At 40.4% G+C, this 109015-nt stretch overlaps 7 protein-coding genes across 8 annotated transcripts in view; 2 read left to right on the top strand and 5 right to left on the bottom strand.

Moving 5' to 3' along the window:
* Positions 1 to 1255: 1255 nt before the first annotated feature.
* zgc:92313 (serine protease 27) lies at positions 1256 to 3711 on the bottom strand. The gene is made up of 6 exons (XM_006805725.3): positions 3392 to 3711; positions 3082 to 3194; positions 2909 to 2988; positions 2297 to 2568; positions 1901 to 2061; positions 1256 to 1708 (listed from the first exon to the last, which is right to left on the bottom strand). Exons 1-6 carry the CDS (start codon positions 3435 to 3437, stop codon positions 1451 to 1453), a joined length of 930 nt encoding a protein of 309 aa, XP_006805788.1. The 5' UTR covers positions 3438 to 3711; the 3' UTR covers positions 1256 to 1450.
* Positions 3712 to 11690: 7979 nt separating this feature from the next.
* Positions 11691 to 18986, top strand: pax10 (paired box 10). The gene is made up of 8 exons (XM_035914313.2): positions 11691 to 11902; positions 12727 to 12954; positions 13131 to 13328; positions 14911 to 14993; positions 15129 to 15285; positions 15581 to 15654; positions 16789 to 16921; positions 17020 to 18986. The coding sequence occupies exons 2-8, from the start codon at positions 12849 to 12851 to the stop codon at positions 17118 to 17120; spliced, it is 852 nt and encodes a 283-aa protein (XP_035770206.1). The 5' UTR covers positions 11691 to 11902; positions 12727 to 12848; the 3' UTR covers positions 17121 to 18986.
* A 3650-nt stretch (positions 18987 to 22636) lies between these two features.
* Positions 22637 to 34355, top strand: mmp25b (matrix metallopeptidase 25b). Its single transcript, XM_087845442.1, has 11 exons — positions 22637 to 22694; positions 22825 to 22916; positions 24071 to 24203; positions 26511 to 26655; positions 28335 to 28639; positions 28788 to 28967; positions 30269 to 30353; positions 30904 to 30986; positions 31119 to 31271; positions 32020 to 32313; positions 33190 to 34355. Exons 2-11 carry the CDS (start codon positions 22833 to 22835, stop codon positions 33453 to 33455), a joined length of 1728 nt encoding a protein of 575 aa, XP_087701568.1. The 5' UTR covers positions 22637 to 22694; positions 22825 to 22832; the 3' UTR covers positions 33456 to 34355.
* A 1311-nt stretch (positions 34356 to 35666) lies between these two features.
* On the bottom strand, positions 35667 to 37834 carry LOC102780466 (carbonic anhydrase 4-like). Its single transcript, XM_006805724.2, has 9 exons — positions 37810 to 37834; positions 37510 to 37585; positions 37368 to 37394; positions 37109 to 37279; positions 36681 to 36829; positions 36439 to 36534; positions 36218 to 36296; positions 35959 to 36122; positions 35667 to 35855 (listed from the first exon to the last, which is right to left on the bottom strand). The coding sequence occupies exons 2-9, from the start codon at positions 37583 to 37585 to the stop codon at positions 35670 to 35672; spliced, it is 948 nt and encodes a 315-aa protein (XP_006805787.1). The 5' UTR covers positions 37810 to 37834; the 3' UTR covers positions 35667 to 35669.
* Positions 37835 to 54535: 16701 nt separating this feature from the next.
* LOC102794189 (uncharacterized) lies at positions 54536 to 60480 on the bottom strand. 2 transcript variants are annotated; one of them, XM_006805770.3, is made up of 6 exons: positions 59573 to 60480; positions 56944 to 57062; positions 56679 to 56750; positions 56510 to 56564; positions 56381 to 56417; positions 54536 to 56285 (listed from the first exon to the last, which is right to left on the bottom strand). In XM_006805770.3, exons 1-6 carry the CDS (start codon positions 60243 to 60245, stop codon positions 56264 to 56266), a joined length of 978 nt encoding a protein of 325 aa, XP_006805833.1. In that variant the 5' UTR covers positions 60246 to 60480; the 3' UTR covers positions 54536 to 56263. The 2 variants fall into 2 exon arrangements, with proteins under 2 accessions (XP_006805833.1, XP_035770204.1); XM_035914311.2 differs by lacking the exon at positions 56679 to 56750.
* A 12131-nt stretch (positions 60481 to 72611) lies between these two features.
* LOC102781019 (carbonic anhydrase 4-like) lies at positions 72612 to 74866 on the bottom strand. Its single transcript, XM_006805726.3, has 8 exons — positions 74797 to 74866; positions 74671 to 74697; positions 74411 to 74581; positions 74069 to 74217; positions 73836 to 73931; positions 73573 to 73651; positions 73316 to 73479; positions 72612 to 73202 (listed from the first exon to the last, which is right to left on the bottom strand). Exons 1-8 carry the CDS (start codon positions 74864 to 74866, stop codon positions 73017 to 73019), a joined length of 942 nt encoding a protein of 313 aa, XP_006805789.3. The 3' UTR covers positions 72612 to 73016.
* A 31717-nt stretch (positions 74867 to 106583) lies between these two features.
* The window catches only part of LOC102794476 (carbonic anhydrase 4-like), a 2802-nt gene continuing 370 nt past the window's right edge, over positions 106584 to 109015 (bottom strand). The window contains exons 3-8 of the mRNA XM_087845091.1: positions 108895 to 109015; positions 108523 to 108671; positions 108301 to 108396; positions 108004 to 108082; positions 107661 to 107824; positions 106584 to 107547 (exon numbers count right to left, since the gene is read on the bottom strand). The exon at positions 108895 to 109015 is cut by the window's right edge and continues 50 nt beyond it. Of these exons, the coding sequence (XP_087701217.1) occupies positions 107362 to 107547; positions 107661 to 107824; positions 108004 to 108082; positions 108301 to 108396; positions 108523 to 108671; positions 108895 to 109015 (795 nt within the window). The 3' untranslated portion in view covers positions 106584 to 107361. The remainder of the gene's footprint in view (positions 107548 to 107660; positions 107825 to 108003; positions 108083 to 108300; positions 108397 to 108522; positions 108672 to 108894) is intronic.

Below are 109015 nucleotides of genomic sequence, written 5' to 3'. Positions count from 1 at the left end.
GAAATATGGTATCTAACCAGATTCTTACTCTGGATGGCATTACCTTGGCCTCCAGTAACACTGTGAGGAACCTTGGAGTCATTTTTGACCAGGATATGTCCTTCAACGCACTTATTAAACAAATATGTAAGACTGCGTTCTTCCATTTGCGCAACATCTCTAAAATTAGAAATATCCTGTCTCAGAGTGACGCTGAAAAACTAGTTCATGCATTTATTACTTCCAGGCTGGACTACTGCAATTCATTATTATCAGGATGTCCAAAAAACTCACTGAAAAGCCTTCAGTTAATCCAAAATGCTGCAGCAAGAGTACTGACAGGGACTAGAAAGAGAGAGCATATTTCTCCTGTTTTGGCTTCCCTTCATTGGCTTCCTGTTAAATCCAGAATTGAATTCAAAATCCTGCTCCTCACTTACAAGGTCTTAAATAATCAGGCCCCATCTTATCTTAATGACCTTGTAGTACCATATTACCCTATTAGAGCACTTCGCTCCCACTCTGCAGGCCTACTTGTTGTTCCTAGAGTATTTAAAAGTAGAATGGGAGGGAGAGCCTTCAGTTTTCAGGCCCCTCTTCTGTGGAACCAGCTTCCAGTTTGGATTCGGGAGACAGACACTATCTCTACTTTTAAGATTAGGCTTAAAACTTTCCTTTTTGCTAAAGCATATAGTTAGGGCTGGACCAGGTGACCCTGAATCCTCCCTTAGTTATGCTGCAATAGATGTAGGCTGCCGGGGAATTCCCATGATGCATTGAGTTTTTCCTTTCCAGTCACCTTTCTCACTCACTATGTGTTAATAGACCTCTCTGTATTGAATCATATCTGTTATTAATCTCTGTCTCTCTTCCACAGCATGTCTTTTATCCTGTCTTCCTTCTCTCACCCCAACCGGTCGCAGCAAATGGCCGCCCCTCCCTGAGCCTGGTTCTGCCGGAGGTTTCTTCCTGTTAAAAGGGAGTTTTTCCTTCCCACTGTCGCCAAAGTGCTTGCTCATAGGGGGTCATATGATTGTTGGGCTTTTCTCTGTATCTATGAAGCGCCTTGAGGCGACATTTGTTGTGATTTGGCGCTATATAAATAAAATTGAATTGAATTGAATTGAATTGTCAGTTGGAAAATTTTTACATGTCGCCCAACCTTAGCCAGTGACTGTATAAACTGATGCAAACACAAAGATGAAGAGAGCACCAAGTTGGCTTCAGGTATCAAATCCACAATTTATTTCAAATACAAAAGATAATGTTTACTCACTTGATTTAAAATACAACCTTTTCAAAACTACTTTGAATACTCTGAATCAATGCTGACAGCTCAGCATATAGAAGAAATCAGTTTGTCATTTGCATGTCAGATACAAAGTAAAATATTGTGATTGTGAATAATCTGAACCACCTATACTCGTTACAATCAGTTTTGCGAATTCCGATTGCTTTACATCTTTCAGTCTTATTTCTGAAGTACCATCACTAGAGCGATCACACAGCTGAGCAACACAACAAGAGCCCCTGCACACTTGTTTTGATTAGCATGGCCATAGAGTTGAATCTCTGGTATTGTGCTTCTAATGAAATCTGAGTAGCTGGTTAGCCTGGTATACACACCTGGCTTGTTTGCGTTAGCACAGCCAGTTCCAAAACTCACCACCCCAGCCTGAACCCAGGACCCGTTTACCATCTGACAAACAAGAGGTCCTCCTGAATCACCCTGAGAAGAGAGAGAGAGGGGGGGAGGGGGATCCAAAAGATTAATTCAGTAGTGCTTAAACAGAAGATTGCTCAAATCAGAGATTAGGTGACTACAGGAAAAAAAAGAAAAAGGAGGTAATCCAAAATATTTTTAATGCCACTTCTTGTTTTGTTAATGTAAACACAGCACAAACAGCTGATCCAACAGTACCTGGCAGGAGTCCTTGCCGCCCTCCTGGTATCCAGCACAGATCATGTCATACAAGATGTCCAACTGCTCCGTCGGCTTTGTTTGGTACATCTCCTGACATGAACTCTGGGAGATGATTGGCACCTGCACTTTCTGCAGAGTCCCGACTCCTGGCAGAGGGACTGAGGGGAATACGAGGACAGAGGATGAAGAACAAAAAGTATGGCGAGTGTTTGTGTCCAGTATAAATATAAAGCCTCGATCACAAAGATGAGCAAGTGTATGCACGATGCACTAAGGCCATAGGGATGAAATGTTATACATTTCTAAAATAATAGGTATCTGGTGATAAACATGCTGTCCAAAAGTCATATGTATGCATGCAATGAATAAAGTCATGAATTTAGAAAGCCTTACCATTATCCCTGATGTTCCCCCAGCCAGTGACAGTGCACATCATGCCACTTGGGAACAGGGTGTCAGAGGTGGGTAAGCATACAGGACTGACATAATCTGACCAGGTAACAGGGCTGGCCAGTTCCACCAGCGCCACATCCTTTCCACTGTAAGGGTCAGTATAACCAGATGGCACCACGATCTGTTTCACTTTATGTGAGGACTCGTATGGATTGACGTTATTCTGCTGGTAGCGACCAACATAGAGGGTGTAAGAACTAACATCAGATGGACTGGGGGGGAAAAAAAGACAGAGAGACGATGAATTAAAGGCTAAACATTTACTTTACAAGCAGGTGTTCCCTGAAATGAGGACTGGTGAAAACAGAAACTTTAAAAAGTAGCAGTTCTGGATTTAGGCTTCACAATTTTTGTTTATAAGATGATTTTTGTATGCAAGAATGCTACATGTGGGTGAAAAACAACAACAACAACAAATCAAGCATAATCTGTTTTTAATGTCATTCTTTTTCAACAAATGAGAGGACACAAGAAAGACTTCCAAAAAAAGAAGAAGAAGAAGAAGAAGAAGAAGAAGAAACAGGCCCATTTCTAAGAGGAAAGTGTTCTTACTTGGGGAAACAATGTGCTGCAGATAGAACCCAGTTTTCCGTGATCAGAGACCCTCCACAGATATGACCATCAGGGTGTTTCTGTAACCAATGAGGATTTAGTGAGCAGAGTAATTCAAATCTACACTTTACAATTTAATACATGAAAATCTACTAAAGTTCCCAAGGCCTCACCTGTACATCCACCTGCCACGGCCACTCGCCTTCTAACGAATTCAGCCCGCCCACAATCCTGTCCTGCATTAATGGTGGTCGTCCACATTCTTGGGCGTTAGAAGCCAAAATACCTAGAGGAGGGAAAGAAGGTACACCACGGTAGCTGGACTTTATTTACTTATTATTATTTTTTTTTAAATTAATGCTACTTAAAAAAAGAAGAAGAAGAAAGAAAATGACAGACTTCCTCAGCCAAGAACAAACAGCAGATATTTTTCAGGTGGGGAAGAAAAAAAATGGCGAGGGAAGCAAACGGGAACCCACTCACCTGTTATGAACCAGAACACAGCAGGAAATCTCGGTATCACTAACATGATTCGATGTTTTCTATCACAAATGTAGTTCAACTACTACCGAGGCGGTTATCTCTCAATTATAAAACACTGTAAATATGTCCCAGCGTCCTCTATCATTAATCAGAGTCTCCAGCTGTGCAGTTAAGTCTTTAAAAAAATTACATCTCTAATCATCTAAGTCGCCCTCCCTGCGGCGTCGAAAAAAACAACCATAGGTTTCAGGTTTTACCAGTATCGGCGAGATTCCGAGCATTTGCTTTGCGCCTAATCGTCTGTTTACCTGTGTGCTCACCTACAGCCAACCGAAAGTCTTGCTCCCTCCCCTGAATTCGCCGGAACCAATAACGTTTACCGAATGGAAAACCCAACCAATCAGATTGTCCTCCCCTCATTTAGTTACAGGTATCAGGGTTTTTTTCTTCCGCTTATTAAAGGTGTACGGTGGCCCCTAGAGACAAAGCACGTACAAACTCCAAAACACTTGCAAACTCCAAAACACTTGCAAACTCCAAAACACTTGCAAACTCCAAAACACTTGCAAACTCCAAAACACAACGGAAGTGCTCCAGGACGCTAGGGGCAGTGTTGAGCTTTTGTTACCTAGTAACTACACAAGCCAGGATGTACCAATGACCGGATTTGGGGTCTGCAGCCTTAAAGGCCGCATTTTAAGGCCGATTACGTCACAGCGACACGACGAAGGCTGTCCCAATTCAAAGGCTGCTCGAAATGCGGCCCTCAAATGCGTCCTTAATTTCCCTGAATTTTAAAGATGGGTCGCTGTAGCCTTCATGGCCCAACATATCCCAGATTTCATAGCGCGGCTGTGGTGTGGATAATTTTGCCGAAAAAAACGGCTGAAGCGGAGCCGCCGAAGAGTAAACTTTCAGAAGTAAGTACTGAATATTATGTCACTTATTTATGCGCAAATGTTTTTTATAATGAAGAACATTAAAACATTACTGTTGGCCACATGTCGGGAAAGTTATGTGACATTAGCGATGTTTGTACTAACTTGGTTTTAAAGCCTTTACTCCAAATTATACGCCGTTCAATAGTTGACTTTAATCTTACAGAGAATGTGATGATTTTATGGATAATTAAAGTCAGTCATATATCCACAAACACAACAGGCTGAAAGTCAGTGATGCTGCTCGGTTTGCAGTCCTGAATATCACGGCACAAGCAAGATTCACTGCACTGTTAATGTTAGCTATGTTATATTGCTGCCTCTGTTCGGTGGTGTCGAGCCAAATGGAGTTTAACGTGTGTTTGAACGAGCTGACGGTTCACTCGTTAAGCTGAAAGAAAGATGCTTTAATCACAGGAGTCACACATGTGTCCACTGTACCATCTGGGAACTCTTCTTGTTTCGTAATAACACAGTCCTCCTTCTTTTGTGCTGTTTTGTAGCAGTGTATACACCTGAGACTGTCACCTGTCTGTCTGTCCTGCACTCTCTCTCTTTTTTTTTCTCTCTGATTGTGTAATAAAAGTATGAACGTGTATTTATAAGTTACACTTGTGTTTGAATCCTGCAGCTTATCACGCATTTGATTTCCATGTGTGACAACTGCAAGTGTCCAGAGTGAGGACAGACTGAGGGACTCACTGCTGCATATCATCTGTGAGGCTTTGCACCCCTGATGATCCACCAGGACTCAGCAGTGTGTGAGGAAGAGGAGGAGGAAGAGCCAGCAGCAGCTGACAGATGGAGAGAATAGACAGACTGTTCCCTGTTTGTGAAGGACTGCTAGGAAAGTTTAGAATAACTAATTGTCTGTCCTGAATCAGTCTTATTAGGTAATGTTCAAATAATTTGATCATCCCAGTGTTTGCAGTGTGGGAGAAAGTACTCAGGGCCTTCAAGTTACACACTATGAAAGGAAGAAACAAGTTTAATATTCAGAAACCTAAAGTATGTATCAGCAGCTGAATGGACCTAAAAGTAAATGTTTGTTTCAGTTCTATGAAGCTTTGAGTATTTTGGATTAGTAGTACTGCTGTGTTTGTTGCATCATATTGCTGTAATTGTTTATATGCTTTATATATTCTGAGGTAAGTTGATCTATAGTGTTACATCATATTCTATAATGATGTTATGTGTTTGGATACTTTCTGCCCAGTTTGACCCATTGAGCAGAAGTCAGCCTGTTTAAGGCTCTGATATCTATTCTGTATGACTTAAAGCAGTTATGACATGGTCTGATATCTCACCCAATAAAGGAATATTCAATATATCAGTCTACTCTTCATTTTATCAGAAACAGTTATCACAGCTCATATAATTTCTTTTTACACACGTATGTAAGCAATGAGCCAAATTTAGTAATGCCAACATACTGAAGGAACAACATTTCTCTCTTATATATGATACACCTATATATGCACTGTCAAAGATACTTGTCTTTGAGGGAAGATTTAAGGTGATAAGACCTATAAATAACTGCAACTTGAATCTGTACTGAGGCTCAGTATTTGACACAGAGTTCATGTTTACTGCTGTAATAGCTAATAATGATTAATATAATAACTATAATATTGGCCATATTATATTTACATTACCAAAGTGATATGACTTTAGTCTCATGAACAACATTAGCTAATTGTTATTTACTAACTAATCTTAAATGACTGTTCAGTACAGAAATGAAGCCCAAAAATCATGTTTTACTGTCCTGTGGTCTCAACCTCAGATACTTATCAAATCACACAAAGCTCTTGTAGAAACAAACAAACAAATGAACAAAATATGTTTTCCTTCATTTCTGTCAAACAAAGTTGTATGACACGTTTCCAGCGGTTAGTATCATGGTTGCTAGGCAACCTGGGAAGCGCGACAGAGACTAGACCGTCCCATACAGACAAACTTGCCGTTTATTTTGCAAATCGAGCTCAACACTGCCCCTAGCGTCCTGGAGCACTTCCGTTGTGTTTTGGAATTTGCACGTGCTTTGGGGTTTGCATGTGTTTTGGAGTTTGCATGTGTTTTGGAGTTTGCAAGTGTTTTGGAGTTTGCAAGTGTTTTGGAGTTTGCATGCGTTTTGGAGTTTGCAAGTGTTTTGGAGTTTGCAAGTGTTTTGGAGTTTGCATGCGTTTTGGAATTTGCAAGTGTTTTGGAGTTTGCAAGTGTTTTGGAGTTTGTACGTGCTTTGTCTCTAGGGGCCACCGTAAAGGTGTTCTTTGCATACCAATAAATTTTAGTTTGTGTTTACATTTTGCCTGTTGATGAAAGCCTGTTTTTGATTTGAATGCACTTTTGTTTCACTTCTGTATTTACTGGTAAAGAGGAGCAAGACTACTCCACTACTTGGTAACTGTTTTATTTGAGTTAATGTCATGTGAGCTGTGCTTTAATGTTCTTGCTATATATCCAGCTGCATTAGTATGAGTTGATTGTGCACTGTTTAGAGAAAATAACCGGTTTAATCTCATTTTAACGTTATAATATAATATTCTTTTTATTCATATAAATTTACAGTTTCATATTAACACCTCAAAACTTTTCAAGAACTCCGAACATCACCATTGAGGCACATGCTAAAACGTTATTAGACCACTTTTCAATAAAACATAAAAACACAAATATTGAAGAAATCTGTCAAAATCTAGTTTAAAACTATAAATTATATTGTTATTTATTAGGCATCTGTCTATACTCATTCAAATTTGTAAATTTGAAAATTCATGGCTAACAACAATAATCATAGTTTAGCACTAAAAATATAATTTTATTTAAAGAGCCTGTAGACACTGGTGCTCTTTTTCCATTAGAAAAAAGTAGAAAAAATATTTTGTTAATGACCGGTACTATTAATTTAGGGCAGCAGTGGTATAAAAGTTGCGTTGGGCAGTGGTCTAATCTGCCTCTGCATTAACATTGCGCGTAGGAATGAATAAGCCTTTCATTTGAACCCAGTATTGTTATGCCTATAAACACTCCATGCGACTGTTAGCAAAGTTAACCATAAAAAATTTTATTGACTCGTTTTATAAAACTGACAATATTGCACACATTCTAAAGAGCCCCTGTGTGATTCAGCTACACCTATATTGCCCTCATGCTTTTATTATGTGTTTGTAGATCAAAAGAATCATAGTCCATATCTGCTTAACAGGTGTGCAAGGGACACACAACCAGGGTCAAGCATGCACTAAATTCGACAAATAGTCTTTCTGTTGTTTACCCCATAACATTATTAGAGGATTACATCTTATTGTCAAACTTGTAAACATCACCTCAGCTGATTTTGTTTTTACATGTTGGCCACACATGTGGTCTGTGGTAATCCTATTTTTCTTTACATGACACCAAATGTTTATTCCTTCCGTCTGTCTATAAAGCTGTCTGTCTTTCTCTCTTTTTTGCCTTTCTCTTTTTCCTCTCTTCCCTGCCTGTGTCTCTCCCTCCCTCCCTCCCTGCCCCAGGCAGTGTGTCTAGTTTCACAGAGCAATTGAAGGTGACAGGGACAGAGAGAGAGGGAGAGGGAGGGAGGGACAGAGGGAGGACACATCACAGTATCGCCCGAGGCTACACAACAGTAGAGGAAGAGCGAGAGATGGAGGGACAAAGAGAAAAGAGAGGGGAGACTCACGAAAGTACTCATAGGGAATTCCATACGCAGGTAATGGGGAAATGAAGTTACACACACAAAAAGAAAATAGTTGAAATGAGTGCGTGTGAGTGTGTGCCTCACTTGTGTTTGCCTCCAGGACACCCGATATCCCCTTTTTACCACTAACAGGCTCTTTTTTCTGTCTTTCCTTTTTTTTTTTTTGGAGCACGAGCGATTCCTCTCTGCTCCTCTCACTCATAATATATGAACGCATTATTGGATCCAGTCAGTAAGAGCAATTATAATGCACTCCCGTTTGTTTTTATTTTAACAACTTGATGAATATTTGTCGTGGCATTGTAACCATGGTGACTGCCTCCACCTCCACTGCCCCCACCCCTTCCCTCCCCTCCCGGCCCAGTCCACCTCCCCTTCCCCATCCCCCCTTCAGCGCTGAAAAAGCAAGGGATGGCGAGAGAGAGAGGGAGAGAGAGAGCAGGAGAGAGAGGTGACAGGAATGAACTAACAAGATGCACTAAAAAAATGCATGTCCTGGAGCTACATGAATCTTTGCAGTGAAGCACACGCCGTCACACACACGCACAGAGACTCACACACACACACACACACACATTACTCCAGTCGACACATAGGGATCACATAGGTTAAGCCACATTCCAACAACTGGAACACAATAAGATGCAACAATGATTTCAGAATACAGGAAAAAAACAAAAGGTTAACAGGCTAAAAAAAAAAAAGACAAGAGGGTGGGGCAAAATGTGTGTGTGTGTAATGTGTTAATGCTATATTTTTGGGTCCAGTTTTAAATCAGCTGAGCAGTTTTTGTTACTCAACACTCTTTCACTTATCCCCTGATTTCTGTATTCACTATTAGTATTTTTTGTTACTACATTTTTAGGAACTTCTTTTTCGATTTTGTTTTTTTTGCATAAGCTCTACAGTTTGGTTCCCCTTGTTCTCTTATTACAGTAAAATGACTTCCTCTGAAAATTATTATTTTACATGAAACGTGATAAACATACTTGTTCTGTAAAGCTTAACCATGCACTGATTTAACTTCTTAACAGCACATAAAGTAGCTTAAACCAACTAAAGGTTCAAAGTGCTTATTGTCATGTGTGCAAAGGAAAACATTTCTCTGTACAATGAAATTCTTTCTCTGCTGTCCACACACAGATGCCGGTTAATATGTACAAATAGATAAAATACAAATAGTATGAATAAATAAATGGAGTCAAAAAATGAAGTGTTAAATAGATTTATGAAATAGCATGAAATAGATAAAGTCTCATTTGAATCAACTGTAAAAAGCTTTTTTTAAAACAATCTAATCACATAATATGCATTATGTATGAGTAGTTGTGAAATTTATCTATTCTGTATTATAAAAACTAATATCCGTGCTTAAAGTACGTCATGCTGTTTTTCCTGTCAGGGTGAGGGTTTCTTTTAAGAAGTATTCAATATTTTTTTTCTTAATTAAAGTGTCTAAATGTTTCTTCCACCACTGTTCTTCCTTGTTTTTTTTACCTTTGAACTTGTCAAGTCTTTTTCTTTTCTCCGAGGCACGTCTTGGAGGAAAGTAACAGAGAAAGAGGGAGGTGCAGGGAGGGGGGCTTGGATGAAGCAATGGGGGCAGCGGCGAAAGAATAGCAGAGTATGAAAGAGAGAGGGAGCGACAGAGAGAAAGGGAGCGCAAAGTCTTGTCAACCGGAAATAAAACAAGCTGGCACCCTCCCCATCCCCAAGCCCCTACACCCACCCCAAAGTCACATACTTCTTCTTCACTCTCTCCATCTCTCTCCTCTGCCTCTCTGCTCCCATCTTTCATCGCTCTCTTCTCCTTTCTTCCGTTGCAAAGAGATATATTTAAACCCTGGTTCTTCTCTGTTCTCGGGCTTCGACTCTACCGTGTACCGTCATACCTGCGTCATTACTTACACCTAAACTCAGACCTTGTGTGTCTATCGCCAAGGGTTTCAGTATGGTGCTCCTTTAACCCGCTGTGGGGCCACACGCTGCCTTTGTTCATTGTCCCATAGCTGTAAGCTCTGCGTGTTGTAGCAGAGGAACAATACCTCTGTGGTCAGGGAACAATACCTGGGTGTTCTCACAAAAGCTGGAATTCAAACCACCTGGCCATCTGCAGCATCTAAACAGGCCCGAAACACCAGTGTAAAGATTTAAAAACTCTGGTTGTGTGATATCAAATAGCTGCTTTTGAAAGCTTTTGACTGTAGAGCTGGACTCAGTTAGTCATTTAGATCACAGGCAGGTAAAACAAACCAGAAATTATTTGATACCTGAGTCATCATTTGAGATGAGAAATGAGAATATTTAAACCTAATACACGAAGGGATCCTGAATTGTAAAATCTATGTCTTATGAAATTATAACTAAAAATGAAAACTAAAGAAAGTTATGTAAACATGTTTCCTAAATATTTTCTTTCTTTGAAAATCCTACAAATGATAATACAGGCGAGTCGCCGCTGTAGGCCAAAGTAAAAGATAATTAACTGAATAAATGAGTGAATGGTTTTGTTAACTTGCTTTATAGCGTGACATGTTTATGTTCTAAAAATACATTATCATAAAACTATGACATTTTTGTCTTAAAAAGAAAATTTCATAGTTTTACAAAATGATAAAATGACAAATGAATATACAGATCATTTAAAACAGACCATCCGTTGTTTTAATTCAGATTTTCAGAAAAACAAATGTACATTTATCGCAAAGGTTTAAATATCAGTGAATAAATAAATAATAATGAGCTTAATAATAATAGCTAAAATAGCGTATTTATAGGTTGCAAATGAACTTTTTTCCTTAATAATATCTGGTCATAAAGAATATTTTTGTATCTAATGAGATTTGTAGTAAAATGATTGCTCATCCTTCCTCAATCCAGCTTCTTAGACAAGCTGGAAGAAAATAAAATGTAATGTTAACCTTCATATTACACAATATAGACAGAAACATTTTTCTTGATTACTTGTTGTATTTATGTTTTTTTAAATTAAGTAACATGCTTGACATATTTTCAGTAGTTCAAATTGATGACTCTGTATTAAAGTATGTATTATTAAGCCTAATGGCCCCAACACCTGTCCCTAAGTAATTTCATTGCAAACATTAATTCACATCATTTTCACGATGATGTAAAGTCATATTTCCTAACAATCATCATGATTCCCAATTATCTTGTAGTCACTGAATCTTCTCATGCCTACAAGACTCTGCAGTAGCAGCAGGACAGCAGGTACATATAGATATGTCAAAGCTTTATCAAAGTTTTGTCAATCAAATCATTTAAACATCTATAAACAAGAATCAGTACAAATTAGGCCCCGCTAGTTAGGACAGCAAGTTTAATTATGTCTGATTGCTAGACACTTGACAGCTGGTTGTACTTAATATTTATGTGTAATTTATGGCTAAAATTGAATTCCATCATCTATTCATCAGCCACTATCGTTCCATTATCTGTGCTTTATGCTCTAGTCTCTCGGCCTCCCCTCCTCCTCTTGCTGGCATTAAGTTCAAACTTGACACTGATGTTGACTCACTTTGTCACCCCTCGGTGGCTCTCTCTCTCTCTCTCTCTCTCTTTCTCTCTCTCTTTCTCTCTCTCTCCCCATCGCTCGGAGGACAAGAGTGCCCGCAGACGCATTTCTCTCCAGAGCCCCCCCTTTCACTCTTTCACTTGCTCTCACCCTGTCTAACTCTCTCCATCTCTCTCCTACTCTCCTCTTTCCACACACACACGCACATCTACACACACACGGTATTGTCAACAAAGCTGGAGAACAAGGGACGTTGGGGGACCAGGGGAATAGAGGTCCACGGAGGAGGCAAGTAACACACACAGGACCCCCTCATCATTTCATCTGGACGCTTGGTAAGTTTGAAGAAATTGTGCTGTGTGTTTCGTTTGGTTGCTTCTTTAATTGCCGGTTTATCGCGGGCTATGGGGTCAGCATCGTCACCACTGATATTTATTTAAAAGATTTCTGGACTTTATATTTAAATTGTCATCCCTGTGCACCGTGATCTAACGGAATCACATTTGACCTTTGACATTTTATTACGGCTGTAGTTTGTAAGATGTGGCTCCATACTGACATACCTTTACCCTTCTTGTATAACTCTCCAATGGGGAAATCTTCCCACCCCAAACATAAACCAACAGGAAAAGAGAGCAGGGTTTTTTTTGTCTTTCTTTTGTTTTAACTCTGAGCTGGGTAAATATTTATTTAAGCTGATAATGCTGATAAATGAAATACTTTTGCACTTTATCTTTCACAGTGACCATTAACCATGAGTTTGCTTTGGATGCTTTATGGCTGATCTTGCTCGCAAAGCCGCTGTACAGTATGTGATTGCAGTTTTTTGGCTGCACAGACTTGCGAACATGTTTTGGTTTACTGGGGGGGAAAAGGGAGCTGAAAGCAAGTAACACCACAAATGTACTGCCTTTCAGAGTGGTTTCTAATGTACTTCATCTCCCTCTGGTATACTAGCCTAGCAATGTATAACACACACTCGTTACGACAGCGAGCATGTAACTAACTCCATTTCTGCCTGTCATCATGAGGCTAATTCACTACAATGCCAACCATGTGTGAATTCATGCGATATGAACCCCTCCTTCTTCTTCTTCTTCTTCCTCTTCTTCTCCTCTTTGCCCCTACCCCTAAACCTTGCCTCCCCACCCCACCTTAGGAGGTACGATTTGGAGGATTGAAGAAGGGAGAGAGGAGCCAAGGTGCCAGTAAACAGGGTCAAACACGCACGTAGGACGGGACTCTTTTATTTCTCTTCATGGTGGTTTGGACACTCATATTATGTATGAGAAGTTAACCATGCTGAACCTACAGAGCGGCTCTAACTGGAGTGGGCCTAACAACTGGTACCATGATCCCACCGCCATCCAGACGCAACACAGCACAGGTGAGAGGACATTTTCTGTCTCACTAGATCATGACACAGCCCTCACAGATCACAAGGAATATGTCTTTGATTTTAAACCACTTTCAAAGTCGTTTCGTGGCTACATCACCAGCCTTAAAATATGAGACACACACCCATGTAACACACATCTCTTTTGTCACCTTCATTGCTGCCAGTGTCTGAGGGATGTCTGCTGGACACGGAGGGCAGCATGGGAGCCGAGGCAGGGGGGGGTGGAGCGGGCAGGGTAGGAGGAGGAGTCCCCGTGGAGCGGGATGAGGGCGAGGAGTCTCAGCTGAGGCTGCAGCTCAAGAGGAAGCTGCAGAGGAACAGGACCAGCTTTACGCAGGAGCAGATCGAGGCTCTGGAGAAAGGTCAGGCCATGCAAGCACGCACAGCACTCTCCTCGCAGCCAATCGCTGCTCTCCACTGGTGCGAGCCAGACCAGAGCGTGTCATGACACAGCTTGTCTTGCTGCTTTTTTTCCCCCCTGACAACACCTTTTCTATTGGATTATATTTGTTACACCTTGTTTGCAGGAGTTTCTTAAATGGCTGTGGGGAGTGGGGGACGCAAATGAGAAATCAAAAATCATCCCGTGTATATTTTGGCAGGACATCATCTTTATCAGAGCCTGCAGATGAGAATAAACATTACCAGATGCAAATTATCCACAATCCTCACTCCACAAATATTCCCGATCTGGTCCAGAATAGCCTCCAGAGACATGTAAAGCAGAGGTTTGATAATGCGTGTTTGCCGCGTTTGTATTATGCAGCGAGATCTGGCCCTCGTAGCCCCGATACCCTCTGAGAGGGATCAGAAAGCCACCCTTGACTGGATATGGCTGCAAAGGGCCCTTGAGCTAAATAAGGACGCAATGTCCACTGTGCAGCCGAGTGGAAATGTATCACTGTGGTCACTCTGTGCAAATGACATTAATGAGGTACACTGACCTCACTGCACAGCCAAGGCACAATAACAATCATGTGTTGACACGGACGCCAATTATAACCAAGCCAATTATAACAATTTGCAAATGTATCATTATTTTTGCTAAATAAGTATTTATTAAGTATTTATTTATTAAGAGTGGACAAGTTATTTTTTTTATTATTTGCAGACATTATAATCTCAACTAATTCAATATTTAAAATGAAACTTAATTATCTGCTGCTTTTTCAGATCATTTACTGACTTTTCGGGTTTCGGTTTTTCTCTTGACATTTTACTAAAATATTTGAACGGAAACAGTTCAGACTATAAAGACATCTGTACAACTAGATCTGAAACTTCAGAGTTCATCAGGATGAATCAGACTGCCGCTTACAGGGTGAGGCACATTCGCGTTTCGACTTGTCAACAACAAAAATGTCAGCAGTTTGTCACCTAGAAATGAACTCCTTTGATGCTCTAAAAGTGAAACTCTCACTAATACGAAGTGTCTGGTTTCAAGCCACACCATTTGTTAGACACCTTGTAGTAAGTCACTATATATGCAAATAAGTGACAAACAATGCAGTTTTCCAATACTAATTAAGAAAAACAATAACCTGCAAGGATTTTTCTTCAGTTTACTTTTACTCAGCCTTCTGTGAAATAAAGTGCTTAGACAGCTTCTCAACTTGAATCCTTTCATATGAACTTTCTGCGTGTTCCATAATCATAAATATTTTATACAAAGTGCAACAGATAAATATTTCAAAAATGGTTGTAAGGATACAGCTCAGCATCCTAGATTTATATGTTCCAAAGAAGGATAATTAGTAATGCTGATATTAAGCAGTAATTACACAATATGTAGTTGATTGATTTCTGCTAAAATGACTCTATAAAAGTCAATTTATGCTTAATTCTAATTCAAACTAAATGATATGATGGTTCCAAAATAGGTGAAGAGCATGCCAGGCTTAGGACTCACTTTGTGTGTTTGATGATGCTTTATATCTTCCGCAGAGTTTGAAAGGACGCATTACCCAGATGTTTTTGCAAGGGAGAGATTAGCGAACAAGATTGATTTACCTGAGGCCAGGATACAGGTGAGGAAGCTCTCAGTCCTCCTCTACAGTCCCATTTATTTGCTAGGCCTAACCTGTAACAGAATCCAAATATATAGACCAATGTAGCTGTTAACAACAAGACAAACGGGTGCAACGGGACTCTTTGATTGGCAGGTGTGGTTTTCAAACCGAAGAGCCAAGTGGAGGAGAGAGGAGAAGCTGCGCAATCAGCGGAGGTCAGGCGGTGTGACTTCTTGCTCACAGAGCCAAGCCCCCCTGAGCACTTCCTTCAACACGTCTGTCTATCATCAGCAGCACAGCAGCAGTTCAGGTGTGTTTGTTGACTTAACTCATACAGCACACGAGGAGCCTGAAAGCAAGACTTTACCTATTCTCTCAATAATTTATGTATTTGGTGACAGGAATATTTTAGTAGTTTATAATTACCAGCCTCAGAGCTCCCTCTGCTTGACATTTGCAGGCTGGCAAACCATTAGAGGTTCTCCATTAGAGCGCATCTATATTAAAACGTTTCCACTGCGAGATGCTTGTGCGTAAATTTGTGCGCACATGCTCACTGTGCGTGCACCCTGTGTGTCTCGCTCTCTTCCTCTCTCTCTCTCCAGGGTCCATGTTGAGTCAGGCTGAGTCGTCCCTGCCGAGCTACAGCTCCCTGTCAGTTTTCTCATCTGGAGTCCAGGTTGGAAATTCATCATTCATCATTCATCATTTATCATCAGCACCTTCCAAACTACATCAAATTCATCATAACAGATCAGAACCTGTTTATTATCACTTCTAGCCTCTGAAATTCATATTAATCAAAGTTAATAAATGATTCTGCAGCTGATAATAAAACGTGGTCACAGCAGTATTCTTTAATATTAGAGACGTATGGTTTGAAAGACCTTTAAATTGATTGATTTTTTTTAAAACTGATGAACGATTATGACATCGTGTGAATGAATATGAATTACATTAGGGTCGTTTTTTGCTTCTCTCAAATTTTGACTGACATAATGCCATAATTTGGATATTTTTACAGTCAAATAGATCCAGTCAGTTCTTAATAAGGTTCTTATAGATGTGGCTTCAAGCAAAGCACCCAATACAAGAAAATGGAGATGTACACTTGTTTTTCTGACAACTTATGGCTCCCCCTTATCAGTCAAACTTTATTAATCATATTTTTCAACCACTGAACTCCAAATTCATTTTGCATTGAACATTTCTCCTGTGAAAAAGGCAAAGGGTGTGTCAGGTTGAAGGCCTTGGCAGACTTTGGCATTGTTCTGAAAGCTGGAAGGTTTGCTATATTGTATAAAAGCCTTTGAACAAAAGGTTTTTTTTATAGAATATGAAATGGTTTTTTAACAATGCAGTTTGCTTTCACATTCTTTGTCAGAAGCCTGCAGCTAATCCCCACTTTGAGGGATGTGGGATGCGCAGCTCTCTGGTTTTCCAGTGGATTGTAATTCATGTGTGCCAGAGCCTCAACAATAATGCATTAGAAATGTCTGCCCGGTCTGATTTCTGAAAATATATTCATCACAACATTTAAATCTTTAAAAAGATTTGAAAGAAAACCTTGACTCTTTTTGCATCTGCAGTATTAAACAAAAGTGTGACGCTGCTGTTGCCGCCGCGCTGAACCACACTCCGACCATACCACAAGCCTCTAGCACCTCCGTGTGGTTAAACCCAAACCATGTTGCTGTAACTGTTTTAGTGCTACATGGTCTAGTAGACAGCAATGATTCTGCTCTTAAAAGTAGACTTGTATGTAATGCGTACCAACATCTTTTCTCTCCTCCACTCCTGTGTCCGCTCTCAGTCAATTCCTCCCCAGTCGGCCTCCTCCTACTCCTGCATGTTACCTCCATCTCCTTCTGCACCACGCAGCTTTGACTCATCAGCGTACTCCTCCCCTCATCTGCAGTCTCCACCCTCGGCCAACTCCAACACGGGTGAGCGTTTATTAGCATCACTTTGTTATTTGCTTTATTTCTATCTGTGATTTCTGTCTGACTCTTTACGCTTCTGACTGTTTTTCTCCTCTATTCAGGGCTCATATCGCCTGGGGTGTCAGTGCCAGTCCAGGTCCCAGGAACTGAGCCGCAGAGCATGAGTCAGAGCCTGGGTCAGTACTGGGCCAGATTACAGTGAACAACAGACAATCGTTGCCAATCAGCACGACGAGAGAAGAAGAAGGAAAAAAAGGGCATGTAAAATAAAAACGAGTGCGAAGAAAAGAATATAAGCAAGCACAGGGCTGAGCTATAGAGGGGCCTCGAAGGGGTTGCAGACCCCAAAAATGCATTAAATGTTTACAAATTCAGCCAAGAGCAGCTTTGGTTGCACTTAACAGTACTCCGGCTGTACTGGTGTTATCTTAGTATTATCAGGTTGCACTTTTGGATAGTATGTGTACATAGCGCTGAGGTCAGGGTTAGGTATAGGATCAGTCTGAGGTGTGTTTAGGATTAAAGTCAGGATTAAATCAGGGTTTAATGTAGCATTTGATATTTAAGACTTAGCTTTGAAACCTTCCAAAATTCCATTACACAGTCTGGCTTTTTCTTTTATAAGTATATATGATCCAAGCCAAAGCACTAAAAAGAACAAAGAGGAAAAGACTGGTCTTCCTAAAGCTCAATACACATTTCTGAAAAAAAAAGTGTTTACATTTTAGAATTATGTTGCAAAAATGTTGTTTATTCTGTTCAGTTTAATTAAATAGTGCCAGTTGACAGCAGAAACCATCTCAAGGGGTTTTATGTTGTAAGGTGATGACCCTACAATATTCGCGAGAGGACTCTATTGATTTAACAGCAAAACTTGCTTTTAACCTCCAGCGAAACCATCCTTCCAGAGGTCAACTATCCACCACAAGCACTCGGGTCGTTTATCAAAAAAGGGTGCAGGAGATTGCTTTGAGTTTTAAATTATACCTGACTTTACTTCTACCCTTCAGCTTTAAGATCAATCCTTAATGCCAGCGTATGTCAGGTGTATTGTGAAGTGTAACCACAGTTTCTTGTTACTTGAGCAGCTCAAAGATATTGTGATAGCTAGCTTGTTTGCTAAGCATAAGCTGTGTGAGGCTACTGTGAAGATTTTAGACTTGCTTACAGCAATCACTTGTACTGAAACTAAAAACAAAAAAAACAAAAAAACAAAACATACCATAACAAGTGTAAATCCTGCCTATCCTGCCAGCAACATTACACTGAGACCACATATTTTTGTACAGACATCTGTGTATGATGAAGATAAGTGTGAAATATTGTCGGATGTTATTGGAGGGAAGAATGTAGCATGCTGTAGGCTCATTCACTCTCAAAGCACAAGTTTGATTAGTAATGCTGATGTCAGTACTGGCTGATCATAACATCAGTCTACACAATAATAAAAATGGCATTAGCAGATTTTTGGGGGGCAAACTGTAAATCAGCTACATTTTGTCTCTATTCTATATGCTGTGGATGTAATCTTTTTATTCAATCAATCAAGAAATCAGAAGCAATTCCATAACAAAGTTTGCAGTGATATATACACGATACACCACATCATAAATTTTTATTAGCCTATGACAATCAGTACAAAAACATAGTGCAAACACTCAAGAGACAATCAAAGCTGGAAGTAGAGGTGAATAACTGTGAAGTTAATGCAACACTGTCAATACAACAGCAATGGCTTTAACAAATGTGCATGACCAAAACAAGCTGCTACAGACAATCAGCTCCTATCAGAAACGAAATCAAGTATTGTACAAAAAGCTGTTGCTGTAATCTGCAGAGTTTGAACCTCTGCTCACTTTCCTCTGACTATTGGTTTTATTGATGCATCTCATACGAAATGTCTTTCGGCCCTTATTTATTTGTGTTTTCACTCGTTCACATAAGTCCTTTGTGTTGTTTTTGTTGTTGTGTGTTGTGTTAGTACTGTATAGCTACCAAGAGTCAACCCTTTTGTGAAGGCCTTGGATCCCTTTAATGAAAATAAAACTGTGTGTAATGAATCATTAAAGGTCTGCGTTTGTGACATTGTTTCGCACTTGCATGGTTCACAAGTTTTAAAAGAAAAGGATAATAGTGATGTGTATGTAGATTGGTAAAAGGCTAGTAACTGGTCAGCTATTTACATAGCAACATTATTCATTCCAAAATGCAGTCAAATTGGACCATTGGCTAGTAAATCAAAGGTTATTTGCAGTTAACCTCGGCATGCTTGGTGTGCAGTGTGTGCTTAAAAAATTTGAGGAAACGGGACAACTGTTGGACAAAAGAAGTAGTAGGCCTAAAAAATGACTATGTAGAGAAGATGAACAGCTAAAAGTCATGTGCATGAAATGTGAAAAATAAATTCAGCGAAGACCTGACACAGGACCTGGGAGATAGGTCAGATCCTAAATACGCATCTGACCCTTCAGCTGATCACTGAAGCCCCATCTGAGGAGCTAAAACCCAGACATCAACATTACTGAAGCAGGAATAACAACAACAGAAAGGCAGCCAACATTCAAAGATTAGGGTTGAAAGTCCTACAATAAGCCTAGAGAACTTTTACTGGAGACTAATTAAAGAAATGAGAAGAAGGCTTTGCTAAAAGAGTTCAGGCTGTGTAGAAGAATAAAGGGGGTCATACTCCCTAGATTTGTACAAACGTTGTTTCTGGATTTTATCATGCATTTCCATGTGTGTATGTGTTGATACATTTTTGCATTTATTTCCCATTTATCTATCAAAATATAAAGAAATGATGGGTGACTCAAGACTTTTGCATGGTGCCGTAGAGTACAGTATTAGGCTATGTTTCTTGAACAAACAGGAAAACTGGAAAACATCATCTGTCCATTCCAGCAAGATTGTTTAAACTCAATTTCCCAGAGTTCACCATTCAGAATCTTTTGTTCAACAGCATGAATGGAACATATGCTGTCAACCACTACTACTAAATATTGAGCAGCTAAAAGACTGATCATTTCCCACAGGGCAGCGACATGAAGTGGGCATGATGGAAACTGGCCTGCCATTAGCAGGGCTGCATTTATGCGCTAATGGCTCCACTCACTTGGGCCCTGGAGGATGAACAGAAATTAAATACGGGAGGAGAGGAAGACGGGGGGGAGGGGGCAGGGAAAGATAACACCAGTTATGCTTTGCAGAGCGAATGGAAATGTAGACCCACAAACATAATGTGCTATGAGATGCCAGAGCACTCAAGCCAAATGCAGCATCATCCGTTCTCCAGAAATGTAGACGTAGACTGATGAGTAAAGGTAGACAGAACTTCCAGAAACTCCATGCGCAGTTTCCATGTGCTGTTAAAAAAGGCTAAAATGTCATTAAAAGTTTCAATTTAGTTTCTATCATCCTGTTTGCAAATAACTTTGTATTTGCAAAGTTTGTATATTTTTTTGTATATTTTTGTATATTTTGTCATACTCATTTTTTTTTGACATTTGTCATCCTCTGAGCTTTCTCCTAGCTGCTCTAATGTGTTTCCTTTCCTGACAAATAATAAATTTCACTTCCCTTTGGCAGTTCACTCAGCCCTCTGGACAAAGAGACTGAATAAGTGAAGTTGTGTTTTGTTAAGTGTTAAAATTACTGTACATTTCTGACATTCTACTAAATTGAAGAAACAATTGGATTATTCAAAATAGATACAATCAATACAGATGAACCATTAAACCTCCCTTGTTGCTATGGAACATGGATGCTGCAGTGCCTCTCATTTTTTAAAAGAATTTACATGTTGTCTGTAAATCAAACCCTACAAATGTGGCATCACTGCAAAAGCACAACATGTCTCTTGATAGGACATTAGGACTCATATATAGTGCATAAACTATGCTTGAGGTCTCAGACTCATATCCTACACAGAGAACAAGAATGAATTGCTGGATCTTAGAAGGATATACAATCACACAAAGTATGTTTACTACACATTAGGATGATGTTTGTGGTTGCTCTAACCCAATAATTTGATGTGACCCAGATAATAATTAAAGAAAAATTAAAGAGTGAAATGACTCCCTAAGTCTCTCCTATATTATTACCTTTACCAGAACAAAGACAGGTCAAAGCATAAGGTAAAAAATGGTGATACTGACTCGGACCTGAAAAATCTTGTCTAGTGCGAGAGCCCACAAAGCCACAGGTTCTTTCTATTTCTACTAAATTGTACATGAGTCCTCTGTCTCATTTGGTCTGTATTTTCAGGTTTGAAAATGTTTAAATTAATAAACAAATGAATAAGTAAATAAACAGGTTTGTGAACCTAAATGTAAACAGCCTGTGCTGCTTTGCTTGAATGCTTGATAAGAAGGCAACTGGACTTGTTTAGGTATGTGAAGATGTTTTGACCCACTAATCATGTGAGGCTTCACATAAGCCACAGAGTGCATAGACTAGTGTACAGTGCCTCTGACTTTTACGTAGAAAAAAACAGCAAACCATTGCAAAACACATGGAAAAACATAGGAGAGCCACGGCAACAGGACAAGACTCAGCTGTGCGTTTGTACTCTTTCAGAAATGCCAGTGGTCACATTGTGGACCAAAATGATGGAAGACAGAGATAAGTAAAGGAGGCCATGCACCTCTACTCCGCCATTGCTGAACAGATGTGGTGGCTAACAACACCAGGTACCAGCCACATGCAATGCAGGCTTGAGAGCCCTTCCAAGAGATTTCAACCCCTACTCACGCCTTAACAGCTCATGTGGTGGTGGGGTGGGGCAATGTCTTATAGTGTGTTCCAGTTCAAGTCAAAATTTCTAACTGGAATCTCAGATTTCCAACTTGGAAAATCTGACCAGCTCCACCAACCCCAACTTCACAATCCAAAATGGCAGCAGCACATGTAAATATAAGTAAAACCGTAAGCCTCTATATGTTTTTTCTGTGGGCAGGCCAATTGTGGGTATTCCTGGTGTTCATGTAAGCTGACCGATCCAGGGCCCATAGCAGATTTGTCCCTTTGGACCCTGAATTCATACCACGTAATTCTGTAGCAATCCAAAATAGGCTTTTCAACTGAAAACCACTCAACACCCCCCCCCCCTCCCCCCATTTGGGGGTTACCATATGGTTCTCTGTGGGTAATAGAAAACCCATTTAGGGACCCTAAAACTACTGTTGGCCCTGATTGGGCACACCTAACAGGGGCCCATGTGGGTTCCATCATCCCCACACAGCTCCAGAGTGCTTAAGTTTTACCACTGTTTTTGAACACTTAGCCATCTTCGACTGTGAGGCAGCTCCAAATAGGGCTTCATGAGACGTTTGATGTTCCAACTGGAACTCTGAAACTTCTAACTTCCAACTTCAAATTGAACACGTCAAATTAAACTTCTAATATATACTGCGACTGATTTATACTTATGACTCGTTAAATAGCCATAAGCAGATCATTGTCCAGGCTCTATTCCTGGATATACTGCAGCTGGTTTTTAGTTTAAAAAAGAACTATTGCTAGTGATGTAAAAAAAACAAAGCAACAAAAAATAAGGAATATTTCCAGTGATCCAAAAACACGTATTTGTAGTATTGCATGAATCTCTCTACCTTGCCAGAGAAAATCAAATCCTGTTTTTCCTTGCTAATGCAACTTCACTATTAAAAGCCCTCAAGTTTCATTTCCGAGGTAACTGGAACGCCTCAACAGTTCCCCGATCGATCCACCAAGCCTAGTCCCAAGAGAGACTGAAGCAGCTGAAGAAGAACAAGCGGTGAGCATCGTCTCTGTTCCCCTGAATATGTGCTGATTTAGAGAAAGCTGCGGAATTATAAACAAGAATCCTCCAAATATTAAACATCCTGTTAATGATGTGGAGCACTTTTCCTCCTCTTTTCTTGCAGTGACTGGGATGGAGTTTTGCCTTCTGCTGTTAATGATATGGACCTTTACGGGAAGCACATCAGCAGAGCCTGACCAATACAGCAGAGCCGTGGTGAGTACAAAATATTCACGACACACAAGAAATCCTCTATGAGTTGTAAACGTTTATCGGCAGCTGTGTGGATTCCTTTGGTGTATCTGAAAGTGGGGAGGAAAATGTAGGGTTACTTTTGCATCAGTTTTTTTGTATCCTTTTGAATCCTACATATCATATACATATAATTTTAATCTGACATTTAATGTGTATTTTATCGGAAATTGTATTTCCACGTGTTTTTCATTTCAGATGGTAAAATTAACTACCCACGGCAAGGGGTGTGTGTTTTGGCGGCGGGGGGTATAGAAGTATTTAATATGAGACTTATGAGGTTATGGGGTTTATAAGAATATATCAAACATATGAAACGCTTTGGGGACTTTCTTTTGACCATTCTGAGAGATTAATCCTTCATCAGAAAAACCACTAGTTGTATAAATAGAATAGACATTACGTTACACACTTCACATGAAATGCGACGTGCATTAAGCCCGATAAACTTCCCACTTCCAGTTCCTCAAATATGAATTAATATTGCCATATTTCGTGGTATGTGTATATCGTGTGTGGCTTGGTTATGAGAAAGACAAATTTTTACTTCTTTGATTGAAAAAAGAGCCTAAATCCCGGATGACATTGCTGCAAATCTCACTGGGGGTAAATTATATATGTGTGTGTGTGTGTGTGTGTGTGTAAGGGAGTTTGAAGGCAGAGATCAAAGAGGACGGTTGATGGAATAAGCCACCACCTTTTTCCTGTCAAAGTGCAGCTTGCAGGGTGGAGGACATGTAACAGTGCCGCAGGTTTCAAAATCACGTTCAAGAAAGAGATTACATTGTTTCAGTGTATGTGTGTAAAGTGTGTATTTTGTGTGCTTGTGTGTGTTTTGTGGTACACACTGCTCTACAGCATTTATGCTATCAATCAACTTGCTTAACATGGAGAGGATCATGAAATGTTAATGAAAAAAAGGACTGCGCTTGTTCAGATTGATCTGTTGTCATAAGTGGAGCAGCATACAGTGCGTATCAAATACTCAAAGTATGACATCAAAGTAGACGCTTGCTAGATATGACTGACTCACTGTGGTGAGGATGCATTTACATTTTCTGGCCTCATTAGTAATCAAGTTTGGGAAATCAACCAATTTCTTCTTGTTTTGTGTCCAGGACTGGCTCGGTAGGTATGGGTACCTTCCTCGTCCTGACCCACATACAAGTCAGCTGCTGACGAAAGAAGGGATTGAAGAAGCTGTTCGTACCATGCAGAGATTCGGAGGGCTCCGGGAAACTGGGAAGCTTGGTAAGTTATTCTTAACTCACATCTGTTAGGAGAATGTATCACTGTATTTATACACAATTCTTTGTGCAAAGCTCTCGAGTTACCCCTCATTTCTTTGCAATTTGCTTCTAAGGAGTCAGAGTGTTTTATAACTTTTTTAATCAATTAGTTTTTTAAGTGGTCTTGAGCAATAGTTCGTTTAATTAGTTAGTTTGTTTAATTCATGCTCAGTTGTTGCCATATAAGACATAGAGGTCCAGGTGTAAGTGAGATAGATGGTAAATTCATGTGGATTACAAAATACCTGAATTTACCATGTCAATTTTTAACTGATATTAAAAACTTTTCCTGGGAAAAAGCTGCCAGGAGTCCTTCATCCAACCACCTGTTCATAAAGCAGTTCATAAATGTTAAGGAAAGCAAACATTGTAGCTGCTCCCATCCATCAAGCAGAAAAAAAGGCACCAAATCCAACAAATTAATCAGTTTGAACCCTTTTTGTACACTTTATTACCTGCAGGTCACTGCAAAAACACATTGTCGTTGACATTCACAGGCATTAGGTAGTTTTTTGCACCAAGTTTATTCCCAAAAAGCTATTAGCTGAAAGCTTGACATATCAAGAAATAACAACTGCAAATGACAAGAAAACTTCCTTAAAAAAAGAGTTCGGGCTGTGTTGATGACATTGTATTTCCATATACACTACCAGTCAAAACTTTGGACGGTTCGATCCCCGGGCTCTCTGTCCTGGTCGTTGTGTCCTTGGGCAAGACACTTTACCCTACCGCCTACTGGTGTTGGCCAGAGGGGCCAATGGCGCGATATGGCAGCCTCGCTTCTGTCAGTCTGCCCCAGGGCAGCTGTGGCTACAACTGTAGCTTGCCTCCACCAGTGTGTGAATGTGAGACTGAATGAATAGTGGCATTGTAAAGCGCTTTGGGTACCTTGAAAAGCGCTATATAAATCCAATCCATTATTAATGGATTGTCTTTATTTTTACTACTTTCTACATTGTAGATACATACTGAAGACATCAAATATACAACGCAAGATATGTGGAACTATGTAGCAAGGAAAAAATTGATAAAGTATGTCTCATGTTTTAGATTCCAGAAAGTAGCCACACTTTGCTTTGTTGACAGCGTTGCAAACCCTTGGCCTTCCCTCAGTGAGCTTCATGATGTAGTCACCTGAAATGGTTTTCACTTCACAGGTGTGACTTGTCATATGTGGAAATTCTTGCCTTCTTAATGGGGTTGGGGCCATCAGTTGTGTTGTGCAGAAGTCAGGTTGGTACACAGCTAACAGCCCTATTTTTTACAACTGTTAATTCATATTATGGCAAGAACCAATCAGCTAAGTAAAGAGAAACGACAGTCCATCATTACTTTAAGAACTGAGGGTCAGTCAGTCTGGAAAATTTCTAAGACTGTGAACGTGTTCCCAGGGGCAAAAACCATCGAGCACTACGATGAAATTGGCTCACAGCACCTCAGATTAGAGCCCAGATAAATGCCACACAGAGTTCCAGTAGCAGACACATCTCTACATCAACTGCTCAGAGGAGACTGTGTGAATCACGCCTTTATGGCCAAATAGCTGCTGAGAAACCCCGAGTAAGGAAAGCAACAAGATATGTTCAGGCAAGAAATACAAGGTTTAGAGATTAGACCAGTAGAAAAAAACACACCTCCAGCTGTTTAAGGGCTATTTGGCCAAGAAGGAGAGTGATGGAGTGCTGCGCCAGATGGCCTGTCCTCCACAGTCACCTGACCTAAACTCAGTTGCGATTGTTTGGGATGAGTTTGACCACAGATGGCAAAAGAGCCAACAAGTACTCAGCATCTCTGGGAACTCCTTCAAGAGTGTTGGAAATCCATTTCAGCTGACAACCTCATGAAGCTCATCAAGAGAATAGCAAGAGTGTGCAAAGCAGTAATTAAATCAAAGGGTGGCTATTTTGAAGAATCTAAACTATAAAGCATGTTTTTAATTATTTCACATTTTTTGGTTTACTACATAATTCCAAATGTGTTAATTCATAGTTTTGATGCCTTCAGTGAGAATATACAATGTAAATAGTCATCAATATAAAGAAAAAACATTAAACAAGAAGTTTCCAAACTTTTTATTGGTAGTGTATATTTGCACATTTCAGCAATTTCCTTCTTCCCATTTTCACAGGAAAAATGCAATTAGTGATGGCTCAAGACTTTTGCACAACGCTGTACATTTTGTTTCAGACAGGGGTCACATGAGGCCTTGCAGTTCTTGCAACACCTTCTTTCATTTCAACACATGATATTTAATCATCTTCTCTTCCAGACCAGGAAACGCTCAAACTAATGTCTAAACCACGATGCTCTCTTCCTGATATTGTCGGAAGAGATGACATACTGAGGAGGCGAAGGAGGAGGAAAAGATATGCACTATCAGGCCTAAAGTGGGATAAGACAGATCTCACATGGAGGTTGGTTTTGTGTGATGATACATTGTGGTTTTATCATATGTGTATGAATCATGGGAATATCCCAGGAATACTTGACATGTTTTTTACCCCATAAGTTGTCATGGCCAACAAGCTAGTCATGTTACATCAAATATAGGAAGTAAGTCAAGATTAAAGAGGCATTTTATTGAGGAAGCTATCTGATAGCGTGTGGTGCTAACAGAATGATGTGGGAGTGGATGTGGCTCAAGTGGTAGAGCAAGTCTTCCCCCAAGCGTCAAAGTGCTCAGTTTGAGTATATATAAGTAAAACTATATAGCACCTTTCTATTATAGAAAATTTACCCACATGCTGAAAAAGAGGAGAACCTGTTACCATTTGAAGATTAAAGGTTGAAGTAAGTGCTAGCATGTAGGATTTAAAACTTCTAAAGCTTTCCACTATGATAACTTGTGTTCTTGTGTTGTTGGCACAAATATGAGAACAACAAGCCTATATTACAGCCTATAAATGCAGTGTTGCTTGGTTTCTCAATTATACAGGAGAAAATAGAAGATTAGGGCCACCAGAAAAAAAAGAGCACATCTTTTTTTCTTCTTTTCCAGAATTCTGAGAAAAGAGTGGCCCTAATCCTCTTCTGTACAATCAGATCCACCTATGACTTGAAATGTCGTATCTTATTAAGTCTACCGCAGCCAAATTTGAGGACTTTGCAAACCAGCGTGTGGCATCAAGGTGACACCTTGGAATTTGATGTTTAAATATTTTTTTGTTAAATTTGACCTGTAACTTGTAATGAAGGAGAAAAAAATTGAGAAAAAGGGAAGGCTCCACTTTTAGATAACATAAGCCTTCTGCAAGGCTGAATTTTAATGACATTTTATTGTGCTGTATGTATACAGCTGTGTATGTATAGGGCTGTGGATTTGGGGCCAATCGGTCCAGGGTCCATAATGCCGTTGGTGGAGGTGGCTGAATGGACCGAGGAGTGAGACAACGAGATCTTTGAGTAGTGGCATTTTTTGAAAACATTTATTAAACGTGTAGTTTTAATCATATTATTACACATACTGCAAATGTGCGCATAAAACAGTTGGCATTCTGTTTTTGAGGGTTACAAGCTTCATCTGGCAAGACTGTCTAGATGACATATTGTGAAAGGTGACACAGTGCAGAAAGGTCAAAGCAAGCACGCTTACAGACACAGACATCCCGTAGATTTATTTTTAGGGTAGAGGTGAGACTTGCTTGTAACTGCACTTTGTACCTGCATAAACAACAGTTTTTGCAGAATGTGTGCCTGATGTTCCAGAGATAAGCGAGAAGAAGAACATCCACAGGAACATCTGGCTCGGAGACGGTGAAAATGTCTCTTTAAGTGTGTTAAAGGTGACTGTCATTAACTGTAATTTATGCATGACATGTATCTGCCTGACGCAAGAGGGGGCGTGAACCCTGACGTATAAAAACCATTTGAAGTGTGCTTTCTAGCGGAGATTTATGCTGAGAATTGTGATGGTGTATTTCTTTCCACGCGTGTGTTTAATAAAATCATTGTTTTGACACATCTGGACCAGTGGTTGTTTGCCTCACACCTCAATCAAAAGAATTCGGGACAGTATTAAAACATCATGTGTGATTAAAAAAAAGAGGAATGTGAAAAATACACAAGTCACAGCATTTAAGTTTTCTGTCTCCAGTATCCACAGCTACCCAAATCCCTCCACCTCCCCCGGCTTGGCTAACAATGACGTGGAAAAGCTCCTGACTCATGCCTTCAAAGCCTGGAGTGACGTGGCCCCTTTGAATTTCCGTCAGCTGAGGAGAGACAACAATGGGGCCACAGCTAAAGGGGACATCAGAGTGTCTTTTGACCACATGTTTCACGACGATGGGTACCCTTTTGATGGGCAAGGTGGCACTCTGGCTCATGCCTTTTTCCCAGGAACACTTGAGATATCTGGTGATACACACTTTGATGACGATGAGATCTGGAGCTACGCAGGTATATGAAAGAATATATAAAATTTAAAAGGATATGAAGAACACAAAAAACCTCATCATTCACTTACCCAGAATGTCCACTATCTAATTTTAAGTGGGTTTTTTGCTTTCTTGTGAAACGGTAACACTTTTCCTTCACACTTCCACAGGTGATAGCAGAAGTACAGACTTGTTCACAGTTGCAGTGCATGAGTTTGGCCATGCACTGGGCCTTTCTCATTCCTCCTCTGATCCATCCATCATGAGGCCGTACTATCAGGGTCCCGTGGAAGACATTGCCCACTTTAAACTGGCCATGGATGACAGGCTCGCCATCCAGCAGCTTTACGGTCAGTCTGACTAGTCGTACACTCACCAAATCAGCATCTGGCACTTGATGATGTAAAAATAGTTCAGAGGTGGTGGAGTATTACACTCATATTGCCATATCATACCACTATTGTAGCAATAAATCTTTCTTCATATCCGTTTGCCCTTTCAAACTGATTGTGAATTTGTGAATTATATTACTTGATTTTTTTTATGTAAGTTATATCAACCATCCATTTAACCACAAGAGTTCAGCAATATAGCCTCAAAAATGTATCACATATTCCATGATATTTCAACATAGTTTGTGATAACAATATTAATGATAATATTGAAAAAAATAATAAATATTTTTATATTGATGCTTACATTCAGCAACCTACATTATGTAGGTTAATGAACATCATCTTCAATCCCTCTTTTTTAATGAGCAACAGTCAGTGATTAACTACTAGCTAGCGCAGCTAGCCAGTGCTCTGAGCAGCACACCATGTAGTCATTTAAGGTCATTGTTTCCACTTTCAGCGGAAACAGTTTTCTTGCATATTTTGCAGGGTTCTCGCTCTCCCTTAAAGGCACGGCATGTCAATATCGGTCATGGCTGATGGCTTCCCTCACTGAGCCTTGTTCCTGTTAAAAAAGAGTTTTCCCTTCCTACTGTTGCCAAGTGCTTTCTCATCGGCGGTCATCTGATTGTTGGGGTTTTCTCTCTATTGTTATAGCCTTCTTGCCTTACAGTAAAGCACCTTGAGATGAGTGCTTTATGGTTTGGTGCTAAATAAATAAAACTGAAATGAACTAAATATGATATTTTTTATATCACATAAAAAATGATACTGGGCTTATCACAGATGATATATGGCACAGCCCTAATGATCACTCTTGATTTGGGCAAGTGTACATGGAGTACATGTGGTCCTGCAAATATGAGCTGTCTCTGCTATTTGTTTCTAGTTTATAAAAATTGCACTTTACACTTAGGTTTTATAAAACTCTTACACAGTTGTTCTCAGATATTCATTACTGATATATTTCTGTTATAACTTAATATGCTATAAAACGTAAAACGTCTACAAAAGATAAAAATAATACAGTAATACAATAACACTGTTTTAATCTGGTTTTGTGTGCAATACTGCATTCATGCAGTGATGTAACTGAATATCTTCCTCATGTCTTAAAAAAGAAAAAGCCTTGCATCCTGTGTGACAAACACCTCTGCACACTGAGAAGAATGTGGGTTGCCTGCTGAGTTTTTCTTATACTGTCGTCAGCTTTCGTTTCCTTTTCCACAGTGTCTTCTGTCACTCTTCTGTTGCAGGTGTGAAAGATGCTGACCGACCAGGTGGTGATGATCCCCACTTCCCACGCCTGCCCAGTCCACCTCCACCGAGGCCAACACAGCAGTGAGCTGAACCATGGGAGGGATTGGGGGTGGGGGTGGGGGGATTATCTGGATTGCACTTTAATCCAGATAATCATCAAATAATATTTGACTTTACAAACTATGAATATACTATTAATACATTCAGACAAAGTCACGTAAAAAAAAAAGAAGAATAACTAATTAGGGAAGGCTGTGGCTGTGGCCCCTATCAGTCAAAAGGCTGATAGTTTGATACCCTGCTGCTGCAGTTTGCATGTCAACGTAAAGGGAAAGATACTAAAACCTCACGGCTCCATTGGTGTCTGAGCGTGTGTTGACAAATGTTAGACATTGTACTTAAGTATCGAAAAAACGTACTTGTATGTATGTGTTTTGTTTCTGGATGAATGAGGCTTGGGGTAAAAATCTCTGTGAATATAATCGTAAGGTAGTAGTCTATTTAATTTAAGTGATAGCTTAAAGACTCTCACTGTGGCATTCTTGGCCCCACTGCGCCCTCTAGTGTATTTATCAAACAAATGCAGTAAAAGCAGAGTTTAACTTGATTTTGATTAAATTTTCTCTCCTAGTTCTGATCCATCATTCCAAGAGCGGTGTCAGGGAGGCTTTGATGCTATAGGAAACATTAGGGGAGAGGTCTTCTTCTTTAAAGGTATGAAAAAGTGGATCTGTGCTGCACAGAATAAAAAATACAATTCAATTAATTTTCCACATTCGTCAAAAAAAAAAAAAAAAAAAAAATTATTTATCTGTGTTGTTTCTTTTGTGTCTTCTCTTCAAAAAGGTGCACAGTTCTGGAGAACCCAGCGAGATGGCTCTTTGGTGTCCTTAAATCCGGCTCAGATCAAAAACTTCTGGATGGGCCTTCCAGAAGGAATAAACAAGATCGATGCTGTGTATGAGAGAAAGAGCGACAGCCGCATCGTCTTCTTCATCGGTGAGAAGCTAAATCTTGTGGTTATGTATGGCCTCAGGTGATCTAATTTTGGCCGTTTCGAGACGGGGCAGAAGTGGGTGACTTCTCACGTCGGTTATATTTTAAACATGGTGGTTTTTTTGAGTGGGGGGTGAAATGTTAAATCATATATAAATATTTTCATATACGTCATTTAGGTCAAGAAGTGTTTAGACAGTGATGCATTTTTTATTATTTTGGCTCAACACGCTGCCACAATAGATGTGAAAATGAAACAATTGAGATGCAACTGGAGTGCAGATTGTAAGTTTTATTTAAGAGGCAGAACAAAAAAGGGTGTTAAAACAATGAGGATTTATTTTTAATATGTACAAATTAATATAATGATAAATAAAATACTTAATTTTAAACTTTTAAAGTCAGCCAATATGGTCCAGTTTGTCCTGGTGTTTTCTTTCTGTTCCAGGCTTTTAATGCTGCTGTTTTTGTATTTGGTCTTTCCTGCCTTCAGTTTTGTCCTCGCTAAGTGAAATGCAGCTGAAGACAATCTCCTGAACAGATCTGCCCCAGACAAATATTTTCACTTCTTTACATTCAAACCCCCTGCTGTATCTTTTGGGTCATTGCCTGTATCACTGGGTCTGTATTATCGGTACTTTCCAGTTTGGTCTGCTGCTGATAAACCGAAGAATTCACCAGGATATGGTTCCGACTCACATTAAGTGATTTTCTGTTGAAATATTCTATGTTTTGCTTTCGCCATGTCCAGGATCTCAGTACTGGGTCTTCAAGGACACAGTGGCTATGGCCGGTTACCCTCGGCCTCTCTCTGACTGGGGCATGAAGAAGAAGTCGGGTGAGACAGTGAACAGGGTGGACGCTGCTTTCATCTGGGCTCATAATGGCAAAACATACCTGTTCAGCGGAGGGGAGTTTTGGAGGTTTAACGAAAACATTGAGAATGGACAGAGGACCATCCAACCAGAGCAAGGATATCCACGGGAAAACACCCTATGGGAAGGAATGCCTGCCCATATCGATGGCATCATTAGCTGGCGAGAAGGTAACATTGTGTTAAAATGGAGACATATGTGATGATCTTCTATTACAAACTTGAGATCAGAGTTGCGCAATTCATTTCCCCAAGGGGCCACATGAGAAACTGGGCACCAATAAGGATTAAGCTTATTGGTACAGTTTCTCACTTTGCCCTTTGGAAAAAATGAATTGTCCACCTTTGCTCTAGACAAATACACAACAATGATAGAGAAGTTATTTTGGGAGATAGCTTTTGTCAGCTGTCACACCCAAGACGCTCAAGAGAATGACGCACAGAAAGGAGTGGAAGAGCGCTGATTAAGATAAGAAGTTCTAAATAACATCTTACACTGAGATGCAACATGATTCAAGTAGATAAATGAATAAAGGAAAGATTCCTGCACAAGAAAATGCCATGTCATATCCTATTTCATTACTTCATGTGAAAAGTAGTAGTAACACATCAAAGCATACTTTATATTAGAATGACAATCCAAATATGACTAATTTAACAGGTGGGTGATTTGTTGAAAATTAGTGGATGCCTCCCAGCTGACCCAGAAAGGGCTATTTTTTAATTTTTGTATTTATTAAGTACAGTAATTTTAGTATTTTTAATAAAGCTGTTGAAAACTTTGGCTTCAGGGTAAGAGAGCTTTTGAAATGACAGGATTTAGAAGTACATTTTCTGAGCCCTCATAACATCATTAAGTGCAGGAGCTAACCACATAACTACTTTGTAGTTACAAAAACTACACTGTGCTGCTGTCTTCCACTCCTTTTAATCAGCATCCAGTTTGTATGGGTTGGTTTATTCATAATTTGATGAAACAAAATAACAGCTGCATTGCTTTTCGTGTTCTTTTTTTCTTTTTTCTTTTCTTCTTTTTTTGTTGTTAAGGAAATACCTATTTCTTCAAGGATAATTCCTACTGGATGCTCACAAATGGAGGCCTGAACCAAGATGATGTCACACCAAAATCCATCGGTGTTGACTGGCTTAGATGTCCAGCTCCTCCTTCAACTTCCACTCCAACAAATCCTCGATTCCCCAAAAAATGCACCTGCCTCTTCTTGGGATCGCATTCATCACTGAGAAGCAGCTCTCTCCTCTTGATTTTTATTTTGCTGCTAACCAATGAGATCATAAGAAACATGAGTTTGTAATTTTCTTAAGTCAATGTTTACTTCTCCCTTTTTTCCACTGGCGGGTTATTAATAGAATGACTTTATGTCATCTTACTCGCATAAAGTTACACAATAGTTTCAAAATGAGTCCCAGTGGCAAGAAAAGCCTCTCTTAAACCCCCTGGGTTTCTATAAATACAGTTTCTCATCTGAAACATATTGCGACATTTTTGTATTGAATTACAATTAGCTTTACAGAAGAAAGAAATGTCATTTAACACCACAAGCAAGCACACAGGCTACTTCTTCATAACAAGGTCTTATGTAACCGCCTTGTGCTTGGGGTGATAAAAAGTTAAATCAAACATACTTAACAGCAAAAGTCATTTTCATCTTTAAATATATCTATTTATAATTAGATTTTGGTGCTTTTGCTAAAATATCAAAATATATAGTGCACAAGTAGATCTGGATTATGGTAAATTGAAGATTTTGTTTTTTATATTTTTGTAGTTTTTACAAATGTACAATGTTTTGGTTGTTTTACATTGATATTAATAGCTGTCATTGTAGAATATTCTTAAGGCTGGGCTGTGTTAAGCTGAGATGCTTAACTTTGCAGATGAAACATACCAAATCCTTCATTGGTTTTCACAGCTCAAGTCAGATAGACTTACTGTAAAGCGACAATATACATTTTGTAAAATCTCTGTGAAAGAAATCTTAAACAAAACCATTTATAAGTTATCAGAAACTATTAAAATGTCCTAATGTTGAATTTTATACTTTTGGTTTTGGTTTGTAGCTTTGTCTTTTGCTTTTAACACATATTTCTTTGGCGTCACTGCCCTTGCCGCAAGTGTGAAGGCATGTTACCTCATGTTGTCTTATCTGGCTCAGATTCAAGATGATTCATTTTCAATGATTAAATACTTGTCATTCTCCAGTGACAGTTCTGTTTGTGTGTTCAGTTACAGATTGATGATAGCATTATTAGGAACACCTCTCCCTGTTTGCAGGAACCTACTTATCTCAAGGACATCAAATACCACCATTACAAAAAGAAGAGCAGAGTGATAAGAATGCTTGTCTTGTGGCCTGAAAAATATGTTATAAAAATATGTTTCACTTAGTTAAAATCAAATTAACTGCAACCCCAACCTTTCACTGATAATACGGCTAGTTAACCATTACACAAACTAGGGATCTTTGTTCTAAAATACATTGTTGAAGCACATTTTGTAAACTAGAATAGACAGCTCTCAAAAGCTCAGACAGCTTGACCTAGTTAGGTGTAACAAATGCACCTATGAAGCACTCCAGCCAGCTATGTATCATTTCAAAATTTCCAGAAACTTCCAAGAATTTATAAAAAGAGAGTAAAGCGGCACAAACATTCACAAAAATTTTTTAAATGCCATTTAAGAAGATCAGGAAAGTCAGTTTTCTTCATGTTGAAGCAATACAGTACAGTGTTAAGGACATAAGCAATGTGCATCACTGGTAAATAATTTTTTTCATCTGAGAAAGTAACACACAAAACCTTCAAAACACAAACTTCATAAATGAATCAGCATGTTTTCTTTTTCCATTTTGTGGTTTTAGCACAGTGCACGGTGCACCTCAAATGCAGCAGTAGCTGCACTAATGGAGGCAAGAAAGGTTAAAATAGTTTAAAATAAATACAAATAACAAAGAGACAAAATTACCATATCCTTCAATCATCAGCTGGTAAACTAAACTAGTTGCATGTGCCAACATCAAGGCATATCATAACGTGTCACCAGATAGCAACACATTCTTATAATGCTGGATTTCATAACCACCAGAACTACACTGTAGACAGTGCAGGTCCAGCCCTTTCTCACCCACGCCTAGCTCTGGCAGCTCAACAGAGATGTGGAACATGCCTTAATTGTTCACACCATGTTGGCCACGCAAAATGAAAACTTGTGCATGTCATTGCATAAAGTAAACTTTGCATGCACGAGGTGCGTGCATGCATTCAGACTCAAATCTGACAACAGGTAAGTGCTTTGTCACAGGTAGCCATAATCAAGAGATATTGTTGAGAGATAACATGGGTGCAGAGGTAGCCTTCACCTTAAAAAATTGTTCTTCACACTTTTCGTGATTATGTCAAACACAGAGAGCTACACTAAAAATCAGCAAAGGTCAGTTTTAGTTAAATGGGGGAAAGAACGAATGTCCTGAAGTGAGGCAACGGGTTGACGATGACGTTCTCTTTCTATTTTAGCTCCAAATCCAGCCCAGTGCAAGACTGAGAAGTAGCGGGCCAAGGGAGAAGCAGGTTGAGGAGGCAGAGGCCCTGACCCTCTGAGTTGACACTGGCTGTGCAGGCTGCAGGCTTCTGTAGACGTTTGTCATGAGTTGTGACCTGCTGTCGTTGAAGTGCAGTGTGGTGCTGAAGAGGTCAATCTGGTGATGATATTCCAATTAGCTTCATGAACCACTTATAGACCATCTGTGCTCGCAGCAATGATAATTAAGAGACAGAAGAAAGAAATGAAATAACACCTACCAGATCTTTGCTGACTTTAATCGGTTCCTTAAAAACGGTCCAGACCACCGCCTCATTACAAGTGGGGGTCGTCAAAGATCCAAGGTAGCGGTAATACTGAGTGCGATTCACACCGACGAGCAGGTCGTTCAGGGAAAACCCGGCTGCAATTGAAACTTTCTGGCCTGAGGACAGAAACAAGACCTACATGAAGGAACTATGGGTGACACAATTTAGAGTCAGAAAGAGGAGAGGAGGTTTTCCACACAAAAAATGTCACCTTTTTGTGTGATGTTGGCCAAGTAAGAGGTCAAATTGCGCCAGCTATCCGGCTGGCCAGTTGAGTTGCCTGACATTACCTGGAAAAAAAGTATATATATATATATATATATTGATTTCATTGTTTTTCACAGCTCAGAACAAGGGACAACACCTCACCAAAATGCAGTGAGGTTGCAATACTGAATAACATTACATTATCTCGTGCGCTGCTTCTCTTACCTCGATGAAAAAACCAAGCGCTGCAAGTCCAGTGGGATCTTTGACGGCTAGACTTGTATTCCCATTGTAGGATGACTTGCTGTTCACAATATGAAGCTGGGAAAATACATAAATTCATAAAGATCATACAGATGTTTGCTTGCTTATTTTATTTTATTTACAATTTTAATATGAATTTATCGAAGAAACACAGCAGCATCACCCAAAATAACATGATTTTTTTTTTTTAAATAAATCTGTACCTCCATAGGATAGCGCTTTCCATCCACTGTATGCTCTGAGCCGGGCACAGAGGAGCCGTTGCCCCAGTGCAAGTGGAACTGCAGGCTGTCGTATTGCTCGGACAGGTCCCCTCCTGAAATCTTAACTCCGCTCTTAAGGGTCACTTTGACTAGAAGAAGGTGGAAAAACAAAAACAGAATGAGGTTACATCTAACCGGTGAGGAGTAAGAAGGAATGTTCAGGTGCAAAGGGGGTGCGTTTAATTGTAGAAAAGAGAAGGGCGCTAAAAATTCCAGTAAGACAAGTTATCTTTATTATTATGATGATGATGATTATTATTTTTGTTAAACTAGGTCGAAATATATGTTTTGAAACAAGAAGATAAAAAAAAAACACCAACCCACAACAACACACTTTTGTAAGCACTAAGCCATAAACCCGGGCTTACCTGTGTCGCCAGTATTTTCTATGGATGTCATTGCCGAGGTGTCATCATACTTTACAAAAGTGAATTCAGTAAGATTGGCGTTTGGTGTAGCAGATGCTGAGACGATGTTAATGGGTGACTGTCGGGTGCCGTTGCAATATTTCGGGGAAATTGTTGACCAGGTTGTGTCATCTATGAGCAGAAAGAACACGTAAAGTCACCGAGGAGGGGTCACTCAGTGGGCAACATATAATAGATAATGGAGATATTGGGTACTTACTGCAGGATGGAAGGTGATAACACCAGGCTGGATGAAAAAAGGGGTGAAAAAACAGGACATTCAGATTCCCATAAGTACAAATTCAGTGTAACAGTGAATTCAAAATATTTCATGAAAAAAAAGGCCTTTAGACAATACACACCTATTGATTCGGATGCGCAGTGAGCGGCGGGTACGAGGACGCACACAGCAAGGGCAGCGACTACAAACCACTTCATCTGAAACGAGCATAAAAGCCACATTGTTTATAATCGCATATATATATATCATTAAATTAAAATCATCAAAAAGAAAATGTAGCTCTTGCAAACTTTGAACGTTAAATTGCTAAAATTTAAAATGCTACAGTCTGCTGTTAGAGAAAAGAATGCAATACATGCACTTTTCAGACTGCAGCCTAATTCTTCATTCTGTCCTGCTCACCTAAGCTGCAGTGTCTTACCTTTGATGCACCTGTGCGTCCTTTCAGCCTGTTGTCAGATGCAGCTCACCTCACCCTCCCTCTTTTTATTCCCTCAGTGCATCCTGCTGCTGGCCGGACACCGCCTCCATGTGACATGTGAGTTGGTCGTTATCCAAAATTTTCAGGAAGTACGATGGAGTATTAGGGCCACATCAAGAAAAAAAATATAGTGTCGATCATTTTGAGAATAAAGTCGATATTTCGAGATTAATAATTCAATTTTGCAGAAAAAAAGGTCGAAAAATTCATTCAAATTCATGATTAATAAGAGGAAGTAAAGAGACTGATTGCTAACACAACATATCAGTGTTTCCCTCGGTAGGATCTTTCCTGGAAACCCAGTAGCCAATTCCAGACAGTATGCATTTTAACATTCATGAGTATTTACGCTTGCCTATTTTGGTCAGCAAGAAAAAAAAATTTCTTGTGGGTTTTTTTTTTGAAAGGTGTGAATGCAGCTTTGAATTTTGGGACTCGATCTATCAATAGTGTATTTCGTTTTCGATGGCCGCATTTTAATTTTAATTAAATGACATACATTGCAACTAACAAGAATGCTATGCAGGTAATTACACTAACCAGTAATCTGAGATTCGTGTTCTACAGTTTCATCTTCTGGAATGATCCTGCCAGGCTGGTTGAACAATCTAAGCTTTGATTGTTATAGACATACTGATAGACAGTTCAAGTGTTGTATCAGGCATCCAATTTAGTAAGGGGAAGACATCTGATGGAAGCCGTCATTCAAATGGAATGTTTTTTCATCTTTTCAAATTTTCCAAGACTAGTTTTTAGTGAACCCATGATGCCGTTCTAGGAACCACAGTAGCCTGCAGGTAATAGCTTCATTCTTCTGTCAAGCCTAATTACCATTCAGTTCACAGTTATGCCTTACGTTCATAAGTTCATAATTGCTCAGAACTTCTCGTAAAAATTACTCTTCTCCTTAAACTGGATGAGTTTAAGAGTTTTTTGTGTTTTATTTGGACACAGCCAATGATACTGAAGAGAACAGGATCTCCTCTGTTAATTTAGGTGAAATTAAAAATGAAAGGGCTATGAAGCATCTGTAGTATATCTGTAGTATATCTAATGGTGGGGTATGCCCTGAACGCCTCACCCAGGAGCAGTGGCGGTCCTAGCCTGTTTGGCACCCCGGGCAAACACTCCCTCTGGCGCCCCCCCCCCCCCCCCCCCCCCCACACACACACACACACCCACACACACATAAAACATATTAAGGATTGTACATTAACATAAAACTGCTGTCGAAATTCACCAGAGAAACACACACACACACATGAAGAGAGAGAGAGTATGCATTGTATGCAAACGGCTACCAAACAGCCATCATACAATGAGAACAGGACAAATCAACAATTGACAATGACTAATTAATATTAAAATCTGTAACATAATATATTGTTTGGAGTTTAGTCTGTTACTGTTACTATTTTTACCATTTCTTTTTGGAGCAACTGTAATCCACATAATTTTCTTAGGGATTAATAAAGTATTCTGATTCTGATTGTTTCAGGATACATGACCTGCCATTATCCACTGACACATCTGCTTACCTGTATCTTTTGCTCGTTTCTCCTCCTCTTCTTTTCTATTTTTTCTCTCACTCCCGAGGCATACGTTTTGTCACGTCCTGCGGCGTTCCTGAGGAACGCGAAAGGAGACCTTCGGCGTTCTTATGGTATGCGGCGGGTTATGGGCGAAATCCAGTGCAATGCCGCTCCCGCGGTAATAGAGGTTCCAGCCCTGTATTCCAGCCCTAACCATAACCTTTTTCCTGACCTTAACCAGGACCTTAATGATGTTAAATAGCGTGTTTCTAAGCGATTTGAAGAAAAAGAGCGAACATGTGTAGATTGAGTCCATACGGTTCTCTTATTTCCTCATTTTTCCGAGGTCGTCATTTAGGAACGTGGTGGGTACCCGAAAACGTAATATGTTGACGATTTGTCACCTAGCGTAAAATGTTACGGTTTGGGAGTGAGAACGTGTTGGCACCTGATGGCTTTGAACTTCTCTTGTCCATCTTCCATTGGTTTTAATTTTGCACTCCAGTATGAACACCCCATCCCCCAACCCGAGGATCACCACAACATAACCTAATAGACCTACACTTTAGTTCACAGATTCACTTTGTCTAAGGTGTATTTCTGGGATTTCACACAACCCAGGATTCAAATCATGAATACATAATTTACAACATTATGAATGAAATGTGCTGCCCCCCCCCCCCTTTCGACGGGTTGTGTGTGAGACTTTAAATTATCAAACTGTAAATTATAAATTTTAAATTGTTTTTTATCCCTTTACTCCAAGTCCTTATTGCTTATAGAATTTCGAAAAAACATCGGTGCAAATTATAAGTCTGTATCATGATGTCTGGTGTTTTCATGTTTGTTGTTTTTATTTTGTTTTATTTTGCGAGTTGGTTATTAGGTGCTGCTCCAGCCAGCCAAAGAATCCCCTGCCGCCCCGCCCTCTCCTCCCTGTGCCACAAGCAGCAGGCGCACCTCGCAAACGGAGGGCGCCCCAGCAAATGTACGATAGAAAACCGATCGGTGCCTGTACCATTCCCAATATGCACTGGCTGATGTCGGGGCAGCATGAGTACGAGCAATTTTTTTTTTTTTGCGATGCCCGTGATGCCGCCCCCCACCACGATGCCGCCCCGGGCAACTGCCCGTGTCGCCCATATCAAAAACCGCTACTGCCCAGGAGGCATCCTTGTCAGATGCCCGAACCACCTCAGCTGGCTCCTTTCGACGTGGAGGAGCAGCGGCTCTACTCTGAGCCCCTCCCGAATGGCCGAACTTCTCACCCTATCTCTAAGGGAAAGGCCAGCCACCCTTCGGAGGAAGCCCATTTCCGCTGCTTGTGGCCGCAATCTCGTTCTTTCAGGCACTACCCACAGCTCATGATCATAGGTGAGGGTAGGGACGTAGATCGACGGGTAAATTGAGAGCTTTGCTTTTACACTCAGCTCTCTCTTCACTACAACAGACAAAGTCCGCATCACTGCGGCTGCCGCACCAATCCGTCTATCGATCTCCCGCTCCCTTCTCCCGTCACTCATGAACAAGACCCCGAGATACTTAAACCCCTCCACTTGGGGCAGGAACTCATCCCTGACCTGGAGTGGGCCAGGGATGTCAAAGCATCAAACAAAACATCACATTGCCTTCAGCAGTTTGTCTTCTTCCTCTTGTGCATCTTGCTGACATATGTTCCTAGGAGTGTGTTGACCTACCCGGCCTTAGGCATGATACAAAGGAAAACCTGATTCATCAGATCAAGCCACCTTCTTCCATTGTTCAGTTCTCCAGTGCAGGCACTCCCATCAACAATGTAGGTTCTTTTGGTGGTCTTACATATTTTTGTGTATCCAACCAGCTTTTCATGGTGGTATGAAGTCAGCATATATTGATTTTAAATTGTTACTGCACATATGAAGTAATGTAAATGGGTTAGCAACTCTGATATCAACTATGATAGGTATTCTAATAAATCCTGAAGCTTACTGGGGTTTTTTTTTTTCAGGGGGTGGGGGTGTATCCAGTTTCTGGGCGAGTTGTGACATTATGACATTTTGAATGCTCACTGCCCATTTTAATGACATACAGTATGATGATGTGGCTTCTTTTACCTTTTGTTGGATTAAACATGTTTCAACCTGTGCTGGAAATTCTGGTTTGTTCTATTCATTGAAAGAAACAATGTAAGTATGTAGTTTTGATACATCAAAATATCTGATGTAAACTTCCGTATTTTGTTTCCAGAGAGTTTTGAGATTAAATGTGTGTTGCTTACTAGTCAATGTTTGAATGCATCCTTTTAAAGCTACAACACTCAGCTACCTCAGTCACTTCGCGTGTGTTTTTTGTGTGTGTATCACTCATATATGGAAGTGTTGTGGTGTCCATATGCCATTCAGATTTGAAGAGAGGTTGTTTTTACATGTTGTTTTGGTTTTGATCTGTTGGACTAAAAAAATCCACAGGATGTTGATGTGTCTTTAAGTGGTAAACTTTTTCATTTAGCTTCCTAACGAGAAATTAAGAGCAAACAAGCGACAGGGGAATGCTAGAAATTTAGACTCTTTGGTGAAAGAAAGTTTGCAAGTATTTTTTTTTCATTTAAGAATATGCTCTACCAAATTGTTCTCATGTGGAGTAAAAGTTGCAATACTAAGGTGATCAGGTTTACATTTTGATGAGATACAAAAATCTTATGAAAATTCAATACTGCTATAATTTGATCCTAAGATTTACCATAAAGGAAGTCCTGTGTTTAAAAAACAACAACAAAAAACAAAACAAAACCTATGGGCTTTTTAAAAAAAGAATTAAAAAAGACTATCGTTATTATTCCCTCAAATAAAGAAACAATGCAAAAGAGATACAGTCAGAACATTCCTTCCTTGTACTGTTGAGTATATTCTGTATTAAAAGATTATAAGGAGACACAACATGACACTGTGACACCTTCCATTTGGCAAAGTAAGCTTGGCACCGACAAGAGCCAAATCTGAACACGGTCCTGCCTTTCGATTATTCATTGATTACGCAAGTACATCATATCTACAAATATTGCACGAACAACAAGATGGAATAGGCACTGACAGTGTATAGCAACTGTCAAGTGTTCTCTGTCTGTGAGGTGCCCACACTTGACAAAGACCAGACTTTGAATTTCACTCAATTTATTTTGACCAGTTTCAAGTTCATTCAGTCAATCAGGTAGTTAGCTAGTTAGATAGCTGAGAGGTAGATAGATAGGTGAAAAACCGATAGCCCGTCTAGCTCAAAGTCTTCCTCACAGTGGAAAGTGGATTGTGCTTTGTTTGCTGTCCTCTCAGTATGTCGCACCCAGGTCAAATGGCTGCTGCATGCATTTTAAGGTCTACTAGGCATGCCAGCCCTTGATTGCTCTAATTCAGCTCACCTGGCGGAGCGGCACGCACCAGGCCGCACTTAGTTGTAGAATGCACAAGGTCTAATCAGCGGCCACGCGCAAGCAGCAGCACAGAGCAGGTAGTGGGCAAGAGGAGGAAGAGAAGAGTAGCAGCCACACCTACTAGGTCAGCGCGACAGCAACTGTTATGAGAAACAAAACAGACACACAACATACATTTTAAACTGAAGCATCTGATTCTTCGTCATCCTCTAGATAATAAATTGGAATCCAGTCAGGTGAGAAGTACAAGTCAGATACCTTTTCCACCCATTATGTGTTTATACACCTCTCTGCATAATGGTTATTATCCTATCTTCATCCACTCATCCCGATCAGTTGCGTCAGATGGCTGCCCCTCCCTGAGCCTGATTCTGCTGGATGTTTCTTCCTATTAAAAGGGACTTTTTCCTTCCCACTGTCGAAAAAAAGCACTTGCTCATAGGGGTCATTTGATTTTTGGGGTTTCTCTGTTTTATCTGTATTATTGTAGGGTCTTTACCTTACAATATAAAGCACCTTGATGCAAACTGTTGTTGTGATTTGGCACTATGTAAATAAAATTTAATTGACATGAACTGTCACTCAGATTTAGGTGTACACTGATCCAGCCATACCAGTATTTGTCTAAGAGACAGTATGTCAATGGAAAATTGTACTTAGTAGTCAGTATAATCTTTTAATGATATAAGTTTGCATATGGTAGAATACTGCATGTAATCATTTGTGTTTAGAAGTATATAGTTGGTGGCATATTGAAAGAATGTCTCATCCTAGGAGGTCTGTAACATTCCAGGGTGTTCTGGCATTCACCCCCACATCCTAGGAGCATGGGGAAGGTCGTACCTTGTTTTATTGTTTTACGGTAGGATCAGTCTGATGAGCCGAACCACCAGTGAGATGTCGGAGGGTGAGAAACACTATTTTGGTATATAAAACGGCCGCAAAGGTTTAAAGTAACGTGATAAATTAGGTTGGGTTTGCCGAAAGGAGCTGAATTAGACTTAGCCGAAATTACTTCGTGACAAATTAAAATACGTTTAGGCAAATGAAAACGTTTAGGCAAATTTCTCTGTCTCTTTGAGACAGAGAAATTAAAATAGGTTGGGTTCGCCGAAAGGAGCTGAATTAGACTTAGGTTTTAGAGGTAGCCGAAATTACTTCGTGACAAATTAGCACGCAAATGTCTATGTGTGTGTATGTGTCTGGAAGTAAGTTGATTTTACAGCACAATACGCTGCTGAACTACTTCCATTTTTGTTTTCTTTGCTGAGGCTCACGTACTGGTGACAAAGGAGAATGGTTGAGTTTCATCTCATAAAACTGATACCGCTTCACCATTAGGGTGAAGTTGAAGGCCGTATCAGTAAACCACTCTGAAGTCAAGCGTGCCAGCGATGGCCCAGCAAAATCTTTGAAAATGGGGAATAAACAAGTAAAATTAACACCTGATGAGAAATGGTTAGAAAAACAACAAGCCGGAGCAGGTAAAATCAGTGGAAATAGGTGGAGAAAGCCACAAAAAGAAAAAAAAAAAAAAACAACGCAAATTCTTTAGATTGCCCTGATCAACAGCAGCCGGTGCTCCAGACCATTAATTTAACCAGTTGTTAATAGTAATCTGCATTAAGCTCAGGGTTGCTCAAATTCAGTACAATGACATACGAAGTAAAATAGGTAAATATTTAAACTAATGACGTGCATAGAGGCATTTGACCTGTTTGAAAGACTGTCGTCTTATTATGAGCCATGGTTGAGATATAGAGCACACCTATGAAAACAACTAATACGCTGAACCCTGTATTAAACAGCTGAAAACTACATGATGGAGAAGCTGAATTGAATATGAAAGTGCAAGTCTTTGCCACTTTGCCCCACAAGGGGCAAAGCACGCAACCACTGTGTGAGGTTGCGTTGTGGTCTCTTCTGAGCTGATGAGCAAGCTACACATTATCAGATCAGGAGCTGGCTGAGAACTCTTAAAAGAGAGGGAAATGAAACTATGATAACTGGAGTGTGCAGCGTTTCCGTGAGCAGTTTTCCTGTATCTTGACTCATGTGTGTGGAGTGTTCATAGCATCAGCATTATGTTTCTGTTTATTTGTTTTGTTGGGTTGAAAAATAATTAAATAAACTTGTGATCATACTTATGGATCACCAAGGCACATATCATCAGCCATGTAATTTATTTATGCGGATGAAAAAGTGAGTGTGAATGTGTCTGACGTCACAGTGTTTTTGTGCGCTGTGTAAAAGTAATTGCCTCTGATTGTGAGAGCGGTGATTCTGCAGGTCACCAGCTATTGTAAAGTAAAAAAAAAGAGTGAAAAAGAGACAAAATTTAAAAAGGTTTTGTGTTGATCAGCCAAGAACAACTACAATCTCATTTTCTGCTTAAAGGACTGTTCACAAAAACAGGAGAGAGAGAGAGATGTGTGTTGATTAAGCAGTGATAATAATAATGAAAATGTCTTAGTTTGTCACTTTCAGGTGAAAAGCAGACCTGAATCAATTTTCCACATGCAGCGGTCGGAAGAAAGTTATAGTTTAACATCATTGGAAACATTCAGGCCAAGTTCAGGCTTACTTATTTACAGCACCATGTGTCTCTTAAAGTCACAAGCGAGCTCTCACTCCTCCCTGAAGACAAGGAATGCAGCTCCAAAGAGCAATAACATGGCAGATAAAGAGACAGCAGCAGAATCCTGGGCAAAGAGTCCCAGCAAGCAGCAGCAGTGTGGACAAACAGCATGAGAGAAGAAGAGCAAACCCATCATCCTGCCTGATTGGATGAATGGCACTGTGTTCCCAACAAGCTGCAAATGCACTGTGCATGTGAAAAGAACGTTTGAGGAGAACTGAGGAGACTGTTGGAGTTTGACATTTGCCACCTTTGGAGAAAATGGCATAAAGAGACAGTGAAACACAGGACAAAGCTGAAAGAGAACTGCCTGCTATTGGACTGTTGAAGTGGGAGAGGACAACAGTGAGAGTAAGTGAGAATGCTGGTGTTTAATTTGGGAAATCAAAATTTGGGTTAGCAAACCTGGGAAAAACAAAACTGACTGCTTAAGTGGGAAAATTGTGAAGGAGTCTGAAACACTGCAAAAAGAAACATACAAAATCACACACACAAGCAGAACATGCATAACCCTACTAACACTTCCAAACACAAGAGAGCTCATGAAGATTAGACAACATCTTAAGCATGTGAGTCTGTTTACCATCTTGTCCAAGTCACTTAGTGTGATGAGAAGTGATGCAAAGATCAATGGACTCATAGCACATCAGTTACAAAATGATTAAATAATACCAGAGAAATGTGTAGGAAAGGCAGCTTTAAGAACATGTTCTGCTGGATATGCAGCTCCACAGACATGCATTAAACCTGCCTAATAACACAAACACCCATGCAATGAAAATTAGCTTGTTATCTCTCATCAGTGTTAAAATAGTGTGAATTTAACAGACACTTGTTATCAAATGCTGAATTTATCCAATGCAAAAAATTGACTCTCTAGGTTGCAGGACAACAGTTTAACTTTTGTGGGAAAAAAGATTCTGGTTTGACCAACAAGTGATCAGACGATAAATTTAGTTGTTAATATAGTAAATTGGGAGATGCTTTCTGCTTGATTGATGCAGCACAAGTAATTTACTGTATGAGGGAAATTCTATTTTTGTGATAACATTTTGAACATGCATTTCTGTTGTCCTGTCATCTTAGTGGGTTAATAGCTGATATGCAAATTAGTTGATCGTTCTTAGATTAATGAAAGGTGACTGAATTCTAGCATGAGTGAATTGGATGTGTTGGAGTTTGTTAGAGTGGAGACTCTAAAACACTGAGTTTCCTGTTTTGATGTGCGAGTGAATCCTGTACCTAGATACACAACTCTGAATACATAAGAACAAACGTCTTTTGTGAAATAGCTGATGACATGTCACATGTTTTATGATGACGGGAAAAAAGAAAAACTGGATAATATGGATCTGTGGCCCAAATGAGTGAAAAGCACAGACCTGGGGATTAAACTCATAACATATTAGGGTTATGTTGTGTGTTGTGCAGCTGATGGTTGGTTTGGAGTGAATCTAGCTGATGATTTTTCTTTTGTTGTGAAGTTGAGCCTGCCAATTAGTATGATGGTATGATAAACCATACTAATGGTATGATTTACCCTCCTGAGATGAGGAGCTTGTGTCATGACTTAACAAGGCCTTTTTATTTTTGATACTTTCACAGTGCACTGAAAGTTTTGTTCGATAATCTCTGTTTAAGCAGATCTGCACGATTAGAAGCGCTATACGGCACGTTGTCGAGAAAATTGTTACAAGTAAGTTTCTCCACATTAAAATGGGCTCAGGAGAAAGCCACTTATTTGGGACATTTAGAAAATGACAGTCCCTGCCTAAAAAAAGGATTCAGCGAGGTAATCCGATCTAAAGTTCTTCTTTTTCTTTTGAAATGACATCATTTTGCTGAGGGTGGAGATCAAATGCGACGATAGTTTCCACTATCAGCAAAGAAAGAATGAATGAATGAATGGAAATAAAAACAAACTGACTGACTGGTAAAAGCTGACAAGACTTGACCACGACTCAAAGTTAACCCCCACCTGACAAAGGTGTGGATGTATCTCTGTGTGTGTCTCTGTTTCAGGAGCAGAAGGAGACCACAGGAGGAAACTTGGGTCACATGACTATGTGAACTTTGCAAATTTAACCTTTTTAGTTTAAAATTTTCTGTGTCTGTGAATTTACCATGGGTGTGTTATTCACTACCTTGTGTTGCTCACAGAGGAAACTGTGAGAAAGTGTGTATACACCTGCACAGCGCTAACATTTGCATTCTTTTCTACAGCATTACAGTTCTTCATGTGTTTGATCATGTGATTTATAAGAGGACTAGTTAATGTTTTTCTACTACAGGATTTCTGGGTTTATGTGTGAAGAAAACTGTGTTTACAGGTTATGAGTTGGTGATGCTGTTACACTGTGTTTTTGGGAAAATGTGAAGGTTATTTTGACAATATGAATAACACGGGAAAAATTTCCTGTGTTGAAACTAGTGTCATTTCTTTCCACAGCTATGGATGGTTAACTTTATGTTCTTTTTATGGCACCTCTGGAACCATGAGGCATGACATCATGATTCTGTGAAGGCACAGGAACCAGAAGCTATGGTGATGATGACAGCAGTTTCCTATGAACATCACCTAATGCTGTGTCACTGTACTGTGCATACGATGACACTCTGAAGACTGCTGGGATCATAACAGCAGTAAGATAACTGGACCCAGCACCCTTTCCACAGAGGGGTTTTTCTGCAGAGGATGGACAGTAGAAGAGCCATAAGTATTCCCATCGCAGGACAAAGACAGAATCGGCAAATACAGACTATTATGTCTGTTCCCATATGCCCAGCATGTCAACACACCCCACACTATATGTGTTCCTGGACCAACTCCAAGGGAAGAACTATTCCATGATACTAGCAGAGAAAGGGGGACTTTGTGTCCTCTTCAACAACACATGCTGCACTTACATACCAGACGATGTACACTCATTAAACATGACTGACGCCCTGAATGCTTTGAGACAAATCCAGCAGGCCCAAAATAAGGACTATGTAAGTGATACAAGTGACTGGTTTTCTTGGCTTTACACTGGCTCCTGGTTACAGGTGCTAAAAGGACTACTTATCGGAGTTGGGATATTTTTACTTTTATTTTGTGTCTTTGTAACATGTATACTGCCATGTTTAAAACTCTTGATTAACCGCATAATATTTTCCACTGTTGCTGCATACATAGCCGTGACAAGTGATGATAATGACCCCGACCTGTTGAAAGATGAAGACTTTGTATGACCAATGACGATGTGACAGAAAATGTACAACAAGGTGTTGCATACTGATATCTCATTTAAAGTTATACTGACAACAGGAAGGAATCAATGGAAAATTGTACTTAGTAGTCAGTATAATCTTTTAACGATATAAGTTTGCATATGGTAGAATACTGCATGTAATCATTTGTGTTTAGAAGTATATAGTTGGTGGCATATTGAAAGAATGTCTCATCCTAGGAGGTCTGTAACATTCCAGGGTGTTCTGGCGTTCACCCCCACATTCTAGGAGCATGGGGAAGGTCGTACCTTGTTTTATTGTTTTACGGTAGGATTAACGTAGCTCTATCTGTTTTAGGCTAAGTGCCTTTTGTTTAGATGAACTGCTGGAGCAGGTTTAGGGAAGTCATTTATGGGGTCACACTCTGACCCCCCCCCCCCCACACACACACACACACACACACACACACACACACGCACACATACACCTCCACATTTCAATGTATGGAACAAACGCTCACTGAAGTGTATAAATAAAAGACCAGGGCAGTCCTCAGGGCTTAGTCTCTGAGCCTCACTCTTGGTGTGTGAGCTCAGGAGGCTGCCCTTGCTAGCAAGAAAATCTGTGTGTTTCTCTTCTCTGATTCTCAACTGAAGAAGTGTTTTAGAATATATCTCTTAACACAGTACTACACAACAGAACAAAACATAATAAACACTGGACATAATAAGACTGGTGACATATACAGGGTGGGCCATTTATATGGATACACCGTAATAAAATGGGAATGGTTGGTGATAGTAAAGTACAATTTGTGGCACATTAGTATATGTGAGGGGGCAAACTCCACAAGATGGGTGGTGACCATGGTGGCCATTTAGAAGTCAGCCATCTTGAATACAACGTTTGTTTTTCCAATAGCAAGAGGGGCATGTGACACATGTCACAAGAAAAACAATGGTGTGCTTGGTTTCAACGTAACTTTATTCTTTCATGAGTTATTTACAAGTGTCTGACCACTTATAAAATGTGTTCAATGTGCTGCCCATTGTGTCGGATTGTCAATGCAACCCTCTTCTCCCACTTTTCACACACTGATGGCAACACCGCAGGAGAAATGCCAGCACAGGCATCCAGTATCCGTAGTTTCAGGTGCTGCACATCTCGTATCTTCACACCATAGACAATTGCCTTCAGATGACCCCAAAGATAAAAGTCTAAGGGGGTCAGATCGGGAGACCTTGGGGGCCTTTCAACAGGGAAGGAACAAGTACTTTGATTTATCGCCTTATAAGAAGTGATTACATAAGCACACATTGTGCACATGCACAGTGTGTGACTCTGTTTGTTTTCATTTTGGCACAGGCAGCTTTTCTATTTTTTGGTTATTTTTTGTTTTTGTTTTGTTTCATCAACCAGTCAAACCTCTTGGAAGAATGTATTGTACCATAGGTTACTACTTTCACCTTTCCCCTCTGTCAGTGCGCCCCAGGGCAGCTGTGGCTACAATGTAAAGAAAAATAAAAATAAAGCAACTGAATATTCATGAAATTGCATGCCTTAAAGTTTTACGATTTTGTTTAACTCAGCACTACACTGATATTGTACAAAGGACAAAATGATCTCCTTCCAAACTATATCCAGAGGTTGTTTGAAATTAGAGGAGAAAAAATATATATCATAAAAATATATCATATGTAAATATGTGATTATTGCTCAAATGAAAAATCAGTGGGGTAAACTTCTATAGTGATTGTGATGAGGAATTAAGATTGCATTGTTCATCATCTAAATTTTTAAAAGTGTTTCAAAATCAGGTGGTAAAGAAATCTAAAAACGAGATGCAATATGAATTCCATTGTATATGAAACTTTTGTTTTTCTCCCAGTTCAATATCAGTTGTTCAGTGAAATATTTGTTTGGTGAAATCTAGTTAACCATTTAAATTATGTTGTAAGTATGTAGGTATATGAGGCTTCAGTTGGTAATTCATTTGTGTTCTTCCCATTTAATTTAATCCCTGACTGTCAGTATTTACTTATTTATTTATACAACCTCACATTTTGTTGTTTTCAAGAAGAAAGGACTGAAGTTTACACACACACACACACACACACCTCAAGTCCAGAGGAGTCAGCTGAATGGGAAGAACAAGATCTGGTCAGTTATCACCTACGACCTGCCGGTGATCATATATCCCCTGCTGGGATAATAACCTAGCCAAAGGAAAATATGGAAACCACTGAAATCAAGACAAGGAAGCTCCTTATGGGGGGTTTCACACTAAATCAAGCACCCTGAGCGCCATCTAAGATGGGACAATGAACATTGCCCTTATGAAGTCAGTCACTGTACAAAAAAGGTTATGCTCAATGTTAAAAGTAATGCAATTGAATAGAGGTTTGACATATTATCTATTATCTATGTCTAGGTAACATGCTCCACCTAGACTGGTTCCTGATCAACTGTAATTTTTGCTGACAGTAAAATCAAACTGACAAAAGATACCACTCCCACATTACTCTCTTTTGGCTGACATACTAATCCTGCTGTCATTAAACATATCTACAGAGGTAATTTTAGTCATGCAAGTAGATGCTTCTTATTAACAGAATGAGCATTAGTCATAATCATTGTTAACAGGTACCTCTATTAGAGCACCTTTCATCAAAGCACTTCTTACTCTGTTGACTTATCTCGAAAAAGTAACTTAAGGTCAGTCAGATTTACAGTATGCTTAGCATGCTCCAGGAAGTACTGTGCCTTCTACCATAGCTGGTGAACAATGTACTGCTGTAATGACCTAATGCAAGAAAACAACAAAGCAGCTTAATTTGAGTAAGTTAGCTGTACCTCAATGTCATAGCTTAATTGTTTAACTTACATTTGATACACTGAGCATGTGTTTTTATCCAGAGTGACATAAAACTGTGTATTGTAATGATTAAAAAAAGAGATAAATGTATCAGATTCACATTAACATGGCAATATGGATCCATCCTGCCTCGTTTTAATTGTTCAGGCTGATGTTGGTGGTGTAATATTGCAAGGAGACTACAGGATGATGGTATCATGAAAAACTAAGGCCTGTAGCTTTATACAAGAATCACACATTACAATTTCAGACAAGTGTTTTTTTAATTTAAACTGGCTACAAGAAAACATTTTCCACTGCTAAAGCACAAGAGCATTTAATTAAAAAATATTTTTTTCTTTGCTTTTTGTATAGCAAACACACAAGATGACCACCTATACTCAAAACATACTCATGTTTTTAATTAGTGATTGACTTTTTTATTTTTCTTATAAGATATGTTTTGCTGAAGCAAAGCAAACAGCTATTTTATAGCAAGCGCAGAATTATTTTTGTTTGGCAACCTAGTTTCAAGGTTTAATATCATGTCAGCTTGACATTAATCCCCTCAAAGTTTAATAAGCAGCATTTCTGGTCAACCATTATAATGATAGACATATAGTACATATAAAGTACGTATTCAAATGTCATCAATGAAAAACTACTTTCCAAGCTAACATATAAAGAAATTAATAAGTGCAGTACAATATATATTCTTCACAGCAGTTCATCACAGGTCCAAATTATATAAAATAGACACAGAGGCATGCCAGCAGCAGAAGACATAAGAGAGGTCGAGAAGCACTGGATGCAGATTCACTGGTCCCGCGGCCACTGGCAGGGGCTGTGTGGGCCGATACACATTGAAATATCCTGTTTGCTTGGGGAACATCTTGATCTAGTGGATAAGAATGAAAGAAATCCTTTAGGACACATTTAATATTCACTTGAAAAAAGTCATATCATTATTTGATGTATATGTTCCTGCACTGGAATGTACGCCCTGGTTTATTGTTGCAGAAGTGTAGCCTGTTATGTAATCTGCTAGCTGTTGAAGCCTGTCATGGATGTCTCATAAGAGTTGATGAAGAGGTGAAATCACGTGATACATGTACAGATTACCAAAGATTGTGTTGAACTGCTGAAGACAGTCACATGTTTTTCCTCTTCCTGCCTTCCTAGGGCCAGTGAAAATTCTGTGTTTTTTTATTCAGCTGCTTCAAGCGTGGACTGTGAATAATCCAGTATTTTAGTACATAACAGTCCATCTCGGAACTGAAACCCAATTAAGTGCCTTAAGACAGAATAAAGTGAAGAATGTGCATCACAAAAATCTCAAATGATCACTTGGATAAGATTTGTGATCCTCATTTCTTACAAAACTCCATGAAGAAGCTTTCAAGATCAGACAAGCTGATTACATTACTGTAATCATTGTTAAAATTTTGACAAACCGTTCTATCTTTACTCTCGCAGTCTCAAGTCTCCAAGGTTTGAAAAGTGATGTGTTGGTTTCAGGTGTCACATTAAACTTTTTTCCGTCCAATAAGTCCATCAGTGAGAAAAGGGTAACAAACTGCTGCAGTACGCTTCAAAATGTATATATATACTATGCTAATCAATGGGAGGATGCCCACTGTGTATAAACAATGAACATATATAGGAGAGACACACAACATGGTTGCTGGACCTTTTTCAGAAACATGGTATTCAAAATAGAGGCATCAATAAGAGCACACCAGATAACTGGTAAAATCAGTATGTATAGCTACATTTATTCTGCTCTTTGATATATCACTCAGGCACCTACAGAGCACAGGCTCAATGCAAAGGGGAAATAATTGAGCCTGATTTAACCTTAACACTTACAGTGCTTAATAGATAGATTAATTAGACCACCGTCCAAAGCACAGCTGCCTTAAATTAACAATACTTATAATTATAAACAGATTCTTTAATGTTTCTGTAATGGTTAATCCACCAGTATCCACAAACGTTTGAATCAAAATGACATTTTTAAAGACAAAATATGATTATTAATTTTTAAATATACTGTTTTACAAAAGAATGGAGAAAAAAGTAAAGGACATAATTATTATTTTTGTTAAATATGCCAAATCTAAGTTATTTATTCACTCCTGAAGAGAAAAATCAGCTTAAGTGGCTCAATGTGATGTTTGATTAATTTCTGATTTCTCCATGAAGTTTAGTGTGCCAGCTGCAACTTCAAACCTATTTAGTTCAAATTAAAACTGAAACTACTCAAATAAAACAAGCAAGAAAACAATATGAAATCATATATTTGCTCCCAGAGGATGGAAGAAGTGAAGAAATGGTGTCCAACAATTGCTTTATAATAAGCAAAATCATCAGACATATTACACAGTTCAGATACTCAGTTTAGGAAATGTTTCACAGAAAATAGAAGACCTTTTTGTCGAGTATCACATATTTTTATTTTTTATAGTCCAGAAAAATCACCCTTAGTATCTATTACTCCTCTGAATAATCTAGACAAAATAAAAGTGAACATATAAGCAGGGTCTTATGCAAAGCACTCTGTGTTGGTGCAGTGACGGGCCCCTTACTGCCACAACTTATTTAAACTCTGTTTTTTGTTTAAAGTTAATAATTTGTATTATCATTTATGCAATCTTATGGATTTTCTTTTATTACCGAACAGACAACCCAGCCCCCATATCCAGTGTTTAGGTCAAACAAAGCTGATGGTTTGAGCTTCATATTCAGATGACATTTTTGAAAATGATATCACCCACTCTCCTGCATTTCCTGTGACACTATTTATTTAAATCAGTGCATTGTATAGTTGTAGGGCCCTAAGAAACAAACTAAAGTCACTGACAGTGAGAATGAACCTTTCTATTTGTGTGACACATCCTTCAAAAATAATGATACACATGCCTACAGACAAGTACCTATTTGCAGTCAATACTACAGTGATCGTGTCCACAAACTATTATCAAATAAAATAAAACAATTATACACAAAACATTCACAAATCACAGTTAATAATTATTACATGATTAGTAATTACACTAGTCAGTCAACAGCAGAGACAAATTTATAAAATCCAATAATCAATGTCCATCATTCATATGTCAACTTATTACAAAATATTGTTAGGTAAAGGTACAGAGATTTGCAGTTTTTTGTATCACACGGGCAGCATGTCTGTTACCTGGCAATGTTTAATGTCACTCAGTCTTGTGTTTGTACACACATCACTTTGGTAAGTGAATCTACACAAAAAGGTTTTCTGTCCTTCATGTCCTCACACATTCATCACTATGCTTCATTAGGCCCAGTTCTCTTCTTGTTTATGCAGAACAGAAATACAGCAAACACACAACACCTCCTTTTTCCAAAACATTAAAGACCATGGCGTGTTACGGACTGAACATATATAGGCAAATGAAAGTGATTGTTTATCATGACAAATAATGACTGTGTGGATCAGTGAGAGACTTGATCTTGACATGACAACATTTGTGACTTTGACAATTTGTTGCCGTTTGTTGTTGGGGTTTTTTTTTTCTTTTATTTGCCAAATCTCTGACAAATGAACAAAATTTGTTTTCTAACTAGCGGGGAATCTCAAAAAGATCACACTATATCTTACCAATTTAGATAAAAATGTATTGTTTTATTTCAAAAATATTATCACATGGAATTTTCCGATGTTTACTTCTGAGTACACTATATTAATTTTTCCTATTTACTTTGGTTCATTTGTCACAATGAGTACTGCTTTAAAGCAGCCATGCCTTACCTCTTGGTCTGTGGCAGTCTGTTGACAAAATAAGCACGGCGGTTTTGGTTTGAGCTTAAAGACAACAAACTGCTAACAAAAGAGACAAAAGGGTCCCTGTTTGATTGACAGGTTTGAATGTTTACTTGTTAGAAAAGATTTTTAAAATGTTGGTATCAAGTTTCGGCTTTGATTTGGACCATTTTTCCCTTTTGGTAATTTGATTTTTTTTATACAAGTTTCTGTGTGTTATGGAAGACTAAGTGCCTGAATTACCCCTTGAGGAATATAAGTCATGACATCTGACATTTGCACATGTGCCTTACTGCCTTTCGGTTCTGATTGTTTACCAAATCTTTAACCCACAACTTCCCTTTCTGAACCCAATTCTTTATTGTGAACCAATCAGAGTGTAGCAATTGAATCACAGAAGCTAAAGGATGCTCATGATGCACAAATCAGCTACGCTGAACACATTTTTATCAAAAGAACAACAATATTTACTGGATAATGAAAAAACAGGTAATACAATGTTTTAGCATTAAATTATACTCTAACAGGATGCAAGACAAAAGAACTCAAAAAGGACACAACCTGAGAAATTGCCAATTTTCATAATGTTCATGTTCCTTTTGGCCTCTACTGCAGTCATACTATAGACTATAAACACTTCTGCTTTTGCCATTTATATGTATTTTATATATATTTTCTTGTCTGCATGATTCATGTCATCTCAAGTGTGTCAACCTTTATATATCTTTTTATAACAATAAAAAGACAAAAGAAGAGAAAAAGGCAGAAAGAAGAAATCATATTTGCAAAACCTGTGCACACTGATTTTTTCCTGTTCTTCTTACAAGAAAGCTTTAAGTATGATTTAAAACATAAATATTTCTTTGCTTTTGTTTCATGAAAAGCTCATGTTTGATGTGGTGAAGTCAGGGGAGTAGTTTCCCACATAAGCAAATTAACATAATTCCCAGGGAGCTCAGAGCAGAGAGGCAACAGTCCTGCAAAAACAAAAGCACAACTATGTGTAAAGGCAACAGTGCAACAATAATGCATCTAAAAATATCTCTGTGTTTTTAAATGTGAATAGTCTTACTGCAAGAGGGATCCAGTTAGCTCATCAACAAGACCGCCTGAAAAGAAATACAACATTTATGTCAAACCAAAGTTAATTAAATCTGTGAACACACATCAGTACACCCACAGAAACACAACTAGCATTTACCCGGTGTGCAAACTGTGTCACAAAGAATGGGACAAATGTAGCAGGTTGAGCAACCCTGGAAAACAAAACAAACAAAAAGAGAAAAGGATTAACACAAAGAGGCACTAAGTGAAACAAAGTGCTGTGTATTATTACAGCAGTTATAATCCTTTTATGTCAAGATGCTTGCTTGGCAGTGCTCGCAGTGATCAGACTCGTCTCCTTCCTCACACGGGCACTTGGCACAGTCATTAGAGCAATGCTACAAGATGGGAAGGAACCACAACGTAGAGTGATTAACCGTGCATATGGTATATAGTCAGGACAAATTAACAACGCAGGACTTATAATCATTTGTAGCAGGTTACTGAAATTATGTAAAACCCAACTCTAATGTGTGATTACTGGGCAGATATGCAAATAAAATCTGTTATTTCCATGATATGTTTTTTTACCTCACAAATGGAGCAAACACTACACAAAGATCCAGAGTGGAACTGTGGAGTGTCAGCAGCTCCCTCCTCTTCATCTGAGTCACTTTGGTTGTCCTTTGTGTCTTTACCTTCAGACTCATCTGTAAATGGTTCAGGAAATCATCTTTATCGGAAATGTATTTTATTCAGTTCAATTCAGTTTTATTTATAAATGGTCAAATCACAATAACACTTTCCCCAAGACGCTTTATATTGTAAGCTAAAGACGAGGGAAAGCCCCAATAATCAAATGACCCCCTATGAGCAAGTGCTTTGGTTACAGTGGAAAGGAAAATTTGCCTTTTGACAGGAAGAAAGCAGAACTAGGCTCATTCAGCAAACTGCCACAACTGGTTGGGGGTGAGGGCAGGAAGACAGGCCAAGACACGCTGAGGAAGAGAGTCAAGTGTATCTTGTAGAACATTAAATTGTCTATGTAAAGAAAAAAAAGATGATCATAACTCCACGTGTCTTTCTTCATTATTTAACCTCCTCTTTAACATCAAATCACAAAATTAATTTAATGATCTGGTCAGCAAAAGATCTTTTAGATGCAAACATTAGATATTAGAGTCAGGATTTGTCAAATGTTGCAGTAAAATGCAGCTCAAAAATGTATCAGAATGTATCTTATGTCAGACTGCTATGTTACTGTATAGCACTGAGACATACATGTGGGGTAGAAAATGCATAGGTAAGAATTTATTATTGTAAATGACCCACGGCAATGCTTTTTAGTATCTCTTTCTTTATTACGGTTGCTGTTGCAAACACACGAACGGCTGCAGCTCTACAGCTGCCAGCCGCACAATCATCACCAACAACAACAACAACTACAGACAGGCATCACAGCTTCTTATTTCGGCGAGGCATTTTGCATCCATCTCCCCTGCAGCGGCACCGCAGACCATGCCCCCCCAGAATTACAAAAGCAAGTAATGCCATGTAATCATATTTGTCCATTTCATTAGGTACACCTGTTTAATTGCTGTTTAATACAAGGATTGACACCTGGAAAGTATACACAGCGCTTCACTTCTTACACATTTTGTCATTTTACAGCCTTATTCGAAAATGGATTCAATTCATTTTTAACCTCAAAATTCTACTAATAACCTATAATGAAAAAGTGAAAGTATATTGCATGAAATTCTTGCAAATTTACTCAAAATAAAATACAATAATATAAAATTTAAAGAAGTATTCACAGCCTTTGGTCAATATTTTCTTGAAGCACCTTTGGCAGCAATTACATCTCATAGTTCCTGCTGCCGAAAAACATCCCCACAGCATGATGCTGCCACCATCATGCTTCGCTGTGGTGATGCTATTTGCCAGCTGATGAGCAAGGTCTGGCTTTTACTGAGAAGTGGCTTCTGTCAGGCCACTCTACCATATAGGCCAGACTGGTGGAGCTCTGTCAGAGTTACTATTGGGTTCTTGGTCACTTCCCTGAAAGAGCTCAATTTTCAGTGTCATGTCAAAGACTGTGAATGAATATAATCCGTTTTGGAATAAGTCTGTAACATGACAAATTCACTTCACTATTCATTCACTCTCACATTCACACACTGGTGGAGGCAAGCTACAGTTGTAGCCACAGCTGCCCTGGGGCAGACTGACATGTGGAACAAGTAAAATGCTGTGAATACTTTCCGGACGCACAGTATCAAAACCTCAGTATTCACATGGGTTTCCTAATTGCTGTGCTGGTGCTGGAGTAAACCTTATTTAATTGAATTGATTTTAATACATCTTGCAGTAATTTGCAACCTCATTCAACAACACTCATATCTGCAAGTTACTTTAGTCGCTTTTTTGCCATTTTTGCAGTTAACCGCAGACATTACAAGCAACTTTAGGCCATATTTTTTTCTTTTTTAACTACTGAGTCTGTACTGACATCAACCCCCCTGTGACAAGTCTGCTCACTGGCAGCCCAGGTTATGTGTTAGTCAGTCCGTCTCTGTACTAACAAGCAATCCAAGAAATGCTTTTCTAGCAAGGTCTGATTACTGCCATTTATTGAGAAGTTACATGACTAACTGTGTAATTCTGTTTGGTGCAATATTTTTTTGTATGTATGACACAGACAGTCTCTTTTTTGTATTATACTTCTGTCATAACATCATGTGACATGTTCGTTTTTACAAAATAGTCTAAGTAGCTTTAGTGTAAACAAAGCTAAAATTCCTACAGGTCCCATTTGTTGTCATTCTTTTTCTAGCATGAAGCAATGACTGTGCTTTTAAAATGTGCCCTAAACTGTAGCACCCTCTTTTAGACAAATCTCCAAGTATTTAATGTTTGGTGTTTGAAGTCTCAAAAGCTACATTGGCACAACAAATGGAATAGATGGTTTAGATACTGTTGGGTTCCTACCGCACAGATAATCCAGTCTATTTTAGGACTGATATGTATGACGGTGTTCCTAAAGTAACCCCAGTAAGCTGAACAATGACAGAGAGCTACTGTAGAGTACAGATTTACTCATGGAGTTCTAAGAAAACTCATTATTTCTTGTAACTAATATTTAAATACTGCATCATTCAGTATCTAAACTATTAATAAGTTTCAAAATGTGTATGGGTTTAAAAAAAAGTGTTTTCACCATCTTCATCTTCAGAGTCATCCTCATGTGTATCCTCTTCAGCACTGTCAGCCTCCTCTTCCTTATCTCCTTGAGTTGCTTTATCGTCATCCTCTTCTCTTGGTTCCTCCTCGTCATCTTCCTCATTATCAGCTGGGACTTCCTCATGAACCTCCTCCTCGCGATCTGCATCTTCATCTACCTTCTCCTCGCCATTCTCATCTGTATCTTCATACACCTCCTCCTCTTCATCTTCATCTGCTGCATATTCTTCTTCAGATTCTTCCTCTTCTGCATCATCCTCATCTTCCTCATCAGAAGCCTCACCTTCTTCTTCCTCTTTCTTATCAGTCTTGTCATCTTCCTCCTCAGCTTCCTCCTCTGCTATCTCCTTCTCATCCTCCTGTTCTTTTTTATCTTTTTCTTCTTCTACTTGTTCATCAGTCTCTATCTCATCATCATCTGAGTCTTCATCATCTTTCTCCTCTTCTACATGTTCATCATCTTCCTCAGTGCCATCACCACCCTCAGCTGTTTCAGCTTCTTCAGCCATAACCTCCTCAGCATTTCTAACGTGGAGGCTTTCCTCCATTTCATTCAAGTCTTGGGCACTTACTACAGCAGAGAACGGCACCTGGGTTGAGCACAGCAGCACAAGCAGGAGCCTTACCACCCAAAGTTTCACACGTTCCATCTCGGAAGAAATGCAGCTTTGGAACTTGAGGACTGTCTTAGTCTATTCACTTTATTCTTCCACCAAAAACCAAAACAGCCGATGGCTGCTAAAGCCGCAACTGATTTAGGCAGAGTGTTCAGGTCTTTTTCTCAGGCTCCCGAGAGACGGGGTGAAAATAACTGCTCACAGAGAGCAGTGTGCCAGCCTTGTGCTGAGAACACAAGAGGACACAGTGAAAACGCGACTGTGTGTGCGGTGTAGTTATGTCGCTGTATGTAAGTGAGTGACAGAGGCACATGTCGAAGAAGAATGCTCCTGATGCCCTTAACACAGAGCATTAGAGAGGTGGGTGTATGCCTTTGGTGGGTGGGGGAGGGGGCTACTGAACTGCAAGAGGGTGGGGAAAAATAAGTCACTTAAAAAAATGGAAAGCTTAATTGCAAAAATTAAATAATTTAAAGATGAAGTTTTGGTTCTATACACAGCTTTTGTTGTCATAGTTCCCAACCTATTCAGGAAAGAACTTTATAGATATACTGTGTGTGTGTGTTTCATTAGATTAATGGTTGGTGGATTTTTGGAGAACTCTTCTCACTGTCTCTTATATAATTTAATGCAAATAATAACCTTTCCAACACACTCTACACAGCAAAATTAATTTCTTCTTTCCAGTCCTGAAGCAAGTGAAAACATGTCAACATGATTTATGGCATTCGTGAACATACAAGGAAATGGAAAGCATGGCACTCTGAACATGTGGTGCTTTCCAAAATAGTCATTTGAACAACTGAATGTTTGTACTCATTTTTTTTTTTTTTTTTACTTTGGAGCCAGCAGGAAGAGAACACTTACATTTAGGAGCATTATAAAAGTCTACACTCACAGTGCCACAGTCAGCTACAATAAAGCAAAGAGCAGCCAGGCTGAAAGCGATGACACTGCCTCTCAGTGTGAACTGCTCCTCCTGCAACTGACAGGTAGCACGGCTAACTATTTACAGTGAAGGCTCCTTCAATAGCTTGTTCCAATATGTAACCTTCAATGGAGCCATGGAGGACTGAAACTCAGGACCAGCATGACAGTTCTGTCCAACTATCACACTCCCACCTTGTGTACATAAATTAAATGTATTTATTGATGGCAAATGGGAAAGTTTATTTCAACAAGTTCACTTAAATTATAACATTCAAAAACATTTTTTATTATTATCCTTTATTTATTCAAGTAAATAAAGAGACTAAAGAGACATTTGTATAAAAAACAAACTCAACAGAAACCTACATTTCACCCTTCGGTTCTTTTCCTTGTAGGGTTAATTAACCACACAGGCCTGACACAATGGAATGAAGTTGACTTTGATGGGACTGAACAACATCTAAGACAGACCGAAGAATTTCAAGTATTTGTACTAACAAAGAAGCTGCATAATAGATAATTGTGTCATTTGCAAAAAAAAACAAACTCAACAGAAACCTACATTTCACCCTTGGGTTTTTTTCCCTTGTAGGGTTAATTAACCACACAGGCCTGACACAATGGAATTTGTTCACTCAGCATTTTGATTTTGTGCCAAGAACTAGATAAGAGAAGGAATTTTTTTTTTATATAGTGCAGTCATGTGAAAAAGGGCGCAGTTCTTTCAGTTCTAAGAGTTTATGTATCAAATGTATAAAATGATGTAATCTTTAAAAATCTCTGCAATTATTTAAACAATCCAAATATCTACACTTTGGTCTCATCTGTTCCAGAAGTCTTGGGGTATGTTCAGATGCAACTTAAGCAATGGTGCCATGCTCCTTACAGAGAGAAGAGTTTTTTGCTTGCCTGGTAACACTTTCAAACAAGCCATACGTTTTTCTAATTGTTCTGTCACAAATTTTGACATTTGACATGCTCACTGAGATATGTAGAGTCTGTGATGTAGGTCTTGGATTTTGTTTTTTAATTTCTGTCACTAGTGCACAGGGATTCCTCCAGTTTCCTAGAATCTTTTAATGTTACGTAGTAACACTGAGGAACATTATTCTGAAATCGCTCAATTTGTAAACAGTTTTTTGCTGACTGGTGAACCTGTGCCTATCTGTGTCGTGTAGTGTAGTTTTTCTAAGATGTTGCATTTGTACAACAAGCCACAGCGCTACAGTACATGCTTTGATAAGAAACTATTTAATTCATGATGATGTTTGTTCAGGTTATTGTACTGAATATGATTCCTGTACTTTCTCCACTCCTGAGATGTGTCACAGTCAGTGTACTTATTATTACCAATCTTTGGCTGAGCTATACTTGGCTAACTTTTCACCTAGCTCTCAACAACAAATTATTCGGTACTCATAGTAAAAATCAATTCATTATAGTGCATGAAAACTTTATTAAAAAGAACTATATTGCAGACATACAAATATGGCACATTATGCAATGTAACAGAATGCAAAAAGTATTAATGTGCTCTTAATATAACCCCTGACAGACACCATGACAGGAAATCAGACTTTATTGTAAAAAATTCGACGAGGAGGTTTGAATGTGCTTCCTTGTGCTACCACAACCCAGTTGAGGACAGTTGAGTAATGCTCCATCTGAAAAGAAAGAGCATAATGTCATGAAAGTCTAGAATAGAATAAAGTAAAGGTATTTTTGTCTCCTACTGGAGAAAATGATCTTGAATAAGGAAACTGCATCATTAAAGGCATGCATGAGGCCAGCACAGCTTAGCTTAGTATAAAGACTGAAAGCAGATAAAACAGCTAGCCTGGCTCCATCTAGTGACCAAAATTCACCTTCCAGCCCTGCTAAAACGGATCTTTTATTTCTACTTTACTTAAAACATTTTAACCGATACACAACAAACCCACTGCCTGTTTTTAAATAAAGTTAGCATTACTTACCATAACCCACATTATTTCTGACCTCAGCCAACCCAGATTTTCCCCATATTCTACTTTTCTGTTATTATGCTAATCAAAGCTAACCTGCTATGTAGTGGTGTAACCTCTATATAAAATACTTTGACTGTGCAGACATGCTCTTTCACAGCATATGTATATATCTACATATGTATGAGGAATTAGTAAAAGGGTACTGAATGACAAAGTGAGAGGTTCAGAAAAATGCTTCTGTTTTACCTGAGCCTGTAGTCTGTGTTCAAACTCTCTGCTTTCAGTCAGATGTTTAAGCACATCATCTACCCTATATCAAAAAAATACAAAAATGCATTTACTTCACGATGGATCCATAATGGAATTTTGCAGCTACAGCGGTGCATGAAGGTGTGCTCACTTGGTAGATATCCGTTTGAGCCTTTCTGAGTCGCTGCTTTTCTGGATCTTGTTTCGAGCAGTCGGGAAGTCTTCCTTCGGAATTGTTTCCCATGTTGATAATCTGTTAGCTGCCTTTGTTTCTAAGTCTAACACTGATACAAAAACAAAATGCTTACCTTTTCATTTAGCCTTCATGTTTTCATCAAAGCTAAGCTGACGTCAGTGCACAAGTGAACAAGTGAACAATGAACCCTTTCTCATTTAGACGCTTAAATTTTGAATGATTTGAGTGATTTTGAGCGACAACAAGGGAGCCACTACTTAAAAAAACAAAATGACTCATTTGTAAATACCAACTAGAGTTATCCATTTTCATTCAACTGTGGCTTACTCACTCATTACTCCTTACACTTATTACTTTAAAGTAATAAAGCCATAACCTTATTAGCAATGAGCAGGATAATGAGCAGGATGTTGGTGACCAGGAGATATATGACTAGCAGAATCACTACCAGCCAGTTACTATCCTGATTTCTACACGGCTCTTCACCGCTCTCAATCAAAGTCACATTGTCTGTGCAGATTAGTTCTTTGCCCACTCTCACAAAATAGAGATAAAAGGAGAAAGGTAAAAAAAAAAAAAAAAAAAAAAAGGGGGGGGGGGGGGGTCTACAATTATAACAACGGCTCAATTTCTAATTGCTGTGGTGAATTTTAAAAAGCTGTACTAAATTGTTAAACTGATTTCAATGTAATGTTCTTATTTTCATGCAAATTGCACAAACACTTGTACCATCCATCTCTTCCTCGATGGAAGAGCCGTATCCAAAGATGTGCAAGTATGGCATGTAGAAAAAGCTTTAGAAAAATGCGATTCGGGTTTTGGTTGTAGGAGTAGATCAGAGCCTGATTGGCAACTCCGTACACCATGACCCACACGCCCAGGAAGAAGAGGAAATTGTTGTGTTATTGCTGGCATTGTATTATAAAACATGTGCCCCTTGTATAATGCCAACTGATAGTAACTGTCTCACCATCTTTCCTACAATAATGAGTTTTGGTCCTAGCTGCTTGTGAACTTCAAAAATGTGAATGAGGCGAAGGGTGACGACCATGTAGTCCAAACAAAGGACATCCCGGCCAAATTCATGTGACCGGTGGAACATCCTGAAACTCAAATGGTAAATGGCCTGTATTTGTATAGCGCTTTACTTAGTCCCTATGGACCCCAAAGCGCTTTACACTACATTCAGTCATCCACACATTCACACACTGGTGATGGCAAGCTACATTGTAGCCACAGCTGGCGAGGCTGCCGGACACTGGCGCCACCGGGCCCTCTGACCACCACCAGTAGGCAACGGGTGAAGTGTCTTGCCCAAGAACACAACTGTCGGAGCCAGGGCTTGAACCGGCAACCTTCCGATTACAAGACAACTCTCTTGAGCCATGATCGCCCCAAACGCAAGCATAGTATCACTCAATCAGTTAGGTAGCACCACCACCTGATGGCAAACCTGTAAATTAACCTGTGACATTTGGTTGCTAATTGAGGAAATGTTTTTGATTATGTTGTGGAAACGTTAACAATAACCTGCAACACACCCAGTGAGCGTTTTGAAATAATTTAATTAACACATTGCAATGTGGAGAAAACGTTCAGATCAAACACCAAACAGTTTTCTGAGGAAGGAGACTGCCCTGAACTATTTTACACCTTCCCAAACACTCTCAAAACAAAGAACATTCCATAGCATATCATATATCTCTATACCTTCAGTCCAGCTCCTCCTTGACCCCCTCCCTCACAGAGAGAATAATGACCTTGTTTTCTGCTTGACCGTCACCTAAGGATTTACATCCCTGATAAGCAGAAGGCGCCTCACTATCTGTTTAACATCTCCAATTACAATGTCCCCACTGTGTTGGTGTGTGTGATAGAGCATAAAGCCCATTTGTAGTGCACATGCATACAACTATATGAGAAAGTGATATCACTATTACTAATGTGATATGATTAAATATGTGATTAATACATGAGAAAAGAAATCTGCCACCACAATTATAAGTGACTAAAAAACTAAGTATTAGGAAAATTACTTAAGACATACTTAAGATAGCAAAAAGTGCCTCAAAAAACACAAACTAGTGCTTTAATAAATGTTACAATCTTGCAAAGAGAAACTATAAATGGTTTATAATGTTGTGGAAAGGTTTTCACTGACAATCCAGGATTATATATCAGCTTTATTTCTTATCCATACCTGCAGATTCGTCCGATAATGAACAGGCTGATGGCAGTGAGATCACATTTATTCCACACATCCTGAAATTAGAGTCAGAACCTTTGAGGCCAAAACATTGTCCCCAAAACAATTTGTCTTGAAGAAGACAAAATAAACTTAACAGATTGTTAGAAAACAAAAACTACAATAACAAACAACTATCAACACATTTTATTATGATAATAATGCTTATACGCATATTTATACATGCACCTTGAAGCCCCTTAATTCAGTTTTTCAAAGTGCACAGACTTTCTGTGTGCTGTCATAATTTTAAAGAATAGCTAAAAATTCAAAGAATGAGATTTTAATTTATGATATATTATTTAATCTTCTGTGTGTTTGTTAACTCATGAAATCAGTGATAAATGAAAAACATTCTATATATTTATTTATTTTAATGTCCATCTTGACATGACAGTATGCTAACCACTGTATTGAAATGGCACTTTAGATATATTGTCTTAAACTACGTGCAATTCAATAAAAGATTTGAATTAGGTGCATATTATTGCATTCAATTGTTCACTTGACATTTTATACACTTACCAAACTTTTTGGTGAACAAAGTTCTAAGTAAGATGTCTCTCTACACTCTCCTGTCGGATCTCCTCACAAACAAGGGTGAATATCCAGAAGTACAACACACACTCAGTAGCAGCTGGACCTGAGGGGGGTGGAGGCTTGAAATCCACCAACAGCGAAAAGCAAGAGAAACAGAACATTGCCCAGAAATGAGGTGACCGGTGCAAACCAGAACGGACGCCAGCGTGACACTATGAATGGACGGCACACCTGTATCAAACACAGATTAGCAGGTAACTAAAATGACAGCATGTGGTAAAAAGAATAATTTCTGATGTCAGACTTTCTTCTTGTAGTGAGTGACAACACTTATTCAAAGATTATTCTCTAAACAGGACTCACCTTTCATGGCACCACTCCTGTGACCTTCTGAGTCAACTTCACTCGTGTAACAAAAACATTTTGAGTAAATTAGTAGACTTTAGCTAATGTAAAGCGATAACATTATAAAACAGAATAATCACTGCTTGACAAACTGATGCTCTACAGACTAACACTGAAGAGTGCAAGTAGAAATATTACAGATGCTTGATGTCAGAGAAAGAGAAGACTGTGGTTCCATAGAGACTGTCAGTGTCCTGATCCAGCTCATCCTCATAGAAATTCCCTCCTCCTCCTCCAGCTGATCACTTTGTTTTCTATGACTTAAAATATGCAGAACATGTTTTTTAAAAAATATCTGCATAAAAGTACAACCTTTCTGAAAAAACACAAGCATCTTACCTGAAGGGGATGAGGTTGGTGTAGCAGAGGATGGGGCAGAAGAACGCGAGCAGAAGCTTCCAAAACTCTGTTTTCCTCTTCATATCACCCCGCCAGATCTGGGACAGCAGAGACCGGAAGAGCACAGAAACTGAGACCTTATCCACCACCAGTAGCTGTTTTACTCAACATGAAGGTGGCCTGTGTTATTTTGGAAGCATCATGCTACCTTTCTTTTGTAATACTCATCTGCTATTTGACATGATGGCAACAACATGAAGAAAAGATGTGAAAATTGTGATGAGCCTGTTAGCCTTCATAAAGGAAAATTCAAAGGGCTCTTTGTGAAAATGGTTATGAAACTAAATATAAAATAATTATAACATCAACCATAGCTGACAGCTTTAGTTGTTGTCTCACCACCAGCCAGGTTCTCAAACGTCTGGTTCTCCGCTGGTTTGAGCGCGGAGTCAAGGAGGCCATTTACGTGAAAAGGGAAAGACCATCTCTGAATCGAGGAGGGGGCCTAAGGGTACATCATTCGCCATCTTACAATGCTGTTATTGCAGCCTTTCCCCAACTATCTGTGAATGGCACTCATGGCCATTGATCAGTGGGTTTTGGTCAGTGGTTGGTGATCAATGGTCATGAGATTAAGGAACTGACCTCCCAGCCCACTGTTCCTTCAGTGAGCTGGTTTCAGTCATTATGCAAATGTACTGTTTATAAGATTGGGAAAACCTGCAGTCAGCTGAGACTGAAGAAGTCACTTGGATGAGTGACGAACTGTTTCTCCCACAGAATGCTACGTCCAGATGAACAGAATCAACTTTTTGGAGAATAATCTTGCATGGGTGTGGGGGGCCTCAAGATGCTTATGTTACGGCCCTGGGCCTTGGAGGGAGTGAGACTGCCTTTTTGTTTATGCAAATCCAAGTGTGCTAGGACTCGTGGAGGACTGGCTGCTGGGAGTCCTGTGCCAGCCTTCTTTTATGCAGATCACTGTGTGCCAGACCTCGCGGACGATTGGCTGCCTGGAGATCCCATGACCACTCCATGACCAATTGACTGGCTGATTGTCTGCACCTGGGAGTATAAAAGGCTGAAGAGCCGTCACACTATGAGGAACTGCTACTCTAAAGTGAACATGCAGTGTCTGCCTCGCATGTGAAGCTTGTTTGTTAAACCTGTTTGCTGTGTTGCTCTTTGTTTAAACCTGGTATACAGCTGAACTTAGTTTCATTAGTTTTGTGATGCTGGCTTGCCTTAGTTAACCCTTAGCTTTTATTTTGATGGTGCTGCCAGCTTGCCTTAGTTAACCCTTAGCTTTTACTCTTGCCTGTTCTTTTCATTGTGTATTAATTGTTTCCCCGGTGGTCTGTTGAACAGCCCCGTCGGTTTTCAGTTTAATGTTTGTAATAAAACCCCTTATTTACTCAGATTTTGTGAGAGGGCTTGTGTATGTTTCTCCCCTCCTGTCGCCTAGCAGAGGGGGTCGTAACAGTTTATACAATAGATGCAGGAGTGTGACAACAGCATCCTCCACACCTCTCCCTGCTCTATAGGCGAACTGGAAGGGGTCAAGATGGTGTTCAACGTGCATTAAAATCTTCTCCTTAATTATCTTCTCAAATGACTTCATCACTAAAGAAGTCAGAGCCACAGGCCTAAAATCATTCAGTACCTTATGAGAACTGCCCTTAGCAACAGGAACAATAATAGCATGTTTCCAAATTGTAGTTACTGTCTGTAGCTCTAAAGACAATGAGAAAATATGGTGAAAAATCCCACTCAGCTGATCAGCACAAGTTCTCAGTACCTGTCCACAGATGTTGTCAGGTCCAGGACTCTTGCTTTTAGTGTGTCTAAAGAGATTAGCTAGCCCCCTCTCATCAATACAAATTGATGGGGGAGTGATAGTCTTTTCCCTCAGTGTGCTGGTCTGCCTAGAACAGTCAAAGTTCTCAAGACGAAGGTAAAAATTGTTAAGACTGTCTGCCAGATTTTTGTCAGAGGTAAACCCCTCTAAGGTAAAATTACTTTTACCTTTGGTCTGTAGCCCTGCCATTGTTTTCATACCAAGCCAAGCTCTACTGCTGAGTTCAGCCTCAATCTTATTTCTATACCTCATCTTGGCAACCTTTATTGCAGCCCTCACTTCCTTCCTCAATATTCTCAAAGTGGGAACGTCTCCCTCGTTAAAAGCAATTTTTTCTTTTAAGAATCAGATCCTTAATATCTTTAGAGAGCCACGGTTTGTTATTAGGGAAAGTCTTAAATTCTCTGACTGGAATCACAGAGTCTTTGCTAAAAGAGATGTAGCTACACACCACATCAGTGAGTTCATCCAAGTGCTCTCTTGAAACAAGGACCAGTCAGTGCAATCAAAACACCCCTGAAGGGCTACACAACTGTCTTTTGTCCAGACATTAGTCCGCTTCACACAGGCCTTCTCCCTCCTAATCACAGATCTGTAATCAGGGAGGAGATGAATAATATTGTGATCCGAAGAACCTAGTGCAGTTCCGGCCACAGACTTATATGCCCCCTTAATTGGTCCATAACACAAATCCAGCGTTTTGTTATGCCTTGTAGGACAAGTGACATATTGAAAGACATTGTTCAGTGATAAAATCACCAAGAATAAAATTAGGAGCATCCGGAGAGAGAGTCTGCAGATTGTGTACCACTTTAAAAATGGCGTCAGCAGCAACTTTAACATCAGCTTTAGGATGAATGTAAACAACAGTGACAAAAATTTGAGGGAATTCCCTCGGTAAGTAAAATGGCTTGACAGATACTGAAAGGAGCTCGATGTCAGGAAGACAGAACTGCTCCCGCACAGTAAAATTATTACATCAGCCCTGGTTGATATACAAACATACCCCTCCTTTGCGTGTTACTCCACAGTTCCGATCCAATCTGACGATATGGACAGTGAAGTGTCACTGTCCATATCGGTCAGCCACGTCTCGGTAAGCACCATCAGACAAGCCTCCCTGTATTCCCGTAGATGAAGCACATTCCCTTGTAATTCATCTGTTTTGTTCCTAAGAGATTGGACATTGGCCAGAATCATAGAAGGCAGAGGAACACGATTCTTCCTCCGAAGTTTTCTTACACGCTCACGCACGCTGCCTTTCTTTCCACGTTTTCTCAAGTGGCGGGGCTTTCCAAAATTAGTGTTTGACCGGGCAAATAAATCCTCACCAAGAATTATATCTGTCCGAGCATTAGAAGAGTCGTACATAGACAAACAGGACCACCGTAATCCAAGTAGTTCCTCGCGTGTATAAGTAATTGTCAGTGAGAGTGAATGTCTCCAGGTGAATATCGCCAACAACAATAAAACTAAGGTGTAGAAGATCTCCATCTCGGCAAAAAACCTCATAAAAAGTTAAAACCATGGTTAAGAACAGAGTCTCGGTCGTTGTGTCCTTGTCCAAGACACTTCACCCGTTGCCTACTGGTGGTGGTCAGAGGGCCCGGTGGCACCAGTGTCCGGCAGCCTCGCCTCTGTCAGTGCGCCCCAGGACAGCTGTGGCTACAATGTAGCTTGCCATCACCAGTGTGTGTAAATGGGTGGATGACTGGATGTGTAAAGCACTTTGGGGTCCTTAGGGACTAGTAAAGCGCTATACAAATACAGGCCATTTACCATATTATCTACTGTTCTTCCACTGATTCTAAGGTCTGTTTCGGGATATCTTGTTCGGACTCTCTAACCCAGAGACTTATAGGTATAAATGAAATAATTAAAACAGCTTTATTTAATCATTTAAATCTAAAATCAAAAATTTCCAACCCTAACACAGGTCAACTGTAAAAACGAAATGCTGCCACCACAAGTACATTGTCTGCTTCTTCTAAAAAGTTCAGAATACCTTCATGGCTTAACTCCCTCCTTGGTCTGCTCTGATTGTTATCTGCCGTTACTTTTGAGGATGACCTCTGTTGTTCTGATGATGCTTGTGCAGATGACTTATTTTTCTATAGGCAGTGCTGTAGTAGCTGAAAGAGCAATACAGACTTTCCTGCTTGCAGTTAGGTAGTCCACAATGTTCAAACCATTCTCAGTGAAAAACCGAACATACTGGGGCTCGTCACTGATCAGGCCATCTGTCATTGAGTCTTAAAATCTCCGTACTGTTTAATTGGAGGAAGGTAAGATGATGTTTTAAGACAGGTAAATATTTTTATGCCAAATATTCCTCTGCAAATCACATTTAAACTGATCTATCTGTCAAAATTGATATAACTGCACATTATTAATTTACTTATTAGTGTTTCTTCCAGTGTAACATCTATGAGAAATCTGTTTCCCCTCCTCACCTTGCACGGGAAGTCGCCATCAAAGAGTTCACTCTTGGCAATGTCAACCCTGTTCACTTTGACTGCTAACTTCAGTTTATCACTATAAGGGTTGGCCTTAGTTGGCCTAACTAATGCACGTGGCTTACTTACCAGAAAAAACACAAACACGACAAAAATTTAAATAAGGATAATACAGGGGTGGGCAATTCCAGGCCTCGAGGGCCGGTGTCCTGTGGGTTTTAGATCTCACCTTGAGTCAACACACCTGAATCACATGATTAGTTCATTACCAGGCCTCTGGAGAACTGCAGGAGCTAATTTAGCCATTTAAATTAGCTGTGTTGGTTCAAGGACACATCTAAAACCTGCAGGGACACCGGCTCTCAAGGCCTGGAGTTGCCCACCCCTGGGATAATAAGTGTTAAGTTTATGCTGCTGTTATGCTGTAAAATTATGGTCTACTTATATGTATCTTGCACAAGTGTTTTAAGCAGGACAGTGTCAAAGTCATTTGGACTTTCGTGCTCTCCATGCTAGACTAATCAAACCTCTATTAAATTCTAAAAGCCTGGTGACAGAAGATGGGAAAAAGGAACAGAAATGTTGGACACACACCTGCAAGATGACAGGGACTAGATGTAGGAGACCAAGTACAGATACTTTTTCAAAAAGTTTTTTTTCCAATGAAATATGTTTCACTTAGTTAAAATCAAATTAACTGCAATTCTGACAGGAGCCATTGTGCACACGTATTTCAATGGCCTTCGCCTTTTCTTCAACTTCACTGATGGTTAACCATTACACATTTGATTCAAAAAACAGCCAAATTTTTTAGACGGATTGAGTTTAAACAGGTCTGTTTACTCTTCTTTGTTAGCAAATGGCATGGGTTATGTAAGGTTAATAACAATGTGAACAAAACATTGGCAGCTTCACAGGTTTTAAACCACCACAGAATAAAACTGGGGACTTTTGTGTTAAAGTTCATTGTTTACACACTTTTTGTGAACTAGAATAGAAAGCTCTCAAAGGCTCAGACAGTTTGTCCTAGTTAAGTGCAACAAATGCAGATGAGGACTCCACCCAGCTATGTATCATTTCAAAAGTTCCAGAAACTTTCAAGAATTAAAAAAAAAAACAGTAAAACTGCAGAAACAGTCACAAATAATTTTAGATGTCGTTTAATAAGACCAAGAAAGTCACAGTTTTCTTCATGTTCAAGCAACACAGTACAGTATTAAGGGCATAAGCAACGCGTCACCCACATGTAGCTCTGGCAGCTCAACACAGACATGGCTCAGTTGCTCAGACCATATGGCTTTGCAAAATGAAAATATGTCGATGTCACTGCTTAAAGTAAACGTTGCATACACGAGGTGCATTCATCATACAGACTCAAATCTGACAACAGGCAAAAGCTTTGTCACAGGTAGCCATAATCAAGAGATAGTGTTGAGAGATAAGATCGGAACAGAAGTAGCCTTGAACTTAATAATTTGTTCTTCATACTTTTCGTGATTATGTCAAACACAAAGAGCTACATTAGAAATCGGTCAGTTTTAGTTAAATGGGAAAAGAACGGATGTGCTGAGGTGAGGCAACGGGTTGATCGGCAAAGTTCTTGAAGACATCCTCTTTCTATTTTAGCTCCAACTCCAGCCCAGTACAAGACTGAGAAGTAGCGGGCTCAGGGAGAAGCAGGTTGTGGAGGCAGAGGCCTTGATGCTCTGAGTCCAGACTTTCTGTGCAGGCTGCAGGCTTCTGTAGACGTTTGTCATGATTGGTGATGAACTGTCGTTGAAGTGCAGTGTGGTGCTGAAGAGGTCAATCTGGTCATGAGACATATTTTGTTTCCAGTTAGCTGTATGAACCACTAATGGTGCATCTGTGCTTGAAGCAATGACAATTAGGAGACACAAGGAAGAAATGAAATAACACCTACCAGATCTTTACTGACTTTAATTGGTTCCTTAAAAACGGTCCAGACCACCGCCTCATTACAAGCGGGGGTCGTCAAGGATCCAAGGTAGCGGTAATACTTAGTGCGATCCACACCGACAAGCAGGTCGTCCAGGGAAAACCCGGCTGCAATTGAAACTTTCTGGCCTGAGGACAGAAACAAGACTTACATGAAGGAACTACGGGTGACACAATTTAGAGTCAGAAAGAGGAGAGGAGGTTTTCCACAAAAAATGTCACCTTTTTGTGTGATGTTGAGCAAGTAAGAAGCCAAATTGCGCCAGCTATCCGGCTGGCCAGTTGAGTGTCCTGACATTACCTGGAAGAAAAAGAAAGGGGTATTGACGCATTCCCCATAACAGACGAGGAAAGAGAACCCCCCTCCAAAATAAATAAATAAATATATAAACAAAATAAATAAAAAATGAATAAAAAACCCAGTGAGGCCTTGATATTGAACGACACAGTATGCATTACGTCATCTCGTGCGCTGCTTCTCTCACCTCGATAAAGAAACCAAGCGCTGAAAGTCCGGTGGAGTCACTAACGGCTAGATTTGTATTTCCATTGTAGGATGACTTGCTGTTCACAATATGCAGCTGCGAAAATGAAGTTATACAGACGTTTGCTTGTTTATTTCTGTTGGGTTTTTCTTTTTTCTTTTTGTGTTTTTACAGATTTAAAATTAATATATTAAAAAATGCACCAAAAATAACAAGAAAAAAATTATGTGTACCTCCATAGGATAGCGCTTTCCATCCACTGTGTGCTCTGAGCCGGGGACAGAAGAGCCATTACCCCAGTGCAAGTGAAACTGGAGACTGTCGTATTGCTCGGACAGGTCCCCTCCTGAAATCTTAACTCCGCTCTTAAGGGTCACTTGGACTGAAAGAAGGTGAAAAAACAAAAACTCGATAAAGTTACACCTAACCTGCAAGGAGTCAGAGGAAACATTCAGGCGCAAGGCAAGTGCGTTTAATTGCAGAAAAGATGAGGGCGCTAAAATCCAAGTGAGACACAAAGTTTACAGAAACCCCATGACAACACACTTTTGTAGCCACAAACTTCCGGTGCTCACCTGTGTCGCCAGTATTTGTTATTGATGTCATTGCGGAGGTGTCGTCATACTTCACAAAAGTGAATTCAGTCAGTTTGTCGTTCCGTGTGGCAGATGCTGAAACGATGTTAATGGGTGACTGTCGGGTGCCGTTGCAATACTCCGGGGAAATTGTTGGCCAGGTTGTGTCATCTATAAACAGAAAGGACACGTAAAGTCACCGAGGAGGGGTCACTCGGTGGGCAACATCATAATAGATAATGGAGATATTGGGTACTTACTGCAGGATGGGAGGTGATAACACCAGGCTGGATGAAAAAAAAAAGAAGGGGGTGAAGAAACAGAACATTTAGATTCACATAATTAGAAATTCAGTGTAACAGTAAATTCCTAAATGAAGTACACACCTTTTGATTGGGAGTGAGCGGCGGGTACGAGGACGCACACAGCAAGGGTAACAACTTCAAACCACTTCATCTGAAACGACCAAAAAGCCACATTGTTTGGAATCACATATATTTAAAAAAATAATAATAAATTAAATTAAATCAAAATAATCGGAAAAAAATGTACAGCACAGAAAAGAATAATTGGTTAATTAATAAAGTATTCCGATTCAGCATAAATGAATGAATTCATTAATTAACAGGTTACTATATGGAGTGACAAATTTACCTTTATATAAACTTTGACGATTAAATTCTAAAAGTTAACTAATTTTATCTGTAGTGCTGCAGTTTGCTGTTAATAGAGAAAAGAATGCAACAAATGCAGGTTTCTGACTGTAGACTAATTCTTTCTTTTGTCCACTTCACCTGAGCAGCACAGTGTCTTACCTTTGATGCACCTGTGCGACCATACAGCCTGTTTTCAGATGCAGCTCACCTCTTTTTATTTCCTCAGTGCATTCTGCAGCTGGCCCGGCACCACCTCCATGTGACACGTGAGTAGGTCTTTATCTCTCCGCAATAATTTCGCGGAAGTACGACGGGGTATTACGGCGACTTATTATTATTATTTTTTAAATCAACCTTTTTAAGAATAAAGTCGACATTTCGAGATTAAAGTCGTAATTCTGTTTTGAGAAAAAAAGTCGAGATGTATGTCAAGACAAACTGGCGAGTTAGTGAAATCGTACTTCAGAATCGGTTTTCGTAACAAGGAAAGAAATCTTTTTTTTCTTTTAGCACATTAACAAATTGTGGTTATCATTATAAGGACGTTGAAAAGATGAAGAAAGCTGCATCTTGGTCAGACAAAAAAAACCCACACATGCAATAAAGAGGATGCATGTTTTATAACAAGACGGCTGATCAGTCTCAACAAGGCATTTTGTAAATGGTATAGCAAACTTTTTTTCCTCAAAATACTTTTTTTGAATTTAATCTCAAAATGATCATAATGATATTTTTTTCTTAATGTGGTGATTTCATTTATCGTTTTACACAAGGAAGAACTGTGTGAATAAGTGAATAAGAATGTGAATAAGAATGACAACCATTTGACAAAAAAGGAGACTGTTACACCATGGTTGTGTGTGTGTGTGTGTGTGTGTGTGTGTGGGCGGGAGGGGGGGGGGGGGTCACAGTCTATTTGTGTTTTTGTATGATTGTGTGCAGGGGTGGTCTGCACCCTGGGTGAACTCTCCCTCTGTCCCTCCCCCAAACAAACACTTCTTTTCTCTTATTTTCTAAACTGAGGGCCTGATGGCTTCGATCTTTTCTTGTCCATCTTCCATCAGTAATTTTGCACTCCAATATCAACACCAAACCCCATTTTAGCTGATCAACATTTAGCAAGCTAACCTTCATCAGATTAACACACCTTTAATAAGTAAATCCAATATGTTTTTAAAAAATTCTACTTAATTAACATTTTATTCTACTGTATATAGTATTTTATTTCATTCTATTCTGTACAGTTGTGTACTGTATTTATTCTTATTGTATTCTAATTTTTGCTTCATAACTTTTGCACTGTCTACTTCCTGCTGTGACAAAACAAATTTCCCACGTGTGGGACTAATAAAGGTTACCTTATCTTATCTTATCTCATTATTGTGGTCAGTGGCAGTCCTAGCCTGTTTGGCGCCCTGGGCGAACACTCCCTCTGGCGCCCCCCCCCCCCCCCCCCCCCCCCCCCCACACACACACACACACAAAACATATTAAGGATTGTACATTAACATAAAACTGTTGTACACACACATATACACATATGAAGAGAGAGAGAGTATGCATAGTATGCAAACGGCTACCAAACAGCCACCATAATTCGTCATACAATGAGAACAAGACAAATCAACAATTGACACTGACTAATTAATATTAAAATCTGTAACATAATGTATTGTTTGGTGTTTAGTCTGTTACTGTTGTTACCATTTCTTCTTGGAGCAACTGTAACCCACATAATTTCCTTAGGGATTAATAAAGTATTCTGATTCTGATTCTGATTGTTTCAGGATACATGACCTGCCATTATCCAATCACACATCTGCTTACCTGTATCTTTTGCTCGTTTCTCTTCCTCTTCTTTTCTCTTTTTTCTAAACTGAAGACATGATGGCTTTGAACTTTTCTTGTCCATCTTCCATTGGTTTTAATTTTGCACTCCAGTATGAACACCCATCTCAACCCAAGGATCACCACAACATGATCTAACACACCTACACATAGTTCACAGATTCACTTTGTCTAAGGTGTATTTCTGGGATTTCAAACAACCCAGGATTCAAATCATGAATACATAATGGGCTTGGATTTACAACATTATGAATGAAATGTGCTCTATTTGGAAGCAGCAGGGGCCCCCTCCCCTTTTGACGGGTTGTGTGTGAGACTTTAAATCATCAAACTGTAAATTTAAAATTTAAAATTGTTATTGATCCCTTTACCCCTGGTCCTAAAGTGTATATTTATTTTCTTACTCTTGTATTTATTGTTTGTTTATTTGCACTGTTGTAACTGGAGCCTCGTCGTCTCGTCTCTCTATATACTGGACTGTATATAGCGGAGATGACAACCGGCGCACCGAGGGCTCTCGCGCTCACTTTTCGTGTAGAATTTCGAAAAAACATCGGTGCAAATTATAAGTCTGTATCATAATGTCTGGTGTTTTTGTGTTTATTGGTTTGTTTTTATTTTGTTTTATTTTGCGAGTTGGTTATTAGATGCTGCTCCAGCCGGTCAGAAAATCCCCCCGCGCAACTCGCAAACGAAGGGCGCCCTTACTCCCAGCAAATGGGCGATAGAAAGCTGTGCCTGTGACATTCCCAATATGCGCTGGTTGACGTTGGGCCAGCATGAGTATGAGCATTTTTTATTTTTTTTGTCGATGCCCGTGATGCCGCCCCCCACCACGATGCCGCCCCGGGCAACCGCCCGTGTCGCCCGTATCTAAAACTGCTACTGATTGTGGTAACGAGCACGGTAACTAGTTATTATGCCAAAATCAGGAACGCGTTAGTCGTTACTGGGATTTAGATAGGGTCGTTACTCGTTACTTTGTGTGGTGGCTATCGCGGAGCTTCCACAGATTCAGTAACATTAGCAAGTGGTGGAGACCAGCAGGTGGATGAGGGAAAGGGGAGGCAGGAGGAGGAGAGACCCGAGGCGGCCGCTGGTCCGAGTGTCAGGTGAACTGAACTTCAGGTAAGAAGTTATGACCTGCAGTCTATCTGGGTAAGATATAAACCAAGTTTAGGTGGAGTTTATTTTCGTTATGCTGACTTTATCCGTACTGCATACTAGCTAGCATGACGGAGTTTCTATACAGCTGGGTGGGTGCTATGATGTTGATGTTGAACTTTATTTTGTTATTTAGAAAATATTACGCTTTTCGTATTAAGGTGAAAAGGAACACAGTTTGTCCCGTACTTCAGCTAGAACGGAAAAAGACACAAAGCTGGAGCTGCACAGCTGCCTCTTCTTCTCTCATTCTCTCCCCTCCCTCTCCTGTTTCTACTTCAATCATGAAACTGATCAATGATCAGCTGATCAGCTTTTCTCTCTTGTTTGTTTATCGCCCACTTTGCGCCAGAAAGAGGAAACCAGCGGATGTCGCGCTAAACAACAGCAGCACGTTTAAGCTTGATCAGCTGTTGTTAGAATTTATTTAATATTAATTTCTAGTATCAGCTGATGTTTGTTGGAGGCACAGCTGTAAAAGCTGCTGGTCATAATGTCGGTTTGGTTATCTGGTGAGAGGGAAACATGAAGATGAAACCAGGAGATGTCCTTACTGAATCATCAGAGCTGTGATGGAGAAACAGGTTTATCTTTTAGATCACATGAATGAGTTGAAGGGAAGTTATGAACTGTTTCTGAGAGACAAATAACACCAGGATCCTTTTTCTACATAGCTGACAGCTGCTAACTGTGCAGGGGCGGATCTAGTAAAGATTTACCGGGGGGGGCAGGTAGGGCATTAACAGGGAGAGGGGGGCACAAGGAAATACTTTTCTTTCTTATTCTCATTTAAAATATCTAGCTTTTAAAAAATAATTATCTGAATCTTACAACAAACGATTGATATATTGATACATATATACCATGAAAACTGTGTACATCACTGTCACAACAGCGTTTGTTTTCATTCAAAGGCTTTATGATTTTTCCTATAATGGCGGGCCGGTCTCTAGTCAAAATCCCCGAGCCAATTTTTTTGTCCCAAACCAGCCCTGTATGCAGCTCATCTGCAGTCTGGTGTTGCCTACATCTTCCTATTCGGAAGGCAGAATTTCCGAGTTCTGAGTACAATCGAAAGCACCACGACTGCAGTTTTTGTGTTGGATCTAAAAAGCGCACATGACGCTTTGACATGGGCTAGAATCATGGCGGCTGTCAATGACGGTCCAGGCGTGGGATTTCTCTGGGTGAAATATGCACATTATTTTTTTATTTCTATTGGTATGTGGCACAGTGCACTTGTGGCAAGTAAGCAAGCTAGAAGACTGGCAGTCTTGCTGGGTATCCAGCTAAAGAAGCAACACATTAACAAGAGAATTCTGAGAAAAACCAAAGTTACTTTCCCTAGTAACTAGTTACTTTGAAAGTAACGAGTAACTTGAAGTAACTGAGTTACTTTTGATAGAAGTAACTAGTAATGTAACAGAGTTACTAATTTAAAGTAACTTACCCAACACTGTCCATAATTGACCTTAACTGGGTGGGAACTTTAGCGTGACCCATGAAGGTGTAACATGTTTAAGATTTTAAAAAGTAAAGTGAGAGTGACAGTTGAACCTTAATTCATTTTCCACAGTTGAATTCCCCCCAAAAACAAATTATTTCACTTCCTGTAAATGGCTTTTATGGAATTTTAGGGTTTTTTAAGGCAATAAAGCACATTCTAACAGGGTGGAAAATTACTACTGGGACAAGTAGTACAGTATGAAGAAAAAAGTAAATAAGTAAATAAGTTTTACCAGATTCATTTCCATAATAAAATAAAGTTTAGTCTAGTCAATAGAATATACAGGACGGGCCATTTATATGGATACACCGTAATAACATGGGAATGGTTGGTGATATTAAAGTCCTGTTTGTGGCACATTAGTATATGTGAGGGGGCAAACTCCTCAAGATGGGCGGTGACCATGGTGGCCATTTAAAAGTCGGCCATCTTGGATACAACTTTTGTTTTTTCAATAGGAAGAGGGCCATGTGACACATCAAACTTATTGGTAATGTCACAAGAAAAACAATGGTGTGCTTGGTTTCAACGTAGCTTTATTCTTTCATGAGTTATTTACAAGTTTCTCTTTGTTCACAGCCATTGACATGTCGAAGAGGTTAACACGTGAGGAGCGGATCGAAATTGTGTTGATATCTGGTGAACGCAGTAACCGAGTCATTGCAGCAGATTTCAATGCAAGACACCCTACGAGACCACCCATTTCCCATGCTACAGTTAGCAAACTGCTTGCTAAGTTTTGTGAAACTGGTTCAGTGTTGGATTTGCCAAAATGTGGACGCAAGAAAACTGTCACTAATGAAGAAACATCAGTGGCTGTCCTAGCTTCATTCAGCAAGAGCCCACAGCATAGCGCTCGCCGCATGTCACTGGAGAGTGGCATTAGTCAAACATCCCTTTGGCGGATATAAGCTACTCACAAATGGCACCCTTACAAACACCAGCTACTGCAGCATCTCAACGAGGATGACCCAGATCGGCGCACAGGATTTGCAGAATGGGCAAAACAAAAATTGGAACAGGACCCTCAGTCCACGCAGAAGATTTTGTTCAGTGATGAGTCAAACATTTATGTGAATGGTGAAGTTAACAAACAAAACCACCGCTAATGGTCTGACACTAACCCACATTGGATGGATCCCTCCAAGACTGTTGGAACAACAAAAGTGATGGTTTGGTGTGGTATATGGGGTACAACGATAGTGGGTCCATTCTTCATCAATGGAAACCTCAAGGCCACTGGATATTTGAAATTGCTATATGATGATGTGTTTCCCTCTTTATTCACTGAAGCTGGCACGTTCCCTGAGTTTTTCCAGCAAGATGGTGCACCACCACATTATGGGTGCCAGTTCCGAGCATTCCTAGATGAACAGTTTCCTGGAAAGTGGATTGGTCATCGTGGGCCAGTTGAATGGCCCCCAAGGTCTCCCGATCTGACCCCCTTAGACTTTTATCATCTGAAGGCAATTGTCTATGGTGTGAAGATACGAGATGTGCAGCACCTGAAACTACGGATACTGGATGCCTGTGCTGGCATTTCTCCTGCGGTGTTGCCATCAGTGTGTGAAGAGTGGGAGAAGAGGGTTGCATTGACAATCCAACACAATGGGCAGCACATTGAACACATTTTATAAGTGGTCAGAAACTTGTAAATAACTCATGAAAGAATAAAGTTACGTTGAAACCAAGCACACCATTGTTTTTCTTGTAACATTACCAATAAGTCTGATGTGTCACATGGCCCTCTTCCTATTGAAAAAAACAAAAGTTGTATCCAAGATTGCCGACTTCTAAATGGCCACCATGGTCACCACCCATCTTGAGGAGTTTGCCCCCTCACATATACTAATGTGCCACAAACAGGACTTTAATATCACCAACCATTCCCATGTTATTACGGTGTATCCATATAAATGGCCCACCCTGTAGTTAGGAAGCAGTTTAGAGAAAGTGTGTAATTTGGTGAATGTGACATGTTGTATGGAGAGTAGAAAAGCGCTATATAAGAATCAGTCCATTCACTGTCTGAACCGAGTTTCGTCATGTTACTTTTGCACTATTATGTTCTGGCACATGTTGTTATTGACTAAGACTGACATCCATGACCAGAGCTGAAACTGTTCTGGGCCAGCACAGGGCCACCAGTGTGTCTGCAACTGGCCCGTGGCTTACACAACTTACACATGGCCCACATACGGCAAAGAATTACGGCCCTTAGGTGGCCCAGATCTGGTTTGCCAGAAGTAATCCACACATGGGCCAGCACAGGACCACCAGTGTGTCTGCAACTGGCCTTGTGCTGGCCCATGTGTGGGCCACCTCTGGCAAACCAGATCTGGGCCGCCAAAGGGCCGTCATTCTTTGCAGAATGTGGGCCATGTGTAATCACACTGTGTGGGCCATACCATTTTTTGCTATGTGGGTAGGGAAGTGTGCAGCGTGGCTGTTGTAGTTAGTGTGGATTTGGGAATAAGGTGTGTTTGGTTGGTGGTTTGGTGTGTGAGTGAGGTAAGTAGGAGAGTCAGCCGAAGGCCTGTACAGGTCCGGTAATGGTCTCCTGCAGACTTCTTCTCATAGACCAGGGTTGGCACCGATGGAGGGCGGAAGGAGTGAGTGGAATAGTATGAATGGTAGTGAAGAGGAAGAGACTAGTGGTCAGGGTGACGAGAATGAGTGGGAAAAGGTTGGAAAGGGGGGAAAGAGGTGCAGAGCTAGTGAAAGAAAGAGGAAAAAGAGAAGTGAGGGTAGTACAGAAGGGACTGATCATGAAGGTAATGAAGAGGGAATGAGTCCGAGTATGAATGTAATTATCAGGTTTGAGGAAGAGGGTGTAAAGAAAATAGATCCACTTAAGCTAACAAGAGCACTTAAGGCACAAGTTGGGGAAATCAAGTATGCTAAGATACTAAGATAATGTTGTTGCTAAGATACACCAATTTACCGGTGGGTTGTAACACAGAAGTGCAGGTGGAAAAAGCAAGGAAACTTGTGGGGGTGTGCAACGTCAAAGTGAAGTGTGATGGACCGAGCAGTGAAGGAAAATTAGACACAGGTTGACGTCCAAAAGAATGATTTTTTATTTAACCCAAAAGAACATAATTAGTTAAATCATGACAAAAGAATCAAAATCTTGGGCCCATAAAAGAGGTCAAAATAACAAAACTCTACTCAAAGTACTGATAACTCAAACAAACTGACCTAACTTAACAAGACAAAGGGGAAACTTAAATAGTGGCTGATCAGCCCACAAAAACAGAAAAAAGGGGTAAAATACACAAAACCTAACTAAACCAAACATAATAAACTCCAATTCCCCCCCATGGTCCCGAATTATGGCACGAACCAATTTGTATTGTTCCTTTAAAACTCGCTCCGCCCCTTTTCCACCTCTTGGCTCCTCAATCAAGGGACTGGAGCAGCTGCAACTAAGGTAACTCGGAAAACAAAAGATTAATCATACATAACAGTGTAAACTAAAATGTGCGCACTTATTTTAGAATACAGTGTCATGTGGATATGTGAATTAACTTTAAACAAAAACCAGTTATTTATTATCCTGTAAACTAATGCCTATATTTAAAGAAAGACAAATGTGAATGTTATGTTACTTCTAAGCCTCTACAAACATGGTGGGTATTACCACTGTGGGGCTGTAGTTGCAGCCATCACACACTCCCCCTCTTCAGATCTCTCCCTGGGACAGCGAGAGAGACAGTCTGCAGTGCAGTTATCTTTGCCGGGGATGTGGTTGATGGTAAACCGGAATGGCTGGATTGCAAGGTACCATCGCGTGATCCTTCCATTTGTGTCCTTCATTCTCTCTATCCATTGAAGAGCCTTGTGGTCTGTTTCCAATATGAACTCCCGTCCGAGAAGATAATACCTAAAGGAGTCCAGAGCCCATTTGATGGCAAGTCCCTCCTTCTCGATGGTTGAGTATCGCACTTCCCTCGGAAACAGCTTGCGGCTAATGAAGGCCACTGGATGACGCTCTCCAGGCGGTCCCTGTAACAGAACAGCTCCCAATCCTCTCTCTGAGGCATCAGTCTGAAGAATGAAATTTCTCTCAAAATCAGGGCTGTGCAAGACTGGGCTCTTACTCAGAGATTGTCGTAGGTCCTGAAAAGCCATCTTAGCCTCCTCTGTCCAGGTGATCTTATTGGGACTTCGGGCACCAGTCAGATCCGTCAGAAGAGCGGCCCTGGCGGAGAAATGAGGGATAAACCGATGATAGAATCCCGCCATACCCAAAAACGATCTCAGCTGTTTTCTGGTCTCTGGCAAGGGACAGGATTCTATGGCGGTGACCTTATTAACTTGAGGTTTTATTACTCCATTTCCAATCACAAACCCAAGGTACTCAGTTTTAGCCTTGGCAATGGTACACTTAGCTGGATTAACAGTCAACCCTGCAGAATGAAGACGCCCCAATACCTTCTCCAGGTGTTGCAGGTGTTCTTCCCAGGTTGAACTGAAAATCACTATGTCATCAAGGTAGGCTGCAGCAAAATCAGACATGTCAGACAGTACCTGGTCCATCAGTCTCTGGAATGTTGCCGGGGCACCATGCAGTCCAAAGGGCATGACTTTAAACTGGAACAAGCCCCACGGCGTCCGGAAAGCAGTCAGCTCTCTTGAGCGCTCAGTCAGTGGTACCTGCCAATAACCCTTGCAGAGGTCTATTGTTGTCAGGTATCTGGCCTTCCCAAGGCGCTCAACCATGTCATCAATGCGGGGAGTTGGATATGAATCAAATTGTGATATTGCATTCAGGTACCTGAAGTCTATGCAGAAACGGATACTGCCATCCTTCTTTGGCACCAGGACCACTGGATGGCACCACTCACTCTTTGAGGCTTCAATGATTCCTAGTGACAACATCAGGTTGATCTCCTCTTTCAACGGGATCAGTAGACGCTCAGGTATCCTGTAACTCATTCTCCTCACAGAAGCTCCATCTTTCAACACAATGTCATGTTCCACAATGTCCGTTCTACCAGGATTTTCACTGAACACATCTAATTTACACAGGTTTCTCACCTGAGCCTGTCTTTCCTCAGGAAGATGGTTGAGATCCAGGTCCTGAGGAGTGGGTTTTGGCAGATACTGATCATCCACTTCCTCCTCCTCCGAAACCTCCCGAATCAGAAAGACATCTGCTTTTGGTCTCTCCACCCATTCCTTAAGCAGGTTAATGTGCAGTACTCTGCTGGAGCGGGGCTGATCTGGAATAACGACCTTATAGGTTGTTTGTCCAAGTTTCTTTTGGATCTCATATGGCCCTTGCCACTTTGCTAACAGCTTACTGTCATCACTTGGAAGAAGCACCAGCACCTTCTGACCAGGACTGAAGGATCTTTGCTGAGCTGACTGGTCGTACCAGGCCTTCTGGTGCTGCTGCGCTTCTGCTTTGTGGGCTTGGGCCAGCTCTGTCATCTTCTCCAACCGTTCCCGCATCTGGACAACATAAGAGACAACATTGACAGCCTGTGATCTTTCTTGGTCACCCTCCCAAGTCTCCCTTAGAAGAGACAAGGGGCCTCGTACCTCATGGCCATACAATAGTTCGAAAGGTGAAAAACCTGTAGAGGCCTGGGGTACTTCTCTATATGCAAAGAGGAGGTAGGGCAGCCACTGATCCCAGTCTGTACCAGTTTCATTGACAAATTTGCGTAACATTTGTTTCAGAGTCTGATTGAAACGCTCTGTTAGGCCATCTGTCTGAGGGTGGTATGGCGTTGTCCTCAGGCTCTTAATCCCAAGGAGCTGGTACACCTGCTTCAATAAAGTGGACATAAAGTTAGTGCCACGGTCAGTGAGAATCTCACGAGGAAAACCAACTCTTGAGAAGAACTGTATGAGACAGAGGGCGACTGCTTTGGCTTTTATTGATCTCAAAGGAAAGACCTCTGGGTACTTTGTAGCGTAATCTGTCACAACAAGCATGTAACGGTTGCCTGCCTTACTTCTTTCTAGAGGACCAACGATGTCCATTCCTAGCCGTTCAAATGGAGTGCTGATAATTGGTAGAGACTGGAGAGGAGCTCTGGAGGGGATTTTAAGAGAAGACTTCTGGCACTGAGGGCAGCTTTTACAGAACAGTGTCACATCCGAGCGCACTCCAGGCCAATGAAAATATTTTCTAATGCGGGCCATGGTTTTGTGCTTTCCCAAGTGGCCAGCCCATGGAATGGAGTGTCCCAAGGAGAGCACCACCTTCTGGACTACTCTAGGCACCACCAACTGCAATGCTGAACCCTGCTGACGATACAAAATGCCATCTTTTAGCAGAAACTCCACCTTGCTGTTCAAATCTTGCTTCGTTCCTTGGTTCCTCTCTGCAGCTTTCTGGAACAGAGATGTTAGAGATGGATCGTCATGTTGCATTTCAATAATATTAACAGGGATTTCAAAACCCAAAGGTAACTCAGGCTCTGTGCTAGGAGCTACTCGAACAGAGCGGAGGAAAAGAAACTAACAAGGATTCCCTTAGTAGCAGCGAGCGAAGAGGGAAGAGCCCAGCGCCGAATCCCCGTCCGACAGGCGGGCGTGGGAAATGTGGCGTACGGAAGACCGCTTTGCCCGGTGCCGATCGGGGGCCCAAGTCCTTCTGATCGAGGCCCCATCCCACTTCTGACACCACTTGTGATGGACCGAGCAGTGAAGGAAAATTAGACACAGGTTGACGTCCAAAAGAATGATTTTTTATTTAACCCAAAAGAACATAATTAGTTAAATCATGACAAAAGAATCAAAATCTTGGGCCCATAAAAGAGGTCAAAATAACAAAACTCTACTCAAAGTACTGATAACTCAAACAAACTGACCTAACTTAACAAGACAAAGGGGAAACTTAAATAGTGGCTGATCAGCCCACAAAAACAGAAAAAAGGGGTAAAATACACAAAACCTAACTAAACCAAACATAATAAACTCCAATTCCCCCCCATGGTCCCGAATTATGGCACGAACCAATTTGTATTGTTCCTTTAAAACTCGCTCCGCCCCTTTTCCACCTCTTGGCTCCTCAATCAAGGGACTGGAGCAGCTGCAACTAAGGTAACTCGGAAAACAAAAGATTAATCATACATAACAGTGTAAACTAAAATGTGCGCACTTATTTTAGAATACAGTGTCATGTGGATATGTGAATTAACTTTAAACAAAAACCAGTTATTTATTATCCTGTAAACTAATGCCTATATTTAAAGAAAGACAAATGTGAATGTTATGTTACTTCTAAGCCTCTACAAACATGGTGGGTATTACCACTGTGGGGCTGTAGTTGCAGCCATCACATGAAGAATACTGCAAGAGTAGGGGAAAGGAGTACCAGTGGAAATAAAGAAGTTACTGTGGGTGTGCCATTGAATGTAAGTATGAAAAAAATGGTGGAGAATTTAAAACTAAGAACTGGAGAAGTTAAAGGAGTAAGGAGAATGATGAGAGGTCCAGGGAAAGTAGAAACAGAAACTGTGGTGGTGGAATTTGACACGAAAGAGGTACCAAAAGAGGTCTTATTTGGATTAATAAGATTCAGTGTGAGGGAGTTTGTGCCTAAACCAATGAGGTGTTTCAATTGCCAATAATTTGGACATATTGCCAAAGTGTGTAAAGGGAAGAGGAGATGTGCTCGATGTTCTGGAGATCATGACTATGGGAAGTGTGATGTGGGAGTAAAACCTAAGTGCTGTAATTGTGGAGGGGAGCACAGTGTTGCTTTTTGGGGATGTGAAGTGTTGAAGCAGCAGACAGTTATTCAAAAAACGAGGGTACTGCAGAGAGTGACATATGCACAGGCATGTAAAATGGTGGAGCAAGAGAGACCGATTGGGAAACACAGGGTAGAGGAGAAACAAGTAATGGAGAAGGTTATGGAAATGGTTGAAAGAAAAATAGAAGAAGAATATGGTGACATTCATTGAGGGAGTAATAAATGCAACCTCAGATGTGAAGTCCAAGACTGAGAGGATCCAGATTATTGTGAAGGCAGCGTGTCATAGTTTAGACATGAAGAATATCAGGTGGGAGGACATAAGAGGTGAACTAAGTAGTCAGGCGAGTCAAGAGGGATAATGTGGTGGTTAGTTCTTATAACCATATTAATCTTACAGTGGAATGCCAGGAGTCTCTTGTCAAATGGTCGAGATTTTAAACAGTTTATATACAAGCAGCCAGAAAGACCTGACATAATTTGTATTCAGGAAACATGCTTGAAGCCTTTGGATTTTAGAGTGTATGGGTATATTGCTGTTAGATATGATAGGGAAGAAGGAAATGGTGGTGGGTGTCTTACGTTGATTAAGGAAGGTATTCTGTACAAGATAGGTGACAGGGAAGGGGATTTGGATTATGTAGTAATTAAGGTTTGGATAGGAGGGAAGGTGATTATGGTTGTTAATTTTTATAATCCTTGTAAAACGTTAGAGTTAAATGAGCTGGGGGAAATGGACATGAAAGGAAATATTATCTGGTGTGGGGATTTTAATGCTCACCATTTGTTATGGGGGAGTGAGAAAACAGACTACAATGGGGAAGTGTTAGAGGAATTTCTTGACAATCTTGTATGTTTGAATAATGGGAAGATGACATGGTTTGATATTAGCTCTGGTAAGGTTTACATATTAGACTTAACTTTTGTCTCTAGTTCTCTGGCACCATTGTGTGAATGGCAAGTAAACAATAAGTCATTTGGTAGTGATCATTACCTGGTTGTGAGTAAAATAAGGATTGGTCAAATACAGGTACCTGAAACATTAGGAGGGAAGTGGGTGTTTGGGAAGGCGAATTCAGGGGAAGTTTACTAGGGTTTGTGAGAGGAAGCTTTTACAAGTTCAAAATCATTTGAGTGTTGAAAGTATGACTCAAGAAACCAGTCAAAGTATTCTAAGCACTGCTGAGGAGGCTATTCCAAAGACAACAGGGAAAGTTAGGAGGAGAGCAGTTCCATGGTACAATGACGAATGTAAGTTAGTAGTTAGAGAAAGAAATAGAGCATTTAAGTTGGTCAAACGGTCTCATAATTTTCAACACTTAATTGACTACAAAAAAGCACAGGCGAAAGTCAGAAGTACAATAAGAAGAACAAAGAGAACGTACTGGAGAGATTTCTGTAATACAATTGGTAGTAATACTCAAATAGGGGAAGTGTGGGGGATGATCAGGAAAATGGGGGGAGAAAGAAGAGACTGGAGTTATCCAATTTTTGATAAGAATAATCGAGTAGCTCTCCGTGTATACTTCAAGAACAGTTTCCCCTCTAAAAATCTTTTTTCTTCATTATTCTCTTGCTTGTTACGCACAAGTCTACCGTTGTTTACAGCGCTGTTGGACGCTGTTTTTTTTTTCTTTTACTTACTTCCGAAAAGAAAGCCTAATTTCTGCTGTTCAATACCGAACAAATTTAAACTTTAAATAATGCAAAATTGCAAAATGCTTAGCTGTGTCTCTAATAAACCCTCTGTAACTTTGCTCTGCTTCACGTCAGCAGCATCAGGTAATGTTCATCTGTTGATTAATGGTTTTCCTTCGTTTCTGATCTACTGCAGAATATTTGTATAAAATCCCAGGCCAGGAAAATCACCTTCATGTTTTTCTGTGTTTTTTCCTCAGTTACTTTGACACAAAGGAATCTGTTGTGATGCTTACACCTTTGATAAAGTCTTGCAAGTGTCAGTTTTCTTTTTATATTAATAAAAAATATGGAAATGTACTGATGCATGATCAGAATTATAATATTTCTGACTGTCTGAGGCAAAATTTACCCAATTTGAATCGAATCGATTCAGAACCTTGTGAATCGGAATCGAATCGATTCTAGAAATCAGTGACAATACCCAGCCCTAGTTTCCACTTTACAGCAAGCTGCCACCCTGGCAGATGAGTTTAAGCTGACTCATAAAGCAAATGCTGTAGGACATGATATCCCTCTGCGCCATAGTGCATCCTGGACAGGTAAGTGTGGGCCAGCTAACAAGGCCAATGCAGTTATGGTTTTAAGATCTAGGCCCAAACATCTTCTGCCACAAGCCTGGCCATGTGGTTGCTAATTGTGTGAAACTGGCACTTAAGCAGAAAGCACATCCAAAGAGAAGAAGGCCTGATTTGAAAACAGTCAGTCGTGGTTCTCAAACTGACAAGGTTGTCAGGCCCAGCAAAAGACCACACTTGGGCACAGTTGCTTAAGGGGCTCCTGTGGTCAGTGTAAGGGGTCAACTAGCTCTGAACTCTGGTTGTTTGACAATTTCCCAGGTCCTCAAAATGGCCTGCAGGGGGACTGGTCATGTATAACACCACCACTCAGACCTGCACCCCTGGCTAACAAACATGCCTGTACCCGTGACCTGAGGAATCGTCTGCAAAGTGTTTCAGTAAAGCCCACTAGCTGTCTGCTGGGTTCTCCACATGTGATGGTTCAAAGCCCTGGCTATCACATGGGACACTGTTTCGAGGGTCTGGGGCCATTCTCTGTCAATGTTGTGAACCCACTGAGATGGGGTTGGCAGCTTCCGCAGGAAATGCCTAACCGTTGCTATGAGGTTTTGTAGGTGGAGAACCTACAATTTGGTGATGCAGTGGTTACGGACTTGATTAATTGTGTTGGTTATCGTAATCATTTGACAAACCACAGGTTTGTATTTATGGGAGGGGGTGTTACGGCCCTAGCAGGGCCTCCTCCTGAAGGTGCCTGTGTGGGCGTGTCCTACAATCTCTTCTGCCTGAGGTGCCACCTTTCTCTTTTACACAGCTGATTTACATCAGTAATCAAAGGGATTTAAGCCCAGGGAAAGGTGAGCTCTGGGTCAGAGTGCCATGTGAATGGTTGCAGCTAGTGAGCTGTGTGTGTTCTGCTCCTATTTGGTGGAGAGGACTGTGTTTGGCAATTTATCCTTCCCTGGCTTACTTCTCAGTTTAATTGACCAATGTTTGAGTTTTGTTTTGTTTCTTTAAATGGTGATAGCGGCTTGTCCGTCTCTTTTAGTTAATATTAATAGAAACTTTAATAAGAATCTTTAATTTAATCATTTTGCCTCTTTCTCCTTTTTCTGACCCGGACACATTTTGTTGCTTCCCCCTCATCGCCTAGACCCCTTTTAGGGGAACGTAACAGATACTTCAAAAAATGCAACATCCAAAAATCCAACACACCGAGGCTCTAAGGAAGGATACAAAAACAATTTCTCTGAGATGTTAAATCTGTCTTTTCATAATGCTTTTATTCTCTAATGCCTCCAGGGAATTTTCAACCAATTGTTTTCTTCACTTTTATCTCTTTTACTTTTTGGTTTTTCCTCTAACTCCATTAGCAGTCTCAGATGGAAATTTCCACCCTGTGGGAACACAAATTTGTTACTCAAACATCTTGTAATTTAATCAACCTATCACGCCTCTTAAAAGAGTGTGTCCATAGGTTACTATTTCAGCCCAGAGCTCTGCGAGCTATGGGAATTAGTCACAGCCACTCTTATTTTCTCATGTTCAGATACACAGTGTACTAAGAAACTTTGTTACGTACAGTCAAAATTCCAATTCAAACTACTTTAATGGAAAATGGACTGTTTTTTATATGGCACCTTTTTATTATACCTTTGAGTACTCTCCTGAAGTACTCAAGGCACTTTATACAACTTGTTCCATTCACACCTGCTTATGCAAGCACTTTTTTCTATGTGCTTACATAAGGGTACATAATGGGTTTTTTTTACTGAACGTGACGTGGATTTAACAAAAAACAAGCCGTTTATTAAGGCTAGGAAACAAGGTACAAACAAAGGGCATGGGTGAAACTAAACAATAACTTAAACTGGGTGAACTAAAACGAAAACATGAAAAAAACCTTAAGCATGGTGAACTGACATGGATACCTGAAGTTGTGACGTGGATGAGCAGGCGACCTGACAAGGAATGACTGAAAACACACGGACTAAATACACACAGGAGGATAATGAGGGAAATGGAAACACATGGGGAAACAGCTGACACACATGAACATGAAGACGTCACAAGGGGAGAGTAAAACTAAAAACATTGAACATAGGAACACAGGACCCCATCAAAACAAAACAGGAACAAAACCACAAAAACAAAATGTCCATCAAAGGCACAGGAGTGCAGGGAACAGTTCATAACTTCTCAAGGGGGCGACCCGGAGGGTGACGGTCCAGAAATCCACAGTTCATGAGATCAGGGGGCTGGCCCGGAGGCCGACGGCACAGGAGTTCAGGATCAAACAGTTCAGGGGACCGGCCGCATGGAAAGTGGTGGCAGTGACTGAGCGGGTCTGAGGGCCGACCATGCGGCCGGCAGCGACGGCGTGGGAACAGGTCCGGGGGCCTCCCACAACGGCCATGACGCCTAGTCAGTGGCCTGGAAAGCGGCCGGTGATGTTGAGGAGATGACGTGGAAAAGACAGCCGTGCTAGGCGTGGACGAGCTGCAGGTGGTGAAGCAGGTGGTGAAGCAGGTGGTGGCGCTGCAGGCGACGGCGTGGAAGCTGCAGGTGGTGGAGCAGGTGGTGGCTGAACGGACTCACCAGAGCCGTTAGTGGAGATGGAGAAATGCTGGATGGGTGCTCCAGAACCCCCAGCTGACGTGGCATGAGGCTGGATGGGCTCCTCGGGCCCTCCAGCTGACGTGGCATGAGGCTGGACGGGCTCCTCGGTCCCCCAGCTGACGTGGCGTGAGGCTGGACAGACAGCATTTACAGTTGTAAAAAAGAAACTCTTCTTGGAAGAGACTGAACGTCAGCATTGCAGCCAACACTGTTTTACCTCCATGTACTGCTCCTTACTGCTTCTGTGATGTCTACAAACCAATCACCAGCTTCTTGCTTCCCTGCTGCTCCAGATACTGATTGTGTGCATGCCTTTGTCATAAAGTGAAAACTGACCCTAGAGTCAAACCTGCCCGTCAGAAGCTGTGACGTCTCCCATTTGCTATGAGGGCTTCAGTTTTGACAGAACTGAATAATTTACTCAAAGCTGGTGTCACTGAACACATTGATGCATCACAGTGGGCATCCCCAATTGTTGTGACTGTACATATCCTTATTACACCAGTTTTCTGTCCAGACCTCCGTGACCTGCCTGTTTAACTTGTCCTGAACAGGTTGCCTTGCGCTCACAAATACAAAGTGGCTAGCCTGCCGGAATGAAATCACTTATGTCACACTTGCACCTTACTACAAAATACATAATGAACTTTCAACTCTAAGTAATTATGTTCTTGGAGGCTCAAGGCTCATTGCACCACCTTCAGTGTGACCCAAACTGATTGCACTAGCACATGAAAATCACCAAGGGACTGTGCGCACAAAACAAAGATTAAGAGATCTCTACTGGTGGCCAAAAATGGACTTGCAAGTTCAGTCTGCCAAAGACTCATGTCTCCTTTGCCATTCGAATGACAAAACTGCATATATGAACACTCTTCCTCTTCAACCCATCCCACTGCCTTATGGGGCATAGAAAAAACTTGGTCTCGACATTGCTGGGCCTTTTGATACTGCAATAACTGCTTGTAGATTTGTCATAACATTGACTGACTACTACTTGAAATGGCCTGAGCTTGCCTTTTCACATTCTCCTACTACTAATCATGTTATTCAGTTCCATTGGTCTGTATTTAGTAGTCATGGCAACCCAGAGAACATCGTAACAGACAATGGTACACAGTTTACCTCAGGGGGGTCCATTTGTCCCTCTTTGGAGGGTTACTCCCATGGGGTTTAAATCTGGGATTCTCCACCATGCGACCCTAGAACTGAAGAAGCTTCTCGGATGAGGGGTGAAACGTCTTCAAGCAACCTAAAGAAGTCTAGATGTCTGTGAAGGTTCTTAGTCATCCAGGTCATCTTAGTCAAAGGAGCTTGCAAAGAAAAGCGTCTGGACTTCTTTAAGTTACTTGAAGACGTTTCACCTCTCATCCGAGAAGCTTCTTCAGTTCTAAGGAAGAGCAGAACACAGCAGAACATTTGTGGGAGATGCAAATGGAGCAATTAAATCTGTATCCAGACAGCAATCCAGCAGTCACAGCCATGAAAGGAGACTGTGTTGGATTTGCTTCAAGTTTACCGTGCAATACCACATGCCACTACTTCTCTCTCCGTATGAACTCCCGTAGGGCAGAAAGATGCATAATAAACTGGAATACTACCTTTGCCCCTACTGTGTCTCCACTGGATTACCTTGTACATTATTCAGTTAAGGAACATCAGTTGAAAATGCAACATTACATAACGTTACATAAGTGTCATGCACAGAACCCTTCTTTTCTACCAGGAGAGAGTGAGGATTAGGAAACAACACCATGTTGCTAAAGGACATCCCAGATTTATTTCTCTTGTAACAGTAACAAAAGACAAAGGCTCAAATGCCTTCTTGCTGAGTGATGGAAAGATCTGGAATGTCACTCATCTTTGTCACTCATCTAGCCCGCTTGTCGCCCAGTGACTGAAAAGAACTCTAACACTGCTAGGCTGCACCACACTCAGAATGGCTCACCTACTGCCAGAAGACTACCATGTGTCAAGTATAACCCTTGTTGGCACAAAGACCACATTGTACCATAATAGTTTCTTGTTAAAATGAAATTAGAGAAGCTCTATTACTTGTTGTACTTTAGTTTAACAGAACTGATTTACTGCCACCAATACACTAACTAAAAAAAAATTGAAATTAGAATAAGTGGAATAATAATTTCTTTTTCATTTTACATAGCACTGCAACATAATTCCGGGTTTATGTAGCTTTGCTAGTTGTAGTATTCTGATGTTACACTTTGCCACAATTAAAGTTTACAAGTGTATTGTTGATTTGCTAAAAGGTGAATTACTTCATTTCGGTGCTACACTATTTAGTGATAATTTGTTACAATGAAGTCTCTTTCATAAAGAAGGAGGAGATGTTGTATCCTGTAAAATTATATACCATATTGCACCACAAGAGGATGGTGCCATAAAACAAATGAAAAAGGGCAGTTGGAGAAATAGTCAAAAATTGTTAAGAAGGCAAAGGAAAATCTATTTCTGTTAAAACTAATCATTTTAATTCTGCCAGTCAAATATCCAGCCAGAATTATGCCAGAAGTTTGTTGATGGTTTGTTGGTGGTTATTAAAGATGAATGCTGTAAAATCATTCCACCCTGGAAAAAGAACAGCTTAAAGGAGTCATTAACAGCCCTGATTTTCCATGACACTCATGCCCATGATAAGTGCAAATTATGACTACAACAGCTCATTGTACTACTGTATTATGTATGACTGTGCAATAACAATAAAGAGTTATCTTATCTTATCTTATCTCATACCACTACTGCACACATAGTCATTCAATGTTGTGTTCATAGTTTATGCTCTTGTCCTTGACTTTCTATTTTCTTCTCTTCTCTTTCCCTTCAGTCCAACCAGTCATGGTATATCTCTATTTGAGTATTTGTCCTGTTAAAGGTGAATTTTTTCATTCCCATCATTGTTGCATGGTGACGAGTACTTTAATTTGTCACCATAGAAAATGTGATTACATAAGCACACATTGTGCACACGTATTTGACACTGTTTTAGTGATCGAACGAATCGTTCAATACTCGAGAATCACTTTACTGACTCATGAATCATGGTTCACAAGCCCAACTGACTCACTGACTCATCCCTGTTGCTGTTAGCAAACTAATTTCATTAGTAGAAATATATCTAGCTTATAATTAAAATTGTGGAGAAAACACAAAATCCAGTATCTTAACAAAAACATTTCTGCTCTGAACTGGAAGAAAAAACCCTGAGTAGAAGCTCACATCAAGACAATAGCTCCTCAGTTCACAGTAGCGTCGCTCTGCTAACATGCTCACAGCACATTTGAGCTACTCACCCCCTTCCTCCTGTGCTGAATCATAGCGCAAACGAATCACTCGGGACTCGCTAACGTACGGTTACGGTGTAACCTTGGTTCTCTTAGTGAGAGACCATCTCTCCACACCGTTACATATTCCATATGTACGGGGTACGACCCTCCTTGGTCGTGGCGTGTGGATATTTCTTTAAGACACTCCGCCCAGCTACGCCCCACAGCTTATGTATAAAACAGCTGTGCGGACATGACATCGGTGATAGTTTGATCGGAACGCATCTTTGAGCGGCCTCACGGTGGAGAGATAGTCTCTCACTAAGAGAACTGAGGTTACACCGTAACCGTACGTTAGCGAGTAAGTAAGACACCCCGCGAGGAGACTGTGCAACCATACCCCCAAGAGTGAAGGTGCCAGGAGTCAGTGACAACGCACCAATAGAGACACCACCCTGGTCAGGGTTTCACAATGCGAAGGCCGAGCCAGGGGGTGGAGGCAGCAGTCTGCAGAGGCCAGACTGGCCTGAACCGGTCATGCAGGATGCAGTACTGCCAGCAACCGTAGGTCAAGCCAGGAATGTGACCCGTCCATCTTCAGAGCCGAAGCCGCCCCGAGCCGTTGACAGACGGGGGGGGCTGGCAGCCTAGCCTGCGGAAGTGGAGGGCTGAGCAAGGCAACAACCCGTAGGTCCACTGCCAGCACCGTCACCACGTGCTTGTCCGCAGACAGAGGAGCCTCAAGAGTGAACTCTGAACAAGACAATCGAGGTCATACAAAAAGTCCCAGCCACTAGGCGTCCCCGTGCTGGCCGTGTAAGTCGGTGACACACAAGCAAGCACAAACAGGGAGCCAACATTGCAGGTATCGCTCTCTGGCCGAAATGTCAGACACAGCAAGGTCTGACAACCGCAGCCCACGGCATGCGGTTGGAGCGACGGAATGCCAGAAGCACAGGCGGTTGGCTTGGATGAGCCCGTGCGTATGCTCCCCAAGGATCTCCAGCTGGGGCCTTCGGTGCCTAGGGCCCGAACCTGGAATCCCAGGAGCAGAGAGAGGAGGGGAAGCGTAGCTCACCGAGTCACTGAGAGTGGACCCTGCTGGGTGCCCGCAAGAAGCGGGCAATGCCAGACAGGGAGCCAGCGCGGTAGGCTGGGGAACACTCACTCGCGGGCTGAGGCACCAGACACAGTGAGGCCCGGCTAACATGTAACAGGCAAATCGCCTGCAGGGAGCCTGGAGCTGCCGGCCGGAGAACACTCACTCGCTGGCTGAGAGTCAGACACAGCAAGGTCCAGCTGGCACGTAAACCGACGAAGCGCGGGCAATACGCCAGGGGAACACAGCATGCAGCTGCAGCAGTAGTAGCAGCAGTAGTAGCAGCAGTAGTAGCAGCAGCAGTGGCGGCGGCTAAAGCTGCAGTCAGAGCCGAGAAGCCGCCCCACTCGAGCAACCACAGGAGCCCTGCTGGCCGTGTAAACCGCGCACTGCAGGCAACACGCCAGACAGAACAAGCTGCACTAAGCTTGAGAATGCCACTCGCCACAGTGAGGTGCGACTGGCGTACAAGCCGGCGAACGTGGGCAAAACGCCAGGGCAACACAGCCTATCAAGCCACTCGAGCACAGTAGCTGGCTGTGATATGCGGATGATGCCCCAGAAGGGAAGGCGGAGCCGCCAGCTGGAGAAGTCAAGTCACAGCAGAGCCCTGCCTGGCACTGGGAGTGACACAGTGCCAGGGAGAGAGAGCCTGCTGCAGCAGCTCGGCCACACAGTGGATGGCTGAGGTAGGATAAGGCCCAGGGCCTGTCCCAGGAGTAGAGCAGCTGACCTGCACCACCCACGACAGGGGAGGTGCTGGTGGCTCAGGCCACTGAGGGCCCAAGTGAGGAGCAACCCAAGGTTCGTCACCAGGGCATAACAGCCACTCTGCGCCATCCATAGACAGGGTGCAAGCAAGAGTGGGCCTGATGAGACACTGGACAGTCGGGAAGCGTCAGCTCATCAAATGGGCACTTGTTGGCCATGTGACCCGCAACATAGGGGCAACGCACTAGACAGAGAGCCAGTGCTGCGTGCTGGAGAAAACTCAACCACCGGATGACGTATCAGACACGGCGAGGTCTCACTGGCGTGTGAGCCGGCGAAGTGCGGGCAATACGCCAGGGGTACACAGCCCGCAGCAGCAGTACAGCTGCAAGATGCATGGCCAAGGCAGAGACGCGACCAGAAGGGTTCATCCAACCATATGACACATTTAAAGAAAATACTAATAAAATAAAATAAAAATAAATAAAATTAATGTTCCCTTTAGAAATTTTTTTGCTCTTTTTTGCACTATAAAATAGTTGTTTTCTTTTAGAATCACTCATCTTAGCAGTAGGATATACATGGAGAGAGAAACAAATTAAGTTTGAGTGAAAATGTACATTTTTTGCACTCTCTGATCAACTGACTCAGTGACTCAAATGACTCAAAAATCCGATTCACTTTGGTAAGTGACTCATTAAAACTCAATTCAGTCAAAAATCTTGGAAGAATATGGTTATATCTCAGGTTACCATTTTCAGTTCACTGCTTGCTCAAAGCTCTCTGATAATTTTCCACTGGAAGTCCCTGATAATGTTTTCTCATGTCCAGAAGGTCTTTTTACTAGGAGCCTTTGTGAATAACTAACTCAAACTGAGAAGATCTGTGAGCCGAATACTTGTCCTGGGTTTTGAAAACAAATCTTATATAATTGTGAAGTTAAAACAAAAGTGAAGAAAATGTTTGTTTTGGAATATAAGGATTTTTTTCATGAACTTCTAAACTAGCTAAACTTCTAGAGCTGTGTTTTGTGCCTATATGGATGAGTCTAATTATGATATGATGCCGTTTTTTTTGTATTGTTATATCCCCACATGAAGGCTAGGCGAAGAGGGTGGGGGACAGTAACAGTTGGATCCGGATTGGAATGAAAAGGACGCCAGGCAGAAGTGTTTAACACAAAATAAGTCATTATTATAACCAATAAACATTTAAACAGTATCAACAGAAAGAGTCAGCAACACTGCTATTAGCAATAAAGCAGGCAGAAAGAAGGAGGAGGAGAGGAAGAGGACAACACCACACCCACACACTCCCACAGAAGGCAGGAGCAGTGAGAGGCAAAGGGAGGGGCAAGAATGAAGGAGGAGGAGAGGAAGAGGACAACACCACGCCCACACACTCCCACAGCATCACAGGATGTAACAGTATCATCATATAATGTTGGTCTAGGAACAACCTTAACTGATCAACCACATTGTTGCGATGTCATAACTTTGCAATGTGAGGGGAAAAGAAAAAAAGAAGAAAAGAATTTTGGTTTGCATAAAGCTGTAGAAAAAAAAAAGAATTTGGTTTGCTGTTACCCAAATTTAAGTTATTTGTGTTGGTTTGCTAGTGACTGCTTTTAAAAGCATTACCTAACTTCTTGGTTAATGCTAACTAAATGCTCAGACAGGAACATTTGTCAGCTGCAGTGCTGATCCTGGATCAGCAGTTATGATGATGTAAAAACAACACCAGCACAAAGACATCAGATCATGCTGTTCCTAATACATACCAGTCATTTCATATGTGTAGAGGACCCAAAGTTGAAGGATAAAGGCCAGCCGCAAGATGACACACTGTGATATTCCAATTGTATTGGTACTCAAAGATGATACATTTCTTTTAACTTTGTGCATTATGAAATCAGTGCAAAATGCATTTTAGGCTACGCCACTGTACACTAAAGGTCATGCTCAATTTTAAAAGCAATGAGTAGGGGTTAGGCAGGACATCTGTTATCTATGTCTAAGTAAAATCGTCCACCTAGACTGGTTTCTGATCTAGTTTTTGCTGACATATAAGTCAAAGTGACAAAAGACGCCACTCCCACATTACTTTCGTTTGGCCAACATACTAATCTTGCTGTCATTAAAAATTAACAACAGCCTCAATTTTAGTCATGCATGTCAATACTTCCTTTTAAAAGAATGGACATTAGTCATCACCATTGCTAACAGGTACCTCTATGAGAGGACCTTACATCGAAGCACTTCTTCTTCTAGTTACTTTAATAATTTTATATAACTTTTAATTTTAATTAACCTGCTCCTTGCTTCTGTTATCACAAACAAGATGATAACTAATCACTAATTAATTTTTATACTATTTTCACTAATTAGTGATTGCTAATTAGTTAAAATAACTCCTTGGTGGCATAGCCCCTGGGGTGGACGAGGTCTGCCCTAAGTTCCTGAAGGCTCTGGATGTTGTAGGGCTGCCCTGGCTGACACGCCTCTACAATGTTGCATGGAGATCAGGGGCAGTACCCCTGGATTGGCAGACCAGGGTGGTGGTTCCCATCATTAAGAAAGGGGACCGGAGGGTGTGTTCCAACTACAGGGGAATCACACTCCTCAGCCTCCCTGGGAAAGTCTATGCCAGGGTGCTGGAGAGAAGACTCCCCCCGTTAGGCGAACCTCAGATATAGGAGGAACAATGCGGTTTTCGTCCTGGTTGTAGAACACTGGATCAGCAATTCATCCTCTCAAGGATATTTAAGGATGTATGGGAGTTTGCTCAACCAGTCTACATGTGGACTCATTTGCCACATTTGTAGGACTCTTGAATTTGGACAGCCTTCATCGCATCGCTGTGACATAATCGCCTACTAATGCAGACATCGAAACATGCTACTCCTGAATTCAGACACAGCCAGCGTGAGCATATGGAGGATGTCGAGAATGAATGACAGTCATGATTATGGTCTTTGGGAGGGAAAAGGTGGAGGAAGAGTGTAGAAGGATTAAGTGAGTGTGGATGGAAAGGTTCAGCAGGGGACTGAGTTCATTAGGGTGACAGCTGTGACAAAAAAGCTGTTCCTGAACCTCCTTGTTTGAATCTCATGAGTCCTGTAGTCCCAGAGAATGATTCGTGCCCGGCAGAAGGCACAGCCCGCATAACTGCATACCTGCATACCTGCATACCTGCATACTTTAAACTTTAAACATCTTTTTTTTACAGCTTCAGCTTGCTGTCTTTAAGAATTTCAATTTTTTTCTTATGTTACTTGTACAACTGTTAGATCAAATTTATTGTCATTTATGTTTCTGTGACGAATAGCATTGTTCAGAATTTTGCAACCTGTGAGATTAGCAGCAGTGAATGTGGAGATGATTGTCAGATTGTTTTGAAACCTTGATACAATTATTGCAGAATTGCTTTGAAAGTGTCAGTGTTTCACAGAGCTTTTCTTTGCCAATCAATAATGTGAGCACATCTCAAAACATTCTTTACATTGAGCTCTTTCTTTAGATTGTTTTTTTTCTCTTTTGTTTTGTTTTTTGCCTACATGCCACCATGATATCACAACATCAGTTACCAAAGCTGACCTACCCGGCTCTTCTCAGTTTGGCAGATATTGTCAGTGTTGTCACCTCTATCTCTTTCTTCTATTCTTACTCCCATCTTCTGCTCCTGTATCATTCATGTTTCTCCTTCAGTGAGAAATGTGTTCAAAAGGACTAAAACTGTTTATTCCTGACGATTTTCTACCTTTTTTCCTACTGCTGAAACCCCATTCCCTGCCACTCCTGTCACTCAGTGTGCAAAAAGAAAAGTAAGTGCAGCAAGGACTAAGGAAATCGTGTGGTTTCCAGAGTCAAACAGTTCCTCCAAACTTTGAAAACAAGAAAAGGCGGTCATAACCACAAACTACTCAGACATGGAGTCTGTATAATAATAATAATAATAATGTGTTAGTCCCCATAGGGAAATTGCTCCTCTGCATTTAACCCATTAACCCAGTGAAGCAGTGGGCAGCCACCAATGCAGCGCCTGAGGAGCAGTGTGTAGGGACAGTACCTTGCTCAGGGGTACCTCAGGGTAGCCGTTCAGTGGAGTCGAACCCCTGAGCTTCCGATCATGGGGCCAGCACTCTACCTACTGAGCTATCCCTGCCCCAAGCTATCCCTGCCTGCTTGTCTAGTGTTTATTGCAATACTTCCTCATTACTTGAATGACACATCTGACACAGTATCAATAAATGTGTCAGCAGCGCCACCTAATGGCAAACTTGTAAATTATATATATGTGTGTGTGTGTGTGTGTGTGTTCATATGCATACTAATACATGCACTTTGAGACCTCTTGATTTTGTCTATAACAGTTTATGATACAAAGTTTAACAAAACACATATAACACATATAATACATCATAATTAATTAATAATTGTTAAATATTTTAATTTGAATGGAAAAACATTCTGGAGCTTTCAGTTGTTAGCTACATAAAAGTATGTAACTATTATATGGTATACAGTATATGGTAAAATTAAAATTTAAAATTAGGAATGATGAAAAAGGGATCCTTTCACATGGTGCAATTGGTAGTCTTATACAAGATGGTAACCCTAAAGCCCTAACCCAACCCAAACCCTAACACTTCCACTATTAGAAGCTGCAAGAATTTTAATATGAATATAATATGCTGCGCTGTTGTGTTTTAATATCATGTTTTATATTTTAAGATGACCCTGAATTAAATGTGGTGTCTCTTCAAAAGGAGATTTTGATCTCAGTAAGATTACCTGCTTAAAAAGGCTTTAATTATAATAATAATAATAATAAAAAAATTGAAAATGATTTTTTTTTGTGCTGTCATTTCAAAGAAAAGCTAAAGAGTATAAGATTTTAATTTAAGCGATATTATTTTATTTTCTGTGTTTTTTAAGTCATATGAAATAAGTGATAAATGAAAAAAGATTTACTTATTTATTCATTTAGTGTCCATCTTGAATTTAATGGTTGTGACATGACAGCATGTTAACCACTGTGTTGACATGATACTTTAGAGCAGGGGACACTTCCGGCACCGTCATCTCATTGGAGGGCCACTTTAGTGTCCTAGTAGGACAAAAAAAACCAAACACAAAAACACCCATTAATATTTCCTAAAATGTAGTGTTTTGTTTGTTTTATTTAAATCCAAATACTGTGTAACAAGACAAAATTGCAAACACGAACACATGTTTTTCTCATTCTTAACTATCGAAGCCTTTCAGTTTCATTTGTCATATGCAAGTTAGCACAGGGTCAACATTGCAATGAAATGTATTTTACGAGCAGAAGAACTACCAAATAAACAGCTCTTTCTGGCCAGACACATGGAAGCACTTTTGCTACAATTATGCTTGTATTTAACAAAATAAAAATGCAGGCATAAGCAAACACATTAGTTTTCAACTGTAAGTGAAAATAGTTTTCTTTCCAAATAAATCCCTCACTGAACTAACACAGCCAATCCCTCAACATGTTTGCACTCTCTTGTTACCTCGGCCAGATCCGCGGCTCCGAACTGTGGTAGGGGCTTGAAATCCACCAACAACACATAGGCAAAAAGCAAGAGAAACGGGAAGTACATCAGAACTGACGCCAGCGTGACACCATGAATGAACTTTAGATTAGATAAAACTTTATTAATCCCTCGGGAAATTCAGTGGTGTTTTGTGGTGGTCGGTAAGGTACACCTCTATCAAAAATTATAAATACAGATTAACAGGTGGCTAAAATAACAGCATGTGGAGACAAGAATCATCTCTGAGGTCTGAAGTCTTTCTTCTTGTAGGGAGTGACAACACTTATTCAAAGATGACTCTTTAAACAAGACTCACCTTGCTTGATAACATTATGCATCCTCCTAGGATGATGTCCTGGGGGACAGAATTCTAGATCAGCATGGGGACCAGTCAGTGGTATCAATTCCTTCGTCCTCCAGGAACTGCCTGCTTATACTAACCATATTATCCACTGCACTAGCGTAATGTCTGATAATGACTGAATATCATCCCGATACCTAAAAGCAGTAGGCCCAGTAAGTGCCACTGCCTTGCCTGTAGAGGTCTGTGCATCACCCATTAACAGTTTCAGGACCCCTGACACCTGAGGAAACAATTTATTTATTAGTGTTTCTTTCAGTGTAACATCTATGAGACATTTGTTCCTCTCCTCACCTTGCCATTGTCGCCATTGAAGAGTTCACTTTTGGCAATGTCAACCCTGTTCCATGTAACTACTAACGTCAGCTCATTACTATAAGGGCTGGCATCAACTGATGCACGCTGCTTACTTGCTAAAAAAAATACAAATGCGGCAAAAATTAAATTAAGGATAAAAAGGGGTTTGCTGCTGTTATGCTGTACAGTTACAGTCTACATACTAGAGATGGCACGATACCACTTTTTAATGTTCGATACCGATTCCGATATCATAGATTTTGATATCTGCTGATACCGATATGAATCCAATATAGCGTATTTTGTAATCAATAAAACTATTTTTTATAAATATCTTGCTGCATTTTCTATAAGTTCATACTCAAGTTTTAAAAAAACAAGAGACTGAAGCTATTCTGTTATACCTGTATACAAAAAATACACTCCACCCAAAACATTTTAAAGTTCAGCAACACTCTTAATCGATGTAAACTTTAATTTAATGCAAGTGTAAAACAAATGCACAGAAATCAATTATTTTTCTACAATAATTAAATAGATTCAGCATCTTTCTTCAGCAGAATTGCAGACTGCACAGATGGTACCTTCCCAAAGGAAAAAGTACTATAGCTTACTAGGGTGTATATTAGACTTAATAGTTACTATATACAGTAATGGATTTCTATACATTTAATCAGATGACCACTTTTGTTTTAAAGTTCAGACAATTATTTATTCAAAGTTTTTAAATGACATAACAAAGAAAAATATTTCTTTGTGCCCCCCTTTCTCTGTTAATGCCCAACCTGGCCCCCGACAAAACTTTGCTAGACCCGCCCCTGCACAGTTACCAGCTGTCAGCTATGTAGAAAAGGATCCTGGTGTTATTTGTCTCTCAGAAACAGTTCATAACTTCCCTTCAACTCATTCATGTCACCCAAAAGGTAAACCTGTTTCTCCATCACCTGCTCAGCTCCGATGATTCAGTATGTCATGGTCCGCAGTGGCTGAGCGAGTGGAGAGTGTTCGGAGGACCCAGGTGCAGGCACAGATAAGCAGACCAAATTAACTTTAAACAAAAGGCGAGCCTTTATTTGAGGCTGGAGTACATGAACTAAACTAAACGAGAACTGAACAGGGACAACAACTAAACAGGAACCTAAACTGGGAAGAAACTACTAACAGTGAGACTATGAACAAGATTGTGCCAGAACATGAGGGAACTGTGAAATATAAGAATAAGCATCATGAGCCATGACCTGCACAGAGACTTGAAACCTGACATGACATAGGGCGTGGAACACAGATGACGCGACACAGACTGAATGAAACACAGAGACTAAATACACATAAGGGATGATCAAGGGAAGTGGAAACACATGAGAGGGAACAGCTGATACACATGAACCTAATAACAGGACAGGGAAAGTGAAACTACATACACTGACATTAGACACAGACTTTCAAAGTAAAACAGGACATGGGGATTAGACGTGACCTGAACTGAACATAACCACACAGACATGATGCATGACAGGTAGGTGCACAAACCAGGGAGACTGAATACAGGAGGAGATGACATAAACACCTAAGAAACAAAGGACTAAACAGCAACCACAAAATTAACTAGATGAACTAAACTAGGGCACAAATGAATACCAAAATATATAAAAACTCAAACACCAGGTCACAGACCCAGCCCATGACACAGTAAGGTTTCATCTTCATGTTTCCCTCTCACCACATATCCAAACCGATATCATGACCAGCAGACCAGCAGCTTTTACAGCTGTGGCTCCAGCAAACACCAGCTCATAGTAGAAAGTAATATTAAATACATTCTAACAACAGCTTATCACGCTTAAACGTGCTGCTGTTGTTTATCCGCTGGTCTCCTCTTTCTAGCGCAAAGTGGGCAATAAACAAACAAGAAAGACGGACTTGCGGCAGAAAAGCCGATCAGCTGATTATTGATCATTTTCATCTTTGAAGTAATAACAGGAGAGGGAGGGGGAGTGAATGAGAGAAGTAAATGCAACTGCGCAGCAAAGACAGAATAACTCCAGCTTTGTGTCTATTTTTTAATTCTAGCTGACGTACGGGACAAATCGCTTCCTTTTCACCTCAATATGGAACTCCAATGGCCAGTCCAGCTGTGGCTCAATATATCAGTTGTTAAGCTTAACGTGGAAATACTAGGCAAACATTCAGGGATGAACTTACACACTTGCTTTACTTCTCTGGGATAGTTTTCGCCGAGATGAAATGGACAGGTCTGGAAGACTTCAGCGCTCTATCACGTGACACATACTGCTCCGATGCGCCGAGCTGGGTTATGCCAAGTAGCGCGTTTTGTGAGGTGATTTTGTGATACTTCGGATCGATTACATTTTTTTTTATTTCTCTCCGATATCCGATCCTGTGATTTAGGTCAGTATCGGACCAATACCGACATGTAATATCGGATCGGTCCATCGCTAACACAGTTTTCAGCAATACAAGTCATTTAGACTCGCGTGCTCTCTATGGTAGACTGTAATCAAACTTCTATTCTGGTAAATGGTAAAAGCCTGGAGACGGAAGGTGGGAAAAAGGAACAGGAATGTTGGGCACACAGTTACAAGAAAACAGGGACAAGATGTAGGAGACCAAGCACAAACGTTTTCTGAAAGTTTTTTTTTTTCAAAGAAATATGTTTCACTTAGTTAAAATCAAATTAGCCCTTGTGCACACTAATTCAAAGGCCTTCCCCTTTTCTTCAACATCACTGATGATACGACTAGTTAACCATAACACATGTTTCAAAAGACAGTCAAATCCTCTAAACGTATTGAGTTTAAACAGGTCTGTTTACTGTTTTTTGTTAGTAAATGGCATGGGTTGTGTAAGGTTAATAACAGTGTGAACAAAACATTGGCATCTTCACAAGTTTTAAACCACCAGAGAATAAAACTGTGGACGTTTGTGTTAAAGTACATTGTTTATGCACTTTTTGTGAACTAGAAAGCTCTCAAAAGCTCAGACAGCTCACCCTAGGTAAGTGTAGCAAATGCAGATGAGGACTCCACCCAGCTATGTATCATTTCAAAAGTTCTAGAAACTTCCAAGAATTAAAAAAGACAGTAAAACTGCAGAAACAGTCATGAATAATTTTAATTGTCATTTAATAAGACCAGGAAAGTCAGTTTTCTTCATGTTCAAGCAATATTAAGGACATAAACAACGTGCATCACTGATAAGTTATTCTCTGGGAAAGTTACACACAAACCCTTCATAAAAGAATCAGCATGTTTTCTTTTTCCATTTTGTGGGTTTTTCCACTTCAACTGCAATAGTGGCTGCACCGATGGAGCTTACAATTTTACAATAGTTTAAAATAAATACAAAAAATAACAAGGACAAAACAGTCCCCTGATCCTTCAATCACCGTTTGGTAAACTAAACTATGTGCACGTGCCAACATCAAGGCATATCTTCACGTGTCATCAGATAGTGACGCATTCTTATAATGCTGGATTTCATAACTACCAGAATTACACTGTAAATAGTGCAGGTGCATCTCTTTGTCAAGTGTAGCTCTGGCAGCTCAATGCGGACGTGGAACATGCCTCAATTGTTCAGACCGTTTTGGCCTCGCAAAATGAAAACTTGTGCATGTCACTGCTTAAAGTAAACTTGAGGTTCAAGCATGAGGTGCACGCATACAGACGCAAATCTTTAAACAGGTTAAAGCTTTGTAGCAGGTAGCCATAATCAAGAATAGCAGAGATAAGTAGCCCTCACCTTAATAAATTATTCTTTGCACTTTTCGTGATTATGTGAAACATAAAGAGCTACATTAGAAATCAGCAAAAGTCAGTTTTAATTAAATAGGGAAAGAACACATGTGCTGAAGGGAGGCATGTTTGTTGACAATGTCCTCTTTCTATTTTAGCTCCAACTCCAGCCCAATGTAAGACTGAGAAGCAGCAGGCCCAGGGAGAAGCAGGTTGTGGAGGCAGAGGCCTTGATGCTCTGAGTCCAGACTTTCTGTGCAGGCTGCAGGCTTCTGTAGACGTTTGTCATGAGTTGTGACATACTGTCGTTGAAGTACAGTGTGGTGCTGAAGAGGTCAATCTGGTCATGAGACATATTTTGTTTCCAGTTAACTCCATGAACCACTAACAGGGCATTGGTGCTTGCAGCAATGACAATTAGGAGACACAAGTTAGAAATGAAATAACACCTACCAGATCTTTACTGACTTTAATTGGTTCCTTAAAAACGGTCCAGACCACCGCCTCATTACAAGCGGGGGTTGTCAAGGATCCGAGGTAGCGGTAATACTTAGTGCGATTCACACCAACGAGCAGGTCGTCCAGGGAAAACCCGGCAGCAATGGAAACTTTCTGGCCTGAGGACAGAAACAACATGAAGGAACTAGGAACTATAAATTACAGAATTTAGAGGCAGAAACAGGAGAGGAGGTTGTTTGTTTGTTTGTTTTTGTTTTGGTTCTTTTTGTGTGTGTGTGTGTGTGTGTGTGTGTGTGGGGGGGGGGGGGGGGGGGGGGGGGGTTACCAAAAATGTTACCTTTTTGTGTGATGTTGGCCAAGTAAGAGGTCAAATTGCGCCAGCTCTGTGGCTGGCCAGTTGAGTTGCCTGGCATTACCTGCAAAAAAAGTTTATTGACTACATTGTCATACCCATCTGTATACCCATGTGTAAACAAAATACCAACAACACCCCCCACCTACCCACCCCAAAAACACACACACACACACACACATATACACACACACAGACACACACACAACAATGACAATGCAGTGATTCCAAAACAGAATAACACAGCAGGCATTAAATCATCTCGTGCGCTGTTTCTCTTACCTCAATGAAGAAACCAAGAGCTGCGAGTCCGGTGGAGTCTTTGACGGCTAGACTTGTATTCCCACTGTAGGATGACTTGCTGTTCACAATATGCAGCTGGGAAAATTCATAAATTCATAAAGATCATACAGATGTTTGTTTGTTTATTTTATTTATTTATTTATTTTACAATTTAATATGTACAAGATAAAAGTACAAAATAAACGTTAAAAAAATCTGTACCTCCATAGGATAGCGCTTTCCATCCACTGTGTGCTCTGAGCCGGGCACAGAGGAGCCGTTGCCCCAGTGCAAGTGAAACTGCAGGGTGTCGTATTGCTCGGACAGGTCCCCTCCTGAAATCTTAACTCCTCTGTTAAGGGTCACTTTGACTGGAAGAACAACAAAAAACAAAAACATGGTGAAGTTGCACATAACCTGAAAGAAGTAAGAAGAAATGTTCAGGTCCAAGGCAGTTTAATTGTATAGAAGAGAGGGGCGCTGAAATCCAAGTAAGACATGTTGTCTTTTTTTTCTTTTTCAAATTATTACTACTATTATTATTATCTAAAAAACACGAGATGACACTTTTGTAGCCATACACCCGGTGCTTACCTGTGTCGCCAGTATTTTCTATGGATGTCATTGCGGAGGTGTCGTCATACTTTACAAAAGTGAATTCAGTTAGTTTGTTGTTCGGTGTGGCTGATGCTGAGACGATGTCAATGGGTGACTG

Source organism: Neolamprologus brichardi, chromosome 8 (assembly GCF_056152115.1).
Source record: "Neolamprologus brichardi isolate AB-2024 chromosome 8, ASM5615211v1, whole genome shotgun sequence".
Taxonomy (NCBI): Eukaryota; Metazoa; Chordata; class Actinopteri; order Cichliformes; family Cichlidae; genus Neolamprologus; species Neolamprologus brichardi.
The sequence above is the reverse complement of the archived record's forward strand: the minus strand, read 5'-3'. Positions and strand labels throughout refer to the sequence as shown.

Coding starts and splice junctions, on each gene's coding strand:
- zgc:92313 (XM_006805725.3), bottom strand. CDS start 3,437: ATGTTAGTGATACCGAGATTTCCTGCTGTGTTCTGGTTCATAACAG. Junction 2,989..3,081: donor CGTGGCAGGTGGATGTACAG/GTGAGGCCTTGG, acceptor CATTGGTTACAG/AAACACCCTGATGGTCATAT. Junction 1,709..1,900: donor GCGGCAAGGACTCCTGCCAG/GTACTGTTGGAT, acceptor CTCTCTTCTCAG/GGTGATTCAGGAGGACCTCT.
- pax10 (XM_035914313.2), top strand. CDS start 12,849: ATGTATGAGAAGTTAACCATGCTGAACCTACAGAGCGGCTCTAACTGG. Junction 12,955..13,130: donor CCAGACGCAACACAGCACAG/GTGAGAGGACAT, acceptor CATTGCTGCCAG/TGTCTGAGGGATGTCTGCTG. Junction 13,329..14,910: donor GATCGAGGCTCTGGAGAAAG/GTCAGGCCATGC, acceptor TATCTTCCGCAG/AGTTTGAAAGGACGCATTAC.
- mmp25b (XM_087845442.1), top strand. CDS start 22,833: ATGGAGTTTTGCCTTCTGCTGTTAATGATATGGACCTTTACGGGAAGC. Junction 26,656..28,334: donor AAGACAGATCTCACATGGAG/GTTGGTTTTGTG, acceptor TTCTGTCTCCAG/TATCCACAGCTACCCAAATC. Junction 32,314..33,189: donor CATCATTAGCTGGCGAGAAG/GTAACATTGTGT, acceptor TTTGTTGTTAAG/GAAATACCTATTTCTTCAAG.
- LOC102780466 (XM_006805724.2), bottom strand. CDS start 37,585: ATGAAGTGGTTTGTAGTCGCTGCCCTTGCTGTGTGCGTCCTCGTACCC. Junction 36,535..36,680: donor GAAAGCGCTATCCTATGGAG/GTACAGATTTAT, acceptor GTATTTTCCCAG/CTTCATATTGTGAACAGCAA. Junction 35,856..35,958: donor TTAAAGTCAGCAAAGATCTG/GTAGGTGTTATT, acceptor TATCATCACCAG/ATTGACCTCTTCAGCACCAC.
- LOC102794189 (XM_006805770.3), bottom strand. CDS start 60,245: ATGGAACGTGTGAAACTTTGGGTGGTAAGGCTCCTGCTTGTGCTGCTG. Junction 56,565..56,678: donor ATCACTGCGAGCACTGCCAA/GCAAGCATCTTG, acceptor TTTGTTTTCCAG/GGTTGCTCAACCTGCTACAT. Junction 56,286..56,380: donor CTAACTGGATCCCTCTTGCA/GTAAGACTATTC, acceptor TTGTTTTTGCAG/GACTGTTGCCTCTCTGCTCT.
- LOC102781019 (XM_006805726.3), bottom strand. CDS start 74,866: ATGAAGTGGTTTGAAGTTGTTACCCTTGCTGTGTGCGTCCTCGTACCC. Junction 73,932..74,068: donor GAAAGCGCTATCCTATGGAG/GTACACATAATT, acceptor TCATTTTCGCAG/CTGCATATTGTGAACAGCAA. Junction 73,480..73,572: donor GCTCAACATCACACAAAAAG/GTGACATTTTTT, acceptor TTCTGTCCTCAG/GCCAGAAAGTTTCAATTGCA.